The sequence below is a fragment of the Mobula birostris genome, chromosome 11 (assembly GCF_030028105.1).
Source record: "Mobula birostris isolate sMobBir1 chromosome 11, sMobBir1.hap1, whole genome shotgun sequence".
NCBI classification, from domain to species: Eukaryota; Metazoa; Chordata; class Chondrichthyes; order Myliobatiformes; family Myliobatidae; genus Mobula; species Mobula birostris.
The window spans coordinates 19,227,424-19,352,339 of record NC_092380.1 but is presented as its reverse complement, the minus strand read 5'-3'; the positions used below and the strand labels follow the sequence as shown (position 1 = coordinate 19,352,339).

General features: G+C 47.3%; 2 protein-coding genes across 3 annotated transcripts; both read left to right on the top strand.

Moving 5' to 3' along the window:
• Positions 1-55,391: 55,391 nt before the first annotated feature.
• Positions 55,392-86,219, top strand: xrcc6 (X-ray repair complementing defective repair in Chinese hamster cells 6). The gene is made up of 13 exons (XM_072271844.1): positions 55,392-55,459; positions 58,973-59,070; positions 59,227-59,339; positions 61,761-61,899; positions 65,158-65,412; positions 69,013-69,196; positions 70,222-70,408; positions 71,351-71,519; positions 74,049-74,210; positions 77,923-78,052; positions 81,516-81,616; positions 83,323-83,439; positions 85,806-86,219. Exons 2-13 carry the CDS (start codon positions 59,001-59,003, stop codon positions 86,006-86,008), a joined length of 1,830 nt encoding a protein of 609 aa, XP_072127945.1. The 5' UTR covers positions 55,392-55,459; positions 58,973-59,000; the 3' UTR covers positions 86,009-86,219.
• An 8,279-nt stretch (positions 86,220-94,498) lies between these two features.
• Positions 94,499-112,307, top strand: LOC140204908 (peroxisomal membrane protein PMP34-like). 2 transcript variants are annotated; one of them, XM_072271843.1, is made up of 9 exons: positions 94,499-94,664; positions 97,724-97,784; positions 100,960-101,026; positions 103,293-103,444; positions 104,734-104,850; positions 106,142-106,287; positions 107,730-107,825; positions 108,635-108,717; positions 111,956-112,307. In XM_072271843.1, the coding sequence occupies exons 1-9, from the start codon at positions 94,521-94,523 to the stop codon at positions 112,101-112,103; spliced, it is 1,014 nt and encodes a 337-aa protein (XP_072127944.1). In that variant the 5' UTR covers positions 94,499-94,520; the 3' UTR covers positions 112,104-112,307. The 2 variants fall into 2 exon arrangements, with proteins under 2 accessions (XP_072127944.1, XP_072127943.1); XM_072271842.1 differs by lacking the exon at positions 108,635-108,717.
• The last annotated feature ends 12,609 nt before the right edge of the window (positions 112,308-124,916 follow it).

The following is a 124,916-nucleotide window of genomic DNA, read 5'->3' as shown; positions in this document are numbered from 1 at the left end:
TGTGCTAACCACTATGCTACCTTGCCACCCCTTTCATGTTCATTTTTATTTAATTTCATGTTTGTACTTTTATCCCATTCTAAAGCACTTCGAACTATATATCCTGTATGAAAAGTGCTCTTGGAAAAATATTGGAAAGATATTTTTGATATTATTTCAAAGTTCTGTTTTGATTTACAACCCCATCCTATTACGGCAATTTTTGGATTGCCAATGGTAGAACATAGAGCTCTGTCTTCTTCAGCCTGTCAGATGATCGCATTTGTTACTTTAATGGCTAGAAGATCCATGTTACTGAACTGGAAGGAAACCAATCCTCCTACTACATTTCAATGGCTTTCTCAAAGTATATTAAGTTTAAATTTAGAAAAAATTAGAAGTGATATTTTTGACCCTTCGGTTAAATTTGAAGAAACTTGGAAACCTTTTATGCAACATTTTCATATGATGTAATCTGACCTTTCGAATCTTTTTTCTTTAACTTAAATTATATGAATAAAGGAGCAGAGTTGACGACATTACTGAACGTGTCTGATTCAAGATATTGGCCTAGCCCTGTTTTGTTGTGTTTTTTTTTGTGTTTTTTTTTTCTTTCGAGGATTTTTCTTTGTTTATATATATATTTTTTATTTTTTTTAATGACTAATTTCATTATGAGTTTGGAAGTCTATTATACCTGTGTCACTTAAAACCCCTTTTGCAGATGCGGATTAAGATTATTCCAATCTCTTTGTACCAACTTTGTTATTGAGTTTTTAATTTTGAAAATTAATGAAAAGATTTAAAAAGAAAGAAAGAAAGAAAAGTGTTCGATAAATAATTTATTATTATTATTATTATAAGGTTGCGGAGGGCAGGATAGTGCCTCACAGTTCCTGTGACCTGGGCTCAGTCCTTACCTCTGTGTGGAGTTTACATGTTCTCTCAGTGATTGCATGCGATTCCCTCAGAATTCCGGTGTCCTCCGCATCCCAAAGACATTTGGTTCGGAAAGTTAATTGTCTGCTGTAAATGGCCGATGGTGTAGATTGGTAGTGTGGAGCAAAGGTTAGAGGGAAGTGAGAAGCCTGCATTGATTTGATGGGCCAAATGGCCTCTATCTATGTTGTGAGGAACAAAGTGACCCAGAAAGAGTTATCTAAGGCACGATAGAGTTTGATGGGAACAATGGCACTTGGAACTTGATCCCAACCAGAGTGAGATGATGCTTTTCGGAGGATGGGACCTAAGTCTGTAACTCTGTGAATGGGGCATCACGTGGGGATAGGGTGGTGAAAATGGCTTTGGGAATGCTGGAATTTTGGAATGCTTGCTATCACAGCTTGGTGCATAGGATAAAAGAGCAGGGGCATTGTGTCTACACTTTGCAAAGTATAGGTTAGAGCACACCTGGAATATTGTGTCCTGTTCTGGCCACCAGGTACAGCACTGTGCAAAAATCTAAGGCACATATATATAGCTAGGGTGCCTAAGACCTTTGCACAGTACCGTAGTTAAATTTTAAATATTGCACTGTACTGCTGCCACACCAAAAGACAAATTTCATGACATACTGTGTGTGAGTGATGATAAACCTGATCCTGATATGGGTCTCTGTCATGGACTGAGAGTGGGAAGGGGGCAGGGAGAGGGGAGTCATAGTTGGGAAAAGGGGAGGGAGCAGGAAGCACCAGAGAGACATTCTGTAATGATCAATTAACCAATTATTTGGAATCAAATGACCTTACCTGGTGTTTCAGGTTCTGGGTGTGTCTGTATCCCACCACCCCCCAACCACCCCGGCACCCCCTCTCTGTCATCTGTCCCACACTTCTCCCACGGCACTCCACCCTGACCATTCCCAAAATCGTTTGCTCCCACCAGATTGACAAACTCGTGCTCTGCTCCACGTTGACAAATACAGTGCTGTGCAAAAGTCTCAGGCATCCGAGGTTCATATATATCTGCCTAAGACGTCTGCACAGCCCTGTACTGTACACATAAGAAAGATGTGTTTGAGACCAGAGCGGTTACACCGGGATGTTGCTTGGGTTGGATGGCTTTAGTTATGGGGAGAGACTGGGAAGGCTGGATTTGGTCTTGCTGGTACAGAGGCGAAGTGGAGACCTGATAGAAGTGTACAGGGTTATGATGGGTAGTGACAGAGAGTAAAAGTCTTTTTCTCTGGTGGTGGGATTTTTAAAAAAATGGGTTATAGATTTAAGGTGAGGGTTAGGAGAGGGTGTAAGAGGGGATTGTTTCACACAGGCAGTGGTCAAAGCCAGAAATTGCTGCCTGAAGAGGCAACAGGGGCAGATACTTTCAGAATGTTGAGGAAGCTGTGAATTGCCAAGGCAGAGAAAACACAATTAAATGGATGCAAATGGGGCCAGCAGAGACTAGTGCCATGGTCAGCATGGGAATAGTGGGCCAAATTGTTTCTGTGTTGAACAATTTGATGACTCTAAGTCTATAGTGAAATCTAGGGCAACCCGTCTGAGTCCTGATTTATCACAATTAGCTGCAATGTACAGGCAAAGCAGATTTCTTTGCTCCCTAATGCTCCTTTCTTCAAGAGGATAGCCCTTCCACAGGTCTCAGCCCCATGAATAAAAGCTGTACTTTCCCATATCAGCTTGGTCCTTCACATTTGTTGCTTCACTGTTTGAGAAAGCAGGTCACAATATTTCCAAACTCCATATTTCCTTGTGACTTAGAAAGAGGCCATTCTGTCCATCAAAGCCAGCTCTCTGCACAATTCTACATTACCCTGTAGCATAGTTACCCCACGTTTCTAACAGCTGGGATCCAGTAAGCTGTTGCCTCCTGGTATTTACTGTCGGTCACACCTGACTACCTTTAGCTTTGGAGCTGGAATTACGTGGAATGTGTCCAGTCAATATGACAAGGGCCAGCATTCATTATTAATTCCACAAATCACAAAGAAGAGCAGTAAGTGCTAGAAGCCTCAGCGGGTCAGTCAGCATCTGAGGTGAGAGAAACAGATTAAGGTTACAGAATAAAGGATCTTCAATATGAACTGTCTGCAGCAATTTTCTCTCTACTGCTTGACCTGACAAATGTTTGCAGCATCCTCTGTTTCGATTGCAAAGTTTATTTCACACTCATACCGAGCCCCCGGTGTCAAAGTGGTTACTCTGACGCATCTAGTGCGGTAGTATAGTGACCATTGGCTAGCAGTCTCGAGAAAAGGAGAGCTGAATGTGTAAGTCTCTCCGTGCCAGTACGTAGCCTCTCCAACAGCAAGCCTGATGTACTGCCTCCTTGCTGGGGACACTGATGCACTTCCAATTACTCCAAAAGACTGGAAGTAGGGTAAATACTGAAAGGTTTTTGTTAACAGTAAAATGGATTCCAGTCCATGCTGAGTGTCTGCCCCTGGACTGGGGAGGAGGAGCAATGGCGCAATTGCCTTTATTCAGGGGTCTGTGGGAGGAGCCACAGGGGCAGTCAGCAGAGGGGCCTGTCCAGACAGGTCACCCAGTTACAACATATATACATGGTTTACCACATTCACCTCTCCTTTTTTTTAAAAAGAGTCCGGCGGGGTGAAGTGAGTGACAATATTTAAAACAAGTATATTTACAGGTCAAGTCTATCAGGCAGTCGAGTCCGTCGCTGTGACCTACGTAGCACCGGCGATGGCGGTTGTGCTGGCTCCGGCCTGACTTCAGTTGCCAGCACGTTAGGCATCAGTAATCCCTCGTGCGTGTGCATCGCGCCCGGTATGGGAGTGTTGTGGGGTGTCTGTGTAGGGCTTGGAGTGCGCGGTGTCTGGTGGGTATATATCGGTGGATACGGGGTTAATAGTCACCACGGAGTGTTCAGGGTAGGGGCCCAGAGCTCCTGCGGGCGCCAGGTCGCGGATGGAGACCGTGTCCTCCCGCCCATCAGGTAAAACCACGTAGGCATACTGGAGGTTCGCATGAAGTAAGTGAACCCTCTCGACCATCGGGGAGTATTTATTGCTCCTCGCATGTTTCCGGAGCAGCACTGGCCCTGGGGACGTCAGCCAAGATGGTAGGGTGGTTCCAGTGGTTGATTTTCGGGGAAAAGAAAAGAGCCGCTCATGAGGGGTGGCATTGGTGGCCGTGCAGAACAGGGAGCGGATGGAGTGGAGTGCCTCGGGAAGGACCTCCTGCCAGCGGGAGACCGGCAGTCCCTTTGACCTGAGGGCTAAGAGTGTGGCCTTCCACACCGTGGCATTCTCCTTCTCTATCTGTCCATTCCCCCGGGGATTATAGCTCGGGGTCCTACTGGTTGCAATTCCCCTAGCCAGTAGATATTGGCGCAGCTCGTCACTCATAAACAAGGACCCTCTGTCACTGTGAATATAGCATGGGTATCCGAACAGAGTGAAGAGCTTGCGCAGGGCTTTTATAACCGACGTGCTAGTCGTGTCGGGGCAGGGGATGGCAAAGGGGAACCGCGAGTACTCGTCGATAACGTTAAGAAAGTACACATTGCGGTCGGTGGAGGGAAGGGGGCCCTTAAAGTCAACACTCAGTCGCTTAAAGGGGCGGGTGGCCTTGATGAGTGGTGCCTTTTCGGGTCGGTAGAAGTGGGGTTTGCACTCTGCATAGACTTGGCAGTCCCTGGTCATCATCCTGATCTCCTCAAGGGAGAAAGGCAGGTTCCGGGCTTTCACGAAGTGGAAAAGCCGGGTGACCCCCGGGTGGCAGAGATCTACATATAGGGCGTATAGCTGGTCAATCTGTGCACTGGCGCACGTTCCCCAGGATAGGGCATCGGAGGGCTCGTTGAGCTTCCCAGACCTGTACATGATGTCATAGTTGAAGGTGGGAAGTTCGATTCTCCACTTCAGAATTTTATCATTTTTGATTTTGCCCCGCTGTTGGTTACTAAACATGAATGCGACTGAGCACTGGTCCGTTAGCAGGGTGAACTTTTTGCTGGCGAGCTAGTGCCTCCAGTGCTTAATAGCTTCCACTATGGCCTGGGCCTCTTTCCCCACCGCGGAGTGCCGAATTTCAGGGCCTTGAAGGGTACGGGAGAAGAACGCCAAGGTGCATCAATTTTATTCGCAGTAAAATGTGACCTCCATGCTGAGTGTCTGCCCCTGGACTGAGGAGGAGGAGTAATGGCAAAATCGCCTTTATTCAGGGGTCTGTGGGAGGAGCCACAGGGGCAGTCAGCAGAGGTGTGTGTCCAGACAGGTAACCCAGTTACAACATATATATGGTTTACCACAGACACACAGAAACTGAACGCCTATCGGACTCAGGTTGAACCACAGAGGACAGGGAGGACGTCTGCCCGCTACACACGTAGCACGCAGACCCACCGGTGTGTGGACGTACCCTGGGGCCCGTGAACCAGATCCCCAGCTATGGGTAAATAGCCCCACTGTTTTGTGGGCAGCCTCGGAAGAGACGAAGGCTACGGGAGTAAACCCAGACAGCAAATCCGGAGTGGAGCCCCTAAGGTGGCTGGATGTCATTGAACATCCTTCCGGCAGCTCCAGCACCCAAGCCAAACATAAGCTTTCCTTTGGACTACACTGGTGAGGCCGAGAGGGGGATCTTGACGACTAGGCATCTCAATGTCTCCATACCTTCCACCCAGGCTTGTGATGATGATCATCACCCATTGCCCTTCTAGAGAGACGGATGCCAACCACCACCATACCCACCTGGAGTTGATGGGACGTCTCCTTCATATGCTTCATTGACGTACACAGGGGTCTTGGGCTGAAAGTCCATTGTTCAGTGAAAGTGGCAACACTAGTTAGGGTGGCAAAGGAAGGAATGTATCATCCTTTCCTTCATTGGTCAAGGTATTGAGTATAAAAGATGAGCAGTCAAGTCACAGTTGTATAGAACTTTAGCAAGACAAAACCTGTGTGCAGTTCCGGTTGTCCTATTGCATGAAGAACGTCGAGGCTTTGGAGAGGTTCACCACCAATGTGTGGTTTCTGCATTCATTGTTATCATCATTGCGTACCACGTTATATGACGTGGACAATCAGCCTTTGACCATGATGATTCTTGTTGTGCCTGTGCACAGCCTTGTATCAATTAAGTAAAAGCACGCACACGGGAGATGGCTTTAACTGGTGTATTCACATTGCAGTGAGAGAGAAAGAGAGAGAGAGAACAATGTGCATGTATAGACAACAGATCAATATGTAGTGCTGGGGGGGGGGGTCATTGTTCTAAAAGAAATAGATCTATACATTACACTTTCTCCCCCTTTAGATTAATGCAAAATAAAACTGTACATGTGCAAAACGTTCAATTTCCCTTTCATAAACCCAAATTCCAAATAAACATGCTTTCACAATAACAGTCCATAACTAACTTCACAGTTCTGAAGGTTCAGTCTTTTGGGTGGTGCTCTGTTTCTTACAAGATAGCACCTCCAGATCTGTGGACTGGCATCAGGTTTGGTAGGTGTCTTGTTTGAAATGACGTTCTTGGTTTCCCATGTCATGTTGCTGTCAGTAACATGATCATCACTGAGAGGTGAGTCCAGTGACTGTAATGTGCCCACTTTGCTGGATGCAGTCAACTCAGGTGTGTTCTTTGGTTGAGCATCCAGTATCTGGTCCACCTGACGTCTCCTCGTCTGATCTCTAACATTTACTGTGTACATCAGTGGTCCAGTTCTTGTAGTTAACCTACCAGGTGTCCACTTGTCTTCTTGGTAATCAAGCGCTATGACTTCCTGTCCAATCTCAAAGCTCCTTGCTGCTTCACTTGGCAAGTAGCTGAACTGTTTATTCTGCTCTTCCCTCCAGAAGTCTAGTTTCAGGAGGTCTATGTGAGATCTCAGATCCCTGCTCATGAACAGCGTTGCCGGTGTTTGATCTGCTGTACATGAACAAAGTTCCAATACACAAAAAGGAGGTTGTCCACCTTGTGCTGTAGAGAAATGTCCTCCTTGTCCACCGCTTTAATGGCCTTCTTGATGGTTTGGGTAAACCTTTCAGCTAACCCATTCATTGTTGGGTGGTGAGAAGCTGAGGTGAAATGTCTGAAGTTATATTTCTTCACAAACAGTCAGAATTCTTCTGACACGTATTGTGGTCTGTTGTCACTCATAATTTGTTCTGGTAAGCCGATTCTGGTGAAGATAGTCCTCAGAGCGGAGACAGTCTTTGCTGATGTGGTTGACTTCATTGGTATAACCTCCGGCCACTTTGAATGAACATCCACAGCTATCAGAAACATGGAGTCCAGAAAAGTTAATATGTACTCTTTGTCATGATGATGATGGCCACTCCCGTGGGTATAACGGTGCCTTTTGGGTTGAAGTTTGAACTTTTTGGTATCCTGAACAGCTTTCAGCCAATTTTTTCGATCTGCTTATCTATTCTTGGCTACCACACATAGCTGCAGGACAGACTCTTCATCTTGACTGTACCCAGGTGTCCTTCATGCAGATATTCTAACACTCTGGTGCACAGCTTAAAGGGAACCACAACACGCATCAGCATCCTTTGACATACCGACAGTCAGTCTCACCTCACCGAGAACTCTGGAAACTAGGGGTTACCATGAACTGGCCATCCTTGCATGGTGATTTCATAGACCTTTGACAATGTCGGGTCATTCCATGTTTCCTTTTCGGAATTTGTTACTGGCAACTGGTCCACCAATGCGGTGTGGAACACTTCTGCTGTGTCATACTATGAAGACTTTTCTTCTTCAGTTGCCAATAGTGGAAGACATGTCAAACCAACAGTGTTGCTGTGTTGTTTTCTACCCTTGAACTCTATGGGTATATGGGTACTACTCCTAGGAAAAGTGCCCAGCATTGTAACTGGGTAGCAGACATCACTGGAATTCCCTTCCTGGGATTGAAAATGGATGCAAGGGGCTGGTGGTCTGTCACTAGGGTAAACCTTTGTCTGTAGTGGTAGTGGCAGAACTTCTTTACCCCCATATTAGAATAAGGGCCTCTGGGCCGTTCTGTGCGTAGTTGTGTTCTGCACTCGTCAGTGATCTTGAAGCAAGTGCAATCGGACGTTTAGATTCATCTTTCATAATGTGTGACACAACAGCTTCAATGCCATAATGGGGGGCGCATCACACCCCAGTCTGATTAGCAGGGGTGGGTCATAATGGACGAGCTGTTTATCAGATGTTATTAGTCTCTTTGTTTCCTTGAATGCTTTTTCACATCACTTGACCATTCCCACTTTGCTCCTGTCTGTAACAGCAGGTTCAATGGACTTCCCATTCTTGATCACTGGGACAATGTTCGTGGCCCAAACACTCTACTCAATTTTGGCCTTCATGCCTTTGAGTTTACCAATTTCCTTCTCAAATACTTTCTCATTAGCATTAAGCAGCTGTGCCAGTCTCTGGTTAGAACATAGAACATAGAACATAGACTAGTACAGCACAGTACAGGCCCTTCGGCCCACAATGTTGTGCCGACCCTCAAACCCTGCCTCCCATATAAGCCCCCACCTTAGATTCCTCCATATACCTGTCTAGTAGTCTCTTAAACTTCACTAGTGTATCCGCCTCCACCACTGACTCAGACAGTGCATTCCACACACCAACCACTCTCTGAGTAAAAAACCTTCCTCTAATATCCCCCTTGAATTTCCCATCCCTTACCTTAAAGCCATGTCCTCTTGTATTGAGCAGTGGTGCCCTGGGGAAGAGGCGCTGGCTATCCACTCTATCTATTCCTCTTATTATCTTGTACACCTCTATCATGTCTCCTCTCATCCTCCTTCTCTCCAAAGAGTACAGCCCTAGCTCTCTTAATCTCTGATCATAATGCATACTTTCTAAACCAGGCAGCATCCTGGTAAATCTCCTCTGTACCCTTTCCAATGCTTCCACATCCTTCCTATAGTGAGGTGACCAGAGCTGGACACAGTACTCCAAGTGTGGCCTAACCAGAGTTTTATAGAGCTGCATCATTACATCGCGACTCTTAAACTCTATCTCTTGACTTATGAAAGCTAACACCCCATAAGCTTTCTTAACTACCCTATCCACCTGTGTGGCAACTTTCAGGGATCTGTGGACATGTACCCCCAGATCCCTCTGCTCCTCCACACTACCAAGTATCCTGCCATTTACTTTGTACTCTGCCTTGGAGTTTGTCCTCACACTTCTCCGGGTTGAACTCCATCTGCCACTTCTCAGCCCACTTCTGCATCCTATCAATGTCTCTCTGCAATCTTTGACAATCCTCTACACTATCTACAACACCACCAACCTTTGTGTCGTCTGCAAACTTGCCAACCCACCCTTCTACCCCCACATCCAGGTCGTTAATAAAAATCACGAAAAACTACTATTTGGACTGCCATTGCCTATTGATGTCACACTTAGAGCTTTGACTGAGTGCCAGACTAGTTGGATTTTTCTCAACGATTCTCATCGGAAAAGTGCTGGCCCTCACTTTTCAACACACAAAGCTCTAACAGGCCTCCATACATCACCCTTGTTTTCAGTTTGCCTTTGGGAGACACTTTTACGCTTGCCTAAGTCTTTAGCATCACTGATGTCTGCTCTAAGAAAGCAGTCTGTTGTAGTCAGCATCTGGAATTGTGGATAAAGCTAACCGTGTATCCAGCTCCATTTTCAGTTTTACACCAGACACACCTATTATGATCCAGATGATTTTGTGATCTGCTTCAGTAATACTATGCAGTTCCAGGCATGATTGTTCACCTTTGTCAGACTCTATGCTGTCTGGTTCTGTTTTACATTCGGTAACTTTATGCATTTGGTTAGTTTTGTGTTTGAGACTTTTTACGCGGTTGTGCTGTTTGTCTGCCTTGTACACTCCCTCCATGTGACCTTGTCTGTGACACTTTCTGCAGCCTCTTTCTTTGAACCAACAGACATTTGCATCATGGGAGGATTTGCCACATTGATAACATCTTTGGCTTTATGCACTATTCAGGGATATTTTGTGCATTTCACATTCTAACTTCCTTTTCTGTAGTTCTGCTACAGCCTTTGCTGCAGTCTCTAACGGTATTGCAATGGTCAATACCCGTTCTAAGGTTAGGTCTCTTTTGGATAGTAGCCTCTTTTGTGTCCTTTGACTATGCATGCCACATACAAGCCTGTCCCTTAATGCATCAGGAAGTCCATCTCTAAAGTCACAGCACTGGGAAAGTTTGCACAGTTCTACAATGTATTTATAAAGGCTTTCATCTTTTGACTGGTTCCTTTTGTAAAATCTAAATCTCTCAGCTATTATCAGTGGTTTACAGCTCAAGTGATTTTATAAAATTGTAACAATTTTGTCAAGCGTCTTGCTTGCTGTCTTTGCAGAGGTTACTAATTTGCGTAAGAGACTGTATGTTCTCAGGCTCATTAAGCTAAGAAGTATAGGGGCTTTCTTTTGCTCCTCCATGTTGTTTGTGTTGCAATACAGTTCAACCCTCTCGATATACAACTCCCAGCCTTTACTAGCATTATCAAATTCATCAACTTTCCTGACTGAAGCCATCGCCACATCATTTTCACTTTAAATTCAGTGCATCTTTCACTTATGCGTTTGTTAGCGCCTGGTCAGACTTCTCGTGCTGTTTAACTCTCGCTGTTTTGTCCCATAACTGTCGGTGCAGTTCGTGATATTTTCTGACATTCAGTTCATACTCGTCGGCAATTTTTTGTGTCTGTGCACAATTACATATCAATTAAATAAAAGCAAGCACGTGGGAGATGGCTTTAACTGGTGTATTCAAAGTTCCTTGCAAATTTTTCTGCAGAAGTGGCCTTCTTCTGGGTAACGTCTTTACAAGACGGGTGACCACAGCCACTTATCAATATTCTACAGAGATTGTCTGCCTGGCATCAATGCTCACATAGCCTGGATTTGTGATGTGCACCGGCTGCTCATTCAACCATCCACCACCTGCTCTCATGGCTTTATCTGACCCTAATCAGGAGGGTTAGGCAGGTGCTACACCTTGCCCAAGGGTGACCTGCAGGCTAGCGGAGGGAAGGAGCGCCTTACACCTCCTTTGGTTGAGACGTATCTCCTGCATTCGAGGGCATGAACGATAAGGAGAGGGTGGGCATATCTGCACTGTTTTCTCTGAAGCGGCAGATTGAGGGGAGACCTGATAGAAGTTTATAGAATTAGGAGAAGCACGGATCTGGAAAATGGAGTCCTTTTTCCATTTGGGAAGGTCAAGTACTAGAGGTTAAATACTTAAAGAAGACTTGCAAGGCAAGGTTTTACAGAGAGAGTGGTAGGCATCTGACGTGCACTGCCGTGGGGTGATCAGACACATGTACAGTGGGGGATTGGAGGGGCAAGGACCATGTGCGGGGGAATGGGATCGGTCAGATCGGCATCATGTTCAGCACAGACACAATGGGCCGAAAGGCCTGCTCTTGTGTTCTGCTGGCTTTTGTTCCACGTTCTACGAACCACTCACAACAATGGAAAGGCCTGCCCACGGCGGGTCCATTCACCTGCTGCAAGCCTCGTTGTGCCAATTACTGTTAGGATGCAGGAGTTCTGCGTTTATCTATGGAGCGATGCCAGGGAAAAAAGACTTTCTTTAAATAACTTATCCTCTGTCAAGATTTATCAATCTTAATTTGATATGTTAGTACACAGAGGTAAAACGTATGAAATGAATCCAGTCGCAGTCCTCTAGAGCACTAGTTAACAACTCAATCTGCATTGTTCTATTCTTATCCTGGAATCTCATCTACTGACTCTTTTCACTGTCAATACATCTCAGCTATATTTTGGGAGATTCAGTAAAGAGACTGAAATTGAAAGCTGGCAGTATTGGCAGCGGGAATAAGACACTCCCGATAATTTGTTCTCCCCCGAGTGCATCCTCTCCCTCTCTCCTCTTCATAGTTACGCCACCATCTCCTTCCTCCCACAGGGCGTGTTTATGTTGGTGTCCCATGCGGAACACTATGCCAGAGTCAGAAACTTGCAATTTCAAGTCAAGACTAAAGACAGCTCTGAACTAGGTTCCAGAGCTGTGCAGAGGAAGAGGGGGCAGAAGTGAAGTCTTTCGAATGGGATGTTCAATTGACAGTCCACCCAGAAGGGCCAGCCTAGGAAATCTCCAGGGGAAAATGGCTGCCAGCGCCGGAAGTCTGTACTGCAGACGGAAGGCGATGGATAGGCTCAGCAGGTCAGGCAGCGTCTCAGGAGAGAGAAGACCTCATGTGCTGCAAACTGGAGCTTAAAAGCAGGCAGGCGGAGGTACTCAGCAGGTGACGCAGCATCCATGGAGGGAAATGGACAGTGACGACGAGCGTCGAAAGCCTGCATCTGTAATGGCCAGTCATGCAGTCCAGATGAAGGGTCTCGACCTGAGCGTCAACTGTCCATTTCCCACCCCAGAAGCTGCCTGACCTACTAGGTTCCTCTAATGTTTTGGAGTTTGCTCTTGAAATGGTAACTGTGTTCCTCTCTCCACAGGTGCCGTCTGATCTGTTGGGTATCATCAGACTTCTGCGTGGTGTCAGGTCTCCTGGCAATTATTACATACAGTGTATCCATCTGAACCACAGAGAGCAGGGGTCCCAACTGGAATCCACGGACCCCTCAGTTAATGGTAGCCATCCATGGCATAAAAAAGTTTAGGAACCCTTGACTTAGAGCATATCTTTCTGAACCACATACAGTATATCCATCCAAGCCACATTTCATAGATACAACATGTGCCCCAAGGATTATAAAGTACTTTATGACAAAAGCACAAGACAGTGATACTTGTCTCCGCACTTCTCCTAACAAGTTTTCCATCAATCGCTCAGTCGATAAGCTGCTAAAACAAGACCATACTCAGTGGCACAGGGTCTCTGGGCTCCGGCCTGAAACGTTGACTGATCGTTTCCACGGATGCTGCCCGACCTGCTGAGTTCCTCCAGCGTGTTGTGAGTGTTGCCTCTGGACTTGGACGGGCTACCAGTTCGCACCCTGTAGTCAGGCAGCAACAGCACGACGTGGTCCAAATTCCCACCATTATTTCCAATCTGAGAGAGTTTCTGCTCTCTGTAGACCCCAGCAAGCCTTTGCACCTTAGAGTCATAGAGTCACAGGAAACCACAGCACAGAAACTGGCCCTTTGGCCCATCTAGTCTGTGCCAAACCCTCTAAACTGCCTACTCCCATCAATCTGCACTGGGATTATGGCCCTCCATACCCCAACTATCCATGTGCCTATCCAAACTTCTCTTAAATGTTGAAATCGAGCTCGCATGCACCACTTGAGTGGGCAGCTCATTCCACACTCTCACCGCTGTCTGAGTGAAGTGGTTTCCCCTCATGTTCCCTTTAAATATCTCACCTTTCACCCTTAACCCATGACCTCTAGTTGTTGTCTCACCCAACCACAGTGGAAAAAGGCTGCTTGCATTTACCCTATCTATACCCCTCATAATTTTATATACCTTTACCAAATCTCCCCTCAATTTTTTACTTTCTACAGAATAAATAAATAAATAACTTAGGCTTCACCAACGTTATATACAACTTCAACATCCCATCTCTTGTTCTCAGTACTTTGATCTATAAAGGCTAATGTGCCAATAGTTTTCTTTATGACTTTATCTACCCGTAGTGCCACTTTCAATGAATTATTGACCTGAATTCCCAGATCCTTTTGTCTACCACATCCCTCAGGGCCCTACCGTTCACTGTGTAAGACCTACCCCGGTTGGTCCTCCCAAACTGCAACAGCTCACACTTGTCTACATTAAATTCCATCTTCCATTTTCAGCCCATTTTTCCATCTGGTCCAGATCCAACTGCAGGCTTTGATAGTCTTCCTCACTGTTCATCATATCCCCAGTCGTGGTGTCATTTACAAATTTGCTGACCCAATTAACCACATTATCATCCAGATCATTGATACAGATGACAAACAACAGACCCAGCACCGATCCCTGCAGCACTCCACTAGTCATAGACCTCCAGTCAGAGAGGCAGCCATCCATTACCACCCTCTGGCTTCTCCCACAAAGCCAATATCTAACACAATTTACCATCTCAACTTGAATGTTGAGCAACTGAACCTTCCTGACCAACACCTTGTCAAAGCCCTTGCTAAGGTCCATGTAGACAACATCCACCGCCTTGCCTTCACTCACTGTCCTGGTAACTTCCTCAAAAAACTCTTTAAGATTGGTTAGACACAACCTACCATGCACAAAGCCAAGTTGACTATTGCTAATCAGTCCCTGTCTAGCCAAGTATTTATATATTTGGTCCTTTAGAAAACTTTCTAATAACTTTCCCACCACTGGTATCAAGCTCTCCAGCCTATAATTTTCTGGTTCATTCTTAGTGCCTTTCTTTCTTTTCCCAATATTTTTCTTTTTCCTATATTTTTTATTGATTTCTGTATAGAATACAGAGTCCAAGAGAATACATATTATAAAGCAAAAGAAAAAATATAATACCAGATACAGTATATTGAATCACATTAACAAACTCCTTACTCTATATTCATATAGATTAGATTAATTCATGTATTAGAATATAAACAATTTTATTAAAAAAAAAGATCTACACCCACTACCAAAGTCGAAGCTGTTTGCAAAAAAAAGGAAAAAAACTTATCCGATAATAAAATATACTATTAACCAACTTCTGTACTTTAACAAGTCAAAGATTATGAAAATAATTTAAAAACACCCCCCACAAATTTTGAAAATCTTGTTTAGATTCAGAAATTGAACAACGAATCTTTTCTAAATTTAGACATGCCATAACATCCTGTATCCACTGAGTACGATTAGGCGGAACAACATCCTTCCATTTAAACAAAAGCGCCCTTCTAGCCATAAGAGAGATAAAAGCCAGAATGTGCAGATCAGATGTCTTCAAGATGATATCTTTCCTTCCAACAATACCAAATAGGGCAGTCAAAGGATTAGGCTTAAAATTTACTTTAAAGAGTACAGAAAAAGTTTGGAATACTTCTTTCCAATATTTTCCAAGACTTGGGCACTAAAAGACTTAGTGCCTTTCTTAAACAGCTGAACAACATAGCTATCCTCAGATCACTTGTCACCAAGGATGGTTTAAATATCTCTGCTAAAGCCCCAGCAATTTCTGCACTTGCCTCCCACAGGGTCCGAGGGAGCACCTTGTCAGGCCCTGGGGGTTTGCCTCAAGATTGCAATCTGTATAGGGTCCATGAGTTGCTGCTGTTTTGTCTCATTTCTAAAGTTTCTGCTGAAAAAATACAGATGCAAAAAAAAAAATCAGATTATACACAAGACTCAGTTGAGCTATTTTTGAATTTAGGACAACAGGAAAGTTATTCTTTCATTTACAAGTAACTGAGACCGTTTTGCACAGTAACATACGCGCTTGCCAGTGAGATTTTCAGCCGTGTGAGCTCACCTCCTGCCAAATCACAAGTGGGAAGCAAAGAGTTAAGATGGAAGGTTTTCTATCCTGTGCCAGGATGAGGTTAGAGCCATTGGTGAGATGTTTACATGGGCATCTTCCATTGTAGTCATGGTCCAAAGATCTTACAATGGAACTCGTGAAAATGGTGAGACTGTGCAGTGGGTAATGAGGCTGCCTCGCATCTCCAGTGACCCCAGTCCGATCCCAACCTCTGATGCTGTCTATGTGGAGTTTTCACATTCTCCCAGTGACCATGTGGATTTCCCTTGGGTGCTCCAATTCCCCTCCCCGCACCTCAAAGACGAGGGCATTTGCTGGCCAGCATGAATTGGATGTCCAAAGGGCCTGTTTGTGTGATGTTGATCACAAACTGAGAGAATATTAGTTGGTGATGATGAAGTTCAAATTTCAAAGTTCAAAGTGCCCTCATCTGGAGGTGTGGATGAAATAATCAAGGAGGATAGATGGGCTTGTGACAGCAGCACAGGGAAATAAGGAGGGGAGTGGGACTCGTGGGAGTGTGCTGCTAGGAGCCAGCATGGTCCAAACAGGCTGAAGGGCCTGTATCATACAAGGTGAACAGGAAACATCTATGGTCACGTGGTTGGACAGAGTTAAGGAAGGTTAATAATGTACAGACAGATTAAGAAGGGGAAAGGCGATGTCTTCTGGAAGCAACACGTATAACAACTTGTTGGCTTCTTCCGCATCCCTTTCCAGTCCTTGGCCAGAAACATCGACCATTTATTCCTCTCCGTAGACGCTGCCTGACCTGCTGCATTCCCACCGCACTTTGAGTGTGTTGCTCGAAATTTCCATCATCTGCAGAACCTCTTGTGTTTCTTATCGTCTGGAAGCATTGCCTTTAATAACGGAATATTACAACAAAACCACTGCTTACGTTTACACTGAGTATAGCTGCAGAATTCAGACTGGGAATGGAGTTATAGGCAAACTGGCCACCGGTGGATTACCAAATTACTTCCAGTAATGCCCACCCCTCTCACCATTCCCCATCCCCCTTTTCCCTCACTCACCTTATCACCTTACCACCTTACCTGCCCATCACCTCCCTCTGGCGCTCCTCCCGCCTCCATGGCCTTCTGTCCTCTCCTATTCGATTCCCCCCTTCCCCCGCTTCTCCAGCCCCAATTAACATCCCAGCTCTTTACGTCACCCCGCCCCCTCCCGGTTTCACCTATCGCCTTTGTGTTTCTCCCTCCCCTCCCTCCCCTCCTCACCCTTTAACTCTACTCTTCCTCTTTTTCACTCCAGTCCTGCTGAAGGGTCTCGGCCAGAAACGTCGACTTCTCCATGGATGCTGCCTGGCCTGCTGAGTTCCTCCAGCACCTTGTGGGTGTTGATCGATCGGTGCTGTTTACTCGCCCGTAGGTGGGGGAAGGCTGGGAGTGTGGAGGCACTGGCAAAGCCAGAAATTATTGCCCATCTGAGCAACTTCATTTCGTGGCCATTCACGCTGCAGCTGGAGTAAGTTGGCTTATTATTGACGCATGTAGCAAGGTACAGTGAAAAACTTTATTTTTGCATGTCATCCATGCAGGTTACAGCAGTGCATCAAGCTGATACAGTGGAAAACCACACCAGAGCACTGAATAGAGTGTTACAGTTACAGAGAAAGTACAGTGAGCATCTTAATGAGGTGAAGAGTCAATCTCATTTACGCATGGGAAAGACTGCATGTTTCTTTCCCTGAAAGACATTTCTGATGGCTTTCAAAGACAACTGGCCATGTCCTGGAAACCATGTGAGGCACAAGCTTTTTAACTTCCCTGTTCACTTAATGACTTAACTTGAAGCTTCTAAGGTGGCTCAGTGGAACTGATGGTCTCATCTTAGTTCTCCGTGTCTCTGGATCTTGGCCCAGGTCTCTGCCTGCTGTGTTATCAGGCTCTGTGGTTCGAGGGGAGCTTTAGGATTGTGCCTGGCTGAATATTTCACCCCATAGGATACCAAGAGAGCAGAGCAACACACACACAAAATGCTGGAGGAACTCAGCAGGTCAGGAAGCATCAATGGAAAAGAGTTAAACAGCCAACATTTCAGACCAAGACTCGTCATCAGAACTGGAAAGGAAGGCCAGAGGCGCCCTAAGTAAGAAGGTGGGAGGTGGGAGATGAGTACAAGCTGGCAGGTGATAAGAGAAGCCAGGTGAGGTGGAAGATGGGTGGGATGGGGAAGGGGGGATGAAGTGAGAAATTGGGAGGTGATAGGTGAAAAGGTAAAGGGATGAAGAGAGAATCTGATAGGAGAGGAGAAAGGAGGAATGGAACCACAGGAAAATGATGGACAGGTACCCAACAGGAAACCAAAACAGAGACCTGATTGAGAATCACGAACTGACAATATAGAAGGGCTGACTTCAGTGGAATGGCATCGTCAGGCCTCCAAAGGCTGCATCACATTGATAGCTCAGCCTTCCACTGTGAGGGTCTGAAGATCCGGAATTCCCTCCTTACATCCCTCTGAAAGCTCAGCTCTTTGACCAAGCTGCAGGGTCACTGGTCCCAGTATCTCCCCAGGTGGCTGCTCGGTAACTTTTCCTGAGAATGAAAGCTGCTGAACAACAGCCTGAGGGAAAACTCCGGTCGGAGTGATCCTGCATTCTGTCCGACTGAAACAGCCGTGCGGGCCTGCTGTATGCAGGGAACAGGAGGATCAGATGCACTCTGAAGGGGTGGATCCCAAAGCCCAGGGTGAATTTGTTTGGCACAGTGACAGAGCAGGCGGAATTGGCGTCTGTCAGCGTTGAGTTTGCACGTTCACCCTGTGACCGTGTGGGCTTCTCCCAATGGCCCTGGCTTCCTCCCACATTCCTAGGCACATAGGTCGGTAGGTCGTTCGGTCACTGTAAATAGCCTCGAGAGTGTAGGTGAGTGGTAGAATCTGGTGATCTGGTTCCGAGAGACAGCAGCTCTACACCACTGCAAGTTCATAAACAGCTTAATTCCAAAACCAGGCATCGTCTCCACCTCACCCTCCCAGTCTCTGCAGTCACCGTTATCCTCCTTCACCCGTGGGATCTCTTGCACACACCTCCCCCCACCCCGTTCTGATCTCCTGGCTTTTAATTGCCCCAGCTCAGTCCAGCTTCCTGGAGGGGTATCTCTACCCCTCAACCTCTCCACCTCTCTCCAGATGCTCTTTAAACTCAGGGCTTCCTTCGTATTTCCTTAAAATGTAGAAGATGGCTGTCTGGCCCATCGATTTTATGCCTGCTGAATAGGTTAGGACCTTATTCCCTGGAGCACAGGGGAATGTGGAGAGATTCTTCTATTTCTTTGTCGAGATTAGCCCCTTCAAGCCGAGTGCTCCCCTGGTTTAATCCAAGCCTAATGACAGGACAATTTACAAAGACTAATTAGCCTACCAACCGGTAGGTCTTTGGACTGTGGGAGGAAACCAGAGCACCTGGAGGAAACCCACACGGTCACAGGGAGGACGTACAAACTCCTTACAGACAGCGGCGGGAATTGAACCCGGGTCACCTGAATTGTAAAGCTTTGTGCTAATTCTGCTACCCCAATAGATAGAGGTATATTGAATTATGAGAGGTTGAGATAGGGTAAATGCAAGTAGGCCTTTTCCACTGTCAGTGGGTGATACCAGAACTAGAGGTCATAGGTTTAGGGTGAAAGGTGAAATATTAGGAGGAACCTGAGGGGAGTTTTTTTTTAACTGAGAGAGTGGCGAGAGGGTGGAACAAGGTGCCAGCAGAAGTGATAGATATGATATCACCATTTAGGAGAAGAAGGGAGTAGGATGGAGGGCCTGTGCTCTGGTTGTGAGTCAGAATAACAGTTTGGAAAGGCTGGGTAACGGCCAGTCGAGGTGGCAGGACCCAGGTCCAAGAGCCTGGGTCCGAGAGTGAGGAGTGGCCTGAGGTTTGGCTGATTTAAGCGCCAGGCCAGGTTGAAAAGGTCAGTGTGCCGGGGCTGGAGGTGAGGGTCGGGCCGGTGTTCAGCTCGCTGTTCCAAGAGGTTTACTCATCTCCGCACTGAACTGAGGCCGTGGCCTGCAACTAACGGGCTCCTGGATCGCAAACACGGGAGAATCTGCAGTCGCTGGAAATCCAAAGCAACACACACACAATGCTGGAGGAACTCAGCAGGCCAGGCAGCAGCTAAGGAAAAGAGTAAACAGTCGACGTTTCAGGCCGAGACCCTTCTTCAGGACTAGAAAGGAAGGGGAGAAGTCAGAGTAAGAAGGTGGGGGGAGGGGAGGGAAGAGGCAGGTGAAATCGAGAGAGGGGGAGAGAGTGAAGTAAGGAGTTGGGAAGTTGATTGGTAGAAGAGCTAAAGGACGGGAGGACAGGGAATCTGATAGGAGAGGACAGAAGACCATGGAAGAAAGTGAAGGGGGAGGAGCGCCAGAGGGAGGTGATAGGCAGGTAAGGAGATAAGATGAGAGAGGGGAACAGGAATGGGGAATGGGGAAGGGGGGAAAGCAATTACCGAAAGTTTGAGAAATTAATGTTCGTGCCATCAGGTTGGAGCCTACCCAAATGGAATATAAGGTGCTGCTTCTCCAACCTGAGAGTGTCAGTAGAGGAGGCCGTGGACTGACATGTCAGAATGAGAATGGGAAGTGGAATTGAAACAGGTGGCTACAGGGAGATCTCACTTTTTCTGGTGGATGGAGCATAGGTGCCCCACGAAGCAGCCTCTCGACTTACTCCTGGTCTGGCTATGACTGGCTTCGTGTCCGTGGACTCACTTCCACGAATTTCATTTCTGAATGTTATTTGTTTACTTTTATTGTTTGCAAATTTTTTTTCCCCTGCACGTTGGGTGTTTTTAAAAATAGGTTCTGTTAGGTTTGTTTCATGGCTGCTTGCAAGGAGATGAATCTCATGGTGGTAGATAGCATGCATACTTTGATATTAAATGATCTTTGAACTTTGAGTTCAGTATGAACCCGAGGGGTTGAAGGACTTGCTTTGGTGCAGTAGTGCTACATAACAGTTCTTAGAACAATATCATCAGTCCCCTAACCACCAATGGTTTTCCTATTCTCTCACACAAGCCCCTGAAACCTGCCCCCTCTGTGACACAGACAGTCTCAGTGATGCTCCTGTTCCACGTCTGGACAGGTTTTGATCCATCGTCGGAGAGTACAAGTTCAGGTTCTTCCCAATACCTCCCCGAGCAGAGGGGGAGAGGCACGTAGGCGCAACTGTTTAAGAGCGCTGATCCATTGTTTGAGCATTAATGTGACTCAAGTTAAGTTAACAAGAGAATTAACTGCATCACCAGTTAATGATGTGCAATGTCTTCGAGTATAAATAACTAGCTAAATTAGAATCTGTCCTTCAAATCAATCTATTTATAAATATGCGCTGGGCCTTTATAAAATCCCCCGGACACCTGGTGTCTTTACAACTGTGTTGTTGCTGCCTTCAGCACAGTTAATTACTGTGATTAGAAATGTTAATTATAGATCGTCAGTCCTGGGTGTTGAGATACTGGGCTCAGTACCACGATCTCCCCTCACACGCCTCTCACCTTGTCACTTGGGCCCTGAGCATGCTGACAGCTCACACAGCCGAGAGGCTGGGTCCATGGTTAACTCCCTGTCTCCACCCTGAAACCGCCAGAAGGACGTGGGGGACGTGGGGGACGAGGGGGGACATAGCCAGGCTTTGGGGGCACTCCGACCAACCACCCTCCCACCCCCCCCCCCACCGTATGCGGATGATGCCACCATCTTCCGTTCAGATTCACAGATTTATCAACATATGAGATCAGCTTGAGTTGGCATCAGGAAGAGAAAGGCCATTCTCTTCATCAACCAACACGACCAATCCAATGTCTCCTTCACAACCAGGTCTAACTACCTGAAACTGCTAGGAATCTGAAACAGAGTGGCAGGTCCTTCCGCTACCGAAGACCATAAGACCGTAAGATATAGGAGCAGAATTAGGCCATTTGGCCCATCAAGTCTGCTCCACCATTTCATCATGGCTGATCCAATTTTCCTCTCAGCCCCAATGTCCTGCCTTCTCCCTGTATCCCTTTGTTCCCTGACCGGTCAAGAATCTATCAACCTCTGCATTAAATATACATAAAGTCTTGGCCTCCACAGCTGCCTGTGGCAAAGAATTCCACAGATTCACCACCCTCTGGCTAAGGTAATTCCTTCTCATCTCCGTTCTAAAAGCGACACACACACAATGCTGGAGGAACTCAGCAGGCCAGGCAGCATGTTTGTCCATTCTAAAAGGATGTCCCTCAATTCTGAGACTGTGTCCTCTGGTTTTAGTTTCTCCTACCATAGGAAACATCCTCTTCACATCCACTTGATCAAGGCCTTTCACCCTTCAATAGGTTTCAATGAGGGTGCACCTCATTCTTCTGAATTCCAGTAAATACTATCAAATGTCCTATCAAAGCCATTCAATCCTGGAATCATTTTTGTGAATCTTCTTTGAACCCTCTCTAGTTTCAGCACATCCTTTCTAAGATAAGGGACCCAAAACTGTTCACAATAGCCAAGTGAAGCCTCACCAGTGCTTCATAAAGTCTCAACATTACATCCTTGCTTTTATATTCTAGTCCTCTTGAAATGAATGCTAATATTGGATTTGCCTTCTTCACCACAAACTCAATCTGTAAATTAACCTTTGGGGTTCCTGCACAAGGACTCCCAAGTCCCTTTACATCCATCTGCCATTTCTTTGTCCATTCTCTTAATCTCTCTGTCTTTCTGTAGCCTCTCTACTTCCTCAAAGCCACTTCTACTTCCTCAAAGCCACTTCTCTACTTCCTCAAAGCCACCTGCCCCTGCACTTAACTTCATATCACCTGAAAATTTTGCAACAAAGCCACCAATTCCATCATCCAAATCATTGACATATAACATAAAAAGAATTGGTCCCAACACAGACCCCTATGGAACACTTCTAGTCACCAGTGCCTAGCCAGAAAAAGCTCCCTTTATTTCCACTCTTTGTTCCTGCCAGTCAACCACTGCTTTAACCATGCTAGTGTCTTTCCTGTAGTACCATGGCTCTTAACTTGTTAAGCAGCTTCACCTGTAGCACCTTGTCAAAGGCTTTCTGAAAATCCAAGTCAATAACATCAACTGATTCTCCTTTGTCTAACCTGCTTGTTTTTTCTTCAAAGAATTCCAACAGATTTGTCAGGCAAGATTTTCCCTAGAGGAAACCATACTGATTATGGCCTATTTTAGCATGTGCCTCCAAGTACCCTGAGACCTCATCCTTAACAATCAGCTACAACATCTTCCCAACCACTGAGGTCTGACTAACTGACCTATAGTTTCCTTTCTTCTGCCTTTCTTTCTTCCTAAAGAGTGGAGTGACATTTGCAATTTTCCAGTCTTCCAAAACCATTCCAGAATCTAGTGATTCTTGAAAGATCATGAGTAATACTTTCACAATCTCTTCAGCTACCTCTTTCAGAACTCTGGTGTGTACGCCTTCTGGTCCAGGTAACTCTCAGACCTTTCAATTTTCCAAGAACCTTTTCTCTTGTTATGGTAACTTCACACATTTTATGACCCCTGACACCTGGAATTCCCACCATGCTGCTAGTATCATTCCCCATGAAGACTGATGCAAAATACTTATTCAGTTCTTCCTCCAATTCCTTGTCCCCCATTACTACCTCTCCAGCATCGTTTTCCAGTGGTCAGATATCTACTCTCAACTCTCTTTTACTCTTTATGTATCTGAAGAATCTTTTTGTATCTTCCTTAATATCATTGGCTAGCTTACTTCATATTCCAGTTTTACCTTCTTCATGACTTTTTTGGTTGCCTTCTATTGGTTTTTAAAAGGTTCCAAATCATCTAACTTCCCATTAATTTTTGCTCTATTATATGCCCTCTGTTTGGCTTTTATGGTGGTTTTGGCTTGTTTTGTTTGCCACAATCATGTCATCTTTCCTTTAGAATACTTCTTCCACTTTGGGATGTATATATCCTGTACCTTCTGAATTGCTTCCAGAAATTCCAACCACCGCTGCGCTGCCGTCATCCCTGCCAGTGTTCTTTTCCAATCAATTCTGGCCAACTCCTCTCTCATGCCTCTGTAATTCCCTTCACTCCACTGTAATACTGATGCATCTGATTTTAGCTTTTCCTTCTCAAATTTCAGGGTGAATTAGATCATATTGTGATCACTTGTCCCTAAGGGTTAGACCATAAGACCATAAGACATGGGAGCAGAATTAGGCCATTCAGCCCATCGAATCTGCTCCACCATTCTGATCCCGGGTCCCACTCAACCCCATACACCTGCCTTCTCTCCATATCCTTTTATGCCCTGACTGATCAGGAAGTGATCAACTTCCGCCTTAAATATACCCACGGACTTGGCCTCCACCACAACTTGTGGCAGAGCATTCCACAGATTCACTACTCTCTGGGGAAAAAAATTCCTCCTTTCCTTTGTTCCAAAAGGTCTCCCCTCAAATTTGAGGCTGTGCCCTCCAGTTCTGGATACACCCAACATAGGAAACATCCTCTCCACATCCACCTTATCTAGTCCTTTCAACATTCGGTAGGTTTCAATGAGATCCCCATGCGTTCTTCTAAATTCCAGCGAGTGCAAGTGAGTGGGTTCTTTTACCTTAAGCTCTCTAATCAATTCTGGTTCATTGCACAACCTCCAATCCAGATTAGCTGATCTTCTAGTGGGTTCATCCAAGCGCTGCTCTGAAAAGCCATCTCGTAGGTGCTCTAGAAACTCCCTCTCCTGGAATCTAGCACCAACTTGATTTTCCCCATCTACCTGCATATTGAAGTCCCCCATGACAATATTAACATTGTCCTTTTGGCATGCATTTTCTATCTCCTTCTTACAAATTCTACTAGAGATAGAATATAGACCATAGTATAGGCCTTTCAGCCCACAAAGCTGTACTAACCAATATAAACCTACTCTGTGATCTATCTAACTCTTTCTTGCTACAAAGGTAGAGTCATAGAACACTACTGCACAGAAACAGGCCCTTTGACCCCGTCAAGTCTATGCCAAGCTATCAATCTGCATAGTCCCATCAACCATAACCCTCCACACCCCTCTATCCATGTACCTATCCAAATTTCTCTTAAGTATTGACATTGAACCCCAGCATTCATCACTTTACCGGCAATTCCTTCCACACTCTCTGAGTGAACGAGTTACATAGAAACACAGAAAAACATAGAAGCATAGAAAACCTACAGCACAATACAGGCCCTTCAGCCCACAAAGCTGTGCCGGACATGTCCCTACCTTAGAAATTACTAGGCTAACCTATAGCCCTCTATTTTTCTAAGCTCCACGTACCTATCCAAAAGTCTCTTAAAAGACCCTACCGTATCCGCCTCCACCACCGTTGCCGGCAGCCCGTTCCACGCACTCACCACTCTCTGAGTAAAAAACTTACCCCTGACATCTCCACTGTACCCACTCCCCAGCACCTTAAACCCGTGCTCTCTTGTGGCAGCCATTTCAGCCCTGGGAAAAAGCCTCTGACTATCCACACGATCAATGCCTCTCATCATCTTATACACCTCTATCAGGTCATCTCTCACCCTCCGTCGCTCCAAGGAGAAAAGGCCGAGTTCACTCAACCTATTCTCACAAGACATGCTCCCCAATCCAGGCAACATCCTTGTAAATCTCCTCTGCATCCTTTCTATGGCTTCCACTTCCTTCTTGTAGTGAGGAGACCAGAACTGAGCACAGTACTCCAAGTGGGGTCTGACCAGGGTCCTATATAGCTGCAACATTACCTCTCAGCTCCTAAATTCAATTCCACGATTGATGAAGTTCCTCCTCAAGTTCCCCTCTTGGGGCAGTACTCCACCTTACGTATCTCAGGAAATGAAACTGGAACTGCTGGTGAGTGAAAACTTCGGGGACAATGACCACAATTCTTAAGGTTGGTCCCTCAAGTTAAGGTCTGGAACTGCAGGGAGGCTGATTTCAATAGTGAATGAGGGGATCTGGCATAGTTAGATTGAGGCCAGATGCTTGCAGGTATGTTGACAACAGAAAAGTGGAAGTGCTTTCAGAGAGAATTATTTAGAGTTCGGGGCCAGCATGTTTTTATGTTTTTATTTATTTATCAGGATATAGCATGGAATAGGCCCTTCTGGCCCTTTGAGCACGCCGCCCAGCAACCACCCAACTTAACCTTTGCCTAATCACAGGACAATTTACAATGACCAATTAACCTGCTAACCAGTACATCTTTGGACTGTGGGAGGAAACCGGAGCACCTGGAGGAAACCCACGTAGTCACATGGAGAATGTACAAACTCCTTACAGGCAGCTGCGGGAATTGAACCCGGGTCACTGGTACAGTAAAGCCTTGTGCTAACCACTACACTACCATGCCACTCCAGTAAGGGTGAAAAGCAAAGATGGCAAGATTAGGAAACCTTGGATGTTGAAATACATCCTAGGACGTGCTGAACTCATCATCAGTGATTTAACCTGGGGTCATCATGTGTTTCGGGTCTTTCAATGTCAGACACTCTCGCCCGGGCGACCCAGCCAGGGTTGACCAGGCCCCGACTTGTATCCCAGCAGCACTGGTCCACGGGTCACACCTCTTGATCCATAGCCATCTGGAGACTCGCTCAGCAGCCTCTGTGACGATCCTGGTGGCTCTTTACTTTGCAGCCCCTGTAACGCCAAGGAGAGAGTAGGTTCTGCACAGCGAGCGGCCAACAAAACCTCTACATCCCACCTCTATAGGCTCACATCGTGCCCTCTGCCCCTGTCTCTAGCACTGCTTTACCAGCTCCTGGTACTTGGCTTTCTTACACTCAAACGCCTCCTTAATCTGGTCTTCCCAGGGAGCTGTCAGTTCTACCTTGACCACCTGCTTCGAGGTTTCGGACAGAATGACCGTGTCAGGCCTCAGGGATGATGATGCAATGAAGTCAGGGAGGTTTAACTGCTTGCCAAGATTGACTTTCAGGTGCCAGTCAGACGCCATGGTGAGCAAAAATATTTTGAAAGTTTAATCAAGTAAATTAACAAAGCATATGATAGGTATTGGCAACAGGGTTCACCAGTCTCTCCTGAAGAATACAGAGTGTGTGAGAGAGAATTTAAAATTGAAATGACAAGGCCAAGAAATACCAGTGGCAAGTAAGGTTAAGGAAATCCCAAAATACTCTAAATGTATGAGGCTCAGACATCCTGAGCCAATAGGCTGGTCCTGGACTTATTTCATAATTTACTGGTATAATTTACATATTACTATTTAACTATTTATGGTTTTATTACTATTTATTATTTATGGTGCAACTGTAATGAAAACCAATTTCCCCCGGGATCAGTAAAGTATGACTATGAATATGTATGTAAGGGGCAGAAAGAGGAGAGATGCTCCAAAGCGTCTGGAAGAGCAGCCAGCCACCTCACTGGTTGAAAGCTGGACAGCAGAACTCTTGTTGGAATGGAGTCCTGCTCTCTAACACTTCCGAACAGCCAACTACCTATCAACACTGGTAGATCACTCCGCAATCAGGACGTTTTCAGGAGCGGGAATGCTGACAGAATCGGCAATGTAGGAAACAGCTGAGAGTTGTGGACACAGCTCAGCACATCACGGAAACCAGCCTCCCCTCCTTGGACTCTGTCTACACTTCCCACTGCCTCCATAAGGCAGTCAGCATGATCAAAGACCCCTCCCACCACAGATACTCTCTCTTCTCCCCCCTTGCCTTCGGGCAGAAGATACAAAAGCCTGAAAACCTGTACCATCAGGCTCAAGGGCAGCTTCTATCTCGCCGTTATAAAGTTGTTGAATGGACCTGTGTACGATAAGATGGATTATTGACCACACAGTTCACCTTATTGTCCGCATGCACTGCTCTCTTTCCATAACTGTTTCACTTTATTCTGTGTAAACTCGAGGAATTCTGCAGCTGCTGGAACTTCAAGCAACACACATCAAAGTTGCTGGTGAAAGCAGCAGGCCAGGCAGCATCTCTAGGAAGGGGTACAGTCGACGTTTCGGGCCGAGACCCTTCGTCAGGACTAACTGAAGGAAGAGCTAGTAAGAGATTTGAAAGTTGGAGGGGAGAGGGAGATCCAAAATGATAGGAGAAGACAGGAGGGGGAGGGGTGGAGCCAAGAGCTGGACAGGTGATTGGCAAAAGGATATGAGAGGATCATGGGCCAGGAGGCCCAGGGAGAAGGAAAGGGAGGAGGGGGACTAAAAAAACAGAGGATGGGCAAGGGGTATAGTCAGAGGGACAGAGGGAGAAAAAGGAGAGAGAGAGAAATAATGTGTGTATATAAATGAATAACGGATGGGGTATGAGGGGGAGGTGGGGCATTAGCGGAAGTTAGAGAAGTCAATGTTCATGCCATCAGGTTGGAGGTTACCCAGACAGAATATAAGGTGTTGTTCCTCCAACCTGAGTGTGGCTTTATCTTTACAGTAGAGGAGGCCGTGGATAGACATGTCAAAATGGGAATGGGATAGATGTCCCTCTATCTAGGGTTGTGCCCTCTGGTCCTAGACTCCCCCACTGTAAGAATCATCATCTCTACGTCCACTCTATCTAGGCCTTTCAATATTCAATAAGTTTCAACGATATCGCCCTTCATTCTTCTATACTCCAGCAAGATCAGGGCCAGAGCCATCAAACGCTCCTCGTACATTAACCTTTTATTTCCTGGAATATTCTCGTGAGCATCCTTTGGAACCTCTCCAATGCTAGCACATCTTGTCACTGGGTTCAGATATGGCCCAAGTGCAGAGCAAGAGACACTGAAGCAGGTCGATAGCTCACAGACTTTAATGAGAACAGAGATAGATGGTAAAGAAAACAATGGACGCTAGGCCAAACAGGCCCATTGACTATAACTCTCAAATGGAAAATGAAGCCTACACTGCGGCTGAAAGAAATAACCAAATATAAAATGAATAACGCTAGTCTTCAGAGTCAGTTGAATCCACAGTCCAATTTCTCGGGCAAGGCCAAATGCAAGCAGGTAGCAAAGTGTTGCTGTGTTGGATTCAAGTTTCGACAAGCATTATGACAGGAGGAATTGAATTAAGTACTATCACAATGAAATAATAATTAGCTGACACGAGCACAATTGCCATATCTGTGGTGATGAAGAATCCCTGGTTGTGACACATCTTTTCTTAGATAATGGGTTAAAACTGTTCACAATACTCCATTTGTGGTCTGACCTATACCCCAGCAGTACATCCTTGCTTTTATATTCTAGTCCTCTCAAAATGAAGCTAACATTGTATTTACCTTCCTTGCCCCTGACTGAACTTGCAAGTTAACCTTTGGGGAATCCTGCATAAAGACTCCCAAGTCCCTTTGCACCTCCGATCTTTGAATTTTTCCCCATTTAGAAAATAATCTATGCCTTTATTCCTTCTATCAAAGTGCATGACCATATACTTCCCTACACTTTATTCCATGTGCCACTTATTTGCCATTCTCCCAAGTTGTCTAAGTCTTTCTGCTTCCTCAACACTACCTGTGCCTCCACCTACCTTTGTATCATCTGCAAACTTGGTCACAAAGCATCAATTTTATCATCCAAATCATTGACATATAATGCGAAAAGAAATGGTCCAACACCGACCCCTATGGAACAGCCCTAGTTACTGACTCTCTTTATTCCCTCTCTTTGCCTCCTGCCAGTCAGCTAGAGTTCTATCCACGCTAGTATCTTTCCTGTAATACCACAGAGCCTGCTGTGTGGCATCTTGTCAAAAGCCGTCTGAAAATCCAAGTAAACAACATCCATTGACTCTCCTTTGTTTATCCTCCCTGTTATTTCCTCAAAGAATTCCAACAGATTTGTCAGGTAAGATTTCCCTTTAAGGAAACCAAGTTGTTTAAGAATGATATCCCAGGGTTTTAATGTTTTAGAAAAGATAGAGAGGGAGGTGAAGGGGGCGGTAGAGTTGCACTACTAATCAACTTCCCTAACATAAACTTGGACCTTCTTAGTGCAAGAGGTTTAGATGGGTACAGAATTTATTAGGTGCGTCCAGAAGTGTTTCCTAAATCAATATATGGATAGTTCAACAAGAAGAGAGGTAGTACTGAACCTGGTTTTGAGTAATAAGTCTGGCCAGGTGACCAACCTTTCAGTGGATGAACAGTTAGGGAACAGTGACCATAACTCCTTAAGTTTCAAGACAGCGATAGATGAGGATAAGAATGGACCTGCGGGAGTGTATTAAATTGGAGCAGGGCAAGTTACAAGAGAATTAAGCTGGAACTAGGAAGAGCTGCTTTTGGGCAAGTCCACATCTGACATGTGGAGGGTGTTTAAAGACCAGTGTAAGGGGGTTTCGTCTTTTATGTTACTGTTATGTAGTTGGGGGCTACACCAACTACACAGAGTACAGGACAGATATGTTCAAGAAAGAAGGAAGGACAAGGATGGCAAGGTAAGAGCAACACACACAAAATGCTGGCGGAACTCAGCAGACCAGAGGGCGTTTATGAAAATGAATAAGCAGTCACCAATTCAGTCAAGACCCTTCATCAGGACTGGAAAGGAATGGGGGGAAAGCACCAGAATGAAAGGATGGGCAAGGGGAAGGAGGACAAGCTAGAAGGTGACAGGTGAAACCAGGTGGGTGGGAAAGGTAAAGGGCGAGAGATGAAGGACAGTGGACCATGGCAAGGTAGGAGAACCTTGGATGTCAAGAGAGACGATGAATTTAGTCAAGAAGAAAAAGGAAAAGTATGTAAAACTTAGCAAACTAGAATCAAATAGAGCCCTTGAGGATTATAAGGAAGCCATAATATAACTCAAGAAAGAAGTTAGGAAAGTCAGGAAGGGTTATGAAAAGCCTTTGGCAAGTAATACTAAAGTCATTCTATATATCCATCAAGAGCAAGAGGATAATTAGGGAGAGGATAGGACCACTCAGGGATAAAGTGGGAAACATTTGCTTGGATGCGAAGGATATGGGTGCTGTCCTTAATGAGTATTTACATCAGTAAAGGAAGGAAAAGGTACGTGGAGAATAGGAAAATCAGTGCTGAGTGTATCGATGTGCTAAGGAATTTTCAGGTAAATGAGGAGGTAGTGTTGGGAACCTTTAAGGTGGATAAGTCCCCAGGGTCTGATAGGCTATAGCCCAAGTTACTGAGAGAGGCAAGAGATGAGATTGCTGGGGCCCTGATAAATATCTTTGTGTCCACTCTAGCCACCGGTGAGATCCTGGCGGACTGGTGAGAAGCTAAAGTTGTTCCATTATTCAGGAAAGGAACCAGGGATAATCCTGGAAACTGTAGACTGGTGAGTCGCATGTCAGTGGTAGGAAAGTTGCCTAAGGATAGGATCTATAAGCATTTAGAAAATCATGACCTAATCAGGGAGAGTCATGGCTTTGTATGGGGCAAGTTGTATATTACTAACCTGATTGAGTTTTTCAACTGGGATGATGAGGTTGGTTGGTGAAGGTAGAGCTGTGGATGTTGTTTACATGGATTTTAATAAGGTGTTTGACAAGGTCCCTCATGGGAAGCTATTCCAGAAGATCAAGATGCTTGGAGTCCGTGATAAATTGGCCATTTGAATTTGGAACTGGCTTGCCCATAGAAGATAGAGGGCAGTGACTGAACGGACTTACTCTAGTTGAAGGTCTTCAGAGATCTGTACTGGGATCTCTGCTCTTTGTGATATATATATAAATGACCTGCGTGTGAAAATGTAGATGGGTGTGTAAGTAAATTTACAGATAATACAAAGATTGGTGGTGTTGTGGATAGCGTAGATGACTGACAAAGAACACGACGGGATCTAAACCAGTTGCAAATATGGGCAGGGAAATGGCAGATGGAGTGTAACCTGGCCTAACGTGAAGTGGTGCGCTTTGGTCAGTCAAATGTAAAGTGACAGTACACGGTTAAAAGCAAGACCCTTAACAGTGTTGATGAGCAGATGGATCTTGGGGGTCCAAGTACAAGCAAAAAGATCTTGGGGTGGCACCACAGGTTGATAGGGTGGTCAAGAAAGCATAAGGCATGTTTGCTGTTACTAGTTGAGGCATTGAGTTCAAAGGTCAGGAAGTTATGTTGCAGCTTTAATAAAACTCCAGTTAGGCCACAGCTGGAGTATTGCACACAGTCTGGTCACGCCATTATAGAAAGGATGGTGAGGCTTTGGAGAGGGCGCAGAAGAGGTTTACCAGCATTCTGCCTGGTTTAGAGGACATGCTCTAACAAGAGGTTGGACAAACTCGGGTTGTTTTCTCTGGAGTGGCGGAAGCTGAGGGGAGATCTGATACAGGTTTATAAGATTATGAGAGGCATAGATAGAGTGGACAGACAGTATCTTTTTCCCAGGGTTAAAATGAGTTTAAGGTGAGAGGGGTAAGTTCAAAGGAGATGTGAGAAGCTCTTTTTTGAGCACTGAGAGTGGTTGGTGCCTGGAAGCCACTACCTGGGGTAGTGGCAGAGGCAGATACATTAGGGACTTTTAAGAAATGTTTAGATTTTTTTTTAAGCGTGTCGCACCAGACATTCAGCCATTCTTGTCTGGCACGTTGTGTCAGGATTAACCGGGTCACGTTATGAATGTTCCTGACTCGACCCTTGTATTTTTTACGAGGCCAAGTGGCTAGCTCGACACTCAACCTGGCACGGATGGAAAGCGTGCTCGGGGGTGGCCCGACCTGGATTCGAACTCGGGAATCTTCTCTCTGGAGTCTGGCACTGATCTCACTGCGCCACCAGCCAGCCAAACGTTTAGATAGACAGATTAATCTATTTTCTTAAATTTAGAGGCACAGCATGGTATCAGACCCATTGGACCCAACGAGATTGCACCAGCCATTTACGCCATGTGACCAGCTAACGTACTAACCTGTATGGCTTTGGACTGTGGGAGGAAACTAGGGCACCCGGTGGAAACCCGGGCACCCAGCAGAAACCCACATGGTCATGGGGAGAACGCACAAACTCCTTACAGACCACGGCGGGAAATGGAAGGATATGGACATGGTGTAGTTTAGTTGGCTATTTGTTTAGTTGGTTTGATGCAACATTGTGGGCCGTAGGGCCTGTTCCTGTGCCATACTGTTCTATGTTCAGTGCTCTACGTCAATGCACTGATGTGATGATCTGCATTCGTGGAGGTAAGTGATCTCAGTACACGTGAGGAAAATCAACTAATTTATATACCCCAGTGTATAATTACATTGGAGAGAGAGAGATGGAAATGGAGAGAGGGGTAGGTGGAAAGACAAAGAGGTTACTGACTGCAGACTGTGCAGAGCCACGAGGTGTGGAGAAGCCCTCAGTACTGCAGACTGTACAGCTCTTCTCCTCACCTCCGCATCTCTCCACTTTGGTCCCCATGCAAACTTAACCATGACCTGATTACTCATGTCCCCTCATCCTGGGTGGTCTCAGCCTGAAACGTTTCTGTAGCTTCTTTCGGTCCTGTGCAGTAACCCCCGCCCCACTCCGTACCAGGCAGTGACGCAGCCTGTCAGAATGCTCTCCACGGTACATCTATGGATGTTTTTGAGTGTTTTAGGTGACAAAGCAAACCTTTTCAAACTTCTAATGAAATACAGCCACTGTCCTGTCTTCCTTATGACTGCATTGATATGTTGGGACCAGGTTAGATCCTCAGAGAACTTGACACCCAGGAACTTGAAATTGCTCATTCTCTCCACTTATCCTTCTATGAGGGTTGGGTAATGTTCCCTTATCGTTCCCTTCCTGAAGTCCACAATCAGCTCTTTGTTCTTACTGACATTGAGTGCCAGGTTGTTGCTGTGACTCCACTCAACTAGCTGGTAGATCTTGCTCCTGTACACCCTCTCACCTCTGTCTGAGATTCTATCAACAATGGTTGTATCATCAGCAAATTCATAGTTGGCATTTGAGTGATACCTAGCCACATTGTCATGGGTATAGAGAGAGTAGAGCAGTGGGCTAATCACACATCCCTGAGGTGTGCCAGCATTGATTGTCAATGAGGAGGAGATATTATCACCAACTTGCACAGATTGTTGTCTTCTGGTTAGAAAGTCGAGGATCCAATTGCAGATGGAGATACAGAGACCCAGGTTCTGTAGCTTATGGATTGGAACGGTGGGAATGATGGTGTTAAACATTAAGCTATCATTAATAAACAGCATCCTGAGACAGGTGTTTGTATTGTCCAGGTGATCTAAGGCCGTGTAAAGAGCCATTGAGATTGCATCTGCTGTTGACCGACTGTGGCGATAAGCAAATCTGATCTCTCCTCTTGGTTGCTGCATCCAAAACATCATCTGATGAATCCTCTTTTTGTATCTCCATTAACTCCTTCTTGGCCATCCGTCCATCCAGCTGGGCTTTGCATTTACTTTTACAAGCAGCTTTTTGTCTCCCACTTGAAGTTCACGCAACAACCTTAATGCAGAGTAGATTCTGGTTCTTTATTCTCATGAAAGCCGAATGCCTGCAACATTCCTAAAGCATCCTTGAACTCTGTTCCAACTTAAAACCAAACTGCATTTCACAAGTAACTATCTGATTAACATATCAGAAGCTTTCTCAGATATGCTGTCTACAAAAACTGCTTAGTCTGCCCACTGCTTTTATGCTTCCTCTGAGCATCACGGTCCCTCCTTGGTCTAATATGCTCTCCAACCAGAGACACAGAGGTTGGCACCAATGTCTGTTTGTCCTCAGTTGGGCAAAGGTTCATAGTGCTCAGCATGGAGACAGTTTTGACATCATCCAGTACCTTTCTCAATTTGCTTTCATATAGCTTCATTGCAGGGGATGTGGCATGCAATTGGTGGATGAATCTCCAATAAAATTGTAGCTGTCTCAGCCAATCACATCCCACAGTGTTGGTCCTCCTGTTTTTACCTCATACAACCTCAATTTGGCTTGTTGGTTGTTGTATTTCACAGCTACAAATGTCATTCCCACAGGAGTTATATTTTCTCCAGACTTCAGGTTAGTATATCTGTTGGCTTCAGGTTAGTATCTTTGAAATGTCATTCAACTCATTTTGTGCAGTAACTGAAACAGCTGAGCTAGTGTCCAATTCCATTTTAATTAATTTGCCGTTCACTTTTGACGTCAGCCATATTGCCATTTGTCTGCATTTCGCGCTGTAAATTTCAAGGCTACACAGTCCTGTGTCATTTTCAACATTATCAGATTTTTCATCAACAGTGTGAAGATTAGTGCTCTTTTTTATGTTGCAACTTGACTTTTTAACATTTTCTCTTCCCTGTGCAGTCCATTTATTTTTGTTTGCCTGACATGCTGTTTGCACGTGTCCTATTTTGTTACATTTCCTGCAAGTTTCACCTTTAAATCTGCATTTGTTTGGTGCATGTGAGCCCCTGCCATAACAGTAACACAATTTGTTCAGCGAGGCTGTTTTTTTTTGACGATGCATTTTTGTTTAGCTGACTTTCATTCCTGACTGCAACTCAATTGCGTCTCTGTCTGCAGTTTCCATTGAAACTGCAATTTCAACTGCTCTTTTGAATGTAACACTATGTCATCGCCACTGTTAAGTTTTTTTTGTCTTCAAAGCATTAAATTAGTTCAAAGACAGCACAGGAGTCTGAAAATATGAGTTTAACCTTGTCTTTACTTAAAGCAGACATCCCACCCTGCAAAAACTCATTTCAGGGAAGTAGCACCATCAATTTGCAGGAGACTCCCGGAACTTCCGGGAGAGGTGGGATGCCTGCAATAGAGTAGCTCCTTAGCAGCTGGCCGGCTAGTCTAAATAACATTAGCTATGCTAATGAATGAATGACACCTATTAAACTCACCTCAACGTGTCTTTTACTGTCTTAACCCACCATGGGCAATAGAAAAGTCACTGTTGCAAATAGCGCAGCGAGCAACACTGTCATTAGTTTTGACCCCTATTAGGCAGGGGTACACTTTAGTGTAGTCTGAGGTGATGTATGTTTTATATTTTCTTTTTTTGGAACACTCTGCCATGGCACACTCTCTCTCTCTCTCTTGCTGTCTTGTGTTCTCGCTCTCTCGCTCTCTCTCTGTCGCTCATGCGCTCTCTCACTCTCAAAAAAATCGATTTCCGGGATATTGTATATAATTTGCAGGCATCAGGGAGCCACTATCAATTTGCGGGAGACTCCGGAAACTTCCGGGAGAGATGAGATGTCTGTTAAAGTGAGGCACGCATGTATCATGTGGTAGTGTGATGATGTATATGCAGTTAACATATTTATACATATAACCTGTAATTAATTATTTAAACAAACAAGAATGCTTAATAAACCAATATATACACAAGATTGCTCAAATATTACTGAAATATTAAATATGCAACAATGATTATCACAGTCCACAACACACTCAAACTCCTGGGGTGCCCACGATTTGCAGATATCTCGCTTGTGCTTGTGGACATCACATGCTCCTTCTCCAGGGACACATGGGCAAGGAAGTACCTCTGAAAGAGTGGCAGGCAGTCGGCTCGGGCAGACCCAGCAACTGCCAGCTGCCTGGACCCATGCTTGAGTTCCCTGGCCGGGACCAGGAGCAAGCTGACTGGGAGATTCCCCCTAACGACCCGCCCCGATCCACAATGGATGATGTTTTCTCTCGTTCCCAGCTCTGATAATCTCCAACCTGAAACATTAACTCTGCTTCCCTCTCCGCAGACACTGCCTGACCTACCCAGTGACTTGGGTAACTCCTGGTTTAGTTTGAATAGAAAAGAGTGGTGAGAGTGTGGAACAAGTTGCCAGCACATGTGGTGGGTGTGATTTTGATTTCAATGTTCAAGAGAAGTTTGGGTAGGTACATGGATGGTAGGGTATGGAGGGCTATGGTCCAGGTGCAATTCAATGAGACTCAGAAGTTTAAATGGTTCAGCATGGATAGGATGGGCAGAAGGGCCTTTTCCTGTGCTGCAGTTTTCTATGACTCTGCGAGATGTGTGACATTCAGCTGGTAACGAGAACAGTAGGGTGGGGTGTAATTTGACCCAGCAGGCGCGGTATAGCTGTTGGAGTGGGGTGAGGGACAAATTGAGGTTTGCAGCTTCTTTGCATGTCATGGAGCTGTAACAACTCCATGGATGTTCACCGGGTCAGGCAGCATCTCCAGAGAGGGAAACGCTGCCTGTGTTCCAGCAGCAGCCTTTCCTTGACCATCTCCAACACTTTCAACACTAATGTCTTTTCTTTTGACACTTTCAGACTGCATTTTGCTGACCTGTGCAGGTGATGTGTTCGTGGGGCCTTCAATGTTTTAATATCCAATCTAGGAGTGCAGGCTTCACAGGCTGAGCCGGTGCTTAGTTGCCAGTTCCTGGTTGCTCTTGGTGGTGATGGTCAGCAGTGAGCTGCCTCCTGGTGACCGGGCAGATGACCAACAGGGCAGAGAGTGGAGAGGAAAGAATTAAGTTGGTTGTACGCTAGTTAATATGGCACCAAACTCTCTCTCTCTCTGTCTATATATATATATATATTTTGTAGCCTGGGGAAAAGTACACACACAGGACCACAAATACTTTTTTGGGTTTTAATTCCTTTATCTGTTTTAGATGTTTAAGTGCCAGAAGAGGGTCGCATTGACCTTGCATGTCAACGGTTTGGCTGATGGATTTGATGGCTTTATTGAAAAGTTTGCAGATATACAGATAGGTGGAGGGGTGGGTAGTTTTGAGGAAATAGTGAGGCTACAGAAGGACTTGGACAGATTAGGAGAATAGGCAAAGAAATGACAGATGGAATGCAGTGTTGGGAAGTGTATGGTCATGCACTTTGTTTGAAGAAATGAAAGGCTGGCTATTTTCTAAATGGAGAGACAAAGCAAAAATATTGAGGTGCAAAAGGACTTGGGAGTCCTTGTGCGGGATTCCCTAAAGGTTAATTTGCAGACTAAGTCTGTGGTAAGGAAGGCAAATGCGATATTAGCATTCAAATTAAGAGGACTAGAATATATAAGCAAGAATGTAATGTTGAAATTTTATACAGCACTGGTGAGGCCTCACAGAGTATTGTGAGCAGGTTTGGACCCCTTGTCTTAGAAAGGATGTGCTGAAACTGGAGAGGGTTCAAAGGAGGTTCATGAAAATGTTTCCAGATTGAATATCTATGAAGAGCGTCTGATGACTCTGGGCCTGTATTCACTAGAATTCAGAAGAATGAGGGGTGACCTCATTGAAACCCATTGAATGGTGAAAGACCTTGATAGAGCGGATGTGGAGAGGGTGTTTCCTATGGTAGGAGAGTCTAAGACCAGAAGAGTCAGCCTCAGAATAGGGGGGCATCCCTTCAGATCGGAGATGAGGAGGAATTTCTTTAGCCAGAGAGTGGTAAATCTGTGAAATTCTTTTCAGCTATGGCCTCCACAGCTGCAAAGGCAGAGGTTGATAGATTTGTAATTGGTCAGGGCATGAAGAGATACAGGGAGAAGCCAGGAGATTGAGCCAACCAACTGGCGGGAGTGCTCAAGGACGTTTTCAACTTCTCACTGCTATGGGCGGAAGTTCCCACTTGCTTCAAAAAGGCAACAATTATACCAGTGGCTAAGAAGAATAATGTGAGCTGTCTTAATGACTGTCACCCAGTAGCACTCACATCTACAGTGATGAAATGCTTTGAGAGGTTGGTCATAACTAGACCGAATTCCTGCCTCAGCAGGGACCTGGACCCATTGCAATTTGCCTATCGCCACAATAGGTCAACGGCAGCCGCAATCTCAATAGCTGTCTACACAGCTTTAGACCACCTGGACAACACAAACACCTACGTCAGGATGCTGTTCATCGACTTCTGTCCTGCTGGCACGAGGTCTCAGGCTTTTGTATTGAGAACAGGGTGACCAGAATATAATCTGAGAAAGAAATCTCGACAATCTTTGTCCTCCCTGATTCCGCGCCGCCCCCCATCCCCATGACGAACCAAGGCAGAATCTGGTGCCACCCTGTCCAGCTGTCCCGTGAGCTTACCAAGCAGCCCAGTGTGCTCATTGGACGAGGGGGCGTCAGATCTGAGGTTTCTATTGGCTGGGCAGGATTCACATGAGTGCGAGAGACTGCAGAGGCCGGAATCTGGAGAAACAGAAATGCGAGAGGAACTCGGGCAGCCTCCGCGGAGGGAAGTGGACAGTGGATGTTTGGGGTTGAGACCCTTCACCTGGGGTGGAAGGCGGAATGTGGATATGACTTGGTCCTTGGCCACTGTTGGGACAGGATCGAGTACCTCATTGGGAATGGGAGCAGCTCATTCCCGTTGGAGCAGGTACACCTACATGGATTTATAATGAAACAGGGCGAAGTCCGAAGCCGATGGTCATCCGCGATATAACAAGGAGCCACAGTGGTGGACACCAGTCAGTGGCATTTTAGATCAAGTGAGCCAGACTTTCCTGTAGATTCAAACTTCTGCTCCAGGCTTGTAATGGCCCAGATTAATCCTGACATCCATGCTCGCTCAGTGACTGTGTGCGCCTGCAAACTCTGTTCACTAACGACTTCATCCAAAAGATCAGCTCTTGCATAATGAAATGCTGGATTTAAATTCGGACGCAGCCTGGCTGATTAGATGTACTGAGGTTTTACTGAAAATATTACAAATTGTGTCTTCCCCGTTTAATGAGCTGAATTCCCAGTGCGCACCGCTCCTGATTTGTGTCTCTGCCAAGTGACAGCAGAGGGTCCGGACTTAACCAGTAACGGAGCTCGACGTAAAGCACCTTCGAAATCAGGAAAAGAGGCAGGGACCACTCACCCCATCTACTGATGCTGTTCCAGCCGACAAGAGGCCTGGCTGTTGAACAGGCAGATCAGATATTGCTGAGAGCATGTACGTGTGTGTGTGTGTGTGCGTGTGTGTGTGTGTGTGTGTGTTTATGTATGCATGCAGATACATTTATATATGTCAAAGCTTAATTTATTGTCATATACACAAGTACACATATGCACTGGTGAAATGAGAAACTTACTTGCAGCATCAGCATCATATAATGAAAACATATCAAAATTCAGAGTCAATTTATTATCAATCTTCCAATCTGCGCCTTGTAAGGCATGAAAATGCCCGACGCAGGCCTCTCGTGGTCTGAGTCGACGTTCCCTCCCTTTATTATCAAGGTACATATATGTCACCATGTGCAACCCTGACATTCACTTTCTTCCAGACAAACTCAATAACTCCATTGAATAATAACCATAACAGAATCAATGAAGGACCCCAACAATTGGGGTGTTCAACCAATGTGCAAAAGACAACAAACTATGCAAATACAAAAAGAAAGAAATAATAATAATAAATCAGCAATAAGTATCGAGAATATGAGTTGAATAATCCTTGAAAGTGCGTCTGTAGGTTGTGGGAACATTTCAATGATGGGGCGAGTGAAGTTATCCTCTTTGGTTCAAGAGCCTGTTGGTTGAGAGTAGTAACTGTTCTTGAACCTGGTGGTGTGAGTCCTGAGGCTCCTGTACCTTCTTCCTGAAAAGAGAAATGGGTTGTGGGGGAGGTAGATGCTGCTTTCTTGGGGCACTTTATTTACATGTGCTCAATGGTTGGGAGGGCTATACCCGTGACGGACTGGGCTGTATCCATTACTTTTTGTAGGGTTTTCTGTTCAAATATAAAAGCATTTTTTACAAGAAAGAACACAATTAGAGCAAGACAAGTCAATCGTAGTGCAAAGTGATCAAAGTGATTATGGTGCAGTGATTAGGGTTCTGCCGGTTAGTTCAGGGACTGGATGGTTGTAGGGAAGCAGTTCTTCCCGAAGGTGTGGGTCTCCAGGCTTCGCCAGCTCTCCCTGCTGGTGCAGGAGTCTAGTCTTAACAAGCTCTTCCTGCTGGTGTGGGACTCCAGGCTTCATCAGCTCTTCCTGCTGGTGTGGGACCCCAGGCTTCACCAGCTCTTCCTGCTGGTGCAGGAGTCTACTCTTAACGAGCTCTTCCTGCTGGTGTGGGACTCCAGGCTTCACCATCTCTTCCTGCTGGTGTGGGACCCCAGGCTTCACCAGCTCTTCCTGCTGGTGTGGGACCCCAGGCTTCACCAGCTCTTCCTGCTGGTGTGGGACCCCAGGCTTCACCAGCTCTTCCTGCTGGTGTGGGACCCCAGGCTTCACCAGCTCTTCCTGCTGGTGTGGGACCCCAGGCTTCACCATCTCTTCCTGATGCTGTGGGACCCCAGGCTTCATCAGCTCTTCCTGCTGGTGTGGGACTCCAGGCTTCACCAGCTCTTCCTGTTGGTGTGTGAAAACCAGGCTTCTGTACCTCTTGCCTGATGGTAGCTTTGAGAAGATGACGCGGTTCAGATGGTGGGGGATAATGAATGATGCATTCATATTGCCTTCTGTAGCTGCTACCAGTGGTGAGGAGGTTTGTGCTCATGATGTTTTAAGCAGAGTCCCCTACTCGACGGCTACTTACGTTCCTGTATATTTAAATTGCTGTAATGCCATGATGAAACCAGTCAGGAGACTTTCAACAGTACATCTCTAAAAGTTAATAACAGTGTTGGGTGACAGGTTAAACGTGCTAAGAAAGTGAAGGCTCTGCTGCTTATGATTGTTTCTATGTGCTGGGCTCTACGTTAACGTCTGATATGGATTGAAAGCAGCTGACTCTCTCCACCACCGATTCCCCAATGTGCACATGTTCGCTCCCCTTCTCCTTTATGAAGTCAACTATCATTTCTAGCTTTACTGATGCTGACTGAGTGCTTTTTGTTGTGATACCACTCTACCAGAATGAATGCTGGACCCTTTCTCCAGCAATGGAAAAGAGACTAGAAGCAGCTGAATTATGGTTCTCCAGGAGGATGTTAAAAATATCATGGACCACACACACATCAAATGAAGAAGTTCTCAGAAGAGCCCAAGCAGTTCGATCACTCAAACCAACAATAAGAGAAAGACAACTCAGATTCTTAGGACACATCATGTGGAAAGATGAACTAGAAAAACTCATACTCTCTGGAAAGATTGAGGGGAGCAAACCTAGAGGAAGACCTTGGCTTATGTACGTCAAAAGCCTAGCCAGGTGGCTACACATCGAGGAAATGGAAGTCATCCAAAAAACGAAGGATAGATCTGTATGGAAAACCATGGTCACCAAAGTCCGCATCGGATATGGTACCTAGACAGACAGACAGACCACTCAACCAGGTGAGTTTTCATGCAAAAACCATGGCTTATTTTTCTTTAAACTTTCATTGTTCTGGTCACACTCTTAATCAAACAGCCAAAACCACCAAGTTTTTGCCTCGTTCTTGACCTCCGAAGAATCTCTGGGCAAACTTCACCAGATCCAACTTGGGAAAAGCATGCAAACTCCACACAGACAGTTGTGATCAATCCTATCTTTGCACTGAGTGGTTGGCCAAGATTATGTGCTCAATTCTCATTGGGAGTGGGACCTGAATCTTCCACCTCCTTCCTCAGCAGTGCAGAGGGAACATCAAATGTTCAATACCTGGGCTCAGAACACAACCTCTTCAAAAGCCGGCAGACAGATTTCTCTCCTGCCTCTCTCACGATGACACCTGACCCAGGGGCGTACCCATCACTGGCCACCCAGGACACAGAGCTTTGCAGAACCATTTCGGGAGCAGGTAAAGCACGGATTCACAGCTGCCAGTCTGGAGTGTCTGAGAGGTCATCCAAGCTCCTGCAGTGGTCCAGGTGATGCTTAAGAACATCCAAAAGTGTTGTGGACACCATTAATGTGGGAGTTCTAAATCCAGGTTATAGTTTAACCATTTCACCATTTCCATTGCCATTGGATTTTGTCTCCAGATTATGAGTTCAAGTCAATGGATTTCAAATCCTCTGTGCACCAAATCATTGCCAACATGGGGACATCAGGAACAGGCTATTCAGCCCCTCTACCATTTAGTAGGCCATGGTTGATCCCCACAACCCTGGACAGGGTTTGCAGCCGTCACTAGGCAGCACATTGGCACAGAGATGGTAGATTCTGGTAACAGCACCCCAGCATTCCCGACCCTGACGCTGTCTGTGCAGAGTGCGCGATCTGACCCCTGTGGCTGCATGGGTTTCCCCAGGAGCCCTTCCCACATCCCAAAGGCATGCAGGGACGGTGGTTTAGTGTCTGCTGTCAAACAGCCCGAGTGTGTGCGTGAGGGATGGAATGTAGAGAGATGTGGGAGAAAAATATAGGGCCAGTGTACAGCAAACTTCTTTAATCCAGCAACCTCAGGACTGGGATGCTGGATTAGCAGATTTTCCAGACTATTGGACGTTGCTTCAAATAGTTAGATTTAATGTTTTGAGATTCATAGATACTTAGAGTTATACAGCATGGAACCAGAACCTTTGGGTTAAATCTTCCTTGCTGACCAAGATGTCTTCAACCAGTCCACTTTCCCAGGCATGGCCCAAATCTGTGAGTTTGTGTGTGTCTGGGTGTGTGTGAGTGTGTGTGTCAGTGGTGTGAGAGAGTAGGTATGTACATGTGTGAGTGTGTGTGTGTCTGTGTCTGGGTGTGTGTGTAAGTGTATATGTGTGTGTGTGTCTGTGTGTGAGTGTGTGTGTGAGTGTGTATGTGTCAGTGGTGTGTGAGAGTAGGTGTGTACATGTGTGAGTGTGAGTGTGTGTGTGTGTGTGTGTCTGTGTGTCTGTGTGAGTGTGTGTGTGTCTGGGTGTGTGTGAGTGTATGTGTGTGTGTGAGTGTATCTGTGTGTGTGTGTGTGTGTGTGTGTGTGTGTGTGTGTGTCTGTGTGAGTGTATGTGTCTGTGTGAGTGTATCTGTGTGTGTGTGTGTGTGTGTGTGTGTGTGTGTGCACACATCCATGTGCAAATGAGTGAGTGTCTGCTGTTTTGACTTTATTCACCCTAGGTTAATTTTTCACTAATGTTCCTATAACTGAATCATGGCTTCTTTTATTCTTTTAAAGGATGTGGCCTTCACAGGTTGGGCCAGCACATAATTCCCCGTCCCTAGGTGTTTTTTGAGAAGGTGGGTGTGAACTCTGCCCTACTTGAGCTCACACTCTGCCACACTCAGTACTGCCATGGGGGAATATGACCCAATGACAGTGAAGGAACAGCGATGTATTTCCATCTCAGGATGGAGGGCAACTTCCAGAGGATGGTGTTCTTTGTGCCTTTGCCACCCTTGTGTCACAGACCTCCATACCCCTTGCGCAGGCCAACGGGAATAATAGCTCAGACGACAGGACTGTGCAAAAGTCTTAGGCACCCTAGATTTTTCATATGGTTTCAGACCATATGGCCTCCACAGAGCCCTGATCTCAACATCATCGAGGTTGTCTGGGATTACCTGGAGAGACAGAAGCAAGTGAGATAGCCAAAGTCTGCAGAAGAACTGTGGCAAGTTCTCCTGGATACTTGGAACAAGCAACCAGTTGATTTTCTTATAAAACCGCATGACAATGTTCCTAAGAGAATTGATGCAATTTTAAATGCAAAGGCGGTCACAGCAAACGTTGATTTGATTCGATTTATTTTTACTGTTGACTGCTCTTTATAGTAATTTGTTTATATTTAGAAACGTATCATTTCATTTTTGTGGAAAGCATCATCACTTTACAGAATTTTTCTACATGTGCCTCAAATGTTTGCACAGTACTGTAGATGGGCTGAAGGGCCTGTTTCTCTGCTGTACCACTCTGTGACATATCCTGCCCGCTGCTGGAGGCAGAGAGTTTGATAGGGAGTATCCAAAGATTCTTAGTGAAACTCCAAATAGGCCAAGTAGCCTGTGTGTTGAACATTCTGAGTATTTATACACTTTCTGAAGTATTATAAATCTCTTTCTCTCTGTCTCTCTGTGGTAAACCATGTATATATGTTGTAACTCGGTTACCTGTCTGGACACACCCCTCTGCTGACTGCCCCTGTGGCTCCTCCCACAGAGTCCTGTATAAAGGTGTTCACCTTGCCCCTCCCCCTCAGTCCGGGGGCAGACACTCACTGTGGAGGTCGTATTGTACAGCGAATAAAAGCCTTTCAGTATTTTACCAAACCTCAGTCTTTTGGAGTAAAGGTGCTTCACTCTCCCTCTCTCTTTCTCTCTCTCTCCCTCCCTCCCCCTCTTTCCCCTCTCTTCCTCTCTCTCCCCTCTCCCTCTCCCCCTCTCTTCCCCTCTCTTGCCCCTCTCCCCCCTCCCCTCCCCCTCGCTCTTCCCCTCTCTCCCCTCTCCCCCTCCCACTCTCCCTCCTCTCTCTATCCCTCCCCCTCCCCCTCTCCCCTCTCTCTTCCCCTCTCTTCCCGTCTCTCCCTTCTCTCTCTATCCCTCCCCCTCGCTCTCCCCTCTCCCCTCCCTCCCCTCCCCCTCTCTTTCCCCTCTCTCTTCCTCTCTCTCCGCCTGTCCATCTCCCCCTCTCTCTCCCCTCTCCCCCTCCCTCCCCCTCTCCCCCTCTCTCTCCCCCTCTCTCCCCCTCTCTCCCCCTCTCTCCCCCTCTCTCTATCCCTCCCCCTCTCTCCCCTTCTCCCTCTCCCCCTCCATCCCCTCCCCCTCTTTCCCCTCTCTCTTCCTCTCTCTCCCCTCTCCCTCTCCCCCCCTCCCACTCTCCCCCTCTCTCTATTCCTCCCCCTCTCCCTCTCCCCCTCCCACTCTCTATTCCTCCCCCTCTCCCTCCCCCTCTCTCCCCTCTCCCCCCTCCCTCCCCCCTCCCCCTCTCTCTCCCCTCTCTCTCCCCCTCTCTTCCCCTCTCTCGCCCTCTGGCAAAGTCACTGGTGGACATGCTTCCACAGTAGTCTGTCTCACTTTTGCCTTCATGTCCGGGCGCAGCAGGTCCAATCTTGACTTGGGCCTACGCCCCATCAGCATTTCTGCAGGAGTGCGGGCAGCCGTAGTCTGTGGCGTGAGGCGGTATTTAAACAGGAAACATAAAAGCCGAATGCTAAGAGAGTCCCCTGTCATCCACTTCAGGCCTTCCTTCACTGTCTTGCCTGAGTTTGTCTATGGTTGAGAGGGCTGTGATGTTGCTCATGAGGTGAGCTTCGATCCATTTAGAATGCGCATCTACCATTACAAGAAACATCTGCCCTATAAAGGGGCCAGCAAAGTCCAAATGTAGCCTAGGCCAGGGGTGCAAAGGAGCTGGTGGGGGCATATTCTGATTAGTCTGACACTGCGTGCATGATTTTACCTTGTTCTCCAGATCCTGATCCATTCCTGGCCACCAAACATAGCATCTTGCAAGGCTTTTCATTCGAGACACTCCTGGGTGAGTCTCATGAATTTCCTGCACAATCTGTGAATGGCCAGGGGGAGGCACGATGACCCTCGCCCCCCCCCCCAGAAAATGCAGCCATCCTGCAGATTGAGTTCTGTCTTGCGTTTGGCATAAGGCCTCAGTTCCTCTCCTTCTACAGCTCTGGGCCAACCTTGTAAAAGAGAAGTCTTGACTTGGGACAGGACTGAGTCCCTCTCTGTCCACTGCTTGATCCAGGTCACCTTTACAGGTGTCTCTGACAGCCTCCCCAATGAAAACACAGTCTCTGGAGGCACATATGGAGTAACAGGTGTCTCAGGTAAAGGTAGTCGACTCAGTGCATTGGCGTTTGCATTATCCCCACCCGCTCTGTACACTATAGTGTACTGGTAGGCTGACAGTGTAAGAGCCCAACACTGTATCCTGGCTGAGGCTAGCGGTGGGATGCATCTAGTCTCACTGAACAGGCTCATCAGTGGTTTGTGGTCCGTATAAATTGTAAATACGCATCCATAAAGGTACTGATGAAAGCGTTTGACCGCAAAGACAATGGCCAGACCTTCTTTGTCTAGCTGTGAATATCCCTTCTCAGCAGCTGTCAGGGTACGTGAAGCAAAACCAATAGGCTTCTCTGAACGGTCCTCCATTACATGTGAGAGAACTGCCCCGACTCCATAGGGCGAGGCATCTCATGCAAGGGTGATCTCCTTGTCTGGGTCATAGTGAACAAGCAGCTTCGCTGAGTGGAGAAGTTCTTTCATTTCCTTGAAAGCTTTCTGCTGCTCTTTACCTCATTGCCGCTTAGTGTCATTGTGAAGCAGCTTATACAGTGGGGTCAAAACCCTTGAGTGGTCAGGAAGAAACTTGCCATAATAATTCACCATGCCCAAAAATGATCTGAATTCTGTGACGGTCTTAGGGCTTGGGGCCTCCTTAATAGCTCTCACTTTGTCCTCCACAGGGCAAAGCCCCTCAGCTGTGATCTTGTGTCCCAGGTAAATCACACTCGATGCCAGGAACACACATTTTCCACGTTTCAACCGCAGCCCTGCGTCTGATAGCGTCTTCAGCACCCATTCTAAGTTAGCCAGATGCTCCACCTCCGTAGCCCCTGTGATCAAAATATCATCAAGGTACACTGCTACGTGCAGAATCCCCTGCAGCAAAGTGTCCATTGTCCTTTGGAAAATGGCAGGGCTGGACGCCACTCCAAACACCAGGCGATTGTACTTGAATAATCCCTTGTGTGTATTAATTGTGACGTACTCCTTTGAATCCTCGTCGAGCAGCAGCTGTTGGTAGGCGTGGCTCATGTCCAGCTTTCTGAACAGCTTACCCCCTGACAGGGTCGCAAACAGGTCATCCACCCGTGGCAATGGGTACTCCTCCAGCCTAGAGACCTGATTCACCGTAAGCTTATAATCCCCACATATCCTCACCGTTTTGTCTGCCTTCAAAACTGGAACAATGGGAGCCGCCCACCTTGAAAGCTGGGTGTGCTCAATAATGCCTAGCCTCTGTAAATGTTTCAGCTCCTCCTCGACTTTGCCTTTCATGGCATAGGGCACCGAACTGGGCGTAAAAAAATATGATGTAGCCTCAGGGTCGACATGGAGTTTCACTGTCACGCCCTTCAGTGTGCCCAGCTCGTCCCTGAAAACGACACTGTACCGCTGCAGAATGTCCTCCGTCGTGTGTGCATACTTAGTTTAGCTGGATTTTGTGAAACCAATCGCGACCCAAAAGACTGGGCCCCCTGCCCTTAGCTATCACTAGCCTGGCTTCAGCCTTCTGACCCCCGGATGAAATGTCCATATGTAACATGGGCTGCCCCGTATAGATCCTAAGTTTGAGCTTTGACGGTCTAATGGGAGGCAGGTTGGACCCCCATGTCCTCCTGTAGGTCTCCTCACTAATGACCGATCCCATCCTCATCGCCAAAAATATGTAGTAACTTCTACTTTGAAAAAGGCACACTTGACAACTTCATGCCGAAGAAACAACTTTATGTCGAACTTCAAAACCGTTATGTATACACAGAGGCTTCCAAGCTGTACGGCATGGCAGGCACACTATGTACAAAGCCCACCGGAAGTGAAAAGAACGGAAGTAAAACCCTCCCATTATCCTAATTAGTATTAACTTACTTTTAATAATGCTCACACTACAACGAATAACATTGCAGAATAAAGAGAAAAATTACAGAAAAGGTGCAGTGTGGGTAAATGATAAGGTGCAAGGTCATAATGAGGTAGATTGTGAGGCTAAGACTCCATCCCTAGTTCAGGGTCTGATAACAGTGGGATAGAAGCGGTCCTTGAACCCGGTGGTTCGCGTTTCCAGGTTTTTGTATCTTCCGCCCGACGGCAGATGGGAGAAGAGAGACTGTCCGGGGTGAGGGGTGGTCTTTGATACTGAAGCAGCGAGAAGTGTAACAGGGTCCTTGACGATGAGGCTGGCTCCCGTGATGTGCTAAGCTGCGCTCACAGCTCCTTGCGGTTTCTTGCGGTCACGTGCGGCGCAGTTGCCGTACCAAGCCACTACGCGTCCAGATGGAACACTTTCGATGGGCGGGGGGGGGGGAGACAGGGGATGCAGATAGGGGAGGAGGAGCAGGGGACTGCGGCTAGTTGGACCACTCAGTTAAAGGGGCAGCACAATTTGTACACCAATTGGAGAAACGCACCACGTGACTCGAAGGAGAGCTGTCCCAAAGGTAGATCATTGGGTGTGTCAGCAAAGTAAACGTTTCAAGCCAACTGTGGGAATTAATCTTGTACCTATGGTGAGGGGGGACTGAGTTGGGAGATGGGATGGAATGTGAATTATACTCAAGCTGAAAGATTGCCTAAAATCCGAGGGAGCGCAGCAATTCTTATCCATTGGTAAAGTGTGCCATCTGCTGGTGCCATCTGTTCAGCAAAGCAGAAAGGCAGGGGCGGGAGCTGGTGAGGTAAGGGAAGAGCCATTCTCACTGAGACCTGGGCACAAATGGTGGGCAGTGTTACCATTTGCCTGTCCTGGGAAGAGAAAGCCATCCCTGTTTCTCCCGCTAACCTCCCTGCACACTTGGACACTAGAACCTCAGGGTACCTGACTTCCCTGCCTGTACCAGTTGTCTATCTGTGATGACAACTCACCTTTGTGTGTTTCATTTTCCCTCTGGGAGTAGAGGGCATTTGCTGACTGACCAGCCGGGCATGTCAACCTGCTCTGAATTTTGCACCTCCTACATTCTGCGCCTCCATCATCAGTCTCGAACTGCTGTCACTCGCTTGCCAACCAGATAACCTCGTCTACCGCTTGCCCCCACTGTCACCCCCATTTTACATCTGCCTCCCCCACTCTCCCTGCAGTTTGATCAGTCTCTTTTTCATCCTTCCCAGTTCGTCGGCATCAATGAAGACCTCGACACCATTATGATGGTGTCGAGACTAGCGCGTGATTTGGATTTAAGTGAGGGAGAATTGCGCAGTGTCAGCCTCACTCTTTCTTCCCAATTCCCATCTGGATCCAGTGGCAAAACAAGAGTCAAGATGGCTGGAGATGGGACTAGGCGCAGTGGATGACTAGGACGTCTTCTGTGTCTTGTCCTGCTCTACACGTTCCACGACGCTTGCAGAGACCGCCTTCTTGACCGTTGGACCTTCCATTGGTCACGTCCACTCAATCCGCTGGAGTCTGTCTTCACATGCTGGGATAGACAACTCCCTATCTCACTGAGGGTTTGAGACCCGTCGGCTACACTCACCTGGTTTAGCCGGCTTGTCGAAGCCGTTGCCCGGGGTGTAGCCACTGTCGCATGCAAACAGCTACGGGGAGCCACAGGTGAGAGCTGAGTGCCAGGTGGGGACCAAAGGTGGACAAACCGCCTGAAAAGGAGGCGACATGTTCCCCCACCAGAGGTGCTACCCCTCCCGGACATCCCATACACTAAGCACCATAGAAAGCATTCTATGTGGATACATCATGGTTTGGTATGGAAACTGGTCTTCATGTGACCACAAGAAACTGCAAAGACCTGCGGACACAGGTCAGCATATCACAGAAACCAGCCTCCCACCCACTGAATCCACCAGTAGTTCTCACTGCCTCAGGAAAGCAACCAGCTTATGCAAAACCCTCACCCACCCCAGCCATTCTCCCATCTCCTCTCTCCCATCAAAAAACCTGAAAGCACATACCACTAGGCTCAAAGACAGCTTCAATCCCACTGTTATCAGACTCTTGGATGATAAGATGTACTCCTGGTCTCACAGTTTACTTCATTATGACCTTGAACTTTATCGTTTACCTGCACTCCACTTTCTCTGTGGCAATAACACTTTATTCTGCATTGTTATTATTTTACCTTGTTCTAGTTCACTGCACTGTGTAATGATCTGATCTGTATGAATAGCTTTTCACTATATCCCAGTACCTGTGACAATAACAAACCAGTTCCAAGGATACATTGGAGAAATAGACAATAGACAATAGGTGCAGGAGTAGGCCATTCAGTCCTTCAAGCCAGCACCACCATTCACTGTGATCATGGCTGATCATTCACTGCGATCATGAGAAGGTGTGTGAGTGTTTGTTCACGGACTCATACAGCAACCCCACCCCCATTCTTCCACATGGACGATCTCCCCAATCTTGTCGCTTCCTCCTTCACTTCATTCCACCACCTCAGCCTTCCCTAGCCTCACGTAGGGTTGTTCCTGTCTCCCAGGCGCACCCTTACCCTGCCAACAAGGACATTTCAACACTATCCCCTTCTCCTGCTACAGGGGCCACGTCCTCTCCACTGATCTTATCTGGCCTTCACTCCCTGGCATCCATTGCCCTGCCACTTGGATGGTTAAACACTGAGAGATAAATTAATATTCAGGACGACCTGAGTATCCTTACAGTTAAGTTGTGTGGGTCCCCAGATGACTGATGAGGCCTGTAATGAGCTCTTCGGGCTTGTGGGGAGAGTTAGGCGCCGAGGTTTTTAGAGCACCTGAATTGGTAAATTGGCCTGCTGCGTTCACCAGCATTCTTTGTGTGTGTTGCTCGCATTTCCAGCATCTGCAGATTTCCTCGTGTCTTGGTTAATTGTTGTTTAACAAGTCATTAATTGTTTAGAGTTCTTCGTGTTTTTTCTCCAGCGACTCGCTCTTCGTAACGTGGTCTCCTGGTGTTTCTGTTTAAGTTCGTTAAGTTAATTTTGACAGGCTCCGGGGTTCCGTTTTACTTGTATTAGTTAGGTGGATGCCTGATTAGAGCCATTCGCAGGGTCCTAGTTTTGAGAATGTTACGTGTCACGGTGTTGCTCGGCCGAGCCGCAGGTGTTCTATTGGAATTGTATAAATAAACTCCGATTGCTGTCTCCACATGGGAGTCTGTCTTCTCTCTGCACCTGTATTCCAACATTGCCAGCGCACATTATGACACAGGCTGTTGACCTAAAAGCACAGATAAGTTGCACAAAGGGAATGCGCAGTTGATTAATGAGGCTGCTGCCTGGTTACTCAGGTTTGTTATCAGGACAGAGACTGAGTAGATTAGCCAGTATTCTCTTGAGCATGGAGTAAATAAAGCAGAGAATAGCGCAGCAGCAGAAAAGGCCCTTCAGCCCATCGTGTCTGTGTTGACCACAATGCCAAATGAAATTTATCCCGTTTGCCTGGTGAACTGCCTCTTAGAAGTTGCTAACTCTACAGCCCCACCACTCTCGTAAAAAACATACCCTACATATTTGCTTTACACTTTCCTCCTCTCGCCTTAAATCTATCTCCTCTAGCATTTGACATTTCTACCCAGGAAAAAGACTCTGACTATCTATTCTGTCTAAAGCACTGTGCAGAAGTTTTAGGCACATGGATATAGCTAGGGTGCATGAGACCATAAATACAGTGCTGCATTTGTCAACATGAAGTGGAGAGCAAGCTTGTAGATCTAGCAGGAGCAAAGGACGTTGGGAATGGTGAGGGTGCAGCACCCGGGGAGGGGTGTGGGATGGCAGAGAGGGAGTTCCAGGGGAGGCGGAGTGGAATTGGTACGGTTGCAGACACACCCATCCCTGAGACACCAGGCAAGGACATTTGATTCCAAACAATTGGTTTATTGATCAGGTACATAATAGGCATCTGTTAGTCTCACGAGACAATGGATTTGCATCTTGGAAGGTTTCCAGGGCGCAAGCCTGGTCAAGGTTGTATGGAAGACCGGCAGTTGCCCATGCTGCAAGTCTCCCCTCTCCACACCACCGATGTTGTCCAAGGGAAGGGCATTAGGACCCATATAGCCTGGCACCGGTGTCATCGCAGAGCAATGTGTGGTTAAGTGCCTTGCTCAAGGACACAACACGCTGCCTCAGCTAAGGCTCGAACTTACGACCTTCAAATCACTAGACGAACACCTTAACCACTTGGCCACGCGCCAGCTGATGTTTCAATGACAAACTCTGCCATCTGCTTCAGGAATGATGCCTGGGCATGTCTATTCCGGTGGTATTTAAACCCCTGTCGTCTGTCCCTCCTGATACCAGACTACGGTGTTATAAATACCACCGGACTAGACATGCCCAGGCATCGTCCGTGAAGAAGGTGACAGTTTGTCATTGAAGCCTTGGTTATACTCAGTACATGTCCCCGGCTGGGAGCCTGAGAAGAGTGCATTCCTCACGTGACGTTGTTTCCAGTGTTCCCAGTCCAAGCAGCCTGAGCAGGGGAGGTGAGGAGCCAGCAGCATCTTAACAGGTTTTTTTTGTTTGCAGGTATATGAGAGAAGCAGGTTGTTGTGGAGCCGCTATTTTGGGTGGTGGGGGTGTGTGGGTGATCAAGTTTGAGTTGCAAGTGCAATGATTCAATATAGTGCTGAGGCTTTGATCTGAGAGCGTCAAAAACACTCGGATATGGCCCAAGCACAGACACTGAAGTAGGTCAATAGTTCACTGACTTTAATGAGAACAGTTGCAGAATTTAGATGAAAAGAAGAGCAACACACTCTAGGCCAACAGGATGGTTAACTAAAGCTCTCAAACTGAAAGTTAGCGCCAACACTGGTGCCGGAACCAATAACTGATTGCAAAATGAATACGGCTCCTTTACAGCATCTGTCAAAAGGGTAGTCCTTCCTGAACAAGGGTGAAGGTAAGCAGGGAGCATAAAAGTTGCTGTGCTTTTGGTCAAGTGTCAACAGGACTAGAGCAAAAAGGGAGATAAATACCGCATTAACGAAACTGTATTTCGTTGGAACTTTCCAACTCAGGAGCGCAATTGTCGAACCTGTTCCGCAGCCCGCCTGCGCGGGCACGTAGACCCCACAGCAGAGTCCGTGGCTGTGACAGAGAGGTTTCGGTTAGAGCAATCTGAGCAGCGAAATTGGGTAAGTGCAGGTAATTCCTTAGAATTACGCTGCCAGTTAAGCCGGGGTGCCAGTCATGGCAGTAGGTGTGTGAGGGGATCAATGTTCCTGATAACTTAACCTGTAGGATGTACACCTGGCTGATCTCTTTAGGAAATGGAGCTGGAGATGGATATACTGAGGAATGTCCGGGAAGCTGAGATCACCTTTGACAAGAGGTGGTCACACCTAAGGTGCAGGCAGTAGATAGTTGGTTGACCACAAGGAAAGGTAGAAGGAGCAGGCAGGTTCCCGTGTGGCCATCCCTCCTCAGCAACAAATATACCCCTTTGGATACCACGGTGGGGGGGCATGGCATGACCTCGGAGGGAGAAGATGGTGGCGTGACGCAGCCTGCGCGGCCATTCCAAATTGATATCGTATGTGTGAAGTAGGAAGCCGTGCACAATCCTGATTTGATGGAGACAGATGTAAGAAGCACGGAGAAACATCTGGAGTAACTTCTGAAATGCCTGCTTCGCTACCGCTGCTACTGTGCGATCAAGAATCCCCGGAGGGGAAGGCCCCAAATCCTTGGCTTTGCCTATCGCCTGTTGCTGGGGTCGAGGCGCTCGGCAGAGATGGTGCTCGGTGCTCGGTGTCAGGAAGCTAGTCGGAGGCTTGGAGTTTTCGGACGGACTCGGAGTCGGACTATGGTCGGATGCTTCCAGGATGCTGCATCGGCAAATTGGCGGTGCTGGAGGTTCACCGTCTGTGTGAGATGATGGGACTTTCGAGAGACTCTGAGACTTTACCGTGCCATGGTCTGTTCTTAACAAATTACGGTATTGCTTTGCACTGTTGTAACTATATGTTATAATTATGTGTTTTTTGTCAGTTTTTCAGTCTTGGTTTGTCATGTGTTTCTGTGATATCATTCTGGAAAAACATTGTATCATTTCTTAATGCATGCATTACTAAATGACAATAAAAGAGGACTGCGTGTCCTCATAATTTAATCTAATCACCTCTTGGGTGTACAGCAGCAGCAGGCAGAGCAGTAGCACTGAGGCTCAGTGGAGGAGGGTGGATTCAGGTGGAACAATAGTGATATGAGACTCGATAGTTCCGGGGGAGGGTCTGGGCCAGCAAAAGAGTCGTCAGGATGATGCGCTGCCACCCTAGCTCCAGAACCGAGGGTATCTCAGAGTGCCCGCAGGACACGCTCAGAAAGGGAGGGTGAGCATCAAGAGGTGGAGGTGCACACGGGCACCGTTTACGCAGGTAGAAAGGGGGAAGAGGTCCTGCACAGACAGTATAGGGAGTCAGAGAGGAGACTGAAGTGGACCTTGATCCTTGCAATCTCTGGATCACCCCAGTGGCCACATGCTAGTCTGGGCAGGAACAGAAAGATAAATGAGTGGCTGAGGAACTAGTGCTTCAGGTCCTTAGGTCATTGGAGATCTTCTGGCGAAGGGATGTCCTATACAACAGGAACGGGCTAGGCCTTAACTGGAGCGGATCTGATATCCCGACTAAGGGGTTAGCTGTTTCCTCTACTGAGTTTGGCAGGGGAATGGGAGCCACAGGCCAGAATACGGATGGACTGGGAGGAAGGTAGATGTCATGACCAGCAAGAACAGGCAAGGAGCAAGTTTACAGACACAAAAGAACATATTGAAGTGAGCTTATCCTAATATCAGCAAGATTTGTTATCTAATTAACAAAATGAACTTTATTCGCAATTAAAAAATTACAATAAACCATTTAATACTTTCCATACTGTTATGGGTAATGGTGATGAACTTAAGAGCATGGCCCAGTAGATGGAACTATGATACTCTGTGTGTGTGTGTGTGTGTGTGTGTGTGTGTGTGTGTGTGTGTGTGTGTGTGTGTGTGTATATCACACATTTTATGCGAGTTGCTTGGATTTCCAGCATCTGCAGATTTTAGAAACACAGAAACATAAAACACCTACAGTGCAATACAGGCCCACGAGGCTACGCCGAACATGTCCTTACATTTTCTCCTGCTTGTACTTGGGACTATGATGTTGTGGACGGCTGATTTCGGACACATGGAGGGCATTTAAAGGACAGGACAGTCAGAAGGAACACTAGGATGGCATGGTTAGCGAACCTTGGATTTTGAGAGAGGTGGTGAATTTAGTCAAGAAAAACAAGTGCATGGGAAGCTAAAATCAAACACCCTTTTAGAAGCCAGAAAATAACCTTTTAACAATTATTTCGTTCTCCTTGTGTACTGGAAAATGGCAATCTTGAAGTTGTATATGCAAGGAATAGGGGACTTTGTTTGTTTTGTCGTGGCCTGTAGGGCCTGTTTCTGTACCGCACTATGTTTCCCTTCCAGCATTACACATAGATGCTGCTCGACCATCTGACTATCACACGGATCAGTTCAATGTTCGTCCCTTTGTATCCACATTACCTCTGCTCTACCAGAAGGGGGCCATCATCCTTTGCCCCGGCCTCCCCGCACTTCACCCTCCCACCTACAGAGGGCGCTCTCTCCCCACCCCCTGCTTCCCAAGCTTGCGCCTGCGCATCGGGGCTCTCGCGAGACCAGATGGTCCCGGGACCTGACGGTAAGCGCGCGACTGCGGGTCCGGACCGGAGAGAGGTACGTGTGAACGGGAGTTCGTGAGCGATCTCCACGCGGGGACTACGCCGCGGACTCCGGGGAGCCTCGGTTAAAACAGATCAGTACTTTATTCGTCAAATGGCAACTTGTAGTTTATTCGGCCTCTGTCATTTATCCATTGTTTGAGACCGCCTTCCTTCTGATAGGCCGGGTGCCCTCTATGGCGATTCTGATTGGTGGATTGTTACGTAATCAGGGGTGAGCGTCTTAAAGGGACCGCGTCCCTGTTACCTGGCAAGGCGAAGCCGTCTGTCCTGAGCCCATTATAAAGTTATGGTGATGATCCTGCCTTTGCTGCGCCTAAAAGGGACAGCACGTCAACTTTATATAATTGAAAACCTACCTGGTGCGTAGTTTTGGAACAGCAAAAGGCCATTTAGCCCCTCCAGCAGGTGTAGCTGTTTAGTAAGATCCAGGTGGAGGATCCAAGGAAGCAAACTATTGATCAAAAAGTGTTGACTGGAATAAACAGTATTGTTAATTGGTATTTGATTCACCAATGACTACCGGGGATTAATTCTGGCCTTCCTTCCACAATCTGGCCTCTGTGTGACTCTCGTTGCGGTTGATTGTGAGCTGCCTGTGCAGTTCAGGGACATTAGGGATGGTAGCATTGCCGGTGGTATCCATATCTCATGACAGATAAAGAAAAAAAAAGGCTTAATTGTAAGTGGTTGAATTCATCAGTCCCCATCACTAATTCAATCATGGTAAACTGAGTTGCAGATTTCCACCTTTGTCCTGTCAGCTGCTTTCTCGAGCTTTAATCTTAGGATCATGACTTTTCCTGAAACTTGCTTAGAAGTTGGACCCCAGGGATGATTCAGGAATGAAAGGGTTATCATCTGAGGAACGTTTGGCAGCTCTGGGTCTGTAATCGCTGGAATTCAGAAGGAGGAGGGGGATCTCATCGAAATCTTTCGAATGTTGAAAGGCCTAGACAGAACAGATGTGGAAAGGATGTTTCCCATGGTGGGGGAGTCTAGGACAAGAGTGCACAGCCTCTGGATAGAGAGATGTCCATTTAAAACAGATGCAGAGAAATTTCTTTAGCCATAGGGTGGTGAGTTTGTGGAATTTATTACCACAGGCAGCTATGGAGGCCAGGTTGTTGGGTGTATTTAAGGCAGAGATTGATAGGTTCTTGATTGACCATGGCATCAGAGGTTATGGCGGGAAGGGTGGGGAGTGGAGCTGAGGAGGGGGAAAAAAGGATCAACCATGATAGAATGGCAGAGCAGACTCGACAGGCCAAATGGCCTAATTCTGCTCCTAGGTCTTACGGTCTAATCAGGGATTGTAGCTTCTCCCTGCTATTCACCAGGCATCAATCATCCAATATGGTAGAGGTTCCTAACCTTTTATATGCCATGGACCCCTACCATTAACCAAAGGGTCTGTGTACCCCAGGTTGGGAACCCCTGCAATATGGATAGCATCCCAAATTCCTACCACCTTTGTATGTAGAAATGCTTGTTTATCTCACTCTGTACAAACCTTGCTCTGTTTTTTTTAAGATTCTTACTGTTAGTGAGGAAAGTTTTAATCTATTTGCCCCGTCGTTTCTCCTTGAAAACGTCAGTCAAATTGCCTCTAAACTTAAGTTCTTGGAAACACGAGCCTGCTTTGTGTGATCTGCAGTCAACCAACCATCCTGCTCTCTGCCTTCCAAACTCACCTGTAAAAGGTATCCACTCAGAGTTCCCTTTATTAGGTACAGCTGTGTACCTGCCCGTTAGTGCAAATATCTAATTAGCCAGTCGTGACAGCAGCTCAATGTATTAAAGCATGCAGGGGCATGATCAAGAGATTCAGTTGTTCAGCCAAACATCAGAATGGAGAAGAAATCTGAACAAAGTGATTTTGACTGTGGAGTAATTGTTGGTGCCATACAGAGTGGTTTGAATACCTCAGGAACTGCTGATCCCCTGCGATTTTCACGCCCAACAATCTCTTGAGTTTACAGAGAATGGCCTGAAAAGCAAAAAAGCAGCCAGTGAGCGGCAGTTCTTTGGGCAAAGATGCCTTGTTAGTGAGAGAGGACAGGGGAGAATGGGCAGACTGGTTCAAGCTGACAGGAAGGCAGCGGTGACTCAAACAACCATGTGTACAGCAGTGCCGTGCAGACGAGCGGCTCTGAACACACAGCACTTTGAAGAGCAGCGGGGACTACTCCTGTACTTAATAAAGTGGCCACTGAGTGTGCTTGCGCAGTGGCCAGCTTACTGAACCAGCAGACAGGTTTCTCTGCTGCCAGTCCCAAAGCTCAGTCACTGTGGTAGGGCAGGAAGGTAAACTGTCATTGTCAGTTGGTGTAGGGAAGGTAGAATGATTGCTGCAATAGTCAAGTCCAAAAGTGTCAAAGGCAGATGAGCAGGAAAGGAGTGGCCTTGATGTGAGATCAGGGTCAAGGCTGATTTATACTTGTGCGTACAGGCTACGCCGTAGGCCTGATTTATACTTTTGCCTAGCCGTACGCCGTAGCGAGCATGCATAGTTGTGTCTGCGTCGCTCTGCAATTCACCGCCAAAACGCTAGTTGGCGGTGGGGTTTCTATGCCGCTGTGTTGAGTTTCTTCGTGAGAGACATGGACAAGGAAATGCATTTCAAATATTTTCGGATGTCGGCAGGTGGATTTGAAGATTTGGTTCATCGTCTCCAACCATTTATTTCGCATCAGTGTACGGACACGGCGGAGAAAAGCAACCGGAAATGCGACGCTACCAAGCGGACCAATCACAGTTGTTGCGGGCCGCATCACCGCAACACGTGAGTTACATTTTTTGGGGAGGTGCACATCACCCTACGGCGTAGAGTACGTGGTACCTATGGCGTACATTTGTCGCACAAGTATAAATCAGCCTTCAGACAGGTCACGGAGATTGAAAGCAGTACAGATATGATCTGGGAACTGGTTGGGCTGAGTTGTTCTCCGATTTTGGCAATTTATTTGCAAGCGTTTCATCACCATACAAAGAGACGTCATCAGTGCGCTGTAAATTGTAGTGTGTCCTCTCAATGCTTGGTCCTTCTATACTTGTCAATCAGCTGATCGGTTGCCATTTCGGAAACTCATTTGTGACGTGGGGAGGAATTTTGCCCGCATCAGCTCATAAATAGGATCGAAGTCTGCACATTTGTTTACAGGCCAAGCACTCGGAGGACGCACCACAATCAACAGGGCACTGACGACTTCTCCCTGCGTGGTGACGAAATGTTTGCAAGTAAATGGTCAAGGTCAGAGGACAACTCAACCCATCCATCAACCAACCCAGTTACACATTTTCCAATTATTTCTGACCTGGGAACTGTCAGGTCTTCTATCCTTGGGAAAGAAACTTTAGAAATGCAGGAATTTTAGAACTGCAAAGGAGAAGCAAATGCACTTTTTTTTGTGAAACGTTACTTGTTTCTCAGGTGACCCGTTACCATTGAGGGAGGTAGCCCTGAGAATTGTCGCCGGACTCTCACAGTGCTTCTTCTACCCGACAGGACAGCCAGCGGCTCCCCTGCAGTGGACATGTCGGACTGGCGCTCGCACTATCCCAATGAGGACGAGGAGGATCAGGATGAGGCCGAGGAGAACGAAGGTACAGCCAGGGCCCACGTCCCTGCAGTCGCAGATGGCTCTCCAGTATAGCAGCCACATAGCGGAACAGCTCTTACACGCTAGTCAATGATCATAGCAACCACCTGAAATGTGTTCACCAGCCCTAATGACTGCAATGTGTTTGCTCTCCTTTCAGAGGAATTCAAGTTCACAGGAAGGGACAGTTTAATCTTCCTAATTGATGCCTCAGAAACTATGTTTGAAGAGGACAGTGAAACAAAGATTTCACCATTTGATATGACCATTCAGGTGAGAGGGGTGTTTGTTGTACTCTCTGACTATCCCCTCAACTTTCCCAGATACAGAAGCACGAATCCAAAGGCTGTGAGCTGAAGTGGGATGAATGTGAATTAGACTATGATGAGAGATTGAGTTTGGCTGTGCTGTGCTCGCGGGGCTTCAGAAGGAAGGGAGGAGATCTTATAGAAACATATTAAATTTTGAAAGGGATAGATAAGATGGAGGCAGGAAAGTTGTTTCCACTGGTGGGTGAGACTGGAACTAGGGGACGTAGCCTCAAGATTCGGGGGAGTGGATTTAGGACAGAGATGAGGAGGAACTGTTTTTCCCAGAGAGCGGTGAACCTGTGGAATTCTCTGCCCAATGAAGCAGTGGAGGCTACATCAGTAAATATATTTAAGACAAGATTGGATAGATTTCTGCATAGTAGGGGAATTAAGGGTTATGGGGAAAAGGTAGATAGGTGAAGATGAGTCCATGGCCAGGTCAGCCATGAACTTATTGAATGGCGGAGCAGGCTCGACAGGCCAGATGGCTGACTCCTGCTCCTATTTCTTATCTTCTTATAAAAGGGCAGCTCCCACAGCAGACTGATGCTTTCTGTGGTGGGCAAAAGAGACGCAAGCCTGCATGCGATCATGCTCTGACCATCGAGTGGGGTGGGGTCAGGACATAGGGTGAATGTAAGCAGGCTTTTCCCCCTCAGGTTGGGTGAGACCACCACTAGAGGTCATGGGTTTAGGGTGAAAGGTGAAACATTTAGGAGAATCTGAGGGAAAACTTCTTCACTCGGAAGGTGGCACTGGTGTGGAGCGAGCTGCCAGCGGAAGTGGTAGATGCAGGTTCATTTGTAACATTTCAGAGAAATTTGGGTAGCTGCAGGGATGGGAGGGTTATGGAGGGATATGGTCTGGGCACTGCCAGATGGGACTAGGCAAAAGATCAGATCGGCACAGACTAAATGTGCCAGAGGGCCTGGTTCTGTGCTATAGTACTCTATGACAGGGGTCCCCAAACTTTTTTGCACTGCGGACTGGTTTATTATTGACAATATTCTGGCGGACCGACCGACCCGGGGGGGGGGGTAGGGTTGCCAACGGACAAGAGTAACCGTCAAGTACGTTCTGTTTACTCTGAGACCACAATTACCATGAGGCCTTGCGCGGGCACCTGTGTGCGCATGCGTGTATGTGCCGATTTTTTTTCTACAAATCGTTTTTGGCGATTCTGTTCGGGGGCGGGGGGGTGGTGTTAATCATGACCGGAATATAGAAGATCAGTCAACTATAAGTCACTTTTCAGTGGCTAATACACTCAATTTCATTTCTAAAAGGGATTATCTAACGAATATAGTATTAAACACACAGCGCATATTTTCCTCGCATGGATAAGTCAATTACTGTATAAGTCACCTATAAGTCAATAGCATCATAACATTTTAAGTAATGTTTGGATATTAAACACACAGCACATATTTTCCCCGTATGAACATATAAAATCATTGCAACACACCAATATCGCTGAATCAGTGGGAGCCCTGGGCTTGTTTCTCTGCAACAAGACGGTGCCATCGAGGGGTGATGGGAGACAGCGATACTCGAAGGGGATTCCTTATGTCCAGTCTATTCCGCAATTTGGTTTTCGTTGCATTCATTGCAGAGATATGTTGGAAATGGAAGCAACGTTTTCAGTGCTTTCGTGGCTATCTCAGGATATTTAGCCTTAACTTTGATCAAGAATGCTGTTAGAGATGTTATGTCAAACGTACTTTTCGGCCTGCCGTCATTTGCAAGCTCAAGGAGTTGATCTTCCCGCACTGACACAGATGATGCGCGGGTAATGACCTCGCGTGCGTTCAAGCTCAACAGTGGGTGTGACAGGGAATGAGGAAAGGTGCAGCTGACTCATACCGCCAAATCATATCGTTTCCTCGCGGCCCGGTAGCGCATGCTTTGCGGCCCGGCACCGGTCCGCGGCCCAGTGGTTGGGGACCACTGCTCTATGACAATGACTCTATGGTGTGTTATTTTAGCCTTGTGGAGGAGTCCAGAACAAGGGGGAGTAACCTTAAAATCAGAGCTAGGCAAGCTGGGGTGATGACAGACAAGAACCCTGATGGCTGGTGGGGCTAGGACAGTTGAGAAGTTGGAACAAACAGTGGCAGGATGAAGTTAAAATACAGATCAGACTTTTTGTTACAAAATGATAGAACAGGCTGGAGGAGATGAATGGCCTCTTTCCATTCCTACCAAGCTGCTCTCGAGGGCATTTTGTATATGTGTTACAATCTAATATTGGACGGTTTATCCTATGAGTTGCCACAGACAGAAGGAGTGATCTCCTTCCAATTGTGATCCAGGCACTTTCCCGAAGCACTAACTGCACCGAATGGTTTTTGTCGATGACTGATTTGACCCTGTCTGCCTGCAGTGTGTTCACAAAGTTTATACCAGCAAAATCATCAGCAGTGACCGTGACCTCCTGGCCGTTGTCTTCTTTGGGACTCGAGAGCACAAGAACTCCGTTGACTTCAGGCATGTTTATGTGCTGCATGACCTGGACACTCCAGGTAGGTTTATCTACCAGATCAGTGTGAACTCGGGTATGGGGTGTCTGCCTGCTGCATAAATCAGTCCAATGCAAGATCTCACAAATAAAATAGCAATTACAACCAAGAAGTCTATTCATGTTAGTTGAGGGATAGGGGTCTGCATTGGCTGTAAAAAGACCATAAGCCTACAGTAGGTTCAGAATTAGGCCATTATGACCATCAAGTCTGCTCTACCCTTTCATCATGGCTGATTTATTATCCTTCTCTTCCCCAATCTCCTGCCTTCTTCCCATAACCTTTAACGCCCTTTACTAACTAAGTACCTATCACACTCCATTTTAAATATGCCCAGTGACTTGGCCTCCGCAATGAATTCCACAGATTCACCACCCTCTGGTTAAAGAAAATCATCCTCATCTCTCTCTGTTTAAGGGATGTCCTTGTATCCCAAGGCTGTGTGTGCCCGCTGGTCCTAGAGTCCCGCACTATCAGAAACGTCAGATTCAGAATCAGGTTTAATAGGTCGTGAAATTTGTTCACTCTGCAGAACAATGCAATACATAATAATAGAGAAAAACTGTCAATTATAGTAAGTATATATATATTGAATATATTATATATATTAAGTAAATTGGATAAGTAATGCAAAATTTTGTTTTTAAATAGTGAGATAGTGTTCATGGGTTCAATGACTGTTCAGAAATTGGATCCTCTCCACATCTGAAGGACAAAAGATTTGAGATACCCTGAGATGCTTAATCAATGCAATTGTTTTCAAGTTGCCTTTGCGTGGCTCACATTTACCGCTCTCCTCCTCCGTACTTCTTCACTTATCATTTATATTTACCAACTCGCTGCTGAAAGCTGGTGCAGAATCTGTCTCAATCCCAACACTTCCACCTGCTCACAATTCCTTGTGTGAAGACCTTTCTCTGCCCTCTCTAACTCATTTAGTTTTCTTTCAGATGGCGGGGCGGAAATAGATCTCTACCAAAGGAGGTGTAAGGCTAGCCGGCAGATCATCCTTGGGCAAGGTGTAGCACCTGCTCAGCCCCCTACCCCCAGTCAGGGTCACCTGAAGCCGTGGGAGCAGGTGGTGGATGGTCGTACGAGCAACTGGTGCGTATCACAAGTCCTGGTTATGTGACCACTGACAACAGGCAGACAGTCTCGGAAGAGTATTGACAATGGTTGGGGTCACCCGTCTTGTAAACACATTGCCCAGAGGAAGGAAATGGCAAACCACTTTTGTAGAAAATTTTTGCCAAGAGCAATCATAGTCATGGATAGAAAAAAGAATAAGAGCTTATTAGCAGATTAAAGACAGATAGAAAACCATGATCACCCACATCATTCAACATGGCACATAAGGATGATGAATCTTGTTTTAGCAGCTATGTCGACTGATGAGCATGTACTGCTTCTCTGTCACCCTATCCTGTCCTTGTGTACTATAGCTTAAACCACTATGTCTTTATGATATTTCTGGTGCTTTGGAAATATGGAACATTTTCAAGTCTTATATTTGTACTTCCTCATCATATTAATGGATAAACTCATCTGCAGTAAAGCAGTGGGTTATTTATAATATTCTGCCATTGTATCACTGTAATTAATGTATTTCATATTTACGATTCAATCTTCTGCTAAGGCTCTACCTAACTTATAGAACAGACTTCAAAAACATGGCTGAACTGTGGACAAATTAAACAACATTTCAGAGAAGTATTTTTAATAATTGAGGTATTCTGCATTTTTTTTTTTGAAGAATACATCTCACGAGGTTCTGAACAGGTCATCAGTGATGTAACCTGGGGTCATCAGGTGTTTTGGGTTTTTCAATGTCAGACACTCTCACCCAGGCGACCCAGCCGTGGTTGATCCAGCCGATGACTTGGGTTCAGGTAGTGTGTGCTGCTGATCCCCGTGGACTTGCTGTCTTCATTCAGAGCCATCTCGAGGCTTCCTCTGCTGCCTCAGTAATGTTGCTGATGGCTCTCTGCCACCTTGTACCAGCGATGCCCGATGCACTGAGGGCTCTGTGAAGAGACTGTCCAGTGAAGCCCACTTCAACGGGCATGAACTCTGCCTTCCATCCCTGCCTCCCGAAAGTTACTGACCAGTTCGTCGTATCTGGCAAGCTTCCTCTCCCCTGGAATGTGGTAGGACCCTGGAAAATATGCACCACATTCCATAACTCCAGAGTCTCCTCTTAAAGTGAAATTTGTCAGCAAGTATGTTTGTACATATTTTGCCCACCTGAAGGTGAAGATCTCAAACCTGGCAAAAACTCGCCGCCAACCGGGCAGCAGTGATCTCTGCCATCCTGCAGGGGTCTGGGATTTGGGCATCACACACCAAGTGCCTCAAAGCACTGGAAAGGTACTTCCAAATCTGCTGGCAGGGTAAGCGGACCATTCTGTGTCCTTTTCCAGGATAACACCCTCAGCACTGAAGGCCTCGTAGCACTCTGATGATTTTGTTGATCAGACTGTGTTATACGCACGAAGCTCTGTGATGGGATGAAGTTACCCAGTGGAACAAGGAAAAAAACCTGGATGATCTCAAAACCTCCTGGGGGGTGGGGGGAAGGGCAATTACGACATCTTCAGTAACTCCAAGTAGAGCAGGAGCATTGTGGATGACATGGAGATCCTGTTGTCCATGTATTTGGAGTATGACGACACCTCACCTTAACTGCGGAAGGAGTGCCCTGCCTGCTCATTAAGCACCTGCTGCCCTAACTGGGAAAATCTGTGCGCCTCACATCGGTGCCCTACCTCAGAGTGGAGTGGGAATGTCACCCTGAATCCCAAGTGACTGTCAACAAAGAGCAAAAATAGCTTGGCAGAGTATGGAATGAACGATTGGGGTGAAGATGCAGGGAAGTACGATGTTTAATGCTGTAGTTGCTTGCTCTGACCAGGAGGTGGTACGTGGAGCAAGTTTGGGAAATCTTGGAGGTGCAAAAGACTGTGCAGATGCTTACATCTGGAGCAATACACAATCCACAGGAGGAACTCGGTGAGTCGAGCAGCATCTGTGGGGGGAGAGGAATTACCAACGTTTCCGTGTTTCGATCTAACTCCCTAACAGATGGTGTTCAGTCCGCTGAGTTCCTCCAGCAGATTGCATGTTGTTTCTGGAGTCGTAATCCCAAATCCCCAGCTGTCTTGTATTTTATAACTAAGTAACCTACTTTCAGTACTGTAAACCATTTTCTGGTGCCGTATTCCAGACTGATGTTATAAAGCATCTGCCTCTCTCTGGACACAGGTGCTAAGCGGGTGCTGGAAATGGACAAGTACCAAGGGGAGAGAGGCTACCAGCTCTTCAAGAATGAGTTGGGCCACAGCAGAGACGTCTCTCTGAGTGATGCACTGTGGGTCTGCTCCAATCTCTTCAGTGACATCAGGCTTAAGCTGAGCCACAAGCGCATCATGTTGTTCACTAACAATGACGACCCTCACGCTGCTGACAGCTCCAAAGCACGCATGGCCAGAACCAAGGCCAGTGATCTCCGAGAGACAGGTGGGTGGGCTACCGTTACCAAATCCGAATCAGAATCAGGTTTACTATCACCAGCATGTATCATTGAATTTGTTGTTTTGCAGCAGCAATACATAATAAAGACTGTACATTACAGTAAGAAGTGTACTTGTATATTAAAAAGTTAAATTCAAAAAGAGGAAAAAAAGTAGTGAGATAGTATTCATGGGTTCAGTGTCCATTCAGAAATCTGATGGCAGAGGGGAAGAGGCTGTTCCTGAATCGTTAGGTGTGTGCCTTCAGGCCCCTGTGCCTCCTTCCTGATGGTAACAATGAGCAGGGGGCTTGACCTGGGCGATGAGGGTCTTTAATGATGGATGCTGTCTTTCTGAGGCATCACTGTTGAAGATATCCTGGATGCTGAGGAGGTTCGTGCCCATGACGGGGCTGACTGAGTTTATAATTTTCTGCGGCCTCTTCCGATCCTGTGCAAAGGCCTCTCCATACCGGACAGTGATGCAACCAGTTAGAGTGCTCTCCATAGTACATATGTAGAGATTTGGCAGTGTCTTTGGTGACATACAATTCTCCTGAAACTCCTAAAGAAATGTAGTCGCTGTCATAACTTTGAAACTGCATCGATATGTTGTAACTGAATTGTAACTATATCAATATGCTGGGCCCAGGATAGATCCTCAGAACTTGAAATTGCTCACTCTCTCCACTTCTGATCCCTTGAGGAGAACTGTTGTGCGTTCCCTCGTCTTAACCTTTCTGAAGTCCACTATCAATTCTTTGGTCTTACTGATCATGAGTGCAAGGTTGTTGCCGCAATGCCACTCAACCAGCTGATCTACTTTGCTCCTGTACGCCTTCTCGTTGCCATCTGAAATTCTGCCAACTATAGTCATGTCGTCAGCAAATTTAAAGATGGCATATGAGCTGTGCCTCGCCACAGCGTCATGGGTGTAACACTGGGAGCCACTGTTGGGACAGACTCAGTGACGTGTATGTGATACTATTTCTCTGCCACTGAACCATGCAGTTGTACAATGAGGCATACTGTACAGTGTTACACAGCATTAGTCATAGGGTATGGAACCAGGCCCTTTCACCCAACTTATCCATGACCATGACACCCACTAAACTGGTTCTATTTGCCAATGTTTAACCAAAATCGCCCTCAATCCCTCCTATCCGTGTACTTACCCAAATGTCTTCTGAATGTCGTTATCTTGCCTTCCTCAATCACTTCAACAGATAGGTCGTCATTATCCTCTGCATGAAGAAGTTATCTCTGGGCTCCATTTGAAACTCTTAAACTCTCTCTAGTTTTCAGTTCCCCTTCCCCATTATTTATACAGTAGTACTTAGCTAAATATTGCAAAACACAGTAGGGCAGTGTCACCAATGTCACTGAGTCATGGAAAGAATTAAGATTCTTGTCCAGAATTTTGCTGAAAAATTAGATTTAACTAATGAATAGAGGGGGAGATAAAGGGATGGGGTTTAACAGAGTTTTAGGTTCAAGTTTATTGTCTTGGGTATACATTCATAGGGTATAAATACGATGAAAATTAGCTTTTTATATCAGGAACACAGTACATTGCAGATGTGAAAAATAAAGTTAACATAGACTTATTGAGACCTCGGTTGCTCTGGCTTGACCATAACTACAATATGGAGAGCAAACTGTTGCCCACGTAGCAAGCTCCTCTCTCCATGCATCTGATAAATCCAAAGGAATGGCAGAGATTGATACAGTTCCATACGAGCAGTTTCACAGGGGTTCCCAGTCAGCATTGAACTCAGCTTTAGGGACTCCTGCTCCAGATTTTTTCTTTGGGGTTTACTCCCAAAGCCTCCCCCCCCCCCCCCATGAGTGGGTATAGCCGCAAGGCAGCAGAGGTTTGAGATCAGAGATTTCCTTCTCCTAGATGAGCTGCCAACCTCGGCTGACGAGCCCCATCTGCCTGAAGTGACTGATTTTAAGGCGCCAGTAACCCACCTTTGCCCCTTCTCCTGTCAGTAGAATTGGTTCCACCGGGCTTGGTGGCTAAGCCACGCGTAAAGGCCAGGAACTGGACTTGTTAGACACTATTTGAATTGCATGCCATTGGGAACATTTAATAGGTTAGCGGGAGCTTATCTCCACTAACTGCCCCGGCCATAACGACCTTAAGGAACCAACATAAAATTAAATTAACATAAATTACACGCAACTTGCTCAGCAACACAAAAAATAACATTAGTGCAAGTTGAGAGAGAGAAAGTCTGAAGTCGAATTGGGTTTTTTAAGGTTGTTTGAAGAACCTGATGGCAGTGGGGAAGAAGTAGTTCAACCTTGAGGTATGGGTCTTCATGTACCTCCTCCCTGATGATAAATGTCACCTTCATGAGGCGTTAGATGTTCCTGATGATGGGGAGACCTGTACCCATTAAAAATTTACAAACTTTTAGTCATTCATGTCTGGGATGATGAGTGGTCCTGTTACCACTGAAGTCCTGCTCAGTGATTTCTCCTCACACCAGGGGAATGCCATTGAGTCAGACAGTTCAGCGGGGCCCTTCAGCCTGTTGTATTTGTCCCTGCTACCAGCCACCCATTTGCACCAGTCCTACACTGTCCATTGTATTCTTTCCACATTCCCATCAACTCTCTCCACTCTCTCGGCTCTGTAACCTTTTGCGGTCCTGTGCATTGGAGCTCCCAACCCTGGCTGTGATGCAATGTCATAAAGCCTGTGGACAAGTCAGCTGGAAATATGGCCATCAGTAGGGGACCAGTGAAGACTAGAGTGGCTGTGGAGGGCAAGTTTTGATCAGTGCAGGAACATAATCTCATGTCGTATACACGGAGGGACAGTGCATTGAAGCAGCCCCCTGTTGTACATACAGATCCCATAGGGTTGCAGAGGCTGAAAGGACTCAAAGCTTTGGAGGGAGGAGGGTGGGTTTGAGAGTTTGCATCTGTTTGATAATTGCGTATCACATTAAGGCGTGTGTAGACCCAGACAGCACACTATTCCTAAAGGGGGAACTTCAGCTAAGCACAATGCTTCAGCTGCCTGGATTCACAGAGGAAACTGGTCCAGAATCTTGCCTTCATCACTCTGGGCTTTGAGTACTAGAGTTGGGATGTCATGTTGCAAAGATACAAGTCATTGTTGAGACCAGATTTGGAGTGTGTGCATCTTTGGTCACCAAGCTATAGGAAGGATAGCATTAAGCTGGAAAGCAATCAGAAAAGACTTACGAGGATGCTACTGGACCTGGAAGGTTTCAGTTGTAAGGAGAGGACAGACAGACTGGACATTCGTTCCTGGAGTGAAGGAGGCCGAGGAGTGACCTTGCAGAGGTTTATAAAGTCATGGGGGGGCATAGTTAAGGTAAACATCTATAGATGTACAATGCAGAGTATTCTAACTGTGAAATGGGAACACCTCTTTTTCCCAAGGCTTTTGGTGAGTGGCAAAAGAATCAAAAGGGAAGTTGTTGGGCACATGAGTGAGAGAGGTGTTATAAAAATTTGGGAGGAGGTGGTGAGAAACTGCTGATTTCTTTCCACATTTTATATATACAGAGCTGACCGAAGTAGCTGTTAATTGCTGTTGTGAATGGATTTTCTGTGTCTGTGTTTAGGTATTATCCTTGACCTAATGCACCTGAAGAAGGCTGGTGGGTTTGATATCTCTCTCTTTTACTGCGACATTGTGAGCCTGTCGGAGGATGACGAGCTGGGCCTGCAGGTCAAGGAATCAGCCAAACTAGATGACCTGCTTCAGAAAGTCAGGGCCAAGGACCACAGGAAACGAGCGCTTACCAGGTCAGCCATCACAAGATTAGCATCTTCTGATTCATAAAACATTTAAAGAATCATAGAACACAATGGCACAGATACAGGCCCTTTGGCCCATCTCATCTGTGCCAAACCATTAATCTGCCTAGTCCCATCGACCTGCACCCAGACCAAAGTCCCCTCCCATCCATGTACTTATTCCAAATCTCTCTTAAGTGTTGAAATTGACCCCGCTTCCACCACTTGTGTTAGCAGCTCATTCCACCTCTCACCACCCTCGAAATGAAGAAGTTCCCCCTCATGTTGCCCTTTAAAATGTCACCTTTCACCCTTAACCTATGACCTCTATTTGTAGTCTTGCCCAACTCAGTGGAGAAAGGCTGCTTGCATTTACCCTCTCTATAGCTCACATAATTTTGGATCCCAGTAGAACAGCATAAAAACTACATTTCAGAGCCTCAGCCTGCCTGAGGAACAGGTAGGTTCTCTGTTCTCATAGACAAAGGAGATTCTGCAGATGCTGGAAACTGAGCAAGCACACACAAATGCTGGAGGAACTCAGCAAGTCAGCAGCATCTTTGGAGGGAATCTGGGCAAATGCCCTTCATCGGGACTGGAAAGGAACCAGCATAAGAAGTTGGGGGGGGGGGGGGGGAGTACAAAGTGGCAGGTGATAGGTGAGACCAGGTGAGAGGAGGCAATGATTTAAGAAGCTGGGAGATGATAGGTGGAAGTGGTAAAGGGCTGAAGAAGGAGGAATCTGATAGGACTAAGGAATAAAAGGAAGAAGGAGGAGAACCAGTGGAAGGTAATGGTCAGGTCGTGTGGGTAAAGAAGGAGAAGAGAAGGGGTGAGAGGGTAACAGCAGGAGAGTGGATCTTTTACATGCATCTCAACAGAGATAGAAGAGGTGCTCTCAGTCTAACCCCTCATTACTAAGCTGTCATCATTTGTAGTCTGTTAGTTTGAGGTAGCGCATACCCACTTTCCCTGCCTCAGGCACCCAGCTGCGGCAGCTATGTACGCCCCTGACGTGTGCTGTTTTTGCCCAGGGTAAACCTGATCCTGGGCGGAGGTGTGGAGCTCTCGGTTGCCGTGTACAACCTCATCTATGGCGTCAGGAGACCTGGTTCAATCCGCCTCCACCGGGAGAGCAACGAGCCTGTCAAAACCAAAACCCGCTGGTTCAATGGAGAGACTGGCAGCCTGCTGCTGCCCAGTGACACCAAGAAGGCCCAGGTATTGAACTTTTACTTTCTTATTGCATTTGGGGCCTTTTGGCCCAATGGCTCCAAGCAGAACAATCCCTAGTCCCATTGCCCCTCTCCCCTCCTGAATCTTGTTCCCTCTCTCATTGAGAGCATCCTGACAAGTTGCATCTCCTTCTGGTATGGGAGCAGCTGAGCATTGGACTGGAAGTCCCTACAGAGGACTGAGAATGGCTGAGAGGATCACAGGGTCTCTCTATCATCCACTGAGGACATTTATCAGGCGCACTGCATACGTAGGGCCGGTAGTTTTATCAAGGATCCCACCCCTCCATCCAGCATCCTCTTGGACTTTCTACCATCAGGCAGGAGACTCCGATGCTTAAAAACAAGAACGGTCAGGATGGGAAATGGTTTCTTCAATCAGGACATTAGGCTTCTGAACCACATCGCATTTGAAGTGTCACTGGTTAATCCATTCTGTGTCTTACAATATTTAATTTATGCACTTTAGTTTGTTATTTATGCGTGATTCAACCATAGATTTTATTCTTCCTTTTATGTTACTGTGTGTTATGTGTAGTACTGTGCTTTACAGACTGGTTTGGAGAAATGTCTCGTATAAATGTGTATAGTTAAATGACAATGAACTTGACTTGACATGCTTATCAAGTGCCCCTTGATACTTTGACCATTCCCCCTTGAGGGGCAATTAACAGCAGCTAATTAACCTACCAAGCTGCATGTCCTAGGGGTGTGGAGGAAGCCGTTGTGTCCACAGGAGACCCATACAGTTCTTAAGCCTCTCTAAACCTCTTGCCCTTCTTCAAAGTGTCTACATCTTCACCCTGCCCTAACATGGTCTTATGTCGTTCATCTATTTTTTTTGTTGCTTTGTTGAGACTGGTGGCAAACTCCGCAGGAGACCACTGTTTGTGGAGACTGAAGCCTGTGCTTGTGCTTTGAAAATCAGGTGTACGGACAGCGACAGATTGTGATGGAGAAGGAAGAGACGGAGGAGCTGAAGCGGTTTGATAATCCCGGCTTGGTTCTCATTGGCTTCAAGCCATTGTCTCTATTAAAGAAGCATCACCACATCAGGTCACCACAGTTCATTTACCCTGAGGAAGAGCTGATAACAGGTAACCCTCACCTCCAGTTACATCTCCCATTTACCCTGAGGAAGAGCTGATAACACGTAACCCTCACCTCCAGTTACATCACCCGATGTAGGGAGAGCTCTGCACTAATCCTTCAAACAAGGGTAGAATCTGCACCAGTGATACCTGGCCTGGAAATATCGTTGTATGGTGTTGTTTATTTCTGAGCTATGCAATTGAAAGTATTTCTTTTCTTAGTGGGACAAAACTGTTTCCAGGTTGTTTTGTGTCTCTCTGGGAATTGGGATTGATGCTTCCCCAGTGTGAGCCACGTTCATGGTGAATGATTTCCACATCCAGTTTATCTCCTAGTTACAGAATTCCCAGGTGGCATTGTCCTCACAGTTTTCTGAGTCCTGCTATCCCAGAGAGCCTGTTAACCCAGGACAACGGGATTTAATATCAGTCTAGTGTGAAGGCCCAGTAAAGGGGCCTCCATTTTCTGCCGTCAGTGCTTTCAGAGCCACTCCCCCACCCCCCCACACCATCCTGTAATCTCCCCTTCACCTTGCTCAAAACCCCAGCTTCAGCCATCTCTCCTCATTGAAGAATGCACCCTCACCCCATGATCAGAATCAGGTTTAATATCACCGGCATAGGTTGTGAAATTTGTTAACTTTGAGGCAGAGATGATAATAATAATAATAAAGAAAAAAATGTGAATTACATTGTGTGTGTATATGTGTGTGCATATATCTTAGGCATCTGTTAGTCTCGTGAGACCATGGATTTGCGCCTTGGAAGGTTTCATAGAAGACCAGCAGTTGCCCATGCTGCAAGTCTCCCCTCTCCACGCTACCGATGTTATCCAAGGGAAGGGCACTAGGGCCGATACAGCTTGGCACCGGTGCCGTCGCAGAGCAATGTGTGGTTAAGTGCCTTGCTCAAGGACACAACACGCTGCCTCAGCTGAGGTTCGAACTAGCGACCTTCAGATCACTAGACCAACGCCTTAACCACTTGGCCACACGTCAACATATATATATGCATATATATGTGTATATCTATAATAATTAAGTATAGTAGTGCAAAAATAGAAATAAAAAAGGTAGTGGGGTAGGGTTCATGGGTTCAAAGTCCACTCAGAAATCGGATGGCAGAGGGGATGAAGCTGTTCCTGAACATTTGAGTGTGTGCCTTCAGGCTTCTGTACCTCCTTCCTGTAACAATGAGAACAGGGCATGTCTGGGTGATGGGGGTCCTTAATGATAGATGTCACCATTTTGAGGCAATGCTCCTTGAAAATGTCCTGGATACTACAGAGGCTAGTGCCCATGATGGAGCTAAGTTTTCTATACAATAGCCCGCCACCACCCCCGCCCCATACCAGACAGTGATGCAGCCAGCTAGAATGCTCTCCATGGTACATCTGTAGAAATTTGTGGGTGCTCAGGCCAGTCCTCCACGAAAGCTGACTGGGCAATCACCGACTTACTGTCTCAGGCGCCTGACCTCAGCCCTCGGCACTGTCTTTTGTCCGAAGAACCGTTGGAAACATTAGGCTGGTAGCCCCTGGCATTCCTAAAGTGGAAGAGCCCTTGAACTGTACAAAAAACTGAGGGGTGTTAACAGGATTGATGTGGAGAGGATGATTCCTCTTGTGGGAAAAGCTAGAACTAGTGGTCATTGTCTAAAAATAAGATGAGGAGAATTTGGCTCAGGGATGTAAGTCTTTGGGACTCTCTTCCTCCAAGACTGGTCTGAGTATTTTTAAATTCACGGGCAGATAGATACTATAAAATGTTACTGGGGATAGAGTGTGGAGCTGAGGTTCTGGTCTGATCAGCATGAAATGGTGAGGCAGGTTGGAGAGACTGAGTGATCAATTCCTGGTGCATTTGCACGCTTTCCTTCGGATTGCTGACCATCAGAGCTGCAGCCCCAGGGGTCAGAGATGTTAGTGAGCTAAAACTAAAGCAGGAAGTGCTGGAAACACTTCCAGCGCTGGAAGCCCATCAGGCTGCATCTGGGGGCAATAGAAACAGCATCAGCGTCTCCGATTGGAGACCCTGAACTGAAAAGGAGACGAAAGCAGTTGGTGGACCTAGTGTGCCACTGCACTGACCATCTCACACATGACTGAGGACCACTTGAATCTCTGAGCACTCAGGACTTTGAGTCTCATTGTCCTGGTTAAACTTCAAGTTTAACTCTTGTCAAGCAACCTCGGCTGGTCCTCATCTCTAACTGTCCTGGGTCCTAGTGCCCAGCTGTTTGTTACTCTGACTTTTTTTTTGTTGAGATACAGTGTGGAATAGGCTCTTGGAGCCACGCTGCCCAACAATCCCTCAATCTAATGCTAGCCTAATCACGGGACAATTTACGGTGACCAATCAGCCTACCAACTGGTACATCTTTGGTCTGTGGGAGGAAACTGGAGCACCTGGAGAAAACCATGCGGTCATGGGGAGAACATACAAACTCCTTACAGACTGTGGTGGGAACTGAACCCCAATCGCCTGCACTGTAATGTATTGTGCTAACTTTTATCTGTGCTCATGTCCCCAACAGGAAGCACTACTCTGTTCAGCGCGCTACTCACCAAGTGCCTGGAGAGGAACATGTGCGCCATTTGTCGGTACACATCGCGGAGGAACACCCCGCCTCGGTTCGTCGCAATGGTCCCACAAGAGGAACAGCTGGATGATCAGAAAATGCAAACCATGCCTTCAGGTCGGTGATTCTGCACGTGCTTACTGACTGAGGGAATAGGTTTAATGTCAGTCTCTTCACCCCACCTTCATCAAAGGATGTGCACTCTTTAAGTGGCCAGATCTCCACTCACCGAGGCCACGCCTTATGGGTTTTCAGACGCCGCACAAATTCTGAGCACACTCAACGACTGCACATCTGAACATGGTACACACACATACACTCTGATGCACTCACACTCTCTGACGCACTCGCATTCACACTCACACACTTGCATGATGAGTGATTGTAATAGTAAAGCCATTTTGAGAAACAGCAGGTGACAATATGACCCAGGGGGTGACAACATGACCCAGGGATTATGATGCATCCTGAAACATGGGAACTTAAAAAGTTGCTTACTTTGGGATCTGTGCAAGAGGGTAAGAGATGATTTCTCCCCAACCCACCCCCATTACCGGTTCGTGAAAGCTTAAGTATTTAGTATTTTATTCTCTGAGTCCGAAGAAATGTTGGACACGTTAGGCTGGTAGCCCCTGGTGTTCCTAAAGAGAGAGCCTTTGAACTGTACAAAAAACCGGAGGGGTGTTAACAGGATTGATGTGGAGAGGATGATTTCTCTTGTGGGAAAACCTAGAGCTTGTGGTCGTTATCTAAAAATAAGATGAGGAGAAATTGGCTCAGGGCTGTAAGTCTTTGGGACTCCCTTTGTTTTCCTTTGGACTGCTGATCGTCGGAGCTGCAGCCCCAGGGCTCAGAGACGTTAGTGCATTAAAACTAAAGCAGGAAGTGCTGGAAACACTCAGAACATCAGGCTGCATCTGGGGGAATAGAAACAGCGACAGCCTGTCCGATCAGGGACCCTGAACTGAAAAGGAGACGAAAGCAGCTGGTGGAGTTTCTGAGTTATACAGTACAGCAACGGGCCCAAATATTTCCCATTGGCCCACATCCCTCTAAATCTTCCCTATCCATGAATCAGTTCAGATGTCTCTTGAACACGGTAATTGTACCTGCTGCTACCATTTTGTCTGACAGCTCATTCCACATACTGATCATCTTCTGTGTGGAAAAATACTTTTAGATCTTTCCTCTCTCATCTTAAACCTTTGCCCCCTAGTTTTAAATTCCCCTATCCTGGGCTATTCAGTTTATCATTACCCTTCATGATTTTGTATACTCTATACCTCTATAACATCATCTCTCGATCTTCTACACTCCAGGGGAAAAAGTCACAGCTATCCACTCTCTCCTTATAACTCCTACCCTCTGATCCCAGAAATATAGATCTTTTTTGCACACTTTCCTGCTTAATGACATCCTTCCTATAGCTAGGCGACCAGAACTGCCCACACAATACTTTTCTACACCAATGACTTCTACAACTGTAGCATTACGTCCCAACTCTTGTCTCCCAGCAACATGACCTCATTATTTGTCTTTTGCACTATAGTCTTAGACTTTTGCACAGTACTGTATTTGTCAACGTGGAGCGGAGAGTGAGTTTGTAAATCAGGTGGGAGCAAAGAATGTTGGGAATGGTGAGGGAAGGGCGTGGGACAAGTGGCAGAGAAAGAGTGCCAGGGCAGGGGATGGCACAGGTGCAGACACACCCAGCCATGAGACACCAGGCAAGGTCGTTTGTTTATTGATCATTACAGAATGTCTCTCTGGTGCTTCCTGCTCCCTCCCGTCTCCCTTCCCTTTTTCCCCAACCATGATTTCCCCTCTCCCTGCCCTCACACTCTCTTGTCCACGATAGAGACCCATACCAGAATCAGATTTATCATCAATCACATATGACATGAATTTTGTCATGTCATATATATACACATACGCCTAAGACTTTTGCACAGTATTGTATGTCAGTGTCAATAAACCTGATTCTGATTCTGACTCAGTGCCCTAACTAACAAAGGCAAACATGCTAAATGGACCTTGTTAAAGTCTACAGAGACAACAACTACTGCCATGCTCTTGTCAAGCCTCTTCGTTACCTCTTCAAAAAACCTCAGTCAAATTTGTGATCTTTGCATGCACAAACCCATGCCCACTATCCCTATTCAACCCTTGCCTTGGGTTTCAGACACTCACTCTATCCACACTGCTCTACAACTGCAGATAAAAAGACTTGCATTCATGAAATGCCATTCACAACCCAGGGGGTAAACTCAAATGCATTACCCCCAATAACATGCTTTAATTTTGAGCTCCAAACACAGTGGATTCCAGTTAATTGGGACACATCAAGACCAGAACATTTTGGCCCAACTTAAGTGGCTGCCCCAATTAGCTGAAGTTTTGTTGAAATAGTTTAAAAGTGTAAAAAAGACATACTACTGTTTACTTGAGTAACAAATTACGTATTTAAATAAATAAAGAACAAATTGGAACATTACCAATACTACTAGTGGTTGTCCATCATATCCAACGATGACAGGAAACCTGTGCGGGAGAGTTTTTAAAGTGGAAAAGCCATCACACTAGGGCAGGTCCACTCTCTCAACCTCAGAAGTCTGGGTCCAGTGGTACAAGTAGTCGTCACGATTGGGGTCATCCTTGGATGAAATAGATGACCGTGACTACTCCCATGCCCTTTGCTCTCCACGATGCTTTACAGACTCGCCTTTCTGGCCATTGGATCTCGCTGTAGATCTCACCCACCCTGTCTGCTGGAACTGACTTTGCAGGCTAGGACAGGTGTGTCCCTATCTCAATGGGGGTATGAGTTCCGCCAGCTGCCCTCACCTGGTTTAGCCTACCTGTCGAAGCGGTGTACTGGGGTCACATGCAAACAGCTAGTTGGAGCTACAGGTGAGAGCTGAATGTCCGGTGGGGGGCAAAGATAACATTCCAGGGGATTGTCCGTACCTTCAAATTCTTTGTAGTTCCACCTGCTGAAGTAATGAAATTATTTCATTTTTACTCCTGGCTGTTTCTGGCATTTCCAAGCCTTAATGTTTGAAACCACAGTGACCAAAACAGATCTGAGCTGTCTTACTGCTTATTTCTCGCCAGCTATTGATGACAAAAATCACTGCTTTTTGAACACAAACACACACAACTGACGCTATTTAAAAACTGTTTACTCTAAGCAGAGTGTTGTGTGTTTGGCAACAGTCCCCCATCAGTAGCATAGTGTCCCAAATAAATGAAGAGGATGCTGGCTATTTTCTCAATTAGTTTTTGTCCTTTAAGAGTTGTCGCAAATAAGAGGCTCCTCCAATTGATCGATGGCCCAATTAACCAGAATCCACTGCATTCTATAATATTATTAGATAACAAGCTTGCACTAAGCTCACTCAAACAACCATGTGATAGTAAGAGGATTACCTGTTTAGTCAATGATGTTGGCATAGAATATTGGCAAAATATGAAAAATCTGAATGGTGCCCCGATCCTTCTTACCTGCCTCTAAGATGACATCTACTATCGTGCCTCCTCCAGCCATTTACCCTCAGCTTCAAGCCTCATCTGAAACGTGCTGAGGTATTCAAGGGCACAAGGACCATAATGCCCTTCCCACCTGTGAAGGTCAGGGTTTAAAAGAACATAGTAGTTGGGGACATTGCTGCTGGTGTGCAGTCAGGTCCCACCTTTGATCACATTTTTGTGGGACTGTTTGCATTCATTCTAAGGGTGAATTAAGCAACTCGAGTGCTGCCCACATTCTGCGTGCATGACGCGCTTACGCATTCTTGGCGCAATGAAACCTCTCTGCTGCATTTCTTAGGATTCCACCTGATCTTCCTGCCATTTGCCGATGACATCAGGAAGGTCAGTTTTACAGAGAAGGTGGTGGCCAATCGAGATCAGATCGAGAAGATGAAGAGAGTGGTGCAGAAGCTCAGGTTCAAGTACAGGTCAGTGGCAAGTTTGGAAACTAACGTTGTAGCACAGCTGTCCACGTGCCTGTTGTATTACTGAGGGCAGTTGTGTGCTTTGGAACAGGAGCGGGTGAACCTGCAAAACTCACGCTGACCAACAGCTTGCAGTTAGCCAGCTCATTTAACATTGTAAGCTGTTGCAAAGCCCTTGACACAAGGTTATGGATGGAGATACAGGTTGAGTACCCCTTATCTAAAACGCCTGGAGCCGCAAGTGTTTCTGATTTCAGATTTTTTTTCAAATTTTGGAATGTATAATGTGATAGCTTGGGATTGGCATCATTTCCGACTGAATTGATGTGCTAACAGTAAGCTGCCTTACACTTGTTCATCAGACATAGGTACTGATGCAGCCATTCCGTGTGTTAGGTTTTCATCAGCAACGATCTTAGCAAACTCTTCAATTAATTTCTCTGCTGCTCCATGATCAGTAGACCCTTTATCACCACAAATTCTTCAAAAGTGGAGTGCTGTAAATTTCTGCTACCAGCATGCAGAACGTTCACAACTTCCTTCAATTTTCAATTCGTTGTGATGGATCTTTGCTTGTTTCCTGATCAGCATACCGTTAAGCGGCATGTTCACTCTGACACTGATGAATCCACTCTATCAGTAGACGATCGAGATCTTCACTTTTCTCTTTACGCAGTATTTTCCTATTTGTCATTAACTTCTGTTCATTACATATGTGAGGTCACTTCTCAGAACTGTGTGGTGCGCAGAGACCTGCTCATTGCCTGGGAGCCTTCCCAGAGCCTTGGGAATTTCCATTTATGACGTCATGTCAGCACTCAAAACTTGGGATTTTGGAATTTCGAATAAGGGGTACCCAGCCTGTATTAGGATAGGTGGGTGAAGGAATGGTTAATGGAATAGACACAACTCAAAGGAGCAAAGTTGAAAATCAAGTTTATTGACATATACAAGTGTACAGGTGCAATGAAAAACTTACCTGGAGCAGCATCACAGTTGCATAGCATCGAATAAGCAGCATTCACAAGAAAAACGTCAATTATACACGACGTTTACAAGAAAGAACACAATTAGATCTAAAAGTCCAATTTGGTTTGGTGGTCATAGTGTGGCTAGACTATCAGTTGGTTCAAGAATCAGATGGTTGAAGGAAAGCAGCTGTTGTTGAACCTGGTGGTGTCGGACTTCAGGGTTCTGTACCTTCTGCCTGATAGTAGATGGCACGCACCACACGGTGGGGATCTTTGATAATGGATGTTACCTGAAGGCACACACTCAGCGATTCAGGAACAGCTTCTTCCCCTCTGCCGTCCGATTCCTAAATGGACATTGAATTTTTTGAAAATATATATTATTTCTGTTTTTGCACGATTTTTAATTTATTCAATATACATAAACTGTAATTGATTTACTTATTTATTACTTTTATATATTTTTTCCTCTATATTATGTATTGCATTGAACTGCTGCTGCAGAGTTAACACATTTCACCACACATGCCTGTGATAATAAACTTGATTCTGACCTTCCAGAGGCAACACCTCCTGCAGATATTACTGATGGTAGGGAGGGATATGCCTGTAATGTATTGTGTAGAGTCCGCTAGGCTTTCTTTTTGCATTATTGAGCATTAAATTGTTGAACCAGTTAACAGTATATCTGTAGAAATTTGTTAGTGTTCGACAACAAGCTGAACCTACCTCACCTCCTAAGAAAGTAAAGATGCTGATGCACTTATGAAACTTAAGAAGCGAGTTCTAAAGGTTAAGACCCAATCTTAGCTGCAGTGGTGAGAGATTCACTGGAGCTCTCTCGCTGTTCAAATTATACATGACTGGACGTAGCTATGTCTGCCACATGACAGCTGTTGCCAGGTTTTGTAGTTTCTGAATGGTCTGATGGCTTCTGGTGGCAGTGATCATAATTCACACTGATCAGGTAAATGTTTCCTGTTGCATATTGATACTGATTTTGCCTGTTGTAATATTAAGGGCAAAGACGTGGTCTGTGTTTTGAGCTCCTATTTTCATCTGAGCCGGGGAAGATTCCCTCATCTTCTCTTTTCCCCATTGAGAATAATAAATCACAGAAGGTGGCCATTGGGCCCATCACACCTGTTCTTCCAATCACTAAGCTCATGTCAAATATATTACCTCACTATCACTCAAAACCTCCGTAAGACATGGGAGCTGAATTAGGCTATTTGGCCCATCAAGTCTACTCCACCATTCACGACTGACTTTATTATCCCTCAACAGCATTCTCCAGCCTCCTCCCCATAAACTTTTGAAACCTTTTCTAATCAGGATTCTGTCAACCTCCGCTTTAAATATACCCAAATGACTTGGCCTCCATGGCTGTCTGTGGGAATGAATTCCACAGATTCACCACCCTCTGGCTTAAGAAATCCCTCCTTATTTCTTTTCTAAAAGGATGTCTTTGTATTCTGAGACTCTGTCCTCTGGTGCTAGACTCTCCCACTATTGGAAACATCCTTTCCATGTCCACTCTATCTACGCCTTTCAATATTCAGTGAGATTCCGTCCCCTCCCCCATTCTTTTAAACTCCAGCCAGTACGGGCCCAGAGCCATCAAATGCACTCGCAAACACAAATCTCAGCACTCATCCTCTTTAGCGAATTCCAAAGCTTTATCACAGTGGGTGAAGGCATTCTTTCTCAATTCAGACCCAAGTGGCTGCCCTGCCCTCTTGTGAACACGGCTCTAGACACCCTCAGGCAAGGGAGGCATTGTATCTACATCCACCTTGCTGAGCCCTGCAAGAATCTTACATATTTCAATGAGATTTCTACTCATTCTTCTTAATCCTAGAGGGTAAAGGCCATTCCTGTGCTTAATCTCTCCTGACATGACAAACCTTCATCCCAAGAATCAATCAAGAGATTCCCTGGGTTATCCCTCTTCTTCCCGGGGTATTGGTAGATGAATAGATGTGGGTCAAAACCAGGGAGAGCTCAGCCAGTCTTGTTCCATCAACCTGAGGGGGTCAGTGGGTTCACAGCATCAGATGGTCGGTCAAGCGACTGAAGCCTGATTGGAACCTCTCATTCAGGGGCTCGAGTGCAGCAGCTGACACCACAGTGCCATTCCCCCGATCTACTGACCGCCACTGATCCAACACCCACCTGTTCTGTCTGTGGGATCTTTCTATGTATAAAATGCTTCCTGTCGCTGACAGTCGATGTAGTTCAGGGTGTTTGGACCGAGAGTGTCACGAGAGGGAAAGAAGAGACCTTTCTACTGAGTTGGTCGGATAATTGTCAGTGATTATACAGCTTCGCTTTCTCCCTGGCTGATTCATGTCACAACCTGACAGGCCTTGCACTGACCTGAGATGCCAAACTTGGATTGCACTGCAGAAACAGGCGAGGCAAACCAGAGGCAGCCACCCCCCTCCGGCAGCATCTCCTTAAAGAAAGGGTGACAGTTTGTGTTCTGTCTGCAGGCCCGAGAGCTTTGAGAACCCTGTGATTCAGAAGCACTTCCGCAATCTGGAGGCACTGGCGCTCGATTTCGAGGAACCAGAAGAAATGGAGGACCTGACACGTGAGTTGTTGAGCTCCTAGCGGGAGGAGTTATACATGACACTGCAGGAGCAGACCAAGCACACTAAATCTATCAGTCTGATTTAGGGTTAGCTAGGTATTCGGCCCATTAGCCACTATTCTAGCTACTGACGGGTGTTCCTTGTGGGTGGGCTATCTGATTTGGATGGCAAGATGGAGATACGTCTCCACCAAAGGAAGTGTAAGGAATTCCTTCCCCATATTGGCCTGCAGAGTCACCCTTGGGCAAGGTGTAGCACCTACTTCCCACCCCAACCAGGGTCATGTGAAGCCATGGAAGCAGGTGGTGGATGGTCATATGAGCAGCTGGTGCATATCACAAGTCCTGGTTATGTGACCACTGATACCAGGTGGATAATCTTTGAAGAATATTGATAACGGCTGGGGTCACCTGCCTTGTAAATATACCGCCAGGAAGAATGGCAAACCACTTCTGTAGAACAATTTGGTAAGCACCATCATGGTCATGGGACTGTGAACACCCACCTCATACAAAACGGCATGTGATAATGATGTCATACAACATGGCACATGATGATGATGTATCCGGATAGTGGGTGAGGACTGGAAACGTAAACACGAGGAATTCTGCAGATGCTGGAAATTCAAGCAACACACGTCAAAGTTGCTGGTGAACGCAGCAGGCCAGGCAGCATCTCTAGGAAGAGGTACAGTCGAGGTTTCAAGCCAAGACCCTTCGTCAGGACTAACTGAAGGAAGAGCTAGTAAGAGATTTGAAAGTGGGAGGGGGAGATCCAAAATGATAGGAGAAGACAGGAGGGGGAGGGATGGAGCTAAGAGCTGGACAGGTGATTGGCAAAAGGGATATGAGAGGATACTGGAACAGGAGGCCTCGGGAGAAAGAAAAGGGGGAGGGGGGAAGCCCAGAGGATGGGCAAGGGGTATAGTCAGAGGGACAGAGGGAGAAAAAGGAGAGTGAGAGAAAGAATGTGTGTATATAAATAAATAACGGATGGGGTACCAGGGGGAGGTGGGGCATTAGCAGAAGTTAGAGAAGTCAATGTTCATGCCATCAGGTTGGAGGCTACCCAGACAGAATATAAGGTGTTGTTCCTCCAACCTGAGTGTGGCTTCATCTTTACAGTAGAGGAGGCCGTGGATAGACATGTCAGAATGGGAATGGGACGTGGTTTTGGTTCTGTGTGGGTAAATAGATGCTGCCAAGCAAACTGAGCTTGTGGTTATCTACAGAAGGATAAAATTCTAACAGCCCAAGAGCAAATTGATATCCTTCCTTGTATCCTATAATAAACTATCATGTATTATCCATCTGCCTTCCCCCCCTCCCCCCAGTTAGTTGTTGTGTGATCCTGCAGCCGTGGGAAAGCCTCCTGCCCGGTGAACCTGCACAGCTTGTCTTCTCTTGCACTTTGGTTGTTTGTCAGTCTTTGTCTGTTTATTTACAGTTATTGTACAATTGTTTTGTTTTCCTTGTAAATGCCTGCAGGAAAATGAATCTGAATTTAGTATATGGTAATACATACATACTTCGATCTTTAGAAAAATACTTTAAACTTTGAATAACCTGTCTCCATCATTTCAGCAAGCTTTTCTCCCAACCATGCCTGAGTCACCCAGCTCAGGGTGGGATGGGGTAGATGTTCTGGTCCTCAGCAAAGTGCACTGTGTATAATTGGAACAAAACCCTGTCTGTTACTCTTCCAGTGCCAAAGAACAATGTGATAGATGAGAGAATCGGCCAGCTGGCTGAGGAATTCACGAGTCTGGTCTATCCTCCTGACTACAACCCCAACGCAAAGGGCCATCAGAAGAGGAGGCTGGGTGAGTTTCCACAGAATGAATATGCTGGGCTGTAGTTTAGAACGGGAGCGCACACACAAGGAAGACCCCTGACAACTGACAAGTGCCTCTCGCTATCTGAGCACTGCCAGACCGTTAGCTGCTCTTACAACATGGGAACTGTGATGGCCAATCAGTGCACAGCAGGATCCCACCAGCACCAGGTACTGACCAGCGATATCAGCTGAGGATAGATATTGGCCCACAGCCCTGCTTCTCTTCAGATGCTTTGGGATCATCTGACAGAAGAATTAGGGTGTTGGCTAATTGTCACATCTGACAGATGAGGGACCCGGGGGATAACTTTTCTCACAGAGGATGGTGGGTATACGGAATGGGACTTGCTCATGTAGGCAGTCTGGACAGCATGGATGAGATGGGCGGAAAGACCTCTCTCCAAGCTGTATAACTCTTGTGATTCTGTACATGTGAATTGGCACAGTATTGGGTTGCAGTAGTAAAGTCAAGGGCTATGCAGTAGGGTAATTCCAGGCAGTTTCTAGAGTAGGTTACATGGTGGGCCGAGGGCCTGTAATGTGCTGTAGATTTTTATGTTCCATGTTCTAGTAGGGCCGTGTGAACATATGAATTGGGCTCCGTAGCAGGCCACTCGGCCCTTCGGGCTTGCTGCGTCCTTCCGTAACCCATAGTGTCACAGTGGAAGACCAGCCAAAGGCCAACCCTGAGAGAGACGAGTCTGTGATCCTGTAACCCAGGAGGAAGCACATCATCCAAAAATGTTGAAACTATCTTGCACTCTGACCCAGTGCAGGGGGTCGTGTACCACCTCCCAGCAGCAGATTTCTCCCGTCGTTTGAGTGGTGTCGGTGAGGAGGCGGTGATTTTACTCATCGCACAGCTTTCCTCCATTTCCAGTATTCAAAGTCAAAAGTCAAGTTTACTGTCATATGCACAGACTTACATCAGCATTGCAGATACATAGAATCAGAGACACAACATTCACAAGAAAAACATAAATTATACAAAAATTATAATGAAAGAACACAATTAGAATTGAAAAAAGAAGCAAGCCCCATTGTAGTGCAAAGTGGTTGTATATTGAGATAGTGAATGGGTTTGTGCAGGTTGGTTCAAGAACCGAGTGGTTGAAGGGAAATAGCTGCCTTAAACTTGGTGAAATGGGACTTGAGACTTTTGTACCTCCCGCTCCGTGGTAGCTGCAAGAGAACGGAATGGCCCAGATGATGGAGATCTTTGATGATAGATGCTGCTTTCTTGAGGCAACACCTACAAGAAATGTTGCCTCAGGAGGGTAACATCTATCATCAAAGATGGTAGATGGAGAGGAGGGAAGTGCCCGTGATGAACTGGGCAGAATCCACTGCCCTCTGCAGTTTCTTGTGTTCCTGTGCACTTGAACTGCTGTACCAGACCATGATGCCACCAGTCAGGCTACATTCAATAACACAACTGTAGAAGTAGAAGGAATAATGAATCAGCACAGGGTCTGCGTGTGGGATGGCCGTGTTCCTAATGCCGAAAGCATGACTCAGGTGCATCCACTGCAACAGGAAAATTATGATTCATTTCATTGAAGTTGGGTAAACTGGCTGAGCTGTCTACCACCAGGGGTCACAGAATCAGAACAAAAAGGTCAGCTACGTGGGGCTGAGAGGAACAGAAGTCTCCACCGGGGGCGGTGGGGAGGTGAATATTTGGAACGGACTCCCCCCAGGTTGTGAAGGCTGGCACACTGAGTTCATGCAAAACAAAGATGTAGAGATTTCTCATGACTAAGGGAATGTTGGGCACGTGGCCAAGTGGTTAAGGCATTCGTCCAGTTAGCTCAAGGTCGCTAGTTCGAGCCTCAGCTGTGGCAGCGTGTTTGTGCCCTTGAGCAAGGCACTTAACCACACATTGCTCTAGTGTCTGTGTGAGGAGTGGCGCTCCACATAGACTTCCAATCTGCGCCTTGTAAGGCATGAAAATGCCCGATGCAGGTCTCTCATGGTCTGAGTCGACATTCCCTCCCTCCCCCTCCCAAGGGAATGAAGGGAGATGGGGATTCTGCTGAGGCGAGGATGAGGTAGAAGATTAGCAAGTTCAAAAGGGGATGTTCTAGTCCTGCGCCTAATCCTTATGCCACAAATCTCTGCTGGAAGGACTTTGTCGAGCGGCATCTGCGGCAGGAATGGAATTGTTGACATCTCAGGATGCAACACCGCATAAGGATCCGGTGCACGGTTTGTTACTGGAACGTCAACAATTCCTTTCCCTCCACAGATGCTACTCGACCCAGTAAGTCCCTCCAGCAGATCGCTGCCCCAGACTCCAGCATCTGTGTCTTCCGACCCTCACGTCCTGTTACCTCTGTTTCCCGTGATCAGACGACTCAGCTGGCAGAGCGGAGAAGAAGGCAAAGGTGGAGGTGTCGCTGGGGGAGGACGAGATCAGGCAGCACCTGCAGAGCGGGACTCTGGGCAAGTTAACCGTGCCCGTGCTGAAGGAGGTCTGCAAACAGTATGGACTGAAGGGCAGCAAGAAGCAGGAGTTATTGGACGCCATCTCCAACTACTTCAGCAAGCACTGAGGGCTGAGGTGCTCACCACCCAGGCCTGTCCAAGCAGCACCCAGAAGGCTGGACAGACACACAGTGACCCACAGATCCGTTCACCTAGGCCCCCGGCTCCACTCCAAGAACAACTCACAGGCTATTTTTGTACGTTTTGTATTTTTCACATTTATTCTGGAGTTTGCTTTGCAAAACTACTTGTAACCAATAAAACATGTTTTGAAAGTCATTTTTTGCCCTATTTGTACATGGGTAAGGAAATCCTTGGATGGCTCACAATGAACTGGAATTAGGCACTTTACAGTCAATACAATGAAATTCGGCTGATTTTTGGACAGCCATGGTTCTAGTCTGGGGCATTGGTTTAATGTGTGTCTTTTGTAACTGCATATCACCATGGCCATGTGGACCATGTACTGTTCAGGAGAGGGGTAGCAAAACCTAGCACTGTGGAAAAGAAGGTAAAGGTAATTTAACAAAGCTAAAGGTAATGATGAAGTGCTGTGTTGTGGCTTGTGTGGCTGTTTCAGCTGCTACAGTGAAAGAAGATTTTTTTTTAAACTGCAGATGCTGGAAATCTGAAACAAACAGAAAATGCTGGAGAAACGCAGCATCTGTGGAGAGAGAGACAGGCAATATTTCAGAATCGGGTTTACTATCACTGACAGAAGTCATGAAATTTGTTGTTTCGTGGCAGCAGTACAGTGCAAGACATTAAAAGTTACTGTGGTGTTCATGGTCTGCTAACAAACCTTAGGCAGAGGGCTCCTATACCTCATCCCTATAGTAGTAATGAGAAAATATGTGGTGGGACAAGTAGTGTTGAGGAAGCAGGGGAGGACTTAGACAGATTAGGAGAATAGGCAAAAAAGTGGCAGATGGAATACAGTGTCAGAAAATATATAGTCATGCACTTTGGTAGAAAAGGTAAGTGGAGACTACTTCCTAAACATGAAGCAAATTCTCAGAAGTCAGAGGTGCAAAGGGACTTGGAAGTCCTCGTGCAGGATTCCCTAAAGGTTAACTTGCAGGTTGAGTCGGTGATGAGGAAGGCAGATACGATGTTAGCATTCATTTTGAAAGGATTTAGGGTATAAAAACGAGGATGCCGAGGCTTTATAAGGCACTGGTGAGGCCTCAAGAGGCCGAGATAGAGTGGATATGGAGAGGATGTTTCCTATAGTGGGGGAGTCTAGGACCAGAGGACATGGCCTCAGAATAGAGGGACATCCATTTAGAATGGAGAGGAGGAATTTCTTCAGCCAGAGGGTGGTGAATCTATGGAATTCATTGCCACAACCGGCTGCAGAAGCCAGGTCATTGAGTGTATATAAAGAAGTGGTTGATAGATTATTAATAAGTCAGAGTGTGAAGGGTTACAGGGAGAAGGCAGGAGAATGGGGTTGAGAGGAAATGGATCAGCCACGATGGAATAGTGCAGCAGACTAAATGGGCCAAAAGTCCTAATTCTGCTACAGTGTTTTATGGTCTTATGATATCCTGGAGAGTTTGGGTAATGAGAGTGTATGGCCTCAGAAATAAGAAGGGGGGATCCACTTTGAGGGAATTATTTTATAGACCTCTCATTAGCAGGGATTATGTAGGCAGATAGCAGAAGGTGTAAGAACAATAGAGTCAGAGAGAGGTATAGCACAGAAGCCTTTGGCCCATCTGATCCCAGCCCATTTTTCCAGCTAGTGCAGATCCCTCTACAAGCCATGATAGCCTTGCTTGCTGTCCACTACATCCCTAATCTTGGCATCATCCACAAATTTGCTGGTCCAGTTAACCACATTATCATCCAGATCGTCAATTATAGATAACAAACAACAAAGGACCCAGCACCGATCCCCCATCTGTTTTAGCTCTACACCTGGATTACCATTTTGATCTTCCAGAGGACCAACTTTGTCCCTTGCAATACCTTTGCTCTTAACATATCTGTAGAATTCCTTGGGATTCTCTTTCACCTTGTCTGCTCGGGAAACCTCATGCCTTCTTTTAGCCCTCCTGATTTCACTCAGGTGTTCTCTTGCATTTCTTATACTCCATAAGCATCTTATTTCTCCTTTGCTACCTATGCCTGATATGCACCTGCTTACTTTCCTTAACCAGAGCCTCAGTATCTCTCCGAAACCAAGGTACCCTACACTTGTTACCTTTTTACCTTTTATTCTGACAGGCACATACAAACTTTGTACATTCAAAATTTCCCTTTTGCATGCCTCCCACTTACCAAGTATGTCTTTGGCAGAAAATAATCTGTCCCAATCCACACTTGCTAGATCATTTCTGATACCATCAAAATTGGCCTTTCTCCAATTTAGAATCTCATCCCGCGGACTAGACCTATCCCTTTGCATACTTACTTTGAAACTAATGGCATTGTGGTCACTGGATGCAAAATGTTCCCATACAAAAACTTCTGTCACCCGCCCTGTCTCATTCCCTAATAGCAGATCCAGTATCACACACGCTCTCATTGGGACATCTATGTACTGATAAAGGAAACTTTCCTGAACACATTTGACAAACTCTATCCTATCCAGTCCTTTTACAGAATGGGATTCCCCGTCAATATGTGAAAAATTAAAATTGCCTACTGTAACAACTTCATGTTTCTTGTAGCAGTCTGTGATCTCTTTACAAATTTGTTCCTCTAAGTCCCTAGGTCTGTTGGGTGGTCTGTAATATAGTCCCATTATATGTGGTCATACCTTTCTTATAGGTTATAATAGTGGAAGGAGGGATGGAAGAGGCTCACGAGAGAAAGGACTTGAAGTACCAGCCCTTACTGCAGGAGTGTAAAAACAAGGGATGGCAGGCATGGTTGCTCCCTGTGGAGTTCGGCTGCAGAGGTTTCCCAGCCAAATCAGCATGGCGGTTGTTGTCAGATCTGGGCCTGGACGAAAGGAACAAAAAACAAGCCGCTCGTATGATGGGGGAAGAGGCAGAACGAGCCTCTTGTTGGATTTGGAGTAGGCGAGAGGAGGGGAGCTGGAAGCCAGGAGCAGATGGGCAGTGATTTGGCCACCACTGCCGGCCCACCAACTGGAGAGTGTCGTGGTTAAGGGTCGAAACACTCTGTGAAGCTTGAGAACCACCTGATGACATCTGCTCCTGGCTGAAGGCTACGGTTACCTTATAAGGGAACTGGAGAATGCACCCTAGCAGGTGTATGTAACAAGTGGGGGGGTGGGGTTAATTACCCCAGTATTGGCTGGGGTTGCAGTAATGCAAGGGGTTTAGGTGGGGCTTTTTAAAGCCATATGTAGAGGGTCTCATTAGGGAGAGTGGTGTACTAGAACTTATTTTTAAGGAAGGAGGATAGCTACGAGGCCGACGTGCCCGTGGAGGGACCCTTTCAGAACAGTGACCACAGTTCAGTAAGCTTCATGGAGGAAGACAAAGTTGGTCCTGGAGAAAGGTCCCTGAAGTGGAGAAGCATGTGCAAATCTGTACATAGAGTGGGAGCAGCTGCAGGAGGGGAAAACAACATCTGATAACTGGGAGGTGTTTAAAGGTGAGATAGTGATAGCTGTAAGGGTAAGGAGCAAAGATGTTAAGATGACAGAACCTTGGGTCATTATAATAAACCATGGAGGTTTAAATTGAATTGATTTTATTACTCACGTCCTTCATATACATGAGGAGTAAACATCTTTACATCTCCATTCAAATGTGCAATTATAGTAATTTATAATAAATGTTATTTACAACAGGATAGTTAATATACAAATACAGTTGCGTAGAGTCAGTCTATCGTATCTGTTGTGACTATCTTGAACAAGAAATGCGAAGGGAATCGCAGAAATCAAAAATGTACTGAAAAGTTAGAACGGAGATCGCAACACAGCCACCGTACGCGGCACCACGATCAGGATGAAGGTAAAAAGGTGTATGGCAGGTATGGGAACATAGTATCAAATGAGTTACTTTCACAGGGATGTAAGAGAGAATTAGACGGGCAAACTGGCCCATAATATGCCAAGTAGGATTAAGGAGAACAGGGTACCAAAGGTTACATGACAGACACACCTGTTCTTTCAAGATAACTGAAGCCTGTCCCGACCGAGATACATCCTAACTTGTCAGGAGCACATCACTGACCAGGATGAGAAATGACCCTATTGACATTTAAAAGTTTCTTATAGGACTTGAAAGACTGGGAGGGTCTTTCCGTTCAATGGGTGAGGCCTGAACCTGAAGGTACAGTTTTAAAGTGTACTTCAAAGTAACTCAAGATAGCGCTGATCTGCTGTCTCCATTGAGTTTTTTTTAGGTTTGTAAGGGTGGTTTGGGAACAATGAGGGGAGTTAAGGGTCGGGTTAGGGTTAGGGAAATTAGAGGACTGTCTGGAGTCCAAGCCATTTCTCTGTTCAAAGGCCAGTGGTGAGGGTATGGTTGGATGTCAGCAGACAGTGAACGTGGCTTCGAGGCCTGGAGTTCGGGCCCTCATCCAGAATCGTCACTCATCATCTTCTTCAGTTCCTGGGTCGATCAGAAGTCCAGATCGAGGCCTGAAATCCGACCGCAGGTGCGGATGGAGGCCCGGAGGTCCGGCTGGAGACCCAAAGGCCGCCCAGAGGTCCGGCTGGAGACCCGAAAGCCAACCGGAGGTCCAGAAGTCGAGACCCAGTGACCGGAGACCGAGCCTGCAAGTCTTTGGAAATCTGCCAGGGAGGTTGGGGCCTAGTGCCTGCTGGAGGCTGGAAGCTGAAGACAGCCTGTCCCGTGCTAGAGGACTGTGTATGTGCGTTGGGAGTGAGAGTAGAACGCGGCTTGTTTCGCTGTTGTCGCTTGCTACGTTCTGCTTTATTTTGGTGCTCCGTGCTCTTTAGCCGAGCACTATGGGCACAGTCGGCACCAGAACGTGGGCTGCCCCAGCACCTCCTTGACTGTGTTGGTTGTTAACACAAATGACACATTTCACTGTTTGTTTTGATGTACTATACGTAGGATAAATAAATCTGAATCAGAAAGTGAGGCATTCCCCATTTAAGAGTGATTTGTGAAGGCAGTGCTCTTCTCATGAAATTATTAATAATTGTAATTCTAGAGTCATACAGCAGGAAAACAGGCCATTCGGCCCACCAAGTCTCTGCTGACTCTCAGTCACCCACCTACACTGACCCTATTTTATTCTCCCCACATTTCCCCCAATTCCCCCACTCCCCACTCTGATTCTGCCCCACAGATACACGCGAGGTCAATTTACAGCAACCAATTAACCTACTGACGATGTGGGAGGAAACGGGAGCGTCTGAAAGTAACTCACATAGTCACAGGGAGAACATGCGAACTCCACATGGACAGTGCACAAGGTCAGGATTGAACCCAATTCTCTGAAATTGTGAAGCAGCAGCTCTACGCGCTACATTTCCCCAGCCCTCAGTTTTTTTTTGTGTTCACTCACCTTCTTCTCCCAAGTTTTAATCTTATTGATAGACATCGCAGTTCATTTTAGCCAGTTTCTTCAGAGGATCAGAGGTGGATAGCGTCAGCAACTTTAAATTCCTCGGTGTTATCATCTCAAAGAACCTGTCATGGGCCCAGCACGTAAGTACAATATCAAGGAAAGCACAGCAGTGCCTCTGCTTCCTTAGGAGTTTGTGAAGATTCAATATGACATCTAAAACTTTGTCGAACTTCTATGGATGCGTAGTGGCTAGTGTAGTGACTGGAAGCATTAAAACACCAAAGCCCTTGAATGGAAAATCCTACAAAAAGTAGAGATATGGCCTGCCGAAGGGTTTTGGCCCAAAACGTCAGCTGTACTATTTTCCTGGATGCTGCCTGGTCTGTTGAGTTCCTCCAGCATTTTGTGTGTGTTGTTTTGGATTTCCAGCATCAGCAGGTTTTCTCTTGTTAGAGATATGGCCCAGTCCATCATGGGTAAAGCCCTCCCCAATATTGAGTACGTCTACACAGAACGTTGTGGCAGGAAAGCAGCATCCATCATCAGGGACACTCACCACCCAGGTCATGTTTTGCTGCCATCAGGAAGAAGGTACAGGAGCCTCAGGACTCAACACCACCAGGTTCAGGAACAGTTATTAACCCTCAGCCATTAGGCTCTTGAACGAAAGAGGATAACTTCACTCTACTTCACCAGTCCCATCACTGACCTGTTCCCACAACCAATGGGCTCACTTTCAAGGACTCTTCATCTCATGGTCTTGATATTTATGCTTATTTATTTATTATTATTGTTACTTCTTTATTTGTGTATTTGCACAGTGTTGTCTTTTCCACACTGGTCGAACACCCAAGTTGGTGTGGTCTTTCATTGATTCTATTATGGTTAATTTTTCTATTATTGAGTTTGCCCACAAGAAAATTAATCTCAGCGTTGTAATACGTACTTTGATAATAAATTTCTTTGAACTTTGAACTACTTTGAAATTATTTCTGACAACTTGATGCATTTAAATTTTACAGAAGGGAGATAAAAAGTTGAAATTATTCCTGTGTTGTTATTCTTTTGCATTTTTCTTGAATGCACACAGTTTCTCTGTTCCCACAGCTCAGCTGGATAAAAGGAACGTCGAGTTCAGCTCAGAGTTACATTGCAGCTTTTATTCTAGCTGTTCCCGTCCCCAAGTATAACACTGTCGATTGTGTTTCAGAAATTCATCTTCCCCTTGCCTCTTAATCAAAGTAAAATTCGATCTGACTTGTAACGCAGCTGAAGAATGTTAATTTTATATAATTATTTTTATTTCTTCAGTTCAATATGAAGCTGCTGACGGCAAAATACCCCAGCAGTTTCCTCCTCCAGGGATATGGGAGGTGACTGGAGTATCCACGGTAAACCCACACAGCATCCCGATAGAGTAGATTTGGCGAGGACGTTTCCTGTGGTGGGGGGAGTCTAGGGCCGGGGGCACTGCCCCAGAACAGAGGGACGTCCATTTATGAGGGAGAATTTCTTTAGCCAGAGAGTGGTGAATCTGTGGAACCCGTTGCCACAGGTGGCTGTGGAAGCCAAGTCAGTGGGTATATTTAAGGTTGATAGGTTCTTGATTAGTCAGGGCGTGAAGGGATACGGGGAGAAGACAGATTGGGGTTGAGAGGGAAATTGATCAGCCATGATGAAATGGCGGAGCAGACTCGATTGGCCTAATTCTGCTCCTGTATCTTATCTCACAGGGAGAATATGGAGACTGCAGATAGCACCAGAGGTGAAGATTGAATCTGGGTCTCCAGAGCTGTGAGACGGTAGCATTGTGACACTGCTGGCTCCTTTAGAGCTGCGCATTCAGTCCCGGTGTCTTGCACTTTCCCCGGAGATTAGAAATCACTTGGCCGCAGCAACGAATCTATTCAGTGGAGTTCTGCAGGTTACTCCCCTACCCCTATGTCCAGCCTCCTTGCCGCTCTGACCACCGAACAGGAACAAACCTCATGCCAACATTTCCCCTCTCACTCACAGGCGGTGACTGACCTGCTTTGCTCCATTCAAACTACCTTCACCTCTCGAACTGTGCTGATCTGACTCTTACCGGCCACTATCCATCTGGGTATCCCTGCGTAGCGAAGGCTGCATCGGGTTGCCTTTCACCGGCTGATTACATCGAAACGGATACTTCCTCTCCCTCCTCATGTAATATCACAAGCATGCTGCTGTCACCGAAGATAGCGGTATTTGTGGACCTCACAGCCCTTCTGCCTGTGCAGGCTAAAACGTCGACAACACCCGAGATTGCAGATGCTGTAATCATTAGGCACTTGAACCTGTGGGATAACTTCACTTGCCCATCACTGAACTGTTCCTACAACTATGTACTCACATTCAAGGACTCTTAATGTCAATTTCTCAATATTTACTTACTGCTTTCTTTCCTTTCGTATTTGCTGTTTGTTGTCTTTTGCACACTGCCTGCTTGTCCATCCTATTGGGCATGATTCTATTATGGCTCTTAGATTTGCTGGATACGACCTAAAGCAAACAAATCTCAGGATAGTACATGGTGGCATATACACCCTTTGATAATAAATTTATTTTGACCTTTGGAATCTGCAGGAACAAAACTAGATGCTGGAGGCGGGTCAGTCTCCAGCTACTTTCTTGCACAGGAGGTAGAGCCGCTGCCGATTTGATCTCGACCTCCGGTGCCGTCCGTGTGGAATTTGCGCGTTCACCTCTAATCCCGGGTGCTCCCGTTTCCTCGCACCTTCCCAAAGACTTGCGGGTTGCTGTGAAATATATATATATATGAGGAGTTGTTGGGGCTGCGGGAGAGGTTACAGGAGAATCGGACTGATGTGATTGTTCAAAAAGCTGACACAGACTCAATGCGCCGAACGTGTTTCAGTAGGATGCAATAAGAATCGAGATAAATGAACTCTCCCCTCTCACCTCTCCCGTCAGACCATTGAGTGACGTTTGGTTGACCAATTATAGGCACTCGGAAATAGAATTCGCTGACTGTCCCACGGGTAGGGGCGTGGCTTAGTTCCTTAGCCAATTGGAAGCGAAGGCTTGTGTAGCAATTTCGGGGCGCGGCCAATTAGGCAGTGTTGATGCATGCAGTCTCCAGCTGGGTGCTGGTGGAGAGGTTCCGGGGAGTGTTACCGGCTGATGGGCGAGAAGATGCGAGAGGGCACCGGGCTACCGGTGGCCCACGTCCTAAATTACGAGAGCTTGGTGCACGCCGTGGCTGGGGCTACGGTAAGTTCGCCGGGTCCCTGGAACAAATGCCCGCCCCTTCCTTCCCCTTTAATCCATCCCGATCTCCTTCGCCACCAGCCTGGCGTGAGTTAGACGGGGGGTGAATGTTTTGTGAACGTAAGCGACAGATAAATATTCGTGGAGAAAGGCAGTAATGTGTTGAAGTGGTGTAGAACGTAGAACAGTACGGGTGCTTCGTTGTGACCTGTTCTACGATCTCTTTCCTCTTACGCAACCCATAACCCTCAGTTTGGAAACGTATGTAAAGGATGGAAAGTTATTGAATGGTTTATTGCATATAATTTTATTTTTGAATAAAGTATGAAATATGAAAGTTTGAAATAAAAAAAACCCATAACCCTCCGTATGCCTTCTGAGAATCTCTCAACTGTCCCTAATGTATTAACCTCTGCCACCGCCCCCGGCAGTGCGTTCCAGGAACTCACCACACTCTGTATAACAACAGAAAAACTACCTCTGACATCTGCCCTAAACTTAGCCGTACTCACCTTGGAAGGATGTCCTCTAGTATTAGTCGTTGCTGCCCTGGGAGAACGTTCATGGGGAAGGCGTTGGTTGTCCACTCTATGTCTCCCATGGTCTATACTCCTCTTATCAAAAGTCCTCCTATCCTCTGTCCCCCTAGCTCGCTCAATCTTTCCTCATAAAATGTATTCTGAAATCCAGGTAAATCTCCTCTGCACCTTCTCTGAAGTGGCCACATCCTTCCCATAATGAGGTGACCAGAAATGAACCCAATACTCCAAGTGTGTTCTAGCCAGAGTTTTATAGAGCTGCGACATGAGCTCATGTTCTTGACTAATGAAGGCCAACTCTGTCAGGACACCACTAGCTGTCTGCAGCCTGATTATCCCTCCTTCCCCTTCCACTTCCTCATCCAAGTTGTGGGGCTCCAGAGCAGATCCTCACAGAATGCCACTGATCACTGACCTCTAGACAGATTACATCCATCTTCTATCATCTTCTGCCTTCTGTGAGCAAGACAATTCCAAATCCTGGGATCCTCCCATGCCTCATGACTTGCTGTATGAGCCTTTCATGGGGAGCCTTGTCAAATGCCTTACTAAAATCCATGAATGCTGATCCTTCAAGTTGTTTTGTCAGTTCCTGGGGAAAAAGTCCATCAGGTCCACGAGGCACAACCTGCCCCTCACAGAGACATGAAGACTATCCCTAATCAGACCACCTTCTCCAAATGCTCATAAATCCTGTCCTTAAGAACCACTTCCATCAGTTTACCCATGGCTGATGTAAGACTGGTTTATAATTCCAGAGATTATCCTTATTACTTTTCTTGAACAAAGGAACAATATTTGCCATCCTCTGATCCTTTGGTACCAGCAATCTCTTCTCTTGCTTTCCGTAGTCACCAGGAATATATCCTGTCCAACCCCAGGGACTTGTCTATCCTGATGTTTTTCCTTCATTTTCACTGCTTTTCTTGGCAAAAGCACGTTTGTTTTCCGAAACTAGCCTTCATTCGCTCAACTTCATCTTTCCTTGCTTGCCCAGTAAACTTGTTAAAATTTCCACTGTGGCGGGTTTCATAATGTCGCCTGATATTTGCCACCTTCTTCACATCAACATTTTCTGGGCAAATGAGACAAACTGGTTTCCCAGCTTGCTCGATGAAGAAGTAATCTAGTGTCCGAGTGTCTTGGAAATTTCGGCACTCAGTGTCTACCTTCCTGCGTTTTGCATTCATTTTTTTTCCTTTGCTTTTATTTTGAAACACAAGTTATTCAACAAGTATCGTAGCACATGTGTATATCTGGATATTTAGCGTGGATTTCTTGTTAAAGCACAGTGACGCTGTTTCTGTTTACAAATTTGACAGATTCCATCTGAAAACCTGCGTGTGCATGGAGAGTATCTAATACATATTAATAAAGTAGTCTGCCTTCCTGTCATTCGTATATACCAGTGTTAGGTTTGGAACAAAACGGAACCTGGGGCCGGTGTAACAAGATGCCATGTATGTCCATCAGTGTGGTCGCGTGAAACACTCAGAATAAGGAAAATTCACTCACGGGCCGGATAAGCATAGTATCCCAATATTTGCTCGCAGGCCGGATCTGGCGTACCGACCTGCACTCAGCCCGTAACCCTACATTCCTTTCCTGTCCATATAGCTGTCCAGTTTAACTTTAAACGACAACATCGAACCTGCCTCAACCACTTCTGCTGGAAGCTCGTTCCACACAGCTACCACTCTCTGAGTAAAGATGTTACCCCTAAACTTTTGCCCTTTAACTCTCAACTCATGTCCTCTTGTTTGAATCTCCCCCATTCTCAATGGAAAAAGCCAATCCACGTCAACTCTATCAATCCCCCTCATAATTATAAATACTTCTATCAAGTCCCCCCTCAACCTTCTACGTTCGAAAGAATAAAGACCCAACTTGTTTAACCTTTCTCTGTAACTTAGGTGATGAAACCCAGGTAACATTCTAGTAAATCTTCTCTGTACTCTCTCTATTTTGTTGACATCTTTCCTATAATTCGGTGACCAATACTCCAAATCTGGCCTCACCGATGCCTTGTCCAATTTCAACATTACATCCCAACTCCTATACTCAATGCTCTGATTTATAAAGGCCAGCATACCAAAAGCAATTGGATAGTCAGAAAGGGTTAGTTTAGTTTAATTACTAGCTTAATTAGTTTGGCACAACATGGTGGGCTAGGGGTCCTGATCCTGTGCTGTACCATTCTCTGTTCTCTGTCCCACAATCATTTTCCTGTTCTCTCCCTAGACCCCTCCATGCCTTTAGTGTGGTAGGTCCAGGTCCCCAATGTGGCCCTCGAGCCCATCACAGGCAGTGATTCAAGCTAAATCTGAATTCCAGAGGCTGTTTGATCCCATACCCGTAGTAAAACTTCACAAAGCAAGAGGAGTTGCCCCACACGAGGGATGTGCCTCGGTATCAGCACATGAATATTTGCCCCCTTCATAGATGGAGCTCCTGGGTTGAGACATGGCGTGTGCACCTCCAATGCTGGCCCCCCTACACTCACCGTCCTTCTCTTCTCGCTAGGGGGGTTTGACCGCGATGACTGTATTTTACCCGCTGGACACGGCGCGTCTGAGGCTTCAAGGTAAGATTTGGTTTTCAGTTTTCCTCCACGCACACTCCGTGCTCCCCCTTCAGGTGCTCAGAGGTACTGCAACACGGACTGAAATTTAACCCTGTTCCCCTCTCCACAGCAACACACACAATATGCTGAAAGAACTCAGCAGGTCAGGCAGCATCTATGGGAATGAATAATCAGTTGAAATTTTGGGCCTGAACTCAGAACTGGCTTAACTTCAGTCCTGGAGAAGGGTCTCAGCCCAGATCATCAACTGTTTATTCATTTCCATAGATGCTACCTGACTTGCTGAGTCCCTCGAGTATTTTGTGTGTGTGTTACTCTGGGTTTCCAGCATCTGCAGACTTCCTCGTGTTTATGACTTCCTCTCTGCACAGATGCTGCTGAACATTTCTAGCATCTTCTGTTCTGATTTCCAGCAAACGCAGACTTCTGCTTCACATCGTGACTGGCGTTCTAATCACAAGGAAACATTGAACAGACTGCATGGCTCAAGGGAGGAAAGACTCAGGATGTTCATATTGCAATTAGGGACAGGTATACTACCGTTTAAAGAAAGATAGGCATTCGGTAATGTCTTGCACAAACTCAGAGAACTGGTTGAACGTCAAACAGTGCAGCTCAGAAACAGGTCCTTCAGCCCTACGCCACCATAGACTCCACCTACACTTCTCGCTGCCTCGGTAAGGCAGCCAACATTATTTACTTTTTAATCTGGGTATACCTCACGGTTACAGACCCTATGGTCTAACAAGCCTGTGCTGTCCAATTTCACCCATGTGACCCATGTGGGTGGTGAGGTGGGGAAGTGTCTCTGCCAAAGGAGGTGTAAGGTGCTCCTTCCCTCCGCTAGCTGGCAGGTCACCCTTGGGCAAGGTGTAGCACCTGCTTAGCCCTGGATCAGGGTCACATGAAGCCATGGGAGCAGGTGGTGGATGGTCGTATGAGCAGCCGGTGCACATCACAAGTCCTGGTTATGCAACCACTGACGCCAGGCAGACAATCTCTGAAGAGTATTGATAATGGCTGGGATCACCCATCTTGTAAAGACACTGCCCAGAAGAAGGCGATGGCAAACCACTTCTGCAGGTAAATTTGTCAAGAACAATCATGGTTAAAGGCCGTGATCACCCACGTCATTCGACACAGCACATAATGATGATGATATCCAATTAATCTGTATGTTTTTGGAATGTGGGAGGAAACAGGATCGCCCAGAGGAAACGTCGTCACAAGGAGAACGTAACAAACTCCTTGTGGACAGTGGCGGTATTGAACCTGGGTCGCTGTTGCTGTAACTGTGCTCCCACGCCACCTCATAATCAATGACATATCGTAACTGCTCTGCATGTGACCACAAGAAACCACAAAGGGTTGTGGACACAGCTCAGCACATCGTGGAAACCGGCCTCCCCTCCATGGACTCGGTCTGCACTTCTCACTACCTCAGTAAAACGGCCAGCATCATCAAAGATCCCACCCACCCTGGACATCTTCTCTTCTGTATTCTCCTGTCGGGCAGAAGACACAAAAGCCTGAAAGTGCTTATCACAGGTTGAAGGATCGCTTCAATCCACTGCTGTAATTCAAGTTTAATTGCCAGACAACCATACATGAATACAGCCAAACGAGACAGCCTTACTGCGGGGTCAAGGTGCAGAACGCAGTGCCGACAGTCACACGCAGCGCAAAGCACACATGATAACACAATCATGCAATAAGAGTCTCAAAACTCGCCCCCCCACCCCACCGCAGGCGACCCTGCGGCTTGAGGCCCAATCCTAGCCCATACTAAACAACAAGCACATGTAGAGTATCAGTAAAGTACAATGAGCGCAAACTAATGAATGATCCCTAGCACGATAAGAGAGACTCTTAGCCTCACAATCTACCTTGTCATGGCCCTTCGCTTTCTGCGCTACAACTGTAACACTTAATTTTGAGTTCTTTTACTGTTGGGCACATGGCCAAGTGGTTAAGGCGTTCGTCTAGTGATCTCAAGATCGCCGGTTCGAGCCTCAGCTGTGGCAGCATGTTTGTGTCCTTGAGCAAGACACTTAACCACACATTGCTCTGGTGTCTGTGCGAGGAGTGGCGCCCCACACAGACTTCCAATCTGCGCCTTGTAAGGCATGAAAATGCCCGACGCAGGCCTCTCATGGTCTGAGTCAACATTCCCCTGTTATTGCTTTTCCTTGTGATATCTTGACATGTCGATGTTTGGAATGGCCTATGTTGATGCAATGCACAGCAGTGCAATTAGAACAAAATTCATTTTAGTGCAAAGTGATTAAAGTGGTCATGGTGTTGCTAGACTGTAGTAATCAGGGTTGTGCTAGTTAGTTCAAGAGCTGGATAGTGGAAGGGGAGTAGCTGTGACTGAACCTGGTGGTGTGGGGCTTGACAGTGTAATGCTGAAGTGTGCTCGCTGTAAGAGCAGACAAGCTTCACTGCAGGCTCCCGCAAACTTTGGTGTGACAATAATCGGTTAATGTGTCTGCGGTACTGGTGGGATGGATGGGAAACGGGGGTGAGCTGCTTTCCTAGTATACTGCCCAGGAACCATTCCTGGTCACCGGAGAGAGCACTCTGACCTCCCTCTCACCCAACAACACCTCAACACCGTTTGGCGTGCCTGCCGGGTTGTCGTGTCCCCGCCTGTGCAGGGAGCTATGACGCCTTTCAGCACTGGATGGCTTGATACAAGTCCGTCTCGGGGGGAGCAGGAGGAAGTGAGGATCTGGGAGGCACCGTCAGAAGCTGTGGGGAAGCGCGCTGTCAAGGAAGGTTAGATGTGAAGGAGAGAGGGAGGGTGGACACAAGGAGCAGGCCAGCCGCAGTAACTTTTCCGCCCCCCCCCCCCCCCACTTGCTCATTCGGCTGAGCCGTCTCCATCAGCACTATACAGAGACTCTTAACCGCCAGAGATTCTGCAGATGCTAGAAATCTTGAGCAACACACGCTCAGAATGCTGGAGGACGAAGGATGGGAGCAGACATAAACATAGACCCAACTGGTGGGACGGAATGGCCTGTCGCTAGGCAACCGACCCCACACTGGGATGAGGTGGTGGAGAGGGGAATGTGGGCGGGTTATCTCCCTCCGCCCTTCGGAGGGAATGTGGGTAGGGGTACCAGTGTGGGTTTGTACCCGTCCCTGACGCTGCTCTCCTTCATTACAGTGGACGAGAAGATGAAAGCGAAGTCGACTCCCGTCGTCCTGGCCAAGATCATCAAGGAGGAAGGGCTGTGAGTAGGAGTGAGCAGAGCAAGACCTCCATCCTTTTTTAATTTTAGTAAATGGCATTTTCCAATTCTTGGTCTTTTATTATTCCAAACAAAAGGTGAAATAATAGAGTCAACCCGATCAAAAAACTTCTTAGTTTAAAAAAAAGGAATATTTTGAAATACATATAAAAATTTTTGTAAGATCATCATTTTAACTGCATGAATTTGACCAACTAACGAAAGTGTAAGAGGATTCCACCTAGAAAATAATTGCTTCATAAAATCCACTAAGGGAACTAAATTAGCTCTATAAAGGTCTCCATAATTTTTAGTGATGATAATACCTAAATATTTAAAAGAATCCGTAACTTTAAAAGGAATATCATCATATATACTTACCTTACACTACCTTACTTTCTGTTTTCTATTTATGATTTATAATTTAATTTTTTAATATTTACTATCAATTTATAATCAAGGGAGCGGGAAGCGCAGAATCAAATATCGCTGTGATGATTGTACGTTCCAGTATCAATTGTTTGGCAACAATAAAGTATAAAGTATATAAAAGCAGAATCATTTAAAGGAAATAATTCACTTTTATGTAGGTTTAATTTATATCCTGAAAACTTTCCAAATTCATATAGTAATTTCAATAAACTGGGAATAGATTCCTCAGGATTCGAAACCCCTAGTTAGTAGGGGCTCTTTTTTCCTTATTTCTTTTTCCCAAAAAAATAGCTTTAACATTTTGTTTTTTATTATTATTATTATTGATATACTGTTTAGCTTGGTTAATAGTTTGACTCTTATTATACATATTGATATATTGACTTGATTATTTTAATGTTTTTTGTTGTTGCTTTTCAATAATAATTAATAAAAAGATTTAAAAATGAGAAAATGAAATGGAGTGAGCAGAGGATCGTGTGTGCGCGCACCCTGAGCGGCCTCCTGCCCGATGAGCAGGTGGAGGCAGACGCTAGGCGTACTGCCCATTCAACAGGGGCGGTGTGGGGGGAAGGAGATTAGATTCTCCCAGAGAGGGAGCGGGCGGGGGCTCCCGTTCCCAGGCCGTGTCTCACCAGGAGGGGCAGATGAGAACGAAGATTTGCCTTGTAGCACTGTCTCTGACTTTTGTGTGTCCCAGAGCACTTTACCCACAAAGGGGTGCGGAGATGCAGTGTGGAATTTGTCCAGAGTCGGCGGCTGGGGGTCTCTGCACCAGTGTCGGAGAGCAGATACAGTGGCTGGCAGGGTAACCAGTGCGTTGGTCTTCACCACGGGAGGTCGTGGAGGAGTCTTGTTCCCAATATACTGGGCTTCGTGAGCTCAGAGTGAGAGAACGGTACAACTGGTCTCCTTGTCAAGGAAAGAATGAGTTTCCCTGGAGAGTGAGAGGGAGGCCAGCGACTGGGATGGTAGACCGTGTTGCTGTGGAAACTGGTTCCACTTAGGGAAAACTAACTGGCAGATCAGCCATGATTTATTATTGGCTGACCAGCCTCGGATGGGCCGAGTGGCCCACACCTTCAGGTCCTGCTTTGTGCTGCGGCTGCCTCGTTCCTTCTTTCCCCTCCAGAGCTGGCGGCTGGTCCCCACCTCTCTGAGGGGTGGGGAATGTCAGCACGTACCCTCCCGAGGGCCCTGGAGCGGGACTCGAACCTACAAACCTCCCAGCTCTCGAGTTGGAAGCGTTGGTTGTTGAAGCCTCGCAGGTGCTGGGGCCGGTTGGGAGGGTGGGCGGAGGAATTGCCAGGGTTTCAGGTCGAAACCCTGCATCAGGACTGAGTGTGGAGAGAGTCGATGGCCAGTAGAATGAGGAGAGAGGACTGGGGTGACTGGTGGGATGAAAAGTGACAGGCAGGTTGTCCCGGGGAGGAGTGTTGTGTATTTAATATTTCAGATAATTACAGGTTTTATGTAAAATTTCATTAATTGTGTATGTCATCACACTACCAGGTGATACATGTGCCTCACTTCAGGTAAAGATGAAGCCAGACCCGCACTCCCGGACTCTGTGTCTGTCTTCGAAGGTAGAGAAAGGGGGTGGATTTGGGAGATGATGGCGGGTGGATGATAAATTGAGGCAGACAGCGGCAGGAGGAGTGACGCGGGGAGGTTCGCAGGAACGCAAAGGGCTCCCAGTGCGGACTCGGAGTAAAGGAGACGTGAGAGTGACTTAGTGAAGGTGGACCCCGCTGAGGGTCGAGGGATCTGCCACCTCTCGCTCGCTCGCTCACCACCCAGCCTCTGAAGTGACTGACCTCCACCTCTGCCTCCGCAGGACGGCGGTGTACCGCGGCTGGTTCTCCGTCATCTCCAGCCTCTGCTGTTCAAACTTTGTCTACTTCTACACCTTCAACGCCCTGAAGGAGACCTGGGTGAAAGGCCAGCCCCCTTCCAACAGCAAGGACCTCGTCATGGGCTTTATTTCTGGTGGGTAGGTGGTCCCGTTCAGTGTCCGTGCATCACAATGGAACCTGCTCCCCTCTCTGGCACTCTGAAACCAAACCTCACCGTCACTCCCTCCATTGTTAATCATCTCCAATCCTCCTTGTACCAGAAACCCTCTACCCAACTTCAACACTTAGTTGGGTGTCTGGAGTGCGGGTGCAAAGACGGAAGTGTGAAAGTCGTATGTAATTCAGAGAAAACATTGTAGATATATTGTAGTCCTTTGATCTTTAGCATATAAAATGTCATGTAATATTGGGTCGAGCAAGCCCCTTCCTCCAAAAGGGCCTCAAAACCCAGACCAGCTGTGATAAAGCTGTTGTATCTTCCCACCAACCCGCTCCCTGAGGTCTCTCATCTCAATCCATCAGGAAGCCATTAGCCCCTCTACCGAGCCTGTTCCACCATTCCCTTGTGTTGTAATGTGAAGAAAGTCACCGCAGAGACATAGCTGGTAGATATGAAGTCGCCTTTTATTCGACAAAACGAGTCACAGCAGACATCATATTGAGACCCTCTCGGAGGAAGAGGCCAGCTTGACCCAATGTTGCGTGACATTTTGTATGCTAAAGATCAAAGGAATACAATGCTCCCTTTGAATTGCATATAAATTTCAAACCTCCTTTGCACCTTCTCTATAGACACCCAAACGAATGTTAAATCAACACTATCTGGTTTTGCCATTAATTGTGGTTCACGGCTGTTTGGAGCCCATTGTCCAGAGCTGCATTTTAAATTTAGTCTACAGTCCATATTCAAACCTGAAGATTGGTGGCTGATGTTAGTTGCTGAAATAAGTAGTTAATATTTTGCTATATGTCCAACCCTCCCCCAAAAAAAACACGCTAATGACCTGGATAATTAGCTGTCTTCCACCTGTGAGGCAGGTATTTTGGGTACCTGGAGAAGTTGCCATGGCTACCAATGCAGTGTGGGGTTCAGACCCAACTTCTGGGGCTGTCTGTGTGGAGTTTGTAAGTTCCCCTGTGACCATGTGGGTTTCCACCCATGGACTGCAGGTTGGTGAGTTAACTCGACCTTGCAAGTTGGCCCCAGCTTATGGGTGAGTGATGGGAATGTGGGAGGAGTTGATGGGGATGTGGGATTAGTGTGGATGGTCCTCACAGACTCAATGGGCTGAAGGGCCTGTTCTGCACTGCATGATCCCTCCAGCCACCCTCTCCCCTCAGACCCTCAGTCCTTTGGGGTGTCGGGACTTTGCTGTGCCGGTAGCCTCTGCGGACAGCTCATGCCACTACCTTCTGTTCCAGGGGTGGTCAACGTGCTGGTCACCACTCCGCTCTGGGTGGTCAATACCCGGCTCAAGATGCAGGGAGCGGCATTCCGCAATGAGGACATCCAGCAAACCAACTACAAAGGCATGCTGGGTACGTATCTCGGAGCGCAGCACGGTTTCTAACGGCACCCGGAACCAGTCAGTGCCGGCCTAGGTGTGCAGTGAGTTAACTCCCTCTGGCTTTCTCTGTTTCGTGGCTGTCTGTGGGGGTGACGAACCTCGGGGCTGTACCTACTTCGATAATAAATGCACTTTGAATCTTTGAAGATCAGCCAGAAGCTGGCCCCTGCTGGAGCTCTGTATGGCCACTAGGTGGAGGCTGTGAGCCAACATTGCTGGGAGCCTGTTCCTGGTGTTCTGGGCACTGTCTTGCCGAGTCCATTCCTTAATGACCTACCTTTTGCAAGCACTATCATTTTACCACAGCCCTAACACCCCAAAGGTGTTTCAGAAGTCACTGAACCATCCTGCTAGGGGAATTCAGGACGTCCCTTTAGAACACAGAAAACTTCTTTAGCCTGACGGTCGTGAATCTGTGAAATTCATTGCCACAGGAGGCTGCATGGGCTAAGTCATTGGGTAGGCAGAGATTGATGGGTTGTTGATTAATTAGGATGGTCAAAGGTTACGGGGAGAAGGCAGGAGAATAGGGTTGAGAGGGATAATGAATCCCCCATGATGGGATGTCAGAGCAAACTCAATGGGCCAAGTGGTCTAATTCTGCTTTTGTGTCTTATTGTCATTTTCCACCAGTCCAATATCCACCCCGCCTCTCTCATACTTTAGATACTTGTAAAAAAAACAAACTTTTGGTATAGTTTTTTATATTATATCCAGCTGTGACTAGTCTCCCAGCTGCGACCTTGGGTGTCTCAGCTGGTAGCTTGTCTGCGACTCAGGTCAGAGGTCAGTCCTGTCCCACCCCCGAGGGTCGCAGCACTGAAGGGGGAAGGGGGACCGTGGATTCTGTTTACAGTCCAGGCCTGGTCCCAAGACCCCACCCGCTCCTGGGTGTAAAGGGTCCGGAACACCTGCCTCAGAGTTCAGGGTGGCATCTGGGCCCCTGACCTGTGACCCCAGCCCACGGCTGTCCTCGACTCAAAAGCTGTAACTGCAGAAACTTGTAAAATTAGTCAGCTCCATTTTGAGCACAAGCCTCTGTAGTATCCGAGACATCTTCAAGGAGCAGTGCCTCAGGAGGGCAGTGTCCATCATTAAGAACCCCCACCACCCAGAACATGCCTTGTTCCCATTGCTACCGTCAGGAAGGAGGTACAGAAGCCTGATGTACATATTTATTTATTGTTTCTATGTTATCATGCATTGCATTGTACTGCTGCTGCTAAGATCGCGCATTTCACGACGTACGGGCTGTGTTACAGATGCGGTGACGCAGATCGTGCAGACGGAGGGGGTGCTGGCGCTGTGGAGCAGCACTATCCCCTCCCTCCTGCTTGTCTTCAACCCCGCCATCCAGTTCATGTTCTACGAGGGCCTGAAGCGACAGCTGATGAAGGGGCAGACTGAGGTATGGGGAGGCGGGGGGGGGGTGTTGGATCAGACTCTGGAAGAGGAATGGGGGGGGCTTGGCCTTGGGTGGTGGGGACTTAGACCTGCGGTGAGGGAGGGGGTCCTGAGGGAGGGAATGGAAGGTTTGTTGGGCGTGGGAGAAGAGGGGAGAGGGTTGTGGAGGGGAGGGAGGACGTGATTGGTTCTGGGAGAAGCTGGGAGAGGGTTGGGGAGGGAGGGAGGATGTGATTGGTTCTGGGAGAAGCTGGGAGAGGGTTGGGGAGGGAGAGAGGACGTGATTGGTTCTGGGAGAAGTTGGGAGAGGGTTGGGGAGGGAGAGAGGACGTGATTGGTTCTGGGAGAAGGTGGGAGAGGGTTAGGGAGGGAGGACGTGATTGGTTCTGAGAGAGGGTTGGGGAGGGAGGGAGGATGTGATTGGTTCTGGGAGAAGCTGGGAGAGGGTTGGGGAAGGAGGGAGGACGTGATTGGTTCTGGGAGAAGGTGGGAGAGGGTTAGGGAGGGAGGACGTGATTGGTTCTGAGAGAGGGTTGGGGAGGGAGGGAGGATGTGATAGGTTCTGGGAGAAGCTGGGAGAGGGTTGGGGAAGGAGGGAGGACGTGATTGGTTCTGGGAGAAGGTGGGAGAGGGTTAGAGAGGGAGGACGTGATTAGTTCTGGGAGAAGGTGGGAGAGGGTTGGGGAGGGAGGGAGGACGTAATTGGTTCTGGGAGAAGGTGGGAGAAGGTCGGGGGGGAGGGAGGACGTGATTGGTTCTGAGAGAGGGTTGGGGAGGGAGGGAGGATGTGATAGGTTCTGGGAGAAGCTGGGAGAGGGTTGCAGAGGGAGGGGGGACCTGATTGGTTCTGGGAGAAGGGGGGAAGATCGAATAGAGTCCTGCTAGGGGGAAGGGGTTAGTCCTGAGGAAGGGAATGGAGAAGTTGGGTGTGGGAGAAGGGGAGAGAGGGTTGGGGAGGGAGGAGGTGGTTCGTTCTGGGAGAAAGGGGTGGGGGTGAAGATTGAACTTATGGTGGAAGAGGGTAGAGTCCTGCTAGGGGGAAGGAGTTAGTCAGGGGGAGTGGGGTTGGTCCCAATTGCTGTTCTCTGTGGTTCATGTACTCCAGGAATGTGGAATTCCAGAGGTCCTGTGCAAAGGTGAATGGGGGTGAAATTGATCTTGACTCCCATTGGACCCCCTCGGGGTGCCTGGTTCCAATGGAGGCTGCTGGATCAGAGCTCAGAACCCTGCTACAACCTGGGGTCTGTGAGAGCCCTGGGATTGGTGCGGGGGGGGGGTCTGGGCCCCAGAGGTCAAGGTTTAGGGGTCAACTGTTAAAACTCAGAGGTCAGAGAGTGTCCTGGGTACAGGGGGCGGATCTTGGGGGGTCCAGAGATTTGTGAGAGCCCTGGGACACCGCAGATGGTTTGGGCCGTGTTTTCCAGAAGCTTCTCTTGTTTCCCCCAGCTACTCTCTCTTGAGGTCTTCATTATCGGAGCCATTGCCAAGGCGATTGCCACCACGTTAACGTACCCGCTACAGACTGTGCAGTCTTTACTTCGGGTAAGTTGGTCAAGGTTAGCTCGGGGGCTGCCTGACGGTAGGAACGGCTGGGGTTCACTTCACGCCTCCCAGCTCCCTGTGCAACGCACCCCGCAGCCTCTGGTCTGCAGGATTCCCGGCCCGGTTCGCGGGACATGCACCCTGAGCTCAGCCCTCCATCTCCGATGGCCGCACGTCCAACTCCCACCTCTTCCTGGGTCCCTCCTCGGTCCGGTGTGTACGTCAACCAAGTCCAGGATTTCACAGAACCTCGACAGGGCGTGAAAGTTGACTTGATCGAGGAGTACAGGATAATGAGAGATGTTAACAAAGTAGAGAGCCAGTGTTTACCCCCCTCCCCAGCATGACAACGGTCAACACCAGAGGGCGTCTGTTTAAAATGGGTGGAGGAAATTAGGGGCGATGTACACAATGGCAAGTGGGCCTGGCTTGCACTGTGGTGGGGGTGTGGGTGTTGGCAGAGGAGATACAATAGGGACACAAGAGACTCTTAGGCACGTGGATGTAAGAAAAATGGAGGGTTATGGGCTGTGTAGGAAAGGAGTCAGGAGGTTATGTTGCAACTTCATAAACATCTGGTTAGGCCACATCTGGAGTTCTGAGTACATTTCTGGTCGACCCACAATAGGAAGGACATTGAGGCTTTGGAAAGGGTGAAGAAGAGGTTTACCAGGATGCTGTCTGGTTTAGTGTTATCATGAGAGGCTGGACAAAGTTGGGTTGTTTTCTCTGGAGTGTCAGACGGTGGAGGGATTAACCCGGGGGCCCCGGCCTAGCTCTGTGTTAATGGGCCTGTTCTCTCTGCTCAGTTCAGCCAGCGGAAGATGGCGCGAGGGAGAGGGATCCTGGGAAGTCTCCGAAGCATCATCTACCTCTTGAGTCAGAGGGTGAAGTGAGTACTGCCCCTGGCCAGGCCTCGTGCAGGAAGCCACTCGGTCCATCTAATGCTGGCCCATTTAATCCGTCCCCGTAGCTCAGCACACCTGCCCCTCCCGTTCCAGTTCTTCCTCTGTTAAAGCCACACATCCTCTCGTGAGTGCGCAACAGGACAAGGGTGGGCCATTTGGCCCCTCGCGATCTTCCTGCCCTTCAGTATGTTCATGGTTGGTCTGCCCAGCCCTTGGTAATTGTCTTCCTCTCTCTGTTGTCCAGGCAGGGGGCTGAGGGGAATGATCTCCCTCATTTTCGGGAGCAATGGGGGACTGGGCCGTCCGGAGTCATTTTGCACGTAGCTAGTCTGGACTCAATGGGCCAAATGGCTCCCTTGCTGGCAGTAGATACTGTGCTGTGCAGCCCGCTGGGGTGAAAACAAAAGTCAGTGCGGGCTTTGGAGAGGGAAACGGAGGGGTCTCGGAGAGGGCTCGGGGGCCGGTGGTGCAGCAGGGGCTGGAACGGATTCGGAGGGCCGAATAGCCTCCTTTGCTGCAGTGATGACCCCACGGTTCTGGCGGTGACATCTCCCCTGCACGTGGAAAACTGACTAGCTAATGGGAGAAGGGGGCTCCTAGCATTGGGTGGGTGGGGAAGTGGGGTGGGTCAGCCTGTGGGGGCTGGAGCGTTCATGGCCGTGATGACCCAGGTGTGGTGAGTGGAAGGTCCCTCTCTTCCCTCCTCCTCCTGACATGCCACCATCACACCGGCCGTCTCCAGCCGATCGGATTCACTCTGTGTGATTAGAGAGACCCGGGGCTGTAAAGTCTGTGGTATCCAACACCCCAGCCGCTGTACTGAAAAGCTCCCCTGAGAACTGGCTACACTTCTCGACAATCTGTTGGTGAACGAACAGTGCCGGCAACTACCTCACAGACTGAGAAATGCCCAGTTCGTAGAAAATAGGGCATCTATTGACTGGCCAACTGTCCGCCCTCGATTCATGAGCGGAGTGTCAGGCTGTGTCACGGACAACGCCAGCCAGCAGTAGTTATTCTGCAGTGAGCTGCCACAGCCCATTACCCTTGTTCTGGAGTCCACAACGGGACGGGGGTAGGCCATTCGGCCCCAAACTTGGTCCAAAGGACCGAGGGGAGAAGGGCTGTTCTCGGCTGAGTGCCCTCGTAAATCTGGTTGGTGGGCGTCAGTGGCAGTAGTCGGAGCCCCACCCAGAGGGGAAGAAAGGTGGATGTGATTGTTAGTCAATCTTCTCAGCCTCAGGGTGACCCTCAGCCCAGCTGTCCTCAGCTCCCTCACCGATGACCCATCTTCTATCACGAGGCCAGAAGGGACGACAGAGGAAAGTTCGGTCCCGTTCACAACCCCTCTGCAAGGGAAGCAGCCCTGGATGGTGTTCGGGCACGGGCTGAGGAGGTGAAAGGTAACGTCATGGCTCAAGATGCTGGGGAGCTCCCACCCCCAACGAGAGAGGGTCTACCACCGCCCTGTGCCCAGTGATATTACCACTGCCACGCTCCTCACCACCTGCACCCTGGGGTGGCGGGCATCGACCAGAAACTCAACTGGCACTGCCGCGCAGATGCTGTGGGTACAGGAGCTGGGGGTCCTGTAATGAATGACCCCACTCTCCCCAGGGCCCTTCAACCATCTGGCAGTGTGAATAGGCTCCACTTCGGTGAGGGCAGCGCACGTTCCCCTCGCCCCACCAACTGCCCATGTGTGTGAGTGGGGGCATCGGGGGAGAGTGGGGAGAATGGTAGTCGCACGGACTCGGTGGTCGAAAGCAGCCGCACGACTCCGTATGAGGAGGCCATTTGGCCCCTCAAGTGTATGCTGTGGGGGAAAAATTCATCAATCCCATCCGCCCAGACGTTCCCCTTTCCTGCTCTCTTGTGGCTGTCCGCTCTCCCGTGCTTCTCTCCCTGCTCACCCACATCAGAAGTGCACCACCCCCGTTCCCTCACACTACCAGCTGGTTCCCTGCAGATGGTTGCAGGGCCTGGGGAAGTTGGGGTGGGGGTTAGGTGAGACTGGAACTAGGGGACGTAGCCTCAAGAGTCGGGGGAGTAGATTTAGGACAGAGATGAGGAGGAACTGCTTTTCCCAGAGACTGGTGAATCTGTGGAATTCTCTGCCCGATGAAACAGTGGAGGCTACCTCAATAAGTATATTTAAGACAAGGTTGGATAGATTTTTGCACAGTAGGAGAATTAAGGGTTAGGGGGAAAGGCAGGTAGGTGGAGATGAGTCCATGGTCAGATCAGCCATGATCTTATTGAATGGCGGAGCAGGCTCGACAGGCCAGATGGCCGACTCCTGCTCCTATTCCTTATGTTCTTGTGTTTCATTCACCACGGGATCCCCAGCCTCTGACCGGCTTCTGTAATCAGGAGTACTTTGCTTCAGGCCTTTGGGATTTGGGAAGAATCCCGAGCTCCTGGGGGAAACTTGCGCACTCGCGGGGAGAATGTGCAAAGTCCACGTAGACAGCGACAGATTGAACCCGAGTCGCTGGAACCGAGAGGCAGACTTTGCGTAACTTCCGTGCTCTCGGAGTTGGAGTTGTACAGCCCTGGAATAGGCCGTTCAGCCTATCACATTGGTGCTTCAAGCCCATCTACACTAATCCCAGTTGCCAGCATCATGCATTCTGTTCCTCTGTTAATAAACCGTGTGCCTCTTTAGCAGCGTCCTGGACTTGTGCAGCCACACTCGCAGTCTCTGACCCACTCCCTGAGGAGTCTATGTTGTGTAACCTGGTCCTTCTGTCAAATATTTCACCCCAGCCCCCTTCCCAGCAATCTTGTGCAACATATTTTGTCTGCCCTTGCCCCAGTCCGCCTGGGGTTGATTCCAGCTCCGAGTTTTACCTGTTCCCCTCTGTGGTTTCTGCTCCCACTGAGGGGAGCTGGTAAAACACGGACCTGGAATAGCACTCCTCACTCATCCCTGCACTGTTGAAGGGTTCCCCTTTGAACCGGATGGTTAGGGACGAGTTCGGAGAACTGGTCAGAAGAATGGGTAGAGATTAATGCTCTTGAGGATTAGGAGCAAGGATGTTGCAGCGTGTGAAGGAAATTGTCAGTGAACTTGGGTAAAGTTAGCAGTGCCCAGTAGAAATGCTTGGCCCCCAGTTCCCATTCTCAGAAACCGCCTGGCCTTCCCCCTCTGCTCAGAGTTTGTGTTGCGAGCACTGTGACTTTCCAACCACCCGTAACCTGCCTCTTCCATCTCCGCAGGAGACAGGGTTTCTGGGGTCTCTACAAGGGCCTGGAGGCCAAGCTGCTGCAGACAGTCCTGACCTCTGCCCTGATGTTCCTGGTCTACGAGAAGATCGCAGGCTTCATTTTCCGAATCATGGGAGTGACCCCTCGTGTGAAAAACTAGCGAGCGAAAGAGCTACCTCAGGAACACTGTCCGTCTCCCCCTCTCGCCCTCGCCGGAGGAGCGCTGCAGAAGCGAGGCCGCGTGTCGCATGAGAGGAAAACTGAAGGGTAAACCCGTCGGGTTCACGGACGACCCACTTTGACAGGGAGCTACCTTTGGTTGAGGTCAAACATGTTGGTGTTTTATTAAAATTAACTTTCGGTTCCGGTGCCTCTCCAGCCTCCTCGCTGCCTGGCCTGTGTGTGAGTTCCTTTGTGGTGAATGAAGTTACTGGTCCCCTTCGCCGGGAATGGCAGCTCCCTCGCTCAGGGTAATTTGGGAGCTGGCTGCCTGCTGCCCGAGGGATGGACAGGAAGGTCGTCAGCAGGAGCTGGACATCTTGCCCCTCAGCAACGACAAGAGATGCTGCAGGTGCCTGAAATCGAAAGCAACACGTAGAAACTGGTCAGGAGCTCAGCAGGTCAGGCAGTGTCTGTGGAGAAGGATAAACAGTTGGCCTTTTGGGCCGAGACCCCACGTTTTCATGAAGGGTCTCGGCCCGAAACGTTGACTCTTTATTCCTCTCCGTAGGTGCTCCCCAACCCGCTGAAGGCCCTCCAGCATTTTCTGTGTATTGATCTGGCCTCGCCAGCCTGCTCCCCTCCAGAGGCTGAGCTACAGCACAAATACAGGCCCTTCGGCCCATTTGCCATCTGCGTTCTTCATGTGACCTGCCGTCGTAAACTTCCTGTGATTCAAGTCAGCCAGGCTTTTGTTCAGAATGTAGATGTAGAGGCATCATTAGTGTAAGGTAACAATAAAGTGGGGTTGTGAATCTCTCTAACCGGGTCATACAGCAGAGAAACAGCCCCTTTGACCCAAATGATCCAAGTCTATCTCATTTGGACCATATCTACCTAACACAGGGTTCCCAATCTGGGGTCGGCAGAACCCCTGATTAATGGTATTGGTCCCTGGCGTAAAAAGTTTTAGCCCCCAGCTCTGAAGGAATTTCTGTCTATTCACCTGTCCAATTAAATATCGGCTATGTACCTGCCTCAACCATTTCCACTGGCATCTCTTTGCGTATACAGACCGATAAGTGTGAAGCGGTAAAGGTCTTTACCCTAAACGTAAGCTGTCTGTTTCCTGCCTGGCCCACTGAGTTCCTCTTAGCCAGGGTTTCCCAAACTTTTTTATACCAAGGAGTCCGTGGACCCCGGGCTGGCAACCTCTGCTGGCACCTTCTCGTGTTACTTCAGGTCCCACCACCTGCAGCGTCCTGTGTCTCTGGAAATAAATAAAGTTCCCCTCTAGTTTCTACTAAACCTCTCACCTTAAACTCGTGCCCTCTAGTGTGTAAGTTACAGAATGGGGGGTGTTTCTGGTGTGAGGGTGACAGGAGAGCGTGACTGCCTCTCAGTGTAACAGTGTCCTGTTGACATGCAGACACCTGGCTTCCGCAGCAACCTTGCAAGTTCTCACAGTTAGACCAGAGCCTGGAGCTCAGTTGGAGGAGTTGCAGCATCCGGGCCCGGTAACGTTCACACCACTTGATGCAGAGCTCGGACCGGTCTGCGGATTATCGTTAACTGCACCACCGTTCGATATCCCACCGTGGACTGCACCCTCTGGGGCCAGCTGCGCACTCTAACGGCGCCTTGCACTGGCAATCCTCAGGAAAAGGCTGGAGCTGGGACCGTCCCAGTTTAAAGGGACAGGGTGCACCCTTCCAGCCACATTGCAGGCTGATGCTCGCTGCTCTGAACTACCATGTTGCTTAGAAACTTACAAACATACAGTACTGTGCAAAAATCTTAGATACATATAGAAAGCTAGGGCACCTGAGACTTTTGCACAGCACTGTATTTGTAAACATGGAGTGGAGAGCGAGTTTGTAAAGCTGGCAGGAGCAAAGGATGTTGGGACTGACGAGGGTGGAGCGCCACGGGAGGGATGTGGGACAGGTGGCAGAGGAGTGCCAGGGGTGGTGAGAGACATGGGTGCAGCCACACCCAGCCCTGAGACACCAGGCAAAGTCGTTTGATTCCAAACAATTGGTTTATTGATTATTACAGAATGTCTCTCTGGTGCTTCCTGCACCCTCCACTTTTTCCCAGCCATGATTCCCCTCTCCCTGCCCCCTTCCCACTCTCAGTCCACGATAGAGACCCAAATCAGAATCGGGTTTATCATCACTCACATATGTCATGATTTTTTTTTTGCAGCAGCAGCAGTACAGAGCAACGGATACAATTACTACAGTACTGTGTAAAAGCCTTGGGTACCCTAACTACATATCTGTGCCTAAGACTTCTGCACAATACTGCACAATGAAAACACAAGTACTGGAAAGGTTCAGTGGGTTAGAGAGATGTGGGAAACAGGACAGGGAGTCTCATTGAGTTTACTGTTCAAGCCAACATACCTTCATCAGTACGTTCCGGTCAGAGGTCCCCCAGTGACTATGGGATAGCAGGAGGAGGCCACTCAGCCCTTCAGGTTTCCCCACCAACGTGATCCTGACTGATCTCCTCTGTACCAATTTCCAGTAACACTCAATACCTCGATTCCCCCCCCCCAACTGTTTACCTATCTCCACTTTGAACACACCAAATGACCCAGCCTCCCTCAGGGACAGAGAACTCCGGAGATTCACTTCGCCCCCCCCCCCCCAAAGGAATTTATACACATCTCCGTGTTAATGCCCAGCCTCTTTCCCCCGTAGCTGTGTCTCCTTGCTCTTGACTCTCCCGCTAGTGGGAACATTCCAGCATCATCTAAAGCAGCGGTCCCCACCCACCAGGCCGCGAGGAAACGAGATGAGTCAGCTGCACCTTTCCTCATTCCCTGTCACGCACTGTTGAACTTGAACATAGAGTTGCCAACCGTCCTGTATTTGCTGGGACATCCCATATGTTGGGCTAAATTGGTTTGTCCCATACGGGACCGCCCGTGTCCCGTATTTCCCCCGCTAAGCTAGAGCATTCCTATGAAACCTTTTGTGCCGAAATGGCATAAAGCGAGAAGCAATTACCATTAATTTATATGGGAAACAGTTTTGAGCATTCCCAGACCCAAAAAATAACCTACCAAATAATACATAAAACCTAAAATAACACTAACATATAGTAAAAGCAGGAATGATATGATAAATACACAGCCTATATAATGTATGTACAGTGTAGTCGGGAAGATTAAGTCAAAACTGATTTGAGGGGGAAAATTGGCACGTACGCGCATGCGCACGTCACACACACACACACACACACACACACACACACACACACACACACACACACACACACACACACGTGCCCACGCAAGGCTTCATGGGCATGGTAGTCTTTCCTGGGGTAAAGTGTCCCGGGATTTGACTGCTACTTTTGTCTCTTATTTGGGAGTGAGAAAGTTGGCAACCCTAACTGTAAAAGACATGTTGAGGTGAGTTTAACCCCACTTGAACACCGCTCCCCCCCGGTCGGCCGGTCCATAAGAATATTGTCAATATTAAACTGGTCCGCGGTGCAAAGAAGGTTGAGGACCCCTGGTCTAAAGCCGCCTGAAGATCTTGCATGTTTTAATAGGTTACCTCTTGCTTTCCTAAACTCCGGGGAATACCGACCCACATTGTCAGCAGCCAGCTTGGTCTCCCTTCGTCATGTACCTCCCACCAACCCAGGAATCAGTCTGATAAACCTCAGCTGCACCTCAATAACACTCACAACACGCTGGAGGAACCCAGCAGGTCGGGCAGCATCCGTGGAAACGATCAGTCAACGTTTCGGGCCGGAACCCTTCATCAAGACTGAAGAGGAAGGGGCAGAGGCCCTATAAAGAAGGTGGGGGGGGGAGGGTGGGAAGGAGAAGGCTGGTAGGTTCCAGGTGAAAAACCAGTAAGGGGAAAGATAAAGGGGTGGGGGAGGGGAAGCAGGGAGGTGATGGGCAGGAAAGGTGAAGAAGGAATAGGGGAAAACACAATGGGGAGTAGAAGGAGGTGGAACCATGAGGGAGGTGATAGGCAGCTGGGGGAGGGGGCAGAGTGATATCAGGATAGGGGGAGGGAATTACCGGAAGTTGGAGAACTCTATGTTCATACCAAGGGGCTGGAGACTACCTAGACGGTATATGAGGTGTTGCTCCTCCAACCTGAGTTTAGCCTCATCATGGCAGTAAGAGGAGGCCATGTATGGACATATCCGAATGGGAATGTGAAGCAGAGTTGAAGTGGGTGGCAACCGGGAGATCCTGTCTGTTGTGGTGGACGGAGCGGAGGTGCTTGACGAAGCGGTCCCCCAATCTGCGTCGGGTTTCACCGATGTAGAAGAGGCCACACCGGATGCAATAGAAGACCCCAACAGACTCACAAGTGAAGTGTTGCCTCACCTGGAAGGACTGTTGGCAAGTTTGCAGACGACACAAAGGTTGGTGGTGTTGTAGATAGTATAGAGAATTGTCAAAGATTGCAGAGAGACATTGATAGGATGCAGAAGTGGCAGATGGAGTTCAACCTGGAGAAGAGTGACGTGGTACACTTTGGAAGGACAAACTCCAAGGCAGAGTACAAAGTAAATGGCAGGATGCTTGGTAGTGTGGAGGAGCAGAGGGATCTCGGGGTACATGTCCACAGATCCCTGAAAGTTGCCTCACAGGTGGATAGGGTAGTTAGGGTAGTTAAGAAAGCTTTATGGCGTGTTAGCTTTCATAAGTCGAGGGATAGAGTTTAAGAGTTGCGATGTAATAATGCAGCTCTACAAAACTCTGGTTAGGCCACACTTGGAGTACTGTGTCCAGTTCTGGTCGCCTCACTATAGGAAGGATGTGGAAGCATTGGAAAGGGTACAGAGGAGATTTACCAGGATGCTGCCTGGTTTAGAAAGTATGCATTATGATCAGAGATTAAGGGAGCTAGGGCTTTACTCTTTGGAGAGAAGGAGGATGAGAGGAGACATGATAGAGGTATACAAGATAATAAGAGGAATAGATAGAGTGGATAGCCAGCGCCTCTTCCCCAGGGCACCACTGCTGAATACAAGAGGACATGGCTTTAAGGTAAGGGGTGGGAAGTTCAAGGGGGATATTAGAGGAAGGTTTTTTACTCAGAGAGTGGTTGGTGCATGGAATGCACTGCCTGAGTCAGTGGTGGAGGCAGATGCACTGGTGAAGTTTAAGAGACTACTAGACAGGTATATGGAGGAATTTAAGGTGGGGGCTTATATGGGAGGCAGGGTTTGAGGGTCGGCACAATATTGTGGGCCGAAGGGCCTGTACTGTGCTGTACTATTCTATGTCTTTGTCTATGTCTATGACTGTTTGGGGCCCTGAATGGTGGCAAGAGAGGAGGTGTAGGGACAGGTGTAGCACTTGCGCCTACAGGGTAAGTGCCGGGTGGGAGATCCGTGGGGAGGGACCGATCCCTGCAGAAAGCGGAGAGGGGTAGAGAGGGAAAGATGTGCTTAGTGGTGAGGTCCTGTTGAAGGTGGTGGAGTGGGGTAATCTATTGCATCTGTTGTGGCCTCCTCTACATCGGTGAAACCTGATGCAGATTGGGGGACCGCTTCGTCAAGCACCTCCGCTCCGTCCGCCACAACAGACAGGATCTCCCAGTTGCCACCCACTTCAGCTCTGCTTCACATTCCCATTCGGATATGTCCATACATGGCGTCCTCTACTGCCATGATGAGGCTAAACTCAGGTTGGAGGAGCAACACCTCATATACCGTCTGGGTAGGCTCCACCCCTTGGTATGAACACAGAATTCTCCAACTTCTTGTAATTCCCTCCCCCTCCCTTTCTCTATCCCTATTTCACTCTGCCCCCTCCCCCAGCTGCCTATCACCTCCCTCATGGTTTCGCCTCCTTCTACTACCCATTGTGTTTTCCCCTATTCCTTCTTCACCTTTCCTGCCTATCACCTCCCTGCTTTCCTTCCCCACCCCTTTATCTTTCCCCTTACTGGTTTTTCAACTGGAACCTACCAGCTTTCTCCTTCCCACCCTCCCCCCACCTTCTTTATAGGGCCTCTGCCTCTGCCCTCTACAGTCCTGACGAAGGGTTCCGGCCCGAAAGGTCGACCGAACTTCTCCACGGATGCTGCCCGACCTGCTGAGTTCTTCCAGCGTGTTGTGAGTGTTGCTTTGACCCCAGCATCTGCAGAGTATTTTGTGACCTCAATAACAAGCCTCTCATTCCTTGGGCAAGGGGACCAGGACCGCGCACGATGCGCGAAATCCCATATAAGCAGCAGGTGTCCCGACCTGTTGAGGGTCCCGTTCTGGAGCCTGGTCGTGGGGCGGTGGCATCATCCAAGTCGGCGGTCGCGGCTCTAACTTAGTTGGTTTGTAAGGATGGTTTTGGAGACGGAGAGGGGCGTTACGGGTCAATATGAGCTTGGAGGCAAGGATGTGGGTGAGTTAGAGATCAGATTAGGGTTTAGGGACTGAGGTGCAGAGTCGAGGCCTTTGCTCTGTATTTTAAAGCCAGCAATGTGGACGTGGGAAAGAAGAATTTCCGGGGTCCGTTCTCCCTTCAAAAAGGCCAGTGACACGTGAGGATGATGGAGGACATCGGTGGATGTCGGGCGGTCCCGAGATGGGATGCCTGTGCAAGCAGGAGGTAAGATCCGGAGTCTGAGCCTGGAGGCTGGGGATCCTGTCATCAGCTCGTCTGGAGGTCGGCACCGAAGATTGAAGCTCAGAAGTGGAAGACCAAATGCTGGAGACTGGAGGACAGTCCGTGTGTGGGTGGGAAGGAGGGAGGGAGGAGAAGGAGTTTGATTTGCTGCTGTTAATTTATTGCTGATTGTGTGCTGTGCAGCGCTGTGCTGTTCTCTGCTGGGCTTTGTGGGCATGTTACGTTGGCGCCAGAGTGTGGGGTGACACTTGCGGGCTGCCCCCGGCACGTCTGTGTGTTTCGAAATACATGCGCTCTCTGAATCTGAGGACATCAGGGTGAGGAGTGAAAGAGCAGGGTCAGGGTGGGGCTGAAATCAACTCCCATACAAATTTCAGGATTCAATGGAAAACACGTGAATAAATATTAAAAACATGGAAATGAAAGAAGACCACTATTCCTTTTGGGTTTGGCACGAAGTTGGGGAATCTTCTCTGGTGCTGGGGAGTCCCCCCAGGTGGGTGTGAGGGTCGCCGTCCTCGCTGATGGGCAGCAATTCAGATCACTCGACCGCCCTTCTCCCCACCCCGAGCTCTCGGGTCTCCTTTAAAGTTTTCCCCTCTCACCTTAAAAGTGTACCCTCTAGTTCTAGTCTTTTCTGCTGTGGGGAACTTCTCCGCGCCCCTCAGAATTTTATAAATCTCTCTCCCAGTGAGAATAAGCAACACACACAAAATGCTGGAGGAACTCAGCAGGAGTCTGGAGAAGGGTCTCGGCCGTAAACACCGAATGAGAATAAACCCAGTTTATCCAGTTTCTCTTTACAACCCCCGGGTACGCAGTCAGGCACTGTCGTCCACTCCCCTCTGTCTGTGTGCTGTATAGAAGCCATCAGGAAGGACGAGGGGTGACGTGGCCAGGCAATGGAGGGACCCAAGTGAACATCACAGACAATATCACTGTCTTCTGTTCTGATCCGAGGTCAGTTCACAGGCTGATCGGCATCTGCGAACAGTTCGAGCTAGCGTCGGGGGCCAGGGTCAACCGCACGAAGAGCGAAGCCATGCTCTTCGGCAACTGGCCCGACCGATCCAGCGTCCCCTTGACCATCAGGTCTGACCACGTGAAGGTGTTGGGGACCTGGTTCGGAGGGGCTGAGGCGTGCAACAAGAACTGGCAGGAGCGGACTGCCAAGGTGAAACAGAACCTGGGACTGTGGGGAGGGCGCTCCCTGTCGATAACGGGCAAGAACCTGGTCATCAGGTGTGAGGTTCTCTCAGGGCTGCTGTACTTGGCGCAGGTCTGGCCCGTCCCTGGCTTTAAAATCACTTGGGCCGTCTTCTGATCCATCCACAGCAGGGCCCGGTCTGTTGAATTGTGGTATACAAGTCTCCAGAGAGAAGAGGAAAATGTCCCTAAGAATGGCCTTTATCTTGACCGTTACCTTCGTGTGTGTCAGCATCGAGCCGGAGATTCACAGGCGATGAAAACAACATTGTAGAATCCAGATGTGGCAACACCGCTGGTGCCAGTGACTGGTTAACCAATTTCAGCGATGCTTGGGGGAATAATAAGCATTAAGCTGGGAACCAATTCCCTGGCAATCCTTGAATTTGTTCACTCCAAAGGGAAGTTAGTTAGATCGTCTCAACTCAGCCAATCCCAATTCAGTCTAGTCCAGCCAATTCCAATCAAGTTTAGTCCAACCAGCCAATCCCAATCTAAGCCAGCCATTCAATGCAGCCTAATCAAGGCAAAATGGACCAATTACCCAGCTCGATCTATCCAATCAAATCCTAGGCCTGTCCAGTCCTGTGTTCTCTCATCGATCAACTCAACCAATCCCAGCATGCTCAAGCAAATCAATGCCTAACAGAATCAATCCCAGTCCTACAGGAAAGAGAACGATAACTTTGATAACCCCTTCCTCACTTAAAATAATCATCATTATGTGCCATGATGCATGACCATGATTATTCTTGACAAATTTTCCTAAAAGGTTCAAAGGTTCATGTTATAGTCAAAGTCTGCATGTATAATACAACACTGATATTCATCTTCTCCAGATAGCCATGAAATACAGAAAAATAGAAAAGACATCAAACCCCTCCCCACATGAAAAGGAAAACACCAAACACCAAAAGTCCACCCCTTCCTCGCACAAAAGCTAACACATCACTCACATGGAAAACAGCAGCTGGAACGTCAAACCCAAAACCCCCCAAATCCCTCCCTCGCAAAGAAAAACAGTGACAATGACATTAAACCTCCAACCCTGTACAAAAGTGGTTTGCCATTGCCTCTTTCTGGGCAGTGCCTTTACTTCAGTTCCTCCATCCCCACCACATTTTCTCAGGATGTGGTTTTCCATTCTAGAACATCTGACATGTCTTCTTTCTTCAAAGATTGAAGTTGCCCTTCCTCTATCATCGATGCAGTCATCAGCTGTCTCTCCTCCATTTTCTGGATATCCAACCTCACCTGATATCCCCACCACCACAACTGGATAGAGTTCTCCTTGTCCTTACCTATCGCCCATGAACCTCTGCATGCAGTGCAGCGTTCTCCATAATCTGCTCCATCTTCAACAGGATCCTACCACTAAACATATCTTTCCTTACTCCCACTCTTCACTTTCTGCAGGGATCACTCTCTCTGTGACTCCTTTGTCCATTCATCCCTGCCCACTCATATCCCTCCTTTCACTTGTCCCTGCAAGTGGGGCAAGTCCTACATCTCCCCTTCACTTCCTCCCTCACCACCATTCAGGGCCCCAAACAGTCCTTCTGAATAAAGTGACACTTCACTTGTGAGTCCATTGGGGTCATTTACTGCACCCGGTGCTCCCAATGTGGCCTCCTCTACATCAGTGAGACCTAAGAACATCCAAGAACAATGAAACAAGTCTTCTACTCCCAGCTTAAAGAAGGCAAATGTAAAAGAGGCGGACAACAGAAGAGATTCAAAGACGTCTTAAAAGCCAACATGAAGAAATGTAACATCGACATCAGCAATTGGGAAACCAATGCCAAGGACAGGAAACTCTGGCAAGCCATCATCCGAGAAAGAACAGCAACTCTCGAAGCCAACAGATGTGCAGATTTAGAAGAAAAGGGAAGAAAATGGAAAGAGAGGCAACAACAACCAAAGCCTGATCTGCCATCTAGAAATACCTGTCCTGAATGCAGAAGAAGTTTCAAAGCCAAGATTGGTCTCATAAGCCACTTGAGAGCCCATAAGTAGATTAACAGAACCAAAACCATCATCTTCGACCTCGAGGGATAGCTACGATGGAGAGCATGAGAACTAGGAGCAGGAGTAGTCCACCTGGACATCAAGTCTTGCCCTAGATGGGGGGACCACTTCATTGAGCACCTTTGCTCCACCTGCCACAACAAACGAGATTTCCCAGTGGTCACCCATTTTACCCATTGGATGGGTGAGTGGATGAAAGAGGTATGAGGGTCTATGGTCCATGTGCGGGAAGGTGAGACTAGGCAGAAAGCAGGTTGTCATGGACTAGATGGGATAAAAGGCCAGCTTCTGTACAGGCCGATGACTCTGTAATCACCAAATGCTCCAACAAACATCTACACACGCATTGAGGAAAGTATCCTTTCTGGTTGCATCCTGGCCTGGGGCAGCACAGGGACGTAGGAGGCTGCAGAGAGTAGTGGACACAGCCTCGTCCATCACGGGAACAGCCGTCCCCATCTCTGACAGCATCTACAGAAGGCACTGCCTCAAGAGGGCAGCAGCCATTATCAAGGATTCTTCCCAACAAAGCCGTGCCTCTTCTCACTGCTACCATCAGGCTGGAAGTCCCACACAACAGGTTTCAGGGGAAGTCTACAGTTCTATGTAGCCCCCCTGGCCACCCTCAGGGTCGCTCGGCTCGTTGTCGTCTAGGGAAACACCCTTGGCCCCGCCAAACTGGGTAATTAGTTTGTGTGGATGCTGTGTGATGTACCCCACCTCGCCCAAATAACAGACAATACACCAGATACGATTAAATGATTTACAGTTTATAGATATTACTGGAACTATATAATTAATAGAGAATAAAATATAAAAGGAAAATAAAAGGCGCCACACTTATCAAAGTTCAATCTCTTCGTGCACAGACAGTTGGAGCTCAGGACCCTTCTTCTTCACCCTGCGACCCCTCGGACCACCTCGACCGGCTGCCTGGGACCAACAACGGTGGTCAACCAGATGCTCCACACGAGTCTGTCTCCGTCTCCTCTCCTCGCCGAATGCCCTCCTTGGGGTCCGACCCTGTTAGCGGACTCACAGCACCTGGTCCATCCTCTGTCTCTCTCTCTCCCACCTTCTCCTTAAAACCCCACGCATACAATATCTTCAGATACACCAAAAACATAACAACTATCCCAATTGGTTCGTAACATATTCTTTTCACACTCTAACCCAACACAAGCTGCTAGCGCAAGAACTTGCTCAGCATTTATCATAACAAAGAAGCATTCCCAAGTATAACATAACAAAGAAGCCATTTTAATTAACCTGCACAGTAACATAAAAGACAAAACTCCCTTACACTGAGATAGCATTAGGGTTGTGTATGTCAGTTTGAAACCATTAGGTCCACGAACTGACCTGCACAACCTTTACTCTACCCTGGCTTCAGAAAACTATGGGCCATCTCTTGCACTACAATGGACCTGTCTCTGATTGTGCCTTTGGTCTTGCTTTGGCACCATTTTCAGAATCAGGTTTAATATCACCGGCATATCTCGTGAAATTTCTTGTCTTTGCGGCAGCAGCACAATGCGATCCATGATAACAAAGAAAAAAAAATCTTGTGAACTACAGTAAGTATATTAAATAGTTAAATTAAATAAGTAGTTCAAAAGAAATGGGAAATAAAAAAAGTAGTGAGATAGTGATCATGTGTTCATTGTCCAGATGGCAGAGGGGAAGAAGCTGTTGCTGAATCATTGAGTGCGTGCCTTCAGGCTTCGTTACCTCTTCCTGGGAACAGGGCACATCCTGGGTGGTGGGGGTCCTTAATGATGGACGCTGCCCTTCTGAGGCACCGCTCCTTGAAGATGTCCTGGTAAATGACTAGTAAATCTGACTGGTAAATTGTCATCTATGCTGAACCACAGTGAAAAGCTTTGCTTTGCATGCCACTTGTACAGATCATTTCAGTGCAGCAGTGCACTGAGGTAGTACAAGTGAAACGCAATATCAGATTGCCTTGGAGAGATTGCATTTAGATTTAAAGGAATAGAATAGTTATAATTGAAATAATGAGTGGATGAGCAGAAAGCAATTTGTAATAAGTCCACATCCTCCAGCACTATCTTGAATAATTTATGTTTAATTTGTGTATTATTTATATTCTGTGTTATCTGCAACTTCATGCATGTAATGCTGCTATAAACACATTTGTCATTGTTTCTGTATCTAATGGAACTTGTGTACTTGACAATAAACTCGCCTGAACCCATACCTATAGAAACGTTCCTGCATCAGCCCACCAGAAGTGGGCCACTCGGCCCCTCAAACCTACCCCACTTTGGATCACGACTGTTCTGCCCCAGGACTCACCTCCTCTTCTGCGTCACCTTAGATTCCCCGATCTTTCTAAAAATGTATTTACCTCCTCTCCGAACACTCACAACGATTTCACCTCCACTAGCCTCTGACGTTGAGAATTCCAGAGATTCGTCACCCCGCCCCCATTGAAGTTCCTGCTCGCCTCCATTCTAAATCACTGCTCTCAGATCTTATAACTATGTCCCGTCATTTGGGATTCCAATGGGAACGACTAGATGGGAAACAAACACAAGGTGCTGGACACAAACAAGAAAAAAATCTGCAGATGCTGGAGATCTAGAGCAACACACACAAAATGCTGGAGGAACTCAGCAGGCCAGGCAGCATCTATGGAAAAGAGTAAACTTTTGATGTTTCAGGCTGAGACCCTTCATCAGGACAGGAGAATAAAAGATGAGGAGTCAGAGCTGGAAGGTGAGGAGGGGGGAGGAAGAAACACAAGGTGGTAGGTGAAACCAGGAGAAGGGGGAGGGATGAAGTAGAGTTGGGAAGTTGATTGGTGAAAGAGATCAGGGCTGAAGGGGGAAACTCCTCCCGGGAGTGGGGAGAAGATGGTGGTGCGACAGCAGCACGTGCAGCCACTTCAGTGATGATATCTGTTATCTGTCAAGTAGGGGACCGTGCACAATCCTGATTTGA

Coding starts and splice junctions, on each gene's coding strand:
- xrcc6 (XM_072271844.1), top strand. CDS start 59,001: ATGTCGGACTGGCGCTCGCACTATCCCAATGAGGACGAGGAGGATCAG. Junction 65,413..69,012: donor CAGTGATCTCCGAGAGACAG/GTGGGTGGGCTA, acceptor GTCTGTGTTTAG/GTATTATCCTTGACCTAATG. Junction 74,211..77,922: donor AATGCAAACCATGCCTTCAG/GTCGGTGATTCT, acceptor TGCATTTCTTAG/GATTCCACCTGATCTTCCTG.
- LOC140204908 (XM_072271842.1), top strand. CDS start 94,521: ATGCAGTCTCCAGCTGGGTGCTGGTGGAGAGGTTCCGGGGAGTGTTAC. Junction 101,027..103,292: donor ATCATCAAGGAGGAAGGGCT/GTGAGTAGGAGT, acceptor CTGCCTCCGCAG/GACGGCGGTGTACCGCGGCT. Junction 104,851..106,141: donor CAACTACAAAGGCATGCTGG/GTACGTATCTCG, acceptor GCTGTGTTACAG/ATGCGGTGACGCAGATCGTG.